This window comes from Emydura macquarii, unplaced genomic scaffold (assembly GCF_026122565.2).
Source record: "Emydura macquarii macquarii isolate MOO-44397 ecotype Brisbane River unplaced genomic scaffold, CSIRO-AGI_Emac_v2 contig_1946, whole genome shotgun sequence".
Lineage (NCBI taxonomy): Eukaryota > Metazoa > Chordata > Testudines > Chelidae > Emydura > Emydura macquarii.
In genome coordinates this window covers 181,627-325,805 of record NW_027132083.1, presented here as the reverse complement: position 1 = coordinate 325,805, position 144,179 = coordinate 181,627, and the positions used below count along the sequence as shown (strand labels likewise).

Sequence of the window (144,179 nt, the reverse complement as noted above, 5' to 3'; positions counted from 1 at the left end):
AGCTATAACAGCAGCACCTTCTAAAGGAAAAGCAGCTTATAGCAGCATAAGGAGCTCTTTTGTTGTTATAAGTAAATCTCCTCCCCAAATGATACAAGTCGTATTGTCGAAAGGACTCTTTTGCTGATATAGTTGTGTCTACACGCTGGGTATTTTTCACACTTCTGATGGAATGGCTGTGCCAAGAATAGCTTGTAGTGTAGACCTGGCGTATGCAATTGTGGTCTGGAGAATCAGTTATTTCCAAGTCTATGTGCAGATTAGGGATATAGGGAGGATATTGACGGAGAGTGTCTTATCTTCATATTTCAAATATTTGTATTTGTTCTTCTGTGTTTTTATGGGGGTTCCTTACTGCTCATAGAGCCAGATGTTCAGGGCTAATATAATGTGAGATCTCAACTGTGTGATATTTCCAGAATTAAAGAGTAAAATGTGGGCTCCTCAAATAATTTCTATTTTACATGAGAGGGAATAACCAACTAGAAAATCACAAGAAAAGTCTCCAAAAGGAAGGGGGCAGAGAACACTTATCAAATATTTAAACAAGCCATGTCACCAAACCCTTCTAGTATCTCGGTGTATGAGAATTTTTTCAATGTAAGTACGCTTGCTTCCAGGCTCCCTGACTAGGAGTCATATAAATGTTTTTGTCTCTCATCTCCATGGCTTTGCCTCACATGAGCACTTGTACTTGGTTCCCTTATGAAATGAAGATTTAAGCAAGTTAAATAAACTCTTTAGGAAACCTCAGACTTGAAACAGTGACTCAGTGTCTCTTTAATGTGGGTCGCTAAAATCAGATCTTTCTACCAGTACAACGTCTGTGATGTCCCCCTCTGTTTAAACAGATCCTGGAATGTAGTTTTACAACTTCTACTATGTTTCCAAACATTTATACTACCTTGCTTTATATTATGTTTGAAAGACTGTTATAAATGTTCATGTGCATTTGAAAGAAATCTCTAAATATAAATGTCATTATTAAAAATTATAGATTAGAAATGTACAAAGCAATTGGTCAAAAGGCATATATGACAAAAGTATTCATGCAAGAGTGACCACACATCACATCCCTGGATTCTCCTGCAACAGATATCAAGATTTACCCCCTGCCTGGCTTTGTGTCTCTTTACAGTGAACTTCACTGACTTTGATTGAATCTCTTGTAACTCAACAGCTTAAAAATACCCCTTTTTTGCTCACTAAAGACTGACACCAACTTGACTCTAGAGGGATGCGTCTACTAGTGCAAGATAGATGAAAGTTTGACGGATGTACAAGATGGCATCTTCTCTTTTGAAAACAGGAGAAGGGATTTCAGAACTGACGAGGGTTTTTTATGAAACTTGGTCATGTCAGAACAACACAAGACAGCTTTGAATTGTTTTGTGGGCCAGGCCAGTGGATTGGAGACTCTTCTGCGAAGCTCCTGGCTAATGTAGTGAACTCCACACACCCCTCTTCTCCGGAATTCTGAAATCAAAATCACATACTTCAGACAGAACCGTAACTAAATTACAGGGCCTCAATCAAAGCATGTAATCTCTGCTTTGTATTCTGCCAACTTCCTGTGTCATTGAAAGTGCCTGGGAATTCATATTCAATTGCTATTTCCATAAGCCCTGGGGTCCTTTTTTGACTGTTGTTCTGATGTTTCCAGGTTGGCAGAGTGAATCATCAGAAGCTGAAACAAAGAGCAGGCACAGATCAGCGCCACCCTGGATGATGGCTTAATGATAGTAATGGTTTAATTACACCAGATCACCGACCCGCAATATGCCGTGGCATGCTCACCACAGCCTTCCCATGATATTCCCTGTATCCACCCTGTCCTCCACCTGCAGTCTGCATATGGGGTTAGTTTCTGTATTTATTTCAGTTTTATAGCTCCCCTTTTTGGATTCTAGGCAGCTCATGAGATAAAACTGAAACCATTTCCACAGACTAAGCCACTGTTTCATGTGCTGAGCTGCCTGTATTCCCCCACTGCACCATTTGGCCCATTACAAGTGATAAGGTCAGTGACCTGCAAGTCAAAGTTGCTTCATCTGCCCTTATCACTCGCCTAGTCGACCGGGCTAAAATATGGGCTTTGTCGCATACTTGGCAGGTTAACAAATGCAGGCTTTGTGGATCAAGGGAGAAAGTGTATATCAATGTGACTGTCATGCGGGCTGGCTTGAGTGGGGGGGCATTTAGTATATTGGTTGACATCAGCATGGCAGAATCATAATAATCCATGTGGGACAGGCCATGTCAGGTACTGTTAGGAAGGTTATAACGTGCTAAGTAAGAGAATATTACTTATGTTCATGTGTAATATGTGAAATGGAAGTTATAGATGTATTTGAGATATCTGTGTTTCAAATTGTGCTGCCTGGGCAATACCCCAGATAGGATGGCTGCAGAACAATGGCCAGCGTAATGGCCCATTAAGGCCTTTCCAGGTGCAAGGGGCCCAGAGAGAGAAGCCAGCATCACTAATGAGTCACCAGAACCTGCTTACGTGACTGGACCCCAGGCACACCTGAAGGGTCACCAGGATTGGCCCATGTGACTCTGGACTCCATTTTAGCTCCTGTAAATTTCACAGGCCACATGGCCAAAAGACAGAAGGTATATAAGATGAAGCCAGAGAAACCATTTTGTCTTTGCTCCTGTCCAGTCTGCAGACACACACCGACCTCTGGATTAATTCGTCTTGCAACTGAACCAAAGGACCTAGACCCATCCAGTCACTGGATGTGAACCAGAGGGAACTATACAAGCCTGCAACTCCACATTTCTTCCAGACACCTGATGTGTATGGACTTTTAATCATTGGTATATCTGTCATTTACTTTAACCCTTTAACATTTCTCTTATGTTTTGTTTCTTTCTTTTTACAATAAACCTTTAGTTTTAGTTGCTAAAAGATTGGCTGGCAGCGTGGTATTTTAGATAAGACCCAAACTTATATTGAACTGGTACTGTGGCTGACCCCTTGGGGTCAGAGGGAACCTTTGTAGTAAAGAGCAAAGAGTTCTAGTAACTGGTCTCTTTACTGGACCTAGTGCTGATCTGGGAGCCTGGAGCGGAAATACAGTAAAGGGGGCTGTGGGCATTTGTGTACTGGCTTCTGTGGGGATTCAGAAGTGCAGTTTGTGGCTGGTTGGGAAGTCTGGCTTCAGTGCCACCCACCAGTGCTGGGAGAATCTGCTCTCCTTTTAATCTGCTCTCTCAGATTCCAGCGGTGGATCCTTTCTTCCCGCCTGGCGCTGGAGTTTGGCCAGTTCCACCTGTCTCTGATGGGCTTTTTCTGCAGCTTGCTCGGCTATCTCAGCTGCTCGCTCTGCAGCTCGCTCTGCTATCTCATCTTCCTGTTGCATTTTCCACAAGTGAAGTTCTACCTTCTCTCTCTCACGCTGGAGATTCCACCCCTCCTTATCGGCTTGCTGCCCTTCATCTGCAGCTGCTCCTTTTGCAGGGGAGTGAACTGGGGACTTTGTTTCTAGATCGTTGTTTCTGAGTAGCTCTCTCATTTTCTGCCCTGAGAGTTTCCCTCTAGGAGTTAATTCTCTCTCTTTGCATAGCTGTTTAAGCTGTTTTGCGCTCATATCATCATATGATCTCTGCTCACTCATCTTGACTAACTTTAATCTTTAACACTCTCAGTATCAGATTTTAAAATTTGGAATAGCTTGAGCTTCTGATCCAAAACCCAAATGTTCTCTTTCTGTGGATCCTGCTACGACTACGCCACTGTGACTCGTCCGTGCCCAGGGCAGCCAACTGATAATGCCAAGGCCAGGGCAGGCTGTAAAAGGAGAGCAGATTCTCCCCACGCTGGTGGGTGACACTGAAGCCTGTCTTCCCAACCAGCCACGAACTGCTTCTGATTTCCCCACACTGGATATCAAGAAGCCCACACCAACTTAATCATCCCAGCAAGGGCTTTGAAAAGCTGCACCTTAAAAACCTCTAAGGATGGAGATTCCACCACCTCCCTAGGTAACCCATTCCAGTGCTTCACCACCCTCCTAGGGAAAAAGATTTTCCTAATATCCAACCTAGACCTTCCCATCTTCAACTTGAGAACATTGCTACTAGTTCTATCATCTGCCACCACTGAAAACAGCCTAACTCCATCCTCCTGGAACCCCCTTTTCAGGTAGTTGAAGGCTGCTATCAAATCCCCCCTCACTCTTGTCTTCTGTATATTGAATAAGGCCATTAAGCTGACGAGGCCCCGATTACATCTTGTAACTATAGCAACTGTAGCTACAGGACACTGTGTATGTGTACGTGTGTGAGTGGGATAATTGCTAGTATCGTTATACTTTGATAAATGCTAATTTCTTTGTGCTTTTAATAAACGTGGCATATTGCCTTGTCCCCTGAAAAACTTTCTGCATATATTGTAAGCATAACAATGTCATGCAATTATATTACTGGGCCTCAATCAAGGCATGCAATCTGAGCTTTGTATTCTGCCATGGCCAGGCAAACGTCTTGTGTCTCCGAATGTGCCTGGGAATTCATGCTCGATTGCCATTGCCATCACCCTGGGTTTCCTGGTTCTGCTCTTGTTCCCTGCTCTTGTTGTTTCCTTGATGGCAGAGCAAACCACCAGAAGCTGAAACAAAGAGCAGGCACAGGTCAGCACCGTCCTTGATGATCCGTGCCAGAAACGGCTTTTTTTTTTCTCTGGCTCACCTACCCCCAATATGCCCTGGCATGCTCACCACAGCCTTCCCATGATAGCCCCTATATCCATCCTGTAATTCTAGGCACCGCAAGAGAGAAAACTGAAAACATTTCCACAGACAAAGCCATGGCTTCATGTGTTCAGCTGCCTGTATTCTTCTACTGCACCAGCTGGCCGGTTACAAGCAATATTGACAGTGACCCTCAAGTCAAACTTACTTCATCTTTCCCCATCACTCCCCCAGTCACCCAGGCTAAAAGATGGCCTTTGCCACACACTTAGCAGATTAATAAATCCAGGCTGGGTGAATCAAGACGGGGAAATGTATGTTGATTCTGGACACTTTGTGATCAGTGTGGATACCTATGAGACACAATATGCCCAATTTCCAGATCAATAAGGTTTAATGTGCTAGATTTTCTATAAATATACTAGTTAGATACACAGTCAAAAATTAACCCAATATATCACACTCACTAAGCCTGGAGAGCTAAGCAGTTACTCAGAACACTATATTCAGGAACGGCTTTCTTCAGGGGCCCCTCCAGGGAGTCAGTGGATCCTCAGGTGTTGATGGAGCGCCCCCTTTTGTCTTAGTGGTGACTTCTTACACCTTTCCATAAACAACCTTCACCTAATTATCTTTCTCTCATTATCATATATGCTAATTACCTTCATTGCGTTTCCACCCTTAATTACATTCCATTCTCACCATGATAATTGGGGTTGTCAAAACAATGTCTGGTGATAGGAGGGGCACCCCAGATGTTCAAGGATAACTTGTCATTCCCATCACCGTTATCTATGTGCAGCTGCAAGCATACAGTATCTGTATTCTGTCTTATTATGTGCCATGCTATGCAGAAACTGAGACATCTATAAGGTTACAGAGTAGTCCTATTCATCTCTGCCAGCTGGAAGATGTCATGTTACAGGGGTCATAATAGCCAAGCAAGCAACTGAAGCTACGCTAGGCCTGTAGGACAGTGGTCAAGCATCTCAGATTGTGCTGAGCCTCCAACAGTGTATACCAAAGTGACCACCTCTCACAGAGGGGGTTCTGCTGGCACCAACCTCCCTTTGAAAGGAGAGGTCCATTCAAGAATCTCCAATGCTCTATCTGTCTTACAGGTTCTTGCTTTGCTGCCATCCGCATGCCTGGAACAGTGGCAGTATCAGGGTTTGTCTACACCTTGAGCAATAGCCTCATGGTAGCATGTCTCTGAGCCCTGGTCAACAGCAGGATATAGACCCTAGACTTCAGAAAAGCAGACTTTGACTCCCTCAGGGAGCTGATGGGCAGGATCCTGTGGGAGGCAAAGATGAGGGGGAAAGAAGTCCAAGAGAGTAGACTGTAATTTAAAGAAATCTTATTGAGGGTGCAGGAACAAACCATCCTGTTATGCAGAAAGAATAGCAAATATGGCAGGCAAACAGTTTGGCTTAACAGAGAAATCTTCAGTGAGCTTAAACACAAAAAGAAAGCTTACAAGAAGTGGAAGCTTGGACACATGACTAGGAAAGGATATAAAATACTGCTCGAGCATGCTGGAGTGAAATCAGGAAGGCCAAAGCACAACTGGAGCTGCAGCTACAAGGGACGTGAAAGGGAACAAGAAGGGTTTCTATAGGTATTTTAGGAAGAAGAAGGTGGTCAGGGAAAGTGTGGGCCTCTTCCAGAATGGGGGAGGCCACCTAGTGACAGATGATGTGGAAAAAGCTGAAGTGCTTGATGCTTTTTTTGACTCTGTCTTTACAGAGAAAGTCAACTCCCAGACCACAGCACTGGGCGGCACAGAATGGAGGTGGAGGGGAGGTGAGCAGCCCTCAGTGCTGGAAGAAGAGGTTCAGGACTATTTAGAAAGGCTGAACATGCTCAAATCCATGGGGCCGGATGCAATGCATGCGAGGGTGCTGAGGGAGTTGGCTGATGTGATTGCAGAACTATTGAAAACTCGTGCTATTGAAAACAGAACTATTGAAAACTAAAGCTGACGGCATGGCTGCAATGGGTGAGTGGGTCTGCCTAGACTGAGGTTCAAGGGGTTCTTCTGGATAAAAGAAGCCGTATGTATGTAAGATGTAATTATAAATCTCTTTACCAAACCAACTTCCATTCATATTCAAGCTCAAGCGGAGCCCTAAACACACAGGATGACGTCGTGCACGTTGTGCCTGCACTTTTACACCTGCTTAATTCAGGTATGTCAATCCCCTGGTGCAGATGTCTTTTGGGGAGGATTTGCACACTTTTTAGTGGACATGTGCAACATGGTCCACAGTTGCATGGGCTCAGTTGAGGCTTTGACCCAAACATTTTCATGTAGATGTAGAGGCTAACAGCCACACAGGAGGAAAGAAAGACATGCGTTAATCTACAATCATCTCTTGCTGTGACTCCCTAGGCTCCACCACAAATGTACCACTATAATGACCCAAGTCTCTGAACTCCCATCAGGGGAATAAAGTCACCAAGGTATTACTAGAAGGTATAAATACTCTCACCCAGTTGATCCTGGCTGAGTGGAGAGTCGTGCAGTTTGTGGATGACTGCAGCATTCGCTGAGAGTGAGGAAGACCCAGAGTTCAGGTGAGCTGGGGTAGTTTGTGGTCAAGTTAATTAAGGATCTTTCTAAAATGGAAATTTTTCAAGCAAATGGAGCGATTTGGGCCAAATATGCTACCAGATGTACTGGTGTAAAACCAGAATGATTGTGGATTTACACCCGTATAAGTGAGAGCAGAGTGAGGTTGGTCATTTAGAAGTGAAATATTTCATCCCATCAAAACCAGAAAACAAATCTGTACCAAGAAACCGTTGAGTATTCAAAAAATCAGGGTGTTAGAGTTACACACCCAGCCTTAGTTCTCTCCCCTTGTGCAAATACTTTGTGACAGGCTCTTTGTGCTGTATCTGTGTTATCGAGGGAGGTTTCAGTCTGGGGAAATCTATGTTGGGGGTCTCATACTGCCACTAGTGAAATTTTCTGTTGATGATACAAGCCTGGGGCTATTCAACAATCTCATCAGTGATTTGGAAGTAAATCTAAAATCTGTGCTGACAATCTTTGGTGATGACCCAGAGATTGGCAGATTGGCAAATAATCATTAGGACAGGGCAGTCCTCAATCGTTTGTTCAACTGGCCTAACTTGAACAATGTGCAGCTGATTACAACTAAACGTAAAGTCACACATCTCGGACTCTAGAATGTAGATCACAGTTACAGGATGGGGGACATTGTTTTAGAAAGCACTGACTGAAAAATGAATTTGGGCTCGTGATGTGAACTGAAATGTACATGAGGTCTCGGTGGAGGTGAAGAGAGCAAATGCCTTCCTGCAAGGTATAAGTGGGAGACTATCGAGCTGAAATATAGAGGTGTCTGGCTGGGAGTGACCATTACTGCACATTGATTCTAGGTCCAGTGTCCGCATTTTAGAAAGGGAAAAGAGATTTAAGAATTATTTCTCACCTGAAAAATGAGACTGATAGCCAGAGACTAAAGACATCAATCAATTTAGTTTATCCAAGGGGAGGCGAAAGGTGATTTGATCACAGTCTTGAAGTTCAAAGATGGGAAGAGATTTCTGACTTAAGAAAGTTCTTTAATGTGGCAGACAAAGGCAGAATGAAATCCAATGCTTGGGAGCTGAGACTGGACAAATTCAGATCAGAAACAAGGCGCACGTTCCTAGAACAAAACAAACTAACTCTTGGAACAACCTGTCTAGGGATGTGGCTGGATCAGCATCACTTGAAGTCTTTAAATGAAGATTAGATGCCTTACTCAGGGATGGGCTTTAGCACAAAGTTATGGGGTTGATGGAGAAATCAGTTGGTGAAATTCTGTGGCCTGTGCCATTCAGAAGGCCTTATTAGATGATTGTAATGGTCCCTTCTTGCCTTAACGTCTATGAATCTATAATTATTTGATCCCAATATTTTCCCAGTTAAAGAAATCTTAGCTAGATCTGGGTTGCAGAATCTTATAGTATTTTCTCCTCTTTCATCCTGGAAATGAGGGTACGTCTACAGACCCTGCATGCCCAGCTAGCACATGTGTCAATAGCACTGTAGATGATGAGGTGCTGCTTAGGTGAGTACAGTACAGGCATGCCAGAACTTTAAGGTGTACACCCTACATAGCCTTCTGCACACCCAAGCAGATGCCATTTCTACTATTTAATGTGTTGCTGCATCCCTGTTGCAGAACCTTTACCTATTACAGCACACGGCTCCAGGTTGTTTAGCTTCCAGCAATAATTTAATGATACCAACAGTGCTGTGATCAGCTGCTTCCGGGGGCGGGAGGCCTTGTGTTTTGGAACTCCCCCCGTTTTAGGCCCAAAATGTGTCGAGCATCAGGGAATGCGGCCAATCCCATCTCTTTTCCTGCCCCCTCTCCAGTGTAACCATTAGCAAATTTTCTAAAGGAAACACTTGGAGAAAAAGGCCGAATCCAAACTTTGCTGATGTCAAAGAATTATTTCCACACACTTTCACAACTTTGGATTAGATTCATCCCTGACATGGGCAGAGGCTCCTGATGGACTCAACGGAGGTGCATCCCCTTCTTCCAGAGCTGACTGTCCCCTACTATGTATCTAACTTACAGGATCTGTTCATTCCATGTGTTGTGTTTTATTGAAAGGAAAGACACTGCTGTAAGACTTGCAAATGAAGTCACGACAAGACAACCAGTCAGGTTCCAGCAGCGCAGGCTCTGATCCGTCAGTGTTCTTCCTGACTGGCATCCCGGGACTGGAAGCCATTCACCTCTGGATCTCTATCCCCTTCTGCTCAGTGTTCGCTGTGGCCCTTCTAGGAAACTGCACCATCTTGTATGTTATGAAGACAGAGCCCTCCCTCCACAAGCCCATGTACTATTTCCTCGCCATGCTGGCTGTCATCGACCTGGTCATATCCGCAACCACTATGCCGAAATCACTGAGCATCTTCTGGTTCAATTCCAGGGAGATCAGCTTTACTGCCTGCCTGGTGCAGATGTTTTTCCTTCACTCATTCTTCGACATAGAGTCTGGTGTGCTGGTGGCCATGGCCTATGACAGGTATGTGGCCATTTGCAACCCCCTGAGGTATGCTACCGTCCTGACTAATTCAGTGATAGCAAAGATCGGGCTGCTGGCTTTGGCCCGGGGTGTTCTCCTTGTGATCCCTGTGCCATTCTTCCTCAGGAGGCTGCCCTTCTGCCAGTCCCACATCATCTCCCATTGCTTCTGCGAACACATGGCAGTGGTGAAGCTGGCCTGTGCCGACACCAGGTTCAATAACATCTATGGGATCGTCACAACTTTCACCATCGTGGGGCTGGATCTGATGTTTATCGCCCTGTCGTATTCCAGGATCCTAAGGAGTGTCTTAAGGGTGGCCTCCAAGCAAGAACAGCTGAAGGCTTTTGGCACTTGTGTTTCCCACCTTTGTGCCATCTTAATTTTTTACACCCCACTGGTTCTCTCCTCAAGTATTTACAGGTTTGGTCACCAAGTTGCCCCTCACATACACATCCTGTTGGCCAATTTCTACCTCCTATTCCCTCCCATGATGAACCCCATCATGTACGGGGTGAAAACTAAACAGATTCGCATCAGAGTGCATCTCCTGTTCCGAGGGAAAAGGTTCTAGGCTGTCATTGTGTGTAGTCTCATACTGGGTAACCCATCATGTGTGTCCCCACCCCTCTAAACATGTCAGCAGAGTGAGTGCGGAGTGTTCCTTTCTGCAGCATCTTGCATCCTCGATAGTTTTTAACATTTGGGCATGATAGATTTGGAACTCACTCTCTTTTGTACAGGGTGCAGCATACAATCCCGGGGCTCGCCCCAAGCTATACTGGCCAACATGGAAGTTTTACTTGGCTGTGGTCCTTCCTCATTTGTCCATCACTAGCAAGAGGGCTAGACTTGCATGCTCCTAGTACTGAGGAGATGAAGTGATTTGCTTAACGTCACCCAGCAGTCCAATGACTGAGCAAAGAACTCATCCCAGGTCTCTGGCATCCCAGTCCAGTGCACTATCCACTAAGCCCTGCTGCCTACATGACAATGAGATTATTATCATTTTAATTAGATGAATTCGTGGCTAGCAATGCATATGACATGGTGTTTTTGTAGTACCAGTTCCCTACCAAATTTGGAGGATTAGGCCAAAAGAAATCTGATGAGGTTCAACAAGGACAAGTGCAGAGTCCTGCACTTTGGACAGAAGAATCCCATGCACAGTTACAGACTGGGGACTGATGAGGTAGGCAGGAGTTCTGTAGAAAAGGACCTGGGAGTTACACTGGATAAGAAGTTGGATATGAGTCAGCAGTGTGCCCTAGTTGCCAAGAAGGCTAATAGCATAATGGACTGCATTAGCAGGAGCATTGCCAGCAGATTGCGGGAAGTGATTATTCCCCTTTTACTCAGCATTGGTGAGGCCGCATTTGGAGTATTGTGTCCAGTTTTGGGCCCCCCACTACAAAAAGGATGTGGACAAGTTAGAGAGAGTCCAGCAGAGGGCAACAAAAATGATTAGGGGGCTGGAGCACAGGACTTATGAGGAGAGGCTGAGGGAACTGGGCTTGTTTAGTCTGCAAAAGAGAAGAGTGAGGGGGGATTTGATAGCGGCCTTTAACTACCTGAAAGTGGGTTCCAGGGAGGATGGAGCTAGGCTGTTCTCAGTGTTGCCAGAGGACAGAACAAGGAGCAATGGTTTCAAATAGCAGTGGGGGAAATTAGGTTGGACATTAGGAAAAGGTTTTTCACTAGGACGGTGGTGAAGCACTGGAATGGGTTACCTTGGGAGGTGATGGAATCTCCATCTTTAGAGGTTTTTAAGCTTTGGCTTGACAAAACCCTCACTGGGATTATTTAGTTGAGGTTAGTCCTGCTTTGAGCAGGGGGTTGGACTAGTTACCTCCTGAGGTCCCTTCCAACTCTATGATTCTATGATTCCCTGTCCATCCCACTGAACTTCAATACCATTCAGTACCTAATTTTTGGCAGAAATAGGGCCTAGCCCAATTCTTACGAAGTCAGTGACCTGAAGAAGAACTCTGTCTAGCTTGACAGCTCATGTCTTTCACCAGCAGAAATTGGGCCAATAAACCATGTTGCCTCCCACAGCTTGTCTCTCTAGGTCAGTGGGAGTCGGTCGTGTCATTGCAATGGGATCATGTCAGTGATGAGTATGAATTAGCGACACGTTTTACCACCTTTCAGCACAAGGGTCAAAAAGCTAGGTAAGAACTGTGGGGAAGTGCTCCCATCCAACTCCCACAATTCTTATTGGCCTCAGTGGGAGGTCACTTGTCCCAATCTGTCAGGATCAGGCCACATATTAGTGTAGGCTACACTAGACAGGCTTTGCTTGCATAGCTATACCAGCAGCACCTTCTAAAAGAAATGCATCTTCTAGCAGCATAAGGAGCTCTTTTGTTGGGATAAGTAAATCTCCTCCCCAAATGATAAAAGTCGTATTGTCAAAAGGACACTTTTACTGATATAGTTGTGTCTACACACTGGGTATTTTTCACACTCGTGACTGGAATGGCTGTGCCAACAAAAGCTTGTAGTGTAGACCTGGCATATGCAATTGTGGTCTGGAGAAACAGTTCTTTTCAAGTCTATGTGCAGATTAGGGGTATAGGGAGGAAACAGACGGAGAGTGTCTAATCTTCATATTTCAAATGCCATGAGCTGTGCAGTAGGGGCCCTGGATCTTCACCCAGTACAAGGAGGAGACGCTTGACTGGTGCAGATTCCGTGCCATGTATAGAGTCATAGAATCCTAGAAGATTAGGGATGGAAGGGACCTCAGGAAGTCATTTAGTCCAGCCCCTGCACAAAGCAGGACCAACACCAACTAAATCATCCCAGCCAGGGCTTTGTCAAGCCGTGCCTTAAAAACCGCTAAAGATGGAGATTCCACCACCTCCCTAGGTAACCCATTCCAGTGCTTCACCCCCTCCTAGGGAAAAAGTGTTTCCTAATATCCAACCTAGACCTCCCCATCTTCAGCTTGAGACCGTAGCTCCTATTTCTGTCTTCTGCCACCACTGAAAACTTCCTAGCTCCATCCTCCTGGAACTCCACTTCAGGTAGTTGAAGGCTTCTATCAAATCCCCCCTCACTCTTGTCTTTTGTATATTGAATAAGTTTCCTCATCATCTCCTCGTAAGTCACATGCTCCAGCCCCTTAATCATTTTCTTTGCCATCTGTTGGACTCTCTCCAATTTTTCCTGTAGATCCTTCCTGCAGTGCGGAGGCCAAAACTGGACACAACACTCCAAATGTGGCCTCACCAGTGTCGAATAGAGGGTAATAATCACTTCCCTCGATCTAATGGGAAGGCTCCTATGAAGGCAGCCCAATATGCCACTAGCCTTCTTGTCAGGAAGGGCACACTGTTGAGTCATAGACTTATAGACTTAAAGTCAGAAGGGACCAATATGTTCAGCTAGCCTGACTTCCTGCACAACCAGACCACAGAACCTCACTCACCCACTGATGCAATAGACCCCCAACCTATGATTCAGCTATTAAAGTCCTGAAATCATGGTTTAAAGACTTCAGGGTATAGAGAATCCACCAGAGAATGCACCAACAGGTGACCTGTGCCCCATGCTGCAGAGGAACGTGAAAAAACCTCAGGGCCTATGCCAATCTGCCCTGGGGGAAAATTCCTTCCCAACCCCAAATATGAGACTGAAGTAAACCGTGAGTATGTGAACAAGACTCACCAGCCAGACACCCAGAAAGATTTCCCTGTAGCAACTCAGAACCCACCCCATCTAACATCCCATCACAGCCCACTGGGCACATTAACTGCTAGTAGTCAAAGATCAGTTTATTGCCAAATTGAGCTGTCCCATCATACCATGCTCTCCATAAACTTATCAAGCTCAATCTTCAGGCCAGCTAGGTTTTTGGCTCCACTGCTGCCCTTGGAAGGTTGGTCCAGAACTTCACTCCTCTAATGGTTAGAAACCTTGGTCTAATTTCAAGTTGAAACTTCCTGATGGCCACTTCATGTCCATTCGTTCTTGTGTCCACATTGGTGCTGAACTTAAATAACTCCTCTCCCTCCCTTGTAATTATCCCTTCAATTATTTAGAGAGAGCAATCATAGCTCCCCAGAGCCTTCTTTTGGTTAGGGTAAACAAGCCAAACTCTTTCAGTCTCCTTGCATAAGGCAGGTTTTCCCTTTCTCGGATCATCCTGGTAGCCCTTTTCTGCACCTATTTCGGTTTAAATTCATCTTTCTTAAATATGGGAGACCAAAACTGCAAGTAGTAGTCCAGATGAGGTTTCACTAGTGTTGATTCTGGAAACCTTATGATCAGTGTGGATAGCCTTCCATAAACCCTTCCATAAACAACTTTCACCTACTTATATCTCTCTCATTATCATATATGCTAATTACCTTCATTGGGTTTCCACCCTTAACTACATCCCATTCTCACCATGATAATTGGGGTTGTCAAAACAACATCTGGTGATAGGAGGGGTGTAGTAAAAGTATGCCCATTGGCAATAAAACAGTGTACCTACAGATGTTTAAGGATAACTTGTTTTTCCCATCACCATTATCTTCGTGTAACTGCAAGCAATACAGTATCTGTATTTTGTCTTATGTGCTGTGCTATGCAGAAACTGAGACATCTATAAGGTGTCAGTCTCTGCCAACTGAAGACTGAAGACGCCAACTGAGACATCTATAAGGTGTCAGTCTCTGCCAACTGAAGATGTCGTGCTACAGGGGTCAGAATAGCCAAGCAAGCAAGCGAAGTTATGCTAGACCTGTAGAATAATGGTCAAGCAACTCAAATTATACTGGGCCTCCAACAACTCGCGCCTCATATAATGGTACTAACACATCCCTAGCTCTACTGGAAATATCTCCCAACTCATACCCAGCTTCTTGTCCACTGTAACCACAGGGTCCTCAGGAGGTATGTAGTCCAACCCCCTGCTCAAAGCAGGACTAACTTCAGCTAAATCATCCCAGACAGGGCTTTGTGAAGTTGGGCCTTAAAAACCTTGAAGGATGGAGATTCCACCACCTCCGTAGGTAACCCATTCCAGTGCTTCACCATCCTCCTAGTGAAAAACTTTTTCCTAATATCCAAACTAGACCTCCCCCACTGCAACTTGAGACCATTGCCCGTTGTTCAGTCATTTAATACCATTGAGAACAGCCTAGCTCCATCCTCCCTTGAATCCCCTTTCAGGTGGGTAAATGCTGCTATCGAATCCCCCTCATTCTTCCCTTTTGCAGACTAAAGAAACCTAGCTACCTCAGCCTCTCCTCCTAAGTCATGTGCCCCAGCCCTCTTATAATTTTTGTTGACCTCCACTGCACTCTGTCAACTTGCGCACATTCTTTTTGTATGGGGGGGCCCAAAACTGGAGACAATACTCCAAATGTGGCCTCACCAATTCCAAATAGAGGGAAGTAATAACTTCCCTCGATCTGCTGGCAATGCTCACACTAATGCAGCCCAATATGCTATTAGCTTTCATGGTAACTAGGGCACCCTGCTGACTGCTATCAAGCTTCTTATTCACTGTAACCCCCAGGTCCTTTTCTGCAGAACTGCTGCCTAGCCCCGTCGGTCCCCAGTCTGTAACCATGCATGGGAAATGTTCCATCCTAAGTGCAGGAGTCTGCACTTGTCCTTGTTGAACCTTATCAGATTTCTTTTGGCCCAATCCTCCAATTTTTCTAGGGCACTCTGTATCCTATCCCTACCTTCCAGGGGATCTACCACTCCCCTCTCTCTTAGTGTCATCTGCAAACTTGCTGAAGGTGCTATCTACCCCATCCTCCAGATCATTAATGAAGATGTTGAACAAAACTGGCCCCAGGACCCTCACCTGGTGCAATCCGCTTGTTCCCGTTTGCCTGCTAAACATTGAGCAATTGATCACTACCCATTGAGACCTATGATCAAACCAGTTCTCTATCCATTTTTTAGTCCATTCATCCAACCCATACGTCTTTAATTTGCTGATAAGAATACTGTGGGAGACTGTAACAAAATCTTTGCTAAAATCAAGGTATATCACGTCCACTGCTTTCCCCACATTCACAGAGCCAGTCACCTCTTCATAGAAAGCAATCAGGTTGGTCAGGCATGACTTGCCCTTGGTGAATCCATGCTGACTGTTCCTGATCACCGTCCTCTCTTCCAAGTGCCTTAAAATAGATTCCTTGAGCACCTGCTCCATGATTATTCCAGGTATTGAGGTGAAAGCTGACCGGTCTGTAGTTCCCTGTGTCCTCTTTCTTCCCTTTCTTGAAGATGGGCACTATATTTGCCTTTTTCCAATCATCAGGGACATCCCCCAATTGCCGGGATGGGAACTCTATCTCCTATTTAAACAGAGCAATACACCATCCCTTAAACTAGCTTAGCTCTGTGGGCCAGAAGGTGATCTTGGCCATGACCTTGCTCTCACTCTATCCAGTGTGTGTTGTGCTGGTAGCATGTACACACACCCCAGGGGCCATCTAGGCACCAGAATAAATGCTGAATGCTGAGCTCTTCCGGCCCAAATGTGCCACAATGGAAACTGCAGGGAGCCCACCTTTTGTTTTGGAAATCTGGCCTTTAATTGTATTGTCTGAGCACTGGAGAGTGTATCTGCGTATCTGAATCAAAGTGCACTTGGTACCTGAAATCACTCTGGTAAGAATTTGGGGAGTTTCAAAGTATTCCAAGTTCAGTTTCTGATACCGACAATAAATAAATGAAACAGACGTCTGTCCCTCTCTCTCTCTGTTCATTTGTGTGTCAATATAATATTCAGAAAACATTTTGCTAACACATTTGCTATCACCTTTTTTTCTGTTAACATAGATATGCTGTCTAGCACACAAATATATATCATATGAATATGTTTTATTTGCATCATATGTATACTAGTATGCCTTAATTATCAACAACATTAATCACAACTATTGTAAGAGTGATATAGCCGAAACAGGCGTATCCCATAGTGCTGTTCACTTATGCTGTATATCCCATAACACCTTGCATTTGCTTAACTAAGCATTTGGCACAATCAGATAGGAAACTTGTCAAAATCAAGATACATTTGCTTCTAGGTCTTATATTGGGGAAGGCCCTTGACAGACCAGTAACTGGAATGTCAGCGTCCAACACAAAAGGTAAGAAAGGAACAGAACAAGTTAGGGATGTGTAAAAACCTAATGGGCTGGATTTTAGTGACACGTAAAGAAACGTGTAACGTATAAAATCATATAAATAATACCAACTGAAATTTTTGTTTCAGGAGCACACCTTCTGTGTAAGGTGAATGTAATATCACTGCCTAGAACGGATCTTCAGACACTGGTATCATATCAAACCTTTTTCCTGTGTCAGATTAATAAACTCGATTCACATTGGTATTTGACTCCGTCAGTGAATTGCTGGACAGGATCTCTGTGGAGACTAATATGAGAGGGAAAAGAGTTTAGGAGAGCTGGTTGTGTTTTAAAGGAACCGTATTGAGGGTGCAGGACAATACCGTCCTGATGTGCAGAAAGAATAGCAAACATGGTGGGTGACCAGCTTAGCCTAACTGAGAAATCTTCATTCAGCTTAAATGCAAAAATGTTTGAGTATGTACTGGAGTAAATACTGAAGTATGCCAAAGCACAATTAGAGTAGCAGCTAGCAAGGGACATGAAGGGTAACAAGAAGGGTTTCTATAGTTATGCTAGCAACAAGACGATGAGGGAAAGTGTGGGCCCCTTACTGAATGGGGGAGGCAACCTAGTGACTGATGATGTGGAAAAAGCTGAAGGACTCAAAGCTTTTTTTGTCCCCGTCTTCTCAGACAAGGTTATCTCCCAGATTACTGCACAGAGCAGCACAGTGTGGGAAGGAGGTGAGTAGCCCTGAGTGGTGGAAGAACAGGATCAGGACAATTAGAAAAACTGGACATTCATAAGTCCATGGGGCTGGATGCAGTACATCGGAGGGTGCTGAGGGAGTTGGCTGATTTGATTGCAGAGCCATTGGCCATTATTTTTGGAAGCTCATGGTGATCGGGGGAAGTCCTGGACGATTGGAAAAAGGCAAATATAGTGCCCATCTTCAAAAAAAGGAAGAAGGAGGGTCTGGGAAGTACAGACCAGTGGGGCTGGGGCACATAACTTATGAAGAGAGGTTGAGGGAACTGGGCTTATTTAGTCTGCAGAAGAGAAGAGTGAGGGGGAATTTAACTACCTTAAGGTGGGTTTCAAGGAAGATGGAGCTAGGCTGTTTTCAGTGGTGGCAGATGGCAGAACAAGAAACAATGGTCTCAAGTTGCAGTGGGGGAGGTCTAGGTCAGATATTAGGAGAAGCTTTTTCACTAGGAGGGTGGTGACGAACTGGCATAAGTTACTTAGGGATGTGGTGGAATATCCATCCTTTGAGATAGTTAAGGCCCGCCTGGAGAAAGCCCTGGCTGGGATGATTTAGTTGGTGTTGGTCTTCGCTTGAGCAGAGGATTGGACTAGATAACCTCTTGAGGTCCCTTCCAAAGCTTATCTTTTATGATTCTATGATTTGGTCTCTTAAGTCTATTTCATAACAAAATACAGAACCAAAATATGGTCAAGCCATGGCCTGTACAAGTTATCAACAATTCCAGAGAGTTTGAATAAGCACACACAGATATCACTACAGAGCTGCTATGTCCCATTTTCCATGTACAGCGTTTGATTTCTGGCACCCTCTAGGGTAGTATAAAGACAAAGGATCACTCAGACACCAAGAGAAAGCTCTACCCTATCCTCACACCCCGGCTGATGCCCTTTTCCCATAGTGCAAGGGGGTCATGGGTGAAGTTTGAGGAGGGAAATGGACATTCTTTCCCCAAACTGCACATGTTCATAGTTGGGGGTGGGGGAGCACAATTTAACAGCTTTTCTGCTCCCCAAACAGCTCATGTTACAGCTGTTCCTGCGCAGGCCCACCCCTTATCCTCCATCTCCCCACCTGGAAAGCAGCAGCCCCTCCCTGCAGTGCCTAGCTGTTGCTTTTGTCTGTCCCCACAGGAAGAAGCTCGCAGGTCACCCAGCCTCTGCGGTTACTGGGCTGGCTCAGTACTGGTCAGCAGCTGCAGGGAATGGGTCTGGCAGCACCATGTGACAGAGTGCAGAGCGACCCTAAGTCAACAGGAGACCCACGCATGGGAGTGGGGCAGCCCCGCTCAAAATCCCTGCAGCTTGGGTTATTTCAATTCATGGTTTCCAAGGATTCCTGTGCTGCAGAGCTCTGCACGTTAGCCACCCTATGGCTCTGGTTTATTCCTCCTCCTCCCCAAGTCTCTATGCAAGACCTGAAGAGACACCAGGACAGATGCTTGTCCTAATGGGCCAGCAGTGAACCTGTGGCAGGTCCCTCCCTGGAAGCCTGGGGCAGATGTGGAATTTGTCACCCATGTGTGGCCGTATTGGTGTGACTTAAAATGTGCCTCAAACATTGAGGTGAAAATATGCCTGTGTGATGTTTCCTTCTGCATTCTTTGCTGGTGTATAGCTGTATCACCCTAGTTCCTCACTTCCTGAGCTCGTCCTGCACTTGCTTCACTGTGTGAACCTCACTCCTGGGATAGCCCACCCACAGCCTCCTGCGAGCAAGGGGCCCATAACTTAGTGAGTGAGTGCTTCCGGACAGCCACTCATGGGATTATGCAATATGATAACCCCAGCAATCACCCCAGTCCCAGATGCAACCCGAGGAACCTCCATCTTGCAATGTTCAGTGCTGTCAGAGATGGCAAAAGTAGGCTTCCAGCAGAATTGTATCATGCGCGTGGGGGTGCTGGGGCAGAGAGTCCCCAAGACATAACAGATTCTTCTGTCGAGTTAAGTGTGTAGCTGGATAAATTTACAATATTGTTGGGTGAGTTAAGGGTATCACTCTTGTGGTCCCTTGGGGGATGTAGGAGTTTGGATAGTTTAGTGTCCTTTTTCCTCTGTAGAGAAGCAAAGTGAGTGTTGTAAATGGCCTGTCTTGCCTTGGTAAAGATCAGCCACGTGAAAGCTTGTGTGGAGGTTTGGTTTTTTAGGAGAGTCTCCAGTACTTAGAGCTCTTTCTTGATCTTCTGTTTGCTGTACAGGATGCTGATCAGATGGTTCCATAGTTTTTTTGAGTGTGTGTGACATAATCACTCACTATAGTCTGTGTAGTATGTCGAACGTAATGGATTTTTCACCTTTAGTCCGTTTGGTATGATGTCCATTTTTTTGCACCTGGAAAGGAAGGTGATGTCTGTATCTGTACAAGTTTTTTCATGAAGCTGGTACATTTCCATTTCATTCGGCTAAATTCAGTACCTTGCATGTTGATGAATTCCAGAGGGGTAGACGCGTTAGTCTCTTTTAAGCAAAACATTTCTTCTTTTCACACCTTTCTTTGCCCCCCTTTGGGGTCTGGTGATAGACAATGCCCAGCATGGCTTCCACTGGAGTCAAGGAGTATCCCCTTTTCTTTGTTTAGGCTAGTTCATTGTTCCTGGAAGAGCTGGTTTATTTTATGCATGTCTTAGTGAGGTGTGAACCACCTCACACCTTTTGATGTTTGCCTAGATCTGCCCCCAGCCATGAGACACCTATTTGGGTATATTCTTTAGCAGTACTTTGTAACCAAACATAAGACATTTCAAGAAAAAATACTAATAGAACAATGTTCTGCATGATGAGCATTCCAAAAACACCCTTCATGACATGTTTTGCATTAAAAAATACACAATTATATTATAAGGGTGAATATGAATGATACACAATCACACGATACCGGTGTACATGGGGTGCATTGTTTCACGGCTTGTGAAAGGGGGCCCTTATTCCTACCCAAAGAGGACGTGGTAGCAACTGCAATTGTATTGTGTTGCTGCTTATGTTCCACACCAGAGTTGACTGCATGGCTGCAATGGGTGAGTGGTAATGATGTTTGGGGGTTTCTGCTGGATAAAAAAGGCCGTATATCTGACAGATGTAATTATCCTTCACTTTCTTAAACCAATATCCAGTTTTCTTCATATTCAAGCTCAAGCAGAGCACTAAACACACAGGGTGACGTCCAGCACATTGTGTGTGCACATATTGCCACATGTTCATTTAGCACACGTCTTTTCGAGGGAAGGAGGGGAAATTTATACCCTTTTTATGGACACGTGTAACATGACCCACACTTTGTTGAAGGTTTGACCCACACTTTTTCATGTAGATTTAGAGATTAACACCCCCACAGGAGGAAAGACAAGTGTTAATCTACATTCATCACTTATTGTGACTCCCTAGGCTCCAAAGCGTATTTACCACTATAATGACCCAAGTCTCTGAACTCCCATCAGGGGAGTATAGTCAGCAAGTTGTTACTAGAAGGTATAAATAAATACTCTCTCCCAGTCGATCCCGGCTGATTGAAGAGTTATGCAATTTGTGGATGACTGTAGCATTTGCTGAGCGTGAAGAAGACACAAAATTAAGGTGAGCTGGGGTAGTTTGTATTCAAATGAATCAAGGATCCTTGCAAACTGGAGATTTTTCTAGCAAATGGAAAGCTTAGGGCCAAATCTGTCAGCATAGTGGTGTAATACTTGAATGATTCTGGATTTACACCCGTATAAGTTAGAGCTGAGTGAGTTTGATAATTTAGAAGTGAACTATTTAATTCCAACATAAAAGAAAAACAAATCTGTGCCAAGTAATCATCGAATAGTCAAAAGATGAGGATTGTTAGAGTTACACACCCAGACCTCGTTCTCTCCCCTTCTACAAATGCATCAGGAGAGCCTCTTTGTTGTGTATCTGTGTTATCATGGGAGATTTTGGTCTGGCGGAATATATGTTGCAGGTGTCATACTGCCACCAGTGAAAGATAATTTTACAGATATGAGGCCTGGGGCTATTCAACAATCTCATCAGTGATTTGGAAGTCAATCTGAAATCTGTGCTGATAATCTTTGGTGATCACAAAAAGTTCATCAGAGTGGCAAATAATGATTACTAAAGGGCAGTCCTATTGAATCGCTTGATAAGTTGAATAACACACAGTTGAATACAACTAAAAACAAGATTGTACATTGTGGACCCTAGAAACCAACTCTACATGAGGTCCTGGAGATGGTACAGAGAGCAAATGCCAATCTTGAATATATAAGTAGGGAACTGTCGAGCTGAAATAGAGAGGTGTCCGACTGGGAGAGATCATTATAGGACAGTGTTTCTAGTGTCCACACTTCAAAAAGGTTGTTGAGTAATTGAAAGGAGTTGGGAAAAGAGCTACAAAAATTATTTCAGATCTGGAAAACGTGGCTTATAGCCAGAGACTAAAGAGGTTCAATCTCTGTACTTTATACAAAAGAACGTAAAAGGTGACTTGATCACAGTCTTTAAGTGTACCCATGGGAAGAGATTTCTGACTGTGGAAAGTTCTTTAATATAGGAGACAAAGGCAGAATGAGATCCAATGTCTGGGAGCCGGGACTAGACAAATTCAGACTACAAACATGGTGCATGTTCCTAGAACAAGGAGAACTAACACTTAAACAAGATATCCAGGGATGTGGCTGGATTGCCATCACTTGAAGTCTTTAAATGAAGACGAGATGCCTTGCTCGGGGATGGGAACTAGCTCAAAGAGAAGTTATGGGCTTGATGCAGAAGTCACTTGGTGAAATTCTGTGGCCCGTGGTATTCAGAAGACCTGATTAGATTATCATAATGGTTCCTTCTTCCATTAAAATCTATGGATCTGTAATTATTTCATCAGAATTTTTTTTAATTTAATAATATAACTAAAACTTTTTCTACAACCTTAGATAAATATAGATCATATCAATGTTTGTTATTTTCCCCTCTTTGCTGCAGTAACTGAAGGTATGTCTACCTTTATGACGGATGGTGGCGTGCAGACCATGCACACCCAGGCGACATGGCTGAAACAGCAGCGCAGACAGTGAGGAGCTGTTTCATTGAATAGAGTACAGGCCTGTCAGAACTTTCAGGTATACACCCCACATAGGTCTCTGCAAAAAAGCAGATCCCTTTTCTAGTTTTTAGTGTCCCGCTGCATCTCTGCTGCCAGAACCTTTCCCCAGTGCAGTGAGAGGCTTCAGCCTGAATACGTGCCAGCAGTGAATTAACGATACCAACCATGCTGTGGGTCCAATAAGACCAAAATATTTTGAGCTTCAGGAACGCTGCAAATATAATCTCTTTTCCAGCTATTTCCAAGTCTTTTAAAGGAAAGGGTTGGAGAAAAAGTCCTCAATCTAAACATTACTGGTGTCAGTGGAATTATTTTCACAGACTTTAATAGACTTTGAATCAGACCGACATAATTTAGGTGTAGGATAGATTCATCCCTGACATAAGCAGAGGCTCCTGAAGAACTCAACGGGAGGTGCATCCCCTTCTTCTAGAGCTGACTGGCCCCTTGTCTGTATCTAATTTAGAGGATCTATTCATTCTATGTGTTGTGTTTTATTGAAAGGAAAGACACTGCTGTGAGACTTGCAAAAGATGCCACAACAAGACAACCTGTCAGGTTCCAACAGCACAGACTCTGATCCATCGGTGTTCTTCCTGACTGGCATCCCTAGGCTGGAAGCCATGCACCTCTGGATCTCCATCCCCTTCTGCTCAGTGTTCGCTGTGGGCCTTCTAGGGAACTGTACCCTCCTGTATGTTATCAAGACTGAACCCTCCCTCCACCAGCCCATGTACTATTTCCTTACCATGCTGGCTGTCATCAACCTAGTTGTACCTGCAACTACCATGCCGAAATCACTGAGCATCTTCTGGTTTAATTCCAGAGAGATCAGTTTTACTGGCTGCCTGGTACAGATGTTTTTCCTTTACTCGTTTGCCAGCATGGAGTCTGGTGTGCTGGTGGCCATGGCCTTTGACAGGTACGTGGCCATCTGCAACCCTCTGAGGTATGCCACCATCCTGACCAATTCAGTGATAGCAAAGATCGGACTGGCTGCTTTTACCCGGGCTGTTCTCTTAACGTCCCCTCTGCTCTTCCTCCTCTGGAAGCTGCCCTTCTGCCGGTCCCACATCATCTCCCATTCCTTCTGTGAGCACATGCCTAACATCACCCAGCAGCCCAGTGACTGAACTAGAAACTCATCCCAGTCCAGAGATCTACCCACTAAGCCCTGCTGCCTCTATGACAGTGACATTATTTCCGTTCTAATTAGATGATTTAATGGGTTACAATGAGTTTGACATGGTGTTTCTCTAGCAGGCTCTAGTTTCTCTTTCAATCCAACAGAATTTCAATATTTCTATATATGTATTTGTTCTTATATGTTTTGATGGGGGGTGGGGGGGACCTAATTGCTTATGGAGCCCAGTGTATAGGGCTAAAAGAATGTGAGATCTGAGATGTGTTTTATTTCCAGAAATAAAGAGGAAAATGTGAGCTTGTCAAATAATTTGTATTTTATATTAGAGGGAAAAACCAACACGAAAAACATCACAAGAAAAATCTCCAAAAGGAAGGGGGAGAGAGAACACTCATCAAATACTTAAACAAGTCATGTCACCAAACTCTTCTAGTATCTCTGCGTATCTGAATGTTTGACATCTAAGTACGCTTGCTTCCAGGATCTCTGCCTAGCATACATATAAATGCTTTTGTCTGTCATCTCCAGGGTTATGCTTCACGTGAGCATTTGTGCTTCCTTGCTTTATGAAGTGAAGATTTAAGCTAGTTAAATAAACTCTTTAAGAAACCTCTGACTTCAATCAGTGACTCAGTGTCTCTCTAATGCATGTGGCTAAGATGACACCTCTATAGCAACAAGACGTCTATGATCTCTTGTCCGTTTACACAGAACCTGGAATGTAGTTTTAAAACTTCTACTTTGCTTCTAAACATGTATACTACTTTCTTTCTATTATGTTGGAAAGACTTATAAATATTCATATATATTTGAAAGAAGTCTCTAATTGTAAATGTAATTATTAAAAATTGTAGATTACAAACATACAATCCAGTTGGTCAAAAGGCACATATGACAAAAATATGCATGCAAGAATGAGCACACGTCACATCTCTGAATTGTCTTGAAACAGATATCAAGATTTACCAACGTGCCAGACTTTGTGTCTCTTTTCTGTGAACTTCACTGACTTTGATTAAATCTCTTGTAACTCAACAGCTTAAAAACACCCTTCCTTTGCCCACTAAACAGTGACACCAATTTGATTCTAGAGGGAAGCGTGTAGTGGTGGAAAGTAGATGAAAGTTTAACGAATGTACAAGATGGTGTTTTCTCTTTTGAAAACAGGAGAAGGGATTTCAGAACTCACGAGGCTTTTTATGAAACTTAGTCATGTCAGAACAACACAAGACAGCTTTGAATTGTTTTGTGGGCCAGGCCAGTGGATTGGAGACTCTTCTGAGAGGCTCCTGGCTAATGTAGGGTACTCCACACACCCCTCTTCTCTGTATTTCTGAAATCAAAATCACATACTTCAGACGAACTGTAACTAAATTACAAGGCCTCAATCAAAGCATGCAATCTCAGCTTTCAATTCTGCCATGACTAGGCAAATTTCCTGTGTCACTGCCAGGCTGGCAGAGCGAATCATCAGAAGCTGAAAGAAAGAGCAGCCACAGGTCAGAGCTGCCCTGGACGATGGCTTAATGGCAGAATTGGCTTAATTTATTCCTGATCACCGACCCGCAATATGCCGTGGCATGCTCACCACAGCCTTCCCGTGAGATCCCCCGTATCCACCCTGTCATCCACCTGCAGTCTGCATATGGGTTTAGTTTCTGTATTTATTTCAGTTTTATAGCTCCCCTTTTTGGATTCTAGGCAGCTCAAGAAATAAAACTGAAACCATTTCTACAGACTAAGCCACTGCTTCACGTGTTGAGCTGCCTGTATTCCCCAACTGCACCAGCTGACAGGTTACAAGTGATAAGGACAGTGACCCTCAAGTCAAATTTGATTCATCTGCCTCCATGGCTCCCCCTTTCACCCAGGCTAAAAGATGGGCTTTGCCTCACACTTGGGAGGTTAACGAATGCCAGCTGGGTGGATCAAGGGGGGAAGTGTATACCAAGTGACTGCCTCTCATGGAGGGGACTCTTCAGGTATCAGTCTCCGAATCAAAGGAGAGGCCAATTCAAGCATCTCCAATGATCTATCCATCTTCTAGGTTTTTGCCTTGCTGCCATGACCCTGGTATCTTAGTGCCTGATATTGTGGCAGCATCTTGTAGGGAAAGAGGCCACCTCTCAGGGTTTGTCTCCACACTGAGCAATAGCCCCGTGGCAGCAAGTTTCCGAGCGCAGGTCAGCAGACTAGGGCTCACAGTACTGCACTCAGAACAGCTGTGTGGACGTCGTGGTTTGGGCTGAATGTTTACACAGCTACTTTTAGTGCAGTAGCCTTCGCTCCCCGAGCCTGTGTCTGTCAACCCAGGTGTGGGGTCTCGTTGCTGTGAGCTGTGTAGACGTACCCACAGAAAACCAAGTAACCAAGTACCAGGCCAGTGGCAGTTTTACAGGTTAAAAGCAGCATCATGAACTGCAGAAAGTCAGCAGCAGCCAGGGCGAATTCTGGAGCATTGGTGTGGCGTATTCTGTGCACAATGTTCTGCCTAACTGGTGGATGCATGTTACAGTGTGTGAAGTTAAAGAGTAAAGTTACCATGAGCTTTTGCTATCAGGAATGGAATCTGGGGCACAGACAGGTCCCAAACCATTTTGGACTAAGTTTAGAGCCCCATAAGTGCCGGTTGTACAATTCTGTTGCTCTATCTCCTGGAAAATAGGACTTGGCTGATGTGATTTCAGAGCCATTGGCTATTATCTTTGAAAGTTCGTGGCAATTGGGAGAGGTCCCAGATGATTGGAAAAAATGCCCATCTTCAAGAAAGGGAAGAAGTAGGATCTGGGGAACTACAGACCAGTCAGCCTCGCCTCAATCCTTGGAATAATCATGGAGCAGGTCCTCAAGGAATCCATTTTAAGGCACTTGGAAGAGGGGAAGGTGATCAGGAACAGTGAACATGGATTCACCAAGGGCAAGTCATGACTGACCAAGCTGATTGCCTTCTATGAAGAGGTGACTGGCTTTGTGGATGTGGAGAAAGCAGTGGACGTGATATACCTTGACTTTAGCAAAGTTTTTCATACAGTCTCCCACAGTATTCTTATCAGCAAGTTAAAGAAGTATGGGTTGGATGAATGGACTGTAAGGTGTATAGAAAGATTTCTTTGGGCTCAACGGGTGATGATCAACAGCTCGATGTCTAGTTGGCAGCCGTTAAGAAGCGGAGTGCCCCAGGGGTCAGTGCTGGTGCCAGTTTTAATCAACATTTTCATTAATGATCTGGAGGTTCGAGTGGATTGCAACCTCAGCAAGTTTTCAGATGACACAAAACTGGGGGGAGTGATGGATATACTGGAGCTGTTGCCTGTCAGCTCTGTGTTCTTGGGGAACCAGGGTGCAAAACCCCTACTCTCTCTGGCTCACCTGAATCCCTCCCAGCCTCTGCTTGAATCAGAAACCAAAAACATTGAAAAGGCAGCGGGAAACACACCTAAACCCCTCCAAACAAGGGTAATAGGATTAAGGCAACTCCCCTAGCCTCATCTTCATCAAACATGTAAAAAGGAGGCATCTCAATTAGCACATCGAATGGAGAACAGAAGCCTCACCTACATCGAAGATGGATCAAGAATTAGCATACTGAATGGAGAACCAAGCTCCAAAGCAGGAACTGCTCTTAACTCTGGGATTGGCAAAGCTGTTATGCAGTGCATGATGGGAGATTTCTGCTCCTGATGTAAATGAACCCACAGTTCACATACCCAGCAGTTATCAGACCATTCTAGCTATTGATCTCCAAAACACTGAATCTGCCTGATTGCATTGTGAGCTCCCTCAAGGTACACTGCCCATAGCCGGGATTGATCAGCTCCTATGGTCCAGCATAAGGAAAACCACTCTGGGATACTTCCTTGAGACATTGTTTACCTATAAACAAACCTGGTGTTCTACAAAAACCTCTACCCAAGTTCAAACCTCGGGTTCTGATGCCTCGATCCAAATGCTGCATCAGCTCCACTGGAACTTCCCTTTTCTCTGACTGATCATGTTGGGGTATAGAATCATAGAATCATAGAATATTAGAGTTGGAAGGGACCTCAGGAGGTCATCTAGTCCAACCCCCTGCTCAAAGCAGGACTAACCCCTGCTATATCATCCCAACCAGGGCTTTGTCAAGCCGCAGCTTAAAAACCTCTAAGGATGGAGATTCCACCACCTCCCTAGGTAACCCATTCCAGTGCTTCACCACCCTCCTAGTAAAAAACTTTTTCCTAATGTCCAACCTAGACCTCCCGCCCTGCAACTTGAGACCGTTGCTCCTTGTTCTGTCATCTGCCACCACCGAGAACAGCCTAGCCCCATCCTCCCTAGAACCCCCTTTCAGGTAGTTAAAGGCCGCTATCAAATCCCCCCTCACTCTTCTCTTTTGCAGACTAAACAAGCCCAGTTCCCTCAGCCTCTCCTCATAAGTCCTGTGCTCCAGCCCCCTAATCATTTTGGTTGCCCTCCGCTGGACTCTCTCCAACTTGTCCACATCCTTTTTGTATTGGGGGGCCCAAAACTGGACACAATATTCTAAATGCGGCCTCACCAATGCCGAATAGAGGGGAATAATCACTTCCCGTGACCTGCTAGCAATGCCCCTCCTAATGCAGCCCAATATGCCATTGGCCTTCTTGCCAACCAGGGCACACTGCTGACTCATATCCAGCTTTTTATCCACCGTTACCCCCAGGTCCTTTTCTGCAGAGCTGCTGCCCAGCTCGTCGGTCCCCAGTCTATAGCTGTGCATGGGATTCTTTCTTCCTAAGTGGAGGACTCTGCACTTTTCTTTGTTGAACCTCATTAGATTTCTTTTGGCCCAATCCTCCAGTTTGTTTAGGTCACTCTGTATCCTATCCCTACCTTGCAGGGTATCTACCACTCCCCCCAGCTTAGTGTCATCCGCAAACTTGCTGAGGGTGCAATCTACCCCATCCTCCAGATCATTAATAAAGATGTTGAACAAAACCGGCCCCAGGACCGACCCCTGGGGAACTCCGCTTGTGACCGGTTGCCAGCTAGACATGGAGCCATTGATCACTACTCGTTGAGCCCTATGCTCTAGCCAGTTCACTATCCATTTTATAGTCCATTCATCCAACCCATACTTCTTTAACTTGCTGATAAGAATACTGTGAGAAACCGTATCAAAAGCTTTGCCTGTGTATCTGCCTGTGTAAAGCGGCCTGTCTCCTGGGAACCTCTGAGCTTCATGGAGTGGTGAGACCCCCCATTTTCTCCCAACACTCTCTCCCTCTCTCTCTTAGTCCAGGTATAACTTTCTACTTTTGTAATCAAACCTGGGCTAGCTTTCTCCAATACCCCAACTGTAATTGTGTAGTATTGTATTGTAAGCATTTGATTGTTTTTCTCTCCTTGTATGGTATCACTATTAGTATCATAAATTTTATATACCTGGCAATAAACTAACTGTTATAATCACGCTGGTTGCCAGTCTCTCTCTCTCCAAACTTCATTTACTCCTTTGTGTTCTTGGCTTCCCTGTCTTTCTCTGCAGTAACGCTTCTTTTACCTAAGCCAAAGATCCCTGGAGTGCCCAACAATCCTATGGGGTTTGCTCATCAGGGGGGTTAATGCTAGAATAATTCTAGAGTGAGGGGGGAGGCAGCTGAGAAGTGCTGCTCTGCCTACCCTACAGAGTCCAGGGGCATATAAGGGGGGCAGCTGAAAGTGCTGTTTGGACCCGGCCTGCTCAGAAGTTAACTCTATTCTCATGAGGTGTAAAGGGGCATATAAAGGGGGCAGCTGAGAAGTGCTGCTCTGCCAGTTGCTTGACCTTGTTCTGTTGTCTGGGTTGAAGAGGCCCCACTACGCCTCAAAACATTTTAGCTACATCCCTTATCTTTCTTACGGTAACAAGGAAAACCCAACTGGTTGTGCGTAGGCAAGAGGCACACACTATGTCTTTGTTCTTTGTTTACATGTGTATCTAAAAGACCATAACTTTCAGGCAGACAAGCAGGCCCAAAAGCAGGCCCAGAAGACTACACTAATTTTCCAGATACTGGTCTGTGAAGGTATTTCCCTAGTTTGTACTTAGACATACAGACAACTACATCTTGAGTAAGTGGGAGATCATAGGACAAAAGCTTTGTTAATTGCCTCACCCAACGATGAAGAAGTACATACAGAAGGCTTCGCCCCATTGGTTGGAATGTTGAAAGAGGGAAATCAAAATACTTTACATGAATATATATCATCTCTGCTATTTGGACTCTTACAAGGGTTGTAGCTAAGAAACAAAAAAGCAGAGAGCCCTATAGCTGACCTGTGTTAAACCCTAAAAAGACATTTAGTGCTGACAGATTACTACGTCTCTGTCACCTTTTGAATCATAGACAGAAACTCATTTGTGTGTATATGTTTGTTTCTTTTGACTTCTAAATAATTTTTATTTTTCCCCCTACTTAATTAATCCTTAATTAGTTTACTATAGGAGTTGCTACCAGTGTCATCTTTGGTGTGAAATCTGAGATACCAATTGATCGGGAGTAAGTGACTGGTCTCTTGGGACTGGAAGCAACCTGAATATTTTGTGATATTTGGTGTAAGCAATCATTTATCACTAAGTCCAGCTTGCCTGGGTGGCAAGCTAGACAGGAGAGCCCACGGGGACTGCCTGTGACTCCATGGTAAGACCATTACAGTGATCTAGGAGTTCACATTTGTTATTGGATTGCTTAAATCCCATTATAGGACAGCACCAGTTTGGGGTGTCTGCCCTGTTCTCTGACAGCCTGCCCTGAGGTTGGCACTCCCAGTCGTGAGCTGCTCCAGACAAGGTGACACTGGTCCCAGAGAACTGAGACTGAGATAGGGAGGTACCACTTCAGTGACCCTTAAGGAAGCTATTGTGAGGTCTCTGCAGCAAGGAAAGGTCTCTTTCCTTGGGGAAGGTCATCAGGAAGGCTGCAATGGAGCAGCTTGGGTGATTTCTGACTCCTCAGCTTTCCTTGGCTCTCTTCAATCAGGTTTCTCACCTATGTATGGTACAGAATATGCATGGTGAAGATCCAGTATCCTGACTGATTCTTGAGGAGCTGTCAGGAACCTTCCACACTGCTGACCATGAAGTTTTATTGGGTTGTCATCTGTCCCTAGCAAGGCGAATGAGACAGCATTCCTCCTTCTGGGGGAGGTTCCAGGGGACAGTTTCCTGCAGTAATTCTAATGCCCCACAGTGCAGGTGAGTTATTTTGTCCCCTCTCCTGGACAGAGTGTACGTGAAGCTGCTGGATGGGGAAACATAAGCTGTAGTGTTCAATATACTGATGACACCCACTTCTACAGCTCCATCACACCCAGCCCAGTAGGTGCACTGGGCTGGAACAGCCAGTATCTGTCTGAGTCCGGGAGCTGGCTGAGGCTCAGTCCAGGAAAGAGGGAGCTAGTCAGAAGGACAGGAAAAGATACTATGAGTCTCATGGCCGAGGGAGTGCATCCAGTGTCAGTGGTGGCTGGAGGTACAATAGTCAGACGCTAGGATCCTACTGCTGCCCGCTCAGAAAGCGGCAGTGGCCAGGAGAGATTATTGCTGTCTGGGCCTAGAAACATGTGCCCCTTTCTTTCCGTTGTGGGACCTTGCACCCTCTATCCGAGGGGGTTAGATGACTGCGATGTACATGGCTGGGGTCTGCTCATTTACGCTGTTCAGAAACATGTGCACACGCTATAACATGCACCCACCAAGTAGGCAGAGCATCATGCAGAGAACACGTCACACCAGTGCTTTTAACCTGTAAAACTGCAACTGGCCTGGTACTTGGTTACTTGGTTCTATGGGGTACGTCTACGCATCTCACAGCAATGAGTCCCTGCACCCAGATCAACAGACTCAGATTCAGGGAGTGCAGGCTACTGCACTAAAAGTAGCTGTGTAGATATTTTGGCTCGGGTTCTTGGGCCCATCCCTGTCCCATGGCTTCAGAGCCTAAAACACGACAACCACACAGCTGTTCTCAGTGCAGTACTGTGAGCCCCAGTCTGCTGACCTGGGCTCGGAGACTTGCTGCCATGGGACTATTGCTCAGTGTGGGGACAAACCCTGAGAGGAAGCCTCTTTCCCTGTAAGATGCTGCCACAGTTTCAGGTAGCAAGTCAAGAACCTAGAAGACAGATAGATCGTTGGAGATGCTTAAACTGGCCTCTCCTTTAATACAGAGGTTGCTGCCAGCAGAGTCCCCTCATGAGATGCGGTCACTTTGGTATATACTTCCCCCCCTTGATCCACCCAGCCTACATTTGTTAACCTGCCAAGTGTGCGGGAAAGCCCAACGTTTAGCCTGGGTGACTGGGGAAGTGATTGGGGCAGACGGAGCAAGTTTGAATTCATGGTCACTGTTCTTATCGCTTGTAACGGGCAGCTGGTGCAGTGGGGGAATACAGGCAGCTCAGCACATGATGGAGTGGCTTTCTCTGTGGAAATGGTTTCAGTTGTATTTCTTGAGCTGCCTAGAATCCAAAAAGGGGAGCTAGAAACCTGAAAAAAATACAGAAACTAACCCCATATGGAGACTGTATGTGGATGACAGGGTGGATATGGAGGATATCACGGGAAGGCTGTGGTGAGCATGGTACAACATATTGCGGGTGGGTGACCTGGAGGAAAAAGAGGCCATTTCTGCTGGGGATCATCAAAGTCGGTGCTCACCCGTGCCTGCTCTTTGTTTCAGCTTCTGGTGATTTGCTCTGTGAACCAGGAAACATGGGAACAACAGTAGAACCAGGAACCTAGGGCTCATGGAAATGACAATTGTATATGAATTTGAAGACACATTGAGAGACTCAGGAAGTTTGCCTGGACATGGTGGAATACAAAGCTGAGGTTGCATGCCTTGACTGAGACCGAGTAATTTAACTACGGTTCAGTTGGCAGTTTATGATGTGGATTTCAGAAATCCAGAGAAGAGAGATGTGTGGAATGCACTACATTAGCCAAGAGCCTCTCTGTCTCCAACACATTGGACTGGCCTGCAGAACAATTCAAAGCAGTGTTGTGTTGTTCTAACATTACCAAGTTTCATAAAAGCCCCTCGTCAGTTCTGAAATCTCTTCTTTTGTTTTCAAAGGCGAAGACCCCACCCATCTTGTACGTAATTCACCTTTCCTCACTCTTCCATCATTAGACACTTCCCTCTAAAGTTAAGAAGGTGTCAGTGGTTAGTGGACAAAAAAGGGGTGCTTTTAAGCTGGTGAATTACAAGTGATTTTCTCAAAGTCAATAAAGTTTACGGTAAAGAGAAGCAAAGCCTGGTAGGGTGGTAACTCTTATAACTGTTTCACTACAATTCAGAGATGTGACTCCATCCACTATTTCTAGTCATGTGTGATTCTTCCTGCATGAATACTTTTGGCCATTTTCCTTTTGATCAACTGGGTGAAAAGAGATCATAGACGTTTTATTGCTAGACAGGTGTCATCTTACCCACATGCATAAGAGAGAGACTCAGTGACCGGTTAAGTCAGAAGTTGCCTAAAAAGTTTATTTAACTAGCTTAAATCTTCATTTCAAAAGGCAAGCAACTGTGCTTATGTCAGACGTAAATCTGGATATGACAGACAGTAGTATTGATATGAATCCTAGGCAGAGACCCTGGAAGCAAGCGTACTTAGATGTCAAACATTCTAATACACAGAGATACTAGAAGCATTCAGTGACATGATTGTTTAAATGTTTGATTAATGTGTTCTCTCTCCCCTTCCTTTTGGAGACTTTTCTTCTGGCTTTTTTCTTGTTGATTTTTCCCTTTAATATACAATGCAAATTATTTTATAAGCTCATATTTTCCTCTTTAGTTCTGGAAATCAAAACATCTCAGATCTCACATTATCTCAGTCCTAAACGCCTGGCGCCCTGAGTAGTTAGGTTTCCCCATAAAACACATAAGAACAAAGACAAATATTTGAAATATGAAGATTAAACACTTCACCTCTCTTCTCCCCATGCCCTCAAAGTGCACAGAGACTTGATAGGAACTCATTCTCCAGACCCCGATGGCAAACGCCAGGTCTACGCTACAAAGCTTTGTTGGTGCAGCTATTCCAGTCAGGTGTGTGAAAAATACACACCGCTGACAGACATAGCTGTGCCAGGAAAAATGCCTGTGTAGACATATCTATACCAGCAAAAAAGTCCTTTTGACAATATAGTTTGTATCATTTGGGGAGAAGCTTTACCTACACCAAAAAAAGATCTCCTGATGCTGGTATGAACTACATTTCCTTTAGAAGGTGCTGCTGTTATAGCTATGCCAGCCAACCCTTTCAAGTGTAACCAACCCCATTATGTGGCCTCATCCTGACAGACGGGGACCACTCACCTCCCGCTGCAGACAATAAGAATTGTGGGAGTTGGTCTCATCTGAGCACTAGCCCCACAGTTCTTACCCAGATCTGTGATCCTTTTGCGTGACAAGTGGTAAAACGTGATCCGAATTCATACTCATCACCAAGGTGATCGCATTGCAGTGACAGAACCGACTACCACTGACCTAAGGAGACAAGCTGTGGGAAGCAACATCTTTTATTGGCCCAATTTCTCTTGCTGAAAGACACAAGCTGTTGAGCTAGACAGAGTTCTTCTTCAGCTCACTGACTTTATAAGAATCCGACTGAGCCCTAGTTCAGCCAAAATTAAGGTGCTGAATGGTATTGAAGTTCTGTGGGATGGACCGAGAATGGGGTAGGGAACGGGCTACTAGGGAAAAACCATGTCACATGCAGTGCAAGCCATGAAATCATCTCATTTAAACTGAAATAATCTTATGGTCATGTAGACAGCAGGGCTTAGTGGATTCAGCTCTAGATTGGGATGCCTGAGACCTGGGATGAGTTTCTAGGTCAGTCAGTCCTTATATGGAAGGAATAAAGGAGTCTAGCACTCTTGCTAGTGATGGAAAAATGAGGCAGGACCACAGCCAAGTACAACTTCCATGTTGGCCAGCACAGCCCAGGCAGGGCCTGGGAATTTTATGCTGCAGTCCATTCAAAGGAGAGGGAGATCCCACTCCAGCATGCCCGGACCCTTCACTGCATATTATGTGAAGAGCTTTAAAAATATCCAGGATGCTGCAGAAAGATCAGATGTAACTTTCGTGACGTGTTTAGGGAGGAGGGGAGATTTCTGATGGGTTTCCCAGTACTAGACTCCATACAATGTTCAGCCTAGAAGTTTTTCCCTCGGAATAGGAGACGCACTCTGTCGCGAATCTGTTTGGTTTTCACACCGTACACAATGGGGTTCATCATGGGAGGAAATACGAAGTAGACAGTGGCAATCAGGATGTGTATGTGAGGAGCGACTTGGTGGCCAAACCTGTGAATTATTGAGGTTAAAACCACTGGGGTGTAAACCATGAAGATGGCACAAAGGTGGGAAACACAAGTGCTGAAAGCCTTCAGCTGTTCTTCCTTGGAAGCCAGGCTTAACACAGTCCTTAGGATCTTGACATACGACAGGGCGATGATCATCAGATCCAGCCCCACGACTAAGAGGGTTGCGATGATCCCATATATAGTATTGATGCTGGTGTTGGCACAGGCCAGTTTCACCACTGCCATGTGCTCGCAGTAGCAGTGGGAGATGACGTGGGATAGGCAGAAGGGCAGCCTCCTGAGGAGGAAGAGCACGGGGACCACAAGGAGAATAGCCCGGGCCAAAGCAGCCAGCCCCATCTTTGCTATCACTGAATTGGTCAGGATGGTGGCGTACCTCAGGGGGTTGCAGATGGCCACATACCTGTCAAAGGCCATGGCCAGCAGCACACCAGACTCCATGAAGAAGAATGAATGAAGAAAAAACATCTGCACCAGGCAGGCATTAAAGCTGATCTCCCTGGAATTAAACCAGAAGATGCTCAGTGTTTTAGGCATGGTGGTTGTGGATAAAACTAGATCGACGATGGCCAGCATGGCGAGGAAATAGTACATGGGCTTGTGGAGGGAGGGCTCTGTCTTCATAACATACAAGAGGGTGAAGTTCCCTAGAATGGCCACAGTGAACATTGAGCAGAAGGGGATGGAGATCCAGAAGTGCATGGCTTCCAACCCTGGGATGCCGCTCAGGAAGAACACTGATGGATCAGAGCCTGCGCTGTTGCCAGTTGACAGATTGTCTTGCTGTGGCATTTTTTGCAAGTCTCACAGCAGTGTCTGTCCTTCCAAGAAAACACAACACATGGAATGAACAGACCCTGTAAATTAGATACATAATAGGGATCCGTCAGTTCTGGAAGGAGGGGGGGCACCTACCACTGAGTTTATCAGAAGCCTCTGCTTATGTCAGGGGCAAATGTGTCTTAGACCTAAATTATGTCGATCTCAACCTAAACCCACTACAGTCAGTGGAAATAATTCCATTAACATCAGTAGGCTTTGGGTTGGGGCCTTTTTCTCCAGGCCTTTCGTTTAGAAGACTTGCTAATGGTTCCAGCAGAGAGAGGGCAGGAAAAGCGATGGTCTTTGCAGCACTCCCTGTGTTGTGCAAAGGCCCCCCTACCGGAGTCAGCTTGCCACTAGCCTCTTTCCCCTTTAGCCCACAGCTCAGGTACCTCTGATGATCTGAACAGCATTGGAATCGTTAATGTATTGCTGGAAGATAATCAGGCTGGAGTTTATCGCTGCAGTGGCTAAGGGTTCTGGCAGAAAAGAGGCAGCAGGACTCTAAATGGTAAATATGGGAGCACTGCTTGGTGTGCAAAGAGCTATGTAGGGTGAACACTTTAAACCTCTGGCATGCCAGTACTCTGCTTGGCTAAGAAGAGCCTCACCATCTACACTGCCATTTATTCCTGAGCTAGCTTTGGTGTGCAGGGTCTGCACTCTACATGCCGCTGTAAAGGCAGACATACCCGCAGTTCCTGGAGTACAGAGAGGAAAATATTACAAGATTCTACAACCCAGATTAATCCAATTTGTAGAAAATGTTTTAGCTCTTTTATAAACTGAAAAAAATGCAATCAAATAATTATAGATTCACAGATTTTAATGCAAGAAGAATAATGATCTAATCAGGCCTCCTGAATACCACAGGTCATAGAATTTCACCAAGTGATTTGTGCAACAAGCCCATAACTTCTCTTTGAGCTGAGAAAGGCACCTAGCCTTCATTTAAAGACTTAAATGATGGCGATCCAGCCACATCCCTAGATATGTTGCTCCAAGTCTTAGTTCGCCTTGCTCTAGGAATGTGAGCCTTATTTCTAGTCTGAATTTGTCTGGTCCCAGCTCCCAGCCATTGGATCTCACTCTGCCTTTGTCAGCTGGATTAAATAACATTTTATAGTCAGAAATCTCTTCCCGTGTGTGGACTTAAAGACTGTGATCAAGTCACCCTTAACATTCTCTTGGATAAACTAAATAGACTGAGCTTTCTTAGCCTATGGCTGTAAGCCACGTTTTCCAGATCTGAAATAACTCTTGTAGCTCATTTTCCCAACTCCTTTCAATTTGTCAACAAGCTTTTTCAAGTGTGGACATTGGACCTAGAAGCAGTGTCCAGTAATGGTCTCTCCCAGCTGGACACCTCTCCATTTCAGCTCAATAGTCTCCTACTTATACATTCAAGAATGGCGTTTGCTGTCCTCAGCACCACTAGGAGCTCATGTGCAGTTGCTTACACAACATGACCTCACGTTCATTTTTAATTACCCATTATGACTCCAAGTTCTTTTTTGAGTCAGTGCTTTCTAAAACATATTCCTCCATCCTGTAAGTGGGATTTACATTCTAGGGTCCCAGCTGTATGGTCTTGCATTTAGTTGTAATCAGCTGCATGATGTTCAAGTGAGCCCAGTTGAGCAAACCATTGAGATTGCTCTCTGGGAATGCCCTGTGCTAATCATTATACACCACTCTGCCGAACTCTGTGACATTACCAAAGATTATCAGCACAGATTTTAGATTTACTTCCAAATCACTGATGAGATTGTCGAATAGCCCCAGGCCTCATATCAGCAACAGAAATATTCACTAGTGGCAGTATGAGACCCTCAACATATATTCCCCGAGACTGCAATCTCCCATGATGACACAGATACAGCACAAAGAGTCTCTCACGATGCATTTGTAGAAGGGGAGAGAATAAGGATGGGTGTGTAACTCCAACACTCTGGATTTTTTCAAAAAGTGGATTCTTAGTATAGATTTGTTTTTGTTTTCTTGATAGAATTAAACAGTTCGCTTCTAAATGACCAAACTAACTCTGCTCTCACTTATGCAGGTGTAAATCCAGAATCGTTCCAATTTTACATCAGCACGGCTGACAGCAGATTTGTCCTAAGATTTTCAATGGCTTGCAAAATCTCCTAGTTAAAAAGATCCTTGATTAATTTGAATGCAAACTACCCCAGCTCACCTGAACTCTGTGTCTTCTTCACTCTCTGCAAATGCTGCAGTCATCCACAGACTGCACGACTCTCCACTCAGCCTGATCAGCTGGATGAGAGTATTTATGCCTTCTAATGACACCTTGCTGACTTTATTCCCCTGATGGGAGTTCAGAGACATGGGTCATTATAGCGGTACATTTGCCTTGGAGCCTAGGGAGTCACAGTAAGTGATTATTGTAGATTAACCCTTGTCTTTCCTTCTGTGTATCTGTTAATCTCTACATCTACATGAAAATATGTGGGCCAAACCCTCAAAAAGGGCGTATGCAAGTGTGGGCCACATTGCACGTGTCCACAGAAAGGGTACAAATCCCCTCTAATGATGCGTCTACCAGGGGATTTACAAATTTTGAGTGAGCAGGTGCAAAAATGCACTCATGCTGTGCAGAGCCTCACCCTGTGTGTCTAGGGTTCTGCTTGGGCTTGAATATGAACACAACTGAGCATTGGTTTGGGAAAGAGATGGATAATTACATATACAGCCTCTTTTATCCAGAACAATCCCCCAAACCTCATTCCAGACAGACCCACTCACCCATTGCAGCCATGTCATCCGCTCTGGGGTGGAACATAAGCACCAACACTACACAGTCGCCACTGTTACCACTTCCCCTTTGGGGAGACAGCTCTAGCCATACTAAAAGGGCCATGCATGTAGGGGCAAATTCCGCATTTGCCCCAGGCTTGCAGGGCTTGGCCTGCCCCGGTGTTTGTTCGGGTCTTGAACACGGACATGGGGAGTGGGGGGGATTTAATCAGAGCCGTGGACTGGCTAATGTTCAGAGGTCTGCAGCCAGGGGGGCCTTTGAAATCACGGCTGGAAATCACCCAGCCTCCAGGGGCTTGGGATGGGGCTGCCCACTCCTGCACATGGGTTTCCTGTTGACTAGGACTGCTCTGCATTCAGTCAGATGGTGTTGCCGGGCCCCTCCCAGCACAGCAGATGGCCGAAGCCACTACAGACAGCGTGACACTGGCCGCAACGAGGCTGAAACCGAGATAGGGAGGTAACATTTCAGTGTCCCTTAAGGAAGCTATTGTGAGGCCTCTGCAGCAGGAAGCCACCTTAAGAAGTTGGCAGTCCCACAACTGACCTGCATGTACGCTTGTGTTCTTGGGGAAGAAAATCATGAAGGTTGTAGTGGAGCAGCGGCACTGGTAGTTTTTCACTCCTCAGCTTTCCTTGGCCCTCTCCAATCAGGTTTCACGCCTATGGAGATCATAGCAAATTGGAGGATTGGGCCAAAAGAAATCTGATGAGGTACAACAAGGACAAGTGAAGAGTCCTGCATTTCAGATGGAAGAATTCCATGCACTGCTACAGTCTGGGGACTGATGGACTAGGCAGCAGTTCTGCAGAAAAGGACCTGAGAGTTACAGTGGAGAAGAAGCTGGATATGAGTCAACAGTGCCCTTGGGCTGCATTAATAGACGCAATGCCAGCAGGTCAAGAGAAGTGATTATTCCCTCTATATGGCACTGGTGAGAGCAACAAAAATGATTAAGGGGCTGGGAGCTGAGGGAACTGGTATTAATTAGTCTGCAGAAGAGAAGAAGGCGGGTATTTGATACCTTTCTTCAGCTACCTGAAAAGGGGGTTCCAGGGAAGATAGAGCTAGGCTGTTCTCAGTGGTGGCAGATGACAGAACAAGGAGCAATGGTCTCAAGTTGCAGTGGGGGAGTTCTAGGTTGGATATTAGGGAAAAATATTTCACTAGGAAGGTGGTGAAGCACTGGAATGAGTTACCTAGGGAGCTGGTGGAATCTCCATCCTTAGTGTTTACTAAGGCCTGGCTTGAGAAATCCCTGGCTGGGATGATTTAGGTGGGTTTGGCCTTCTCGGAGCATAGGGTTGGACTAGATGACCTCCTGGGGTCCCTTCCAATCTTAATCTGTGATTCTATGATTCTGTATATGGTACAGGATCTGCACTGGTCGAGGGTCTCATCCTCATGCTGGGTGAAGATCCAGTGTCCCGACTGATTCTTGTGGCGCTGTCAGGAACCTTCCGTTCTACTGACCACAAAGTTTTATTTGGCTGTGACCTGTTCCTTGTAAGATGAGTGAGACAGCATTTCTCCCTCTGGGGGAGGTCTCAGGGGACAGTTTCCTGCAGGAACTCTCATGCCCCATAGTACAGGGGCGTTATTTTGTCCCCTCTCCTGGGCAAACTGCACATGAAGCTGCTGAGTTAGATGAGGGACATAAACGGTAATGTTCAACATACTGATGACATCCACTTTTACAGCTCCATCACACCCAGCCCAGCGGGAGCACTGGACTGGAATAGCCAGTGTCTGTCTGAGGCTGGGAGCTGGCTGAGGCTCAGTCCGGTAAGATGGAAAAGATACTATGATACTATGAATGGAATTCATCCAGTTTTAATCGGGGCTGGAGGTGCACTGTTTAGATGCTGGGGTCCTATTGCTGACCTCCCAGAAAGTGGCAGTGGCCAGAATAGGTTACTGCCATCTGTGCCTACAAATGTGTGTCACATTCTCCTCTGTAATATGGACTGGTGAATCGCTGTGTCACCCAAATAACCAACACCTGAAGCCCCTCTTACCTTGCTTTGCTATGAGAACCCCCACCCTATAACTCTCTGGAATTATGATAAATTGTACAGTCAATTGCTTGCCCATTGAGATACACTGCACCCCACGTGCACCCTTGTGGTATGACTGTGTATCATTCATGTTCACCCTTATAGTGTAACTGTGTGTTGTTTAACCCAAAATATGTCATGTAGCTGTTACTGGAATGCTCATGGCATACTGAAGATCATTGCTATAGCAGTATGTTTCTTGCGATGTCGCATGAGTGCTTATGAGCACATGGAGGTGCATATGCAGAGCAAGTGCAAGACAGGCTCCAGGAGTGAGGGAATGGGGTGACACAGCTATACACCAGTCCAGATTGCAGAGAGGAACGTCACAACCACACTTCAGTTCATTCTTTTCTTATGAAATAGATGCAAGAGACCAAATAGCCAATGGCCATCAGGTTTATTAATATGGTACAGGAAAAAGAATTTGATCTGATATCAGTCTCCAAAAAGCCGTTCCATGCAGTGATGTTACATTCACCTTACCCAGAAGGTGTGCTCCCCCAGCTGCACATTTCAGATGATATTATTTATATGATTTTACAATTATATGTTTCTTTACATGTCCCTCAAATCCAACCCTTCTGTTTTTTTCCAGATCCCTGACTTGTTTTGGTCCTCTTTTATCTTTCTTTTGGACACTAGCATTCCAGATACTGGTCTGTGAAGGTACTTCCCTAGTACAAGACCTAGAAAAAAACATATCTTGATTTTGACACATTTCCTATCTGATTGTGCCAAATGCTCAGTTAAGCAAATGCAAGGTATTATGGGATACTTAGTATAAGTGAACAGGATTATGGGATATGCCTGTTTCAGCTATACCACTGTCACAATAGTTGTGGTTTGTGTTATTCCTACATTACGTATACCAGTATATATGTGGTGTAAATAATACATATTATTAATATGATATATATATATATATAATATATATGTTCGCCCGCATATATACTAGTCAACAGGAATAAAGGTGATAGCAAAGCAGAGAAAGACATTTTCCCAAATATTTTATTGACGTGCAGATATACACACAAAGAGAGGGCCAGGGTTCTGTTTCATTTAGTTGATTCATTTAGTTCATTCACATCAGTTGGAAGTGACAGAGGAGGAGAAGGACCTGGTCATACTGGTTTATCACAGGATGACTATGAGCCACCAATGTGATGTGGCCACGAAAGAATCTAATGTGATACTGGGGTGCATCAAGTGAGGAATTTCCACAAGACATAGGCAGGTGTTAGTACCATTACAGCTAGTTGTTGGAGGCCCAGTACAATCTGAGTTGCTTGACCATTGTTCTACAGGCCTAGCATAGCTTCAGTTGCTTGCTTGGCTATTCTGACCCCTGTAGCATGACATCTTCCAGTTGGCAGAGACTGAATAACCTTATAGATGTCTCAGTTTCTGCATAGCATGGCACATAACAAGACAAAATACAGATACTGTGTGCTTGCAGCTGTACATAGATAATGTGATGGGAACAAGTTATCCTTTAACATCTGGGGGTACACTGTTTTATTGCCAATGGGCATACTTCTATTACACCCCTCCTATCACCAGATGTTGTTTTGACAACCCCAATTATCATGGTGAGAATGGGATGTAGTTAAGGGTGGAAACCCAATGAAGGTAATTAGCATATATGATAATGAGAGAGATATAAGTAGGTGAAAGTTGTTTATGGAAGGGTTTATGGAAGGCTATCCACACTGATCATAAGGTTTCCAGAATCAACACTAGTGAAACCTCATCTGGACTACTACTTGCAGTTTTGTTCTCCCATATTTAAGAAAGATGAATTTAAACCGAAATAGGTGCAGAAAAGGGCTACCAGGATGATCCGAGAAAGGGAAAACCTGCCTTATGCAAGGAGACTGAAAGAGTTTGGCTTGTTTACCCTAACCAAAAGAAGGCTCTGGGGAGCTATGATTGCTCTCTATAAATAATTGAAGGGATAAATACAAGGGAGGGAGAGGAGTTATTTAAGTTCAGCACCAATGTGGACACAAGAACGAATGGACATGAAGTGGCCATCAGGAAGTTTCAACTTGAAATTAGACCAAGGTTTCTAACCATTAGAGGAGTGAAGTTCTGGACCTGCCTTCCAAGGGGAGCAGTGGAGCCAAAAACCTAGCTGGCCTCAAGATTGAGCTTGATAAGTTTATGGAGGGGATGGTATGATGGGACAGCTCAATTTGGCAATAAACTGATCTTTGACTACTAGCAGTTAATGTGCCCAGTGGGCTGTGATGGGATGTTAGCTGGGGTGGGTTCTGAGTTGCTACAGAGAAATCTTTCTGGGTGTCTGGCTGGTGAGTCTTGTCCACATACTCATGGTTTACTTCAGTCTCATATTTGGGGTTGGGAAGGAATTTTCTCCCAGGGCAGATTGGCATAGGCCCTGAGGTTTTTTCACGTTCCTCTGCAGCATGGGGCACAGGTCACCTGTTGGTGCACTCTCTGGTGGATTCTCTATACCCTGAAGTCTTTAAACCATGATTTCAGGACTTTAATAGCTGAATCATAGGTTGGGGGTCTATTACATCAGTGGGTGAGTGAGGTTCTGTGGTCTGGTTGTGCAGGAAGTCAGGCTAGCTGAACATATTGGTCCCTTCTGACCTTAAGTCTATAAGTCTATGACTCAATAGTGTGCCCTTCCTGACAAGAAGGCTAATGGCGTATTGGGCTGCCTTCATAGGAGCCTTCCCATTAGATCGAGGGAAGTGATTATTACCCTCTATTCGACACTGGTGAGGCCACATTTGGAGTGTTGTGTCCAGTTTTGGCCTCCGCACTGCAGGAAGGATCTACAGGAAAAATTGGAGAGAGTCCAGCAGATGGCAAAGAAAATGATTAAGGGGCTGGAGCATGTGACTTATGAGGAGACGATGAGGAAACTTATTCAATATACAAAAGACAAGAGTGAGGGGGGATTTGATAGAAGCCTTCAACTACCTGAAGTGGGGTTCCAGGAGGATGGAGCTAGGAAGTTTTCAGTGGTGGCAGAAGACAGAAATAGGAGCTACGGTCTCAAGCTGAAGATGGGGAGGTCTAGGTTGGATATTAGGAAACACTTTTTCCCTAGGAGGGGGTGAAGCACTGGAATGGGTTACCTAGGGAGGTGGTGGAATCTCCATCTTTAGCGGTTTTTAAGGCACGGCTTGACAAAGCCCTGGCTGGGATGATTTAGTTGGTGTTGGTCCTGCTTTGTGCAGGGGCTGGACTAAATGACTTCCTGAGGTCCCTTCCATCCCTAATCTTCTAGGATTCTATGACTCTATACATGGCACGGAATCTGCACCAGTCAAGCGACTCCTCCTTGTACTGGGTGAAGATCCAGGGCCCCTACTGCACAGCTCATGGCATTTGAAATATGAAGATTAGACACTCTCCGTCTGTTTCCTCCCTATACCCCTAATCTGCACATAGACTTGAAAAGAACTGTTTCTCCAGACCACAATTGCATACGCCAGGTCTACACTACAAGCTTTTGTTGGCACAGCCATTCCAGTCACGAGTGTGAAAAATACCCAGTGTGTAGACACAACTATATCAGCTAAAGTGTCCTTTTGACAATACGACTTGCATCATTTGGGGAGGAGATTTACTTATCCCAACAAAAGAGCTCCTTATGCTGCTAGAAGCTGCATTTCCTTTAGAAAGTGCTGCTGGTACAACTATGCAAGCAAAGACTTTCTAGCGTAGTCTACACCTATATGTGGCCTCTTGCTAGTAATGGACAAATGAGGCAGGACCACAGCCAAGTAAAACTTCCATGTTGGCCAGTATAGTTTAGGGAGATTCCCGGGACTGTATGCTGCACCCTGTACAAAAGAGAGCGAGTTCCAAATCTATCATGCCCAGATGTTCAAAACTATCGAGGATGCAAGATGCTGCAGAAAGGAACACTCTGCATTCACTCTGCTGACATGTTTAGAGGGGTGGGGACACACATGATGGGTTACCCAGTATGAGACTACACACAATGACAGCCTAGAACCTTTTCCCTTGGAACAGGAGATGCACTCTGATGCGAATCTGTTTGGTTTTCACCCCATACACGATGGGATTCATCATGGGAGGGAATAGGAGATAGAAATTGGCCATCAGGATGTGTATGTGAGGGGCAACTTGGTGACCAAACCTGTGAATAATTGAGGAGAGAACCACTGGGGTGTAAAAAATTAAGATGGCGCAAAGGTGGGAAACACAAGTGCTGAAAGCCTTCAGCTGCTCTTCCTTCGAGGCCACCCTTAAGACACTCCTTAGGATCTTGGAATACGACAGGGTGATGAACATCAGATCCAGCCCCACGATGATGAGAGTTGCGACAATCCCATAGATATTATTGAACCTGGTGTCGGCACAGGCCAGCTTCACCACTGCCATGTGTTCGCAGAAGCAATGGGAGATGATGTGGGACTGGCAGAAGGGCAGCCTGCTGAGGAAGAATGGCACAGGGACCACAAGGAGAACAGCGCGGGTCAAAGCCAGCAGCCCGATCTTTGCTATCACTGAGTTTGTCAGGATGGTGGCGTACCTCAGGGGGTTGCAAATGGCCACATACCTGTCAAAGGCCATGGCCAACAGCACAGCAGTTTCCATGCATAAGAACGAGTGAATGAAAAACATCTGCACCAGGCAGGCAGTAAAGCTGATCTCCCTGGAATTGAACCAGAAGATGCTCAGTGATTTCGGCATGGTAGTTGCGGATACGACCAGGTCGATGACAGCCAGCATGGCGAGGAAATAGTACATGGGCTTGTGGAGGGAGGGCTCCGTCTTGATAACATACAAGATGGTGCAGTTTCCTAGAAGGGCCACAGCGAACACTGAGCAGAAGGGGATGGAGATCCAGAAGTGCATGGCTTCCAGCCCCGGGATGCCAGTCAGGAAGAACACTGACAGATCAGAGCCTGCGCTGCTGGAACCTGACAGGTTGTCTTGTCGTGACTTCATTTGCAAGTCTGACAGCAGTGTCTTTCCTTTCAATAAAACACAACACATGGAATGAACAGATCCTGTAAATTAGATACATAGTAGGGGACAGTCAGCTCTGGAAGAAGGGGATGCACCTCCGTTGAGTCCATCAGGAGCCTCTGCCCATGTCAGGGATGAATCTAATCCAAAGTTGTGAAAGTGTGTGGAAATAATTCTTTGACATCAGCAGAGGTTGGATTCGGCCTTTTTCTCCAAGTGTTTCCTTTAGAAAATTTGCTAATGGTTACACTGGAGAGAGGGCAGGAAAAGAGATGGGATTGGCCGCATTCCCTGAAGCTCGACACATTTTGGGCCTAAAACAGGGGGAGCGCCAAAACGAAAGCCCCCTCCCCCCGGAAGCAGCTGATCACAGCACTGTTGGTATCATTAAATTATTGCTGGAAGCTAAACAACCTGGAGCCATGTGCTGTAATGGGTAAAGGTTCTGCAACAGGGATGCAGCAACACATTAAATAGTAGAAATGGCATCTGCTATCAGAAGGCTATGTAGGGTGTACACCTTAAAGTTCTGGCATGCCTGTACTTTACTCACCTAAGCAGCACCTCATCATCTACAGTGCTATTGATACATGTGCTAGCTGGGCGTGCAGGGTCTGTAGACGTACCCTCAGTTCCAGGATGAAAGAGGAGAAAATACTATAAGATTCTGCAACCCAGATTTAGCTATGATTTCTTTAACTGGGAAAATATTGGGATCAAATAATTATAGATTCATAGATGTTAAGGCAAGAAGTAACCATTACGATCATCTAATAAAGCCTTCTGAATACCACAGGCCACAGAATTTCACCAAGTGATTTCTCCATCAAGCCCATAACTTTGTGCTAAAACCCATCCCTGAGTAAGGCATCTAGTCTTCATTTAAAGACTTCAGGTGATGGCGATCCAGCCACATCCCTAGACAGGTTGTTCCGAGAGTTAGTTTGCTTTGTTCTAGGAATGTGCGCCTTGTTTCTGATCTGAATTTGTCCAGTCTCAGCTCCCAACCATTAGACCTCATTCTGCCTTTGTCTGCCACATTAAAGAACTTTCTTAAGTCAGAAATCTCTTCCCATCTTTGAACTTAAAGACTGTGATCAAATCACCTTTCACCTTCCCTTGGATAAACTAAATTGATTGATGTCTTTAGTCTCTGGCTATCAGCCTCATTTTCCAGGTGTGAAATAATTCCTGAATCTCTTTTCCCTTTCTAAAATGAGGACACTGGACCTAGAATCAGTGTGCAGTAATGGTCACTCCCAGCCAGACACCTCTATATTTCAGCTCGATAGTCTCCCACTTACACCTTGCAGGAAGGCATTTGCTCTCTTCACCTCCACCGGGATCTCATGTACATTTCAGTTCACATCACGAGCCCAAATTCATTTTTCAGTCAGTGCTTTCTAAAACAATGTCCCCCATCCTGTAATTGTGATCTACATTCTAGAGTCCGAGATGTGTGACTTTATGTTTAGTTGTAATCAGCTGCACATTGTTCAAGTTAGGCCAGTTGAACAAACGATTGAGGACTGCCCTGTCCTAATAATTATTTGCCAATCTGCCAATCTCTGGGTCATCACCAAAGATTGTCAGCACAGATTTTAGATTTACTTCCAAATCACTGATGAGATTGTTGAATAGCCCCAGGCTTGTATCATCAACAGAAAGTTTCACTAGTGGCAGTATGAGACCCCCAACATATATTTCCTGAGACTGAAACCTCCCTCGATAACACAGATACAGCACAAAGAGCATGTCACGATGTATTTGCACAAGGGGAGAGAACTAAGGCTGGGTGTGTAACTCTAACACCCTGATTTTTTGAATACTCAACCGTTTCTTGGTACAGATTTGTTTTCCAGTTTTGATGGGATGAAATAGTTCACTTCTAAATGACCAACCTCACTCTGCTCTCACTTATAAGGGTGAAAATCCACAATCATTCTGGTTTTACACCAGTACATCTGGTAACATATTTGGCCCAAATCGCTCCATTTGCTTGAAAAATTTCCATTTTAGAAAGATCCTTAATTAACTTGACCACAAACTACCCCAGCTCACCTGAACTCTGGGTCTTCCTCACTCTCAGCAAATGCTGCAGTCATCCACAAACTGCACGACTCTCCACTCAGCCAGGATCAGCTGGGTGAGAGTATTTATACCTTCTAGTAACAACTTGCTGACTATACTCCCCTGATGGGAGTTCAGAGACTTGGGTCATTTTAGTGGTACATTTGCGGTGGAGCCTAGGGAGTCACAGCAAGAGATGATTGTAGATTAACGCATGTCTTTTCTCCTGTGTGGCTGTTAACCTCTACATCTACATGAAAAAGTTTGGGCCAAAGCCTCGACAGAGCGCATACAACTGTGGGCCATGTTGCACATGTCTACTAAAAAGGGTGAAAACCCTCCCCAAAAGACATCTGCACCAGTAGATTGACATACCTGAATTAAGCAGGTGTAAAAATTCATGCACAATGTGCAAGACGTCACCCTGTGTGTTTAGGGCGCTGCTTGAGCTTGAATATGAATGGAAGTTGGTTTGGTAAAGAGATTTATAATTACATCTTACATACATACGGCTTCTTTTATCCTGAAGAATCCCCTGAACCTCGGTCTAGGCAGACCCACTCACCCATTGCAGCCATACAGTCAGCTCTAGTTTTCAATAGTTCTGTTTTCAATAGCTCGAGTTTTCAATAGTTCTGCAATCACATCAGCCAACTCCCTCAGCACCCTCGCACGCATTGCATCCGGCCCCATGGATTTGAGCATGTTCAGCCTTTCTAAATAGTCCTGAACCTCTTCTTCCAGCACTGAGGGCTGCTCACCTCCCCCCCACCCCCATTCTGTGCTGCCCAGTGCAGTGGTCTGGTAGTTGACCTCTTCTGTAAAGACAGAGCCAAAAAAAGCATCGAGTACTTCAGCTTTTTCCACATCATCTGTCACTAGGTGGCCTCCCCCATTCTGGAAGAGGCCCACACTTTCCCTGACCACCTTCTTCTTCCTAACATACCTATAGAAACCCTTCTTGTTACCTTTCACGTCCCTTGCTAGCTGCAGCTCCAGTTGTGCTTTGGCCTTCCAGATTTCACTCCTGCATGCTCGAGCAGTATTTTATGCCCTTCCCTAGTCATCTCACCAAGCTTCCACTTCTTGTAAGCTTTCTTTTTGAGTTTAAGCTCACTGAAGATTTCTCTGTTAAGCCAAACTGTTTGCCTGCCATATTTGCTATTCTTTCTGCATAACAGGATGGTTTGTTCCTGCACCCTCAATAAGATTTCTTTAAATTACAGTCAACTCTCTTGGACTTCTTTCCCCCTCATCTTTGCCTCCCACAGGATCCTGCCCATCAGCTCCCTGAGGGAGTCAAAGTCTGCTTTTCTGAAGTCTAGGGTCTATATCCTGCTGTTGACCAGAGCTCAGATACATGCTGCCATGGGGCTATTGCTCAGTGTGTACACAAACCCTGATACTGCCACTGTTTCAGGCATGCTAATGGCAGCAAAGCAAGAACCTAGAAGACAGATAGAGCATTGGAGATTCTTGAACTGGCCTCTCCTTTTAGAGGGAGGTTGGTGCCAGCAGAACCCCCTCTGTGAGAGGTGGTCACTTTGGTATACACTGTTGGAGGCTCAGTAAAATTTGAGTTCCTTGACCACTGTCTTACAGGCCTAGCATAGCTTCAGTTGCTTGCTTGGCTATTCTGACCCCTGTAGGATGACATCTTCCAGTTGGCAGAGATGAATAGGACTACTCTGTAACCTTATAGATGTCTCAGTTTCTGCATAGCATGGCACATAATAAGACAGAATACAGATACTGTTTGCTTGCAGCTGCACATAGATAACGGTGATGGGAATGACAAGTTATCCTTGAATGTCTGGGGGTGCCCCTCCTATCACCAGATGTTGTTTTGATGACCCTAATTATCATGGTGAGAATGGAATGTAGTTAAGGGTGGAAACCCAATGAAGGTAATTAGCATATATGATAATGAGAGAGAGATAATTAGGTGAAGGTTGTTTATGGAAAGATGTAAGAAGTCACCACTAAGACAAAAGGGGGCGCTCCATCAACACCTGACTCCGCGGGAGGTGCTTCTGGTTGGACCAGAGGATCCACTGACTCCCTGGAGGGGCCCCTGAAGAAAGCCGTTCCTGTATATAGTGTTCTGAGTAACTGCTTAGCTCTCCAGGCTTAGTGAGTGTGATATATTGGGTTAATTTTTGGCTGTGTATCTAACCAGTATATTTATAGAAAATCTAGCACATTAAACCTTATTTATCTGCAAATCGGGCATACCGTGTCTCATAGGTATCCACACTGATCACAAAGTGTCCAGAATCAAGATACACTTCCCCGTCTTGATTCACCCAGCGTGGATTTATTAATCTGCCAAGTGTGCGGCAAAGCCCATCTTTTAGCCTGGGTGACTGGGGGAGTGATGGGGACAGATGAAGTAAGTTTGACTTGAGGGTCACTGTCAATATCGCTTGTAACCGGCCAGCTGGTGCAGTAGAAGAATACAGGGAGCTGAACACATGAAGCCGCGGCTTTGTCTGTGGAAATGTTTTCAGTTTTCTCTCTTGCAGTGCCTAGAATTACAGGGTGGATATAGGGGCTATCATGGGAAGGCTGTGGTGAGCATGCCAGGGCATATTGTGGGTAGGTGAGCCAGAGAAAAAAAAGCCATTTCTGCCATGGATCATCAAGGACGGTGCTGACCTGTGCCTGCTCTTTGTTTCAGCTTCTGGTGATTTGCTCTGCCATCAAGGAAACAACAAGAGCAGGGAACAAGAGCAAAACCAGGAAACCCGGGGTCATGGAAATGGCAATCGAGCATGAATTCCCAGGCACATTCGGAGACACAAGACGTTTGCCTAGCCATGGCAGAATACAAAGCTCAGATTGCATGCCTTGATTGAAGCCCAGTAATATAATTGCATGACATTGTTATGCTTACAATATATGCAGAAAGTTTTTCAGGGGACAAGGCAATATGCCACGTTTATTAAAAGCACAAAGAAATTAGCATTTATCAAAGTATAACGATACTAGCAATTATCCCACTCACACATACACAGTGTCCTGTAGCTACAGTTGCTATAGTTACAAGATGTAATCGGGGCCTTGTCAGCTTAATGGCCAGCTTAGCTGAGCGCGAGGGTGTATTGGAGCCGGGCTTCTGTCGGACGTGTTCTGATGCTCTGCTGATCTCGTTGCTGCAGGATGTGCCCAAAGCATCTCCATTCTCGCCCATTTCTTAGAGTAGACAGTTCTGTGAATCCTGCTGTGTCATGCTGCCTCCAGGTTCTGTGTGATTCATCAGTCACCAGATGATTGCAGATTTCTTTATTTCCTTTGTGTATCATTCTTGTTTTCAGGGTGGATTCTGCTATGCTTTTGAGACACTCCTCTGTATTCTTCAGCCGTTTTCATGGGGGTGGGGCTGGCATCTGTACTCCTCCCAATCATTATTAGGACAGTCTGAGGCTGGTATCTGATTCTATTACCTATTCTGATACCACTCATGCCACATTCACTGAACAGGCTGACAACTCAGCGCAGTGAGAACTCAGGGCAGATAAGGTAACATGGAGTTAAAATACAAAGATAGAGTCAAAGCAAAGTCAGGCTAACTCACATTTCAGTCACAAAGATGGAGTCAAAGCAAACAATCATAAGATATAAAGACAATTTCATTTATATAAGGTACAAAGAGATTTCTTTTATAAAATGAATTTCATTCATAAATCTTATTAAATCTCATTAATAAATTCTCATTCACAAAGTCTCTCATTCATAATTCATTATCTCATTTGGGACAATTTCATTAAAAACTCGTTTATAAAAAAAATTTCCATTTCCAATTTCATGTTAATACAATTTCATTTTCATCTCTACACCTTGGCTGAGGCCCAGTAACCTAATGACAGTTCTGTCTGAAGTCTATGATATCGATTTCAGAAATCCAGAGAAGAGAGCTGTGTTGAATGCACTAAATTAGCCAGGGGTCTCTCAGAAGAGTGTCTCCAACCCACTGTCCTAGCCCACACAAACATTCCATGCTCTGTTGTGTTGTTCTGATGTTACCAGATGTGAAATGAACTGATTCTACGATACAAAGTTTTACTGGCACAGCTATTCCAGTTAGGAGTGTGAAAAACACACCTCTAACTCACATAGATATGCTAGGAAAAATGCCTGTGTAGACACAACTATATTAGCAAAACAGTCCTTTTCACAATACAGCTTGTATCATTTGGGAAGAGGTTGGCCTATACCAACAAAAGATCTCCTTATGCTGCTATAAGCTGCATTTCCTTTCGAAGGTTCTCCTGGGATACCTATGCTGGCAAAGCCTTCCTAGTGTAGCCTACTCTAATATCCTGAGAAATGGGAACCAATGACCTCCCACTGCGGCCAATAACAAATGTGGGAGTTGATCATTTCTGAGAACTAGCCCCACAGCTTTTTGACCCTTCTAGGTGAAAGGTGACCCCATTGCAGTTAAAGGATGGACTCCCACTGACCTAGAGAGGAAAGCTGTTGGAGGCAACATCTTTTATTGGCCCAGTTTCTTTTGGGGAAAGACACGAGCTGTCGAGCTAGACAGAGGTCTTCTTCAGGTCACTGATGTGGTAACAATTGGGCTGGGCCCTATTTCAGCCCCAAATTAGATGCTGAATGGTACTGAAGTTCAGTGGGACTGAAAGAGAATGTGGTAGGGAACTGGCTACTACAGAAACACCATGTCATACGGATTGCAATCCATGAAATTGTCTTATTCAAATGGAAATAATCTCATTGTCATGGAGGCAGCAGGGTGTAGTGGATAGAGCACTGGAATGGGATGCCAGAGACCTGGGATGAGTTTCTAGTTCAGTCACTGAGCTACTGGGCAATGTTACAGAAGTAGTTTCACCTCCATACTTGCAAGGACTGAGCAAGTCTAGCTCTACTGCTAGTGATGGACAAATGAGGCAGGACCACAGCTAAGTACAACTTCGATGTTGGCCAACACAGGTCAGGTAGAGCCCAGCGACTGTATGATGCACCGCTGCAAAGGAGAGGGAGTTCCCACTCCAGCATGACTAGATCCTTAACCCCATATTATTTTAAAAGCTCTAAAATTGTCCAGAATGCTGCAGAAAGGTGCGTCTGCGCTAACTCTCCTGATGTGTTTAGGGGGATAGAGAACTTGCTAATGCGTTTCCATGTACTGGATGCCACACAATGTTCAGCCTAGAATTTTTTCCCTCGTAACAAGAGACGCACCCTATCACGAATCTGTTTTGTTTTCACCCCGTACACGATGGGATTCATCATGGGAGGAAGGAGGAAGTAGAAAGTGGCCAACAGGATGTGTACGTGAGGGGAGACTTGGTGGCCAAACCTGTGAATTATTGAGGTTAAAACCACTGGAGTGTAAACCATTAAGATGGCGCAAAGGTGGGAAACACAAGTGCTGAAAGCCTTCAGTTGTTCTTTCTTGGATGCCAGGCTTAACACAGTCCTTAGGATCTTGACATACGACAGGGTGATGAACGTCAGATCCACCCCCACAGTGAAGAGAGTTACGAAGATCCCATAGATGTTATTTAAACTGGTGTTGGCACAGGCCAGCTTCACCACTGCCATGTGTTCGCAGTAGCAATGGGAGATGACGTGGGACTGGCAGAAGGGCAGCCTCCTGAGGAGGAAGAGCACAGGTACCATTATGAGAACAGCCCGGGTCAAAGCTGCCAGCCCGATCTTTGCTATCACTGAATTGGTCAGGATGGTGGCATACCTCAGGGGATTGCAGATGGCCACATACCTGTCAAAGGCCATGGCCACCAGCACACAAGACTCCATGTGGTAGAATGAGTAAAGGAAAAACATCTGCACCAGGCAGGCATTAAAGCTGATCTCCTTGGAATTAAACCAAAAGATGCTCAGTAATTTCGGCATGGTGGTTGTGGATAGAACCAGGTCGATGAAGGCCAGCATGGCGAGGAAATAGAACATGGGCTTGTGGAGGGAGGCCTCTGTCTTGATAACATACAAGAGGGTGCAGTTCCCTAGAATGGCCACAGTGAACATTGAGCAGAAGGGGATGGAGATCCAGATGTGCATGGCTTCCAGGCCTGGGATGCCGCTCAGGAAGAACACTGACGGATCAGAGCCTGCGCTGTTGCCATCTGACAGATTGTCTTGTCGTGGCATCTTTTGCAAATATTACAGCTACGTCTTTCCTTTCAATAAAACACAACACATGGAATGAACAGACCCTGTAAATTAAGTACAGACTAGGGCCAGTCACCTCTGGGAGAAGGGGATGCCCCTCCCATTGAGTTCATCAGGTGCCTCTGCTTGTGTTAGTGATGACTCTGTATTAGACCTAAGTTTTGTCGATCTGATCCAAAGCCCATTAAAATTTGTGGAAATAATTCCTTTGAGTTTAGCAGGCTTTGGATTGCGGCCTTTTTCCAAGCCTTTCCTTTAGAAGACCTGCTAGTGGTTAAACTAGAGAGAAGGCAGGAAAAGAGATGGAGTTTACAGCAGTCCTTGAATCTTAACATATGCAGGTTATTTTGGGTCTGTGGGGCTGAGAGTTCCAAATGTGAAGTTCCCCTGCAGGAACCAGCTTGCCACCAGCCTCCTTCCCCTCTAGCCCATAGCTCAAATACTTCAGGTTAGCTCAGCGGTATTGGTATCAATAATGCATTGCTGGAAGATCATCAGACATTACTGGGATGGACACACTGTAGGAACCTGAATAGACTGCATTAGAATTTCACTCTGTCTGGAAATCTCAGGGGGCATCCAGTGCCGATCCCAGCTTGTGTCATCAGCTCACAGCAACATATGCCTCTCAACAAGTGGTCAGCTGTGTTCTTCACAAGTTTCCAAATGGTCTTAAAGATGTTGGCCAATATAGAGGTCATTGTAGGAGTCTACCCTCGACGTGAGAACAGAATAGATAATAGTAGTGAGATCTGTATCAGAAAGAGACGGTGGCAAGTTGCTTGTTTAGCACAGACTGGACAGTGGAATTCTGGCCTTGACTTCCTTTTTTGCAATTAAATAAAAGAAACCCAAACTGTTCCATGAGGATTCTTGCATACCGTCATGTTAACTAGAGGAAGCTGGTATAAAAGGGAAATGAATAAAGGTCAAGATGTAATAATAAACATGAATGGTTCTCACTTGATATTAAGGTTCCATTTATACTGTGTGAGGAGTTAATAAATAAATGTTTTTAATTCATATTTTATCAATTATTATAGAGTTCAATGAATCAATAAGTTGCTTACAATCATCTATAACATCTTTTACTGATGTGCGTCTGAGATATGCTTATAACATCTATTAACCCTTTAAAAATGTTTAGCAATGGAGCTTTAACATCTCCCATCTAATCATGTTGTAATAACACTATTCATACAAATCATTATATATTTCTATGCAAAATCATTTACATTTTTTAGAATGTCATTACAAATCACAAGTAACCCCATTTGGCTACAAATGTATTAGGTACATCACACAGTATCCCATCTGATGCACTTTAGTACCAGGAGCTGCGTATTATTTTGTGCATATTCTGCCGTGAAGTACCTAGTATATCTGGTCACAACGTACATGCTTTCAGCCTAGAAATTCCTGGCATGTAAAACTGCATGTAGTAAAATATACCTGGTACATTCAGTGGCACAATCTGGGTATTCAGCCTGGACATAAGTAGTCCATCGGGCAACATGCATGATGTCAGTGATGGGGAAAGTGAGACCAGGGGTACATCTATACACTGAGCAATGAGTCTCAGGGGACGTAGCCCTCAGGGTACCACCTCAGACTGGCTGTGTAGATGATGTGGCTTGAGCTGGAGCTCCAGCCAACCACCTTCAGAGCCTGAGCTACAATGTCTACACAACTATTCATAGCGTGGTGTCCCGATCAGCGCAGGGCTGACGTTGCCGACCCGAGCTCTGAGACTAACTGCTGCTCACTGAGCAGACATACCCAAAGAGCCTATGAGTCTGTTCCCACTCCCACTGAAGTTAAGGGGATAGCTCCCCACTGACTTCTGGGGTAACTGAGCTGTTGTTTTTAGGTGACAAATCTGAGGCACTATCCCAGATTGAGGTGTCAGTAGAGGAGGTTTTGGAAGAAATTGATAAATTAAATGGTAATAAAAAACCAGGACTGGATGGGATTGACCCAGGAGTTCTAAAGGAACTCAAATGTTACACTGCAGAACTATTAACTGTGGTACGTAACCTATCACTGAAATCAGCTTCTTTACCAGATGACTGGAGGATAGCTAATGTGATGCCAATTTTTAAAAAAGCTTTCAGAGGTGATGCTAGTACTTACAGGTCAGAAAGCCCAACCTCAGAACCAGGAAAATCTGTTTTGTCTATAGTAAAGAAAAGAATTACCAGATACATAAATGAACACAATTTGTTGGAGAAGACTCAGCTTGGCTTTTGGAAAGGGAAATCATGCCCCACTAATCTACTAGAATTCTTCGAGGATGTCAAGAAATATGTGGATAAGGATGATCCATTGCATGTAGTATAATTGGACTTTCAGAAAGACTTTGACAAGGTCCATCACCAAAGGCACTTAAGAAAAGTAAGCAATCATGGATTAAGAGGATAGGTCCTCTCAGGGGTCAGTAACTCCTTAAAAGACAGGAAACAAAGTGTAGAAATAAATTGTCAGTTTTCAGAATGGAGCTGGGACCCCAGGGATCTCTTTTGGGACCAGTGCTTTTCAACATAAGTCATCTGGGAAAAGGGATAAACAGTGAGGTGGCAAAATTGGAAGACAAGAAAAAATTACTCAAGTCCAAAGCAGACTGCGAAGTTACAAAGGGACCAATGTTGACAAATGCAGGGAAAATCAAAGTTAATAAATGCAAAGGAATGTACATTGGGAAACATAATCCCAACTCTACATATAAAATGATGGGGTCTAAATTAGCTGTTACCACTGAAGAAAGAGATCTTGGAGTGATTGTGGATAGTTCTCTGAAAACATCCACTCAATGTACAGTTCAAAAAAGCTAACAGAAAGTTGGGAATCATCAGGAAAGGGAGAGACAATAAAGCAGAAAATATCATCATGCTGCTGTATGTCCATTGTTTGCCCACATGTTGATCACTGTGTGCAGATCTGGTCGCCCCATCTCTATCTATATCTAAAGATATATTAGAATTGGAAAAGTTACAGAGAAGGGCAACAAAAATGATTAAGACTATAGAACAGCTTCTGTACGAGGAGAAATTAATAAGACTGGGACTGTTCAGCTTGGAAAAGAGATGACTAAGGGGGGATATGGTAGAGATTTATAAAATCAAGAATGAGGTGGAGAAAGGGAATAGGGAAGTATTATTTACTCTCTCACATCACACAAGATTGGGTCACAGTCAATCTGGATGGGATTATCAGGTGGGGTCCCACAGGGGTCAGTTCTGGGTCTGGTTCTGTTCAATATCTTCATGAATGCTGTAAGTAATGGCATAGAGAGAACACTGATAAAGTTTGTGGATGATACCAAGCTAGGAGGGGTTGGAAGTGCTTTGGAGGATAGGATTAAAATTCAAAATGATCTGGACAAACTGAAGAAATGGTCTGCAGAAAATAGGATGAAATTCAATAAGGACAAATGCAATGTACTCCATTTGGGAAGGAACAATTGGCTGCACACATACAAAATGAGACATGGCTGCCCAGGAAGGAGCACTCTGGAAAGGGATCTGGGGGTTATAATGGATCACAAGCTAATCATGTAACACTGTTAAAAAAAAAAGCAAACATCATTCTGGGTTGTATTAGCAGGAGTATTGTAAGCGAGACACAAGAAATAATTGTGCTCTACTCTGCACTGATTAGGCCTCAGATGGAGTATTGTGTCCAGTTCTGGGTGCCACATTTCGGGGTAGATGTGGACAAATTGGAGAAAGTCCAGAGAAGAACAAGAAAAATGATTAAAGATCTAGAAAACATGACCTGTGAGGGAAAATTGAAAAAATTGGGTTTGTTTAATCTGGAGAAGGCTGAGAGGGCACATGATAAAAGTTTCAAGTACATACAAGGTTGTTACAAGGAGGAGGAAGGTAAATTGTTCTCATTAACCTCTGAGGCTAAGATAAAAAACAATGGGATTAAGTTGCAGCAAGGACGGTTTAGTTGGACATTAGGAAAAAATTCCTGTCAGGGTAGTTAAGCGCTGCAATTAATTGCCAAGAGAGGTTGTAGAATCTCTGTCATTGGAGATTTTTAAGAGCAGGTTAGACAAACAGCTGTCACGGGTGGTCTAGAAAATACTTAATCCTGCCATGAGTGCAGGGGACTGGTGCAGGAGACTGGACTACATGACCTCTCAAGGTCCCTTCCAGTCCTACAATTCTATGACTCTCTTATAAAACCTAGGGGTCACCCAATGAAATTAACTGGCAGCAGGATTAAAACAAACGTAAGAGCACTTCTTCACACAATGCACAGTCAACCCGTGGAACTCATTGCCGGGGGATGTTGTGAAGGCCAAAAGTCTAAGTGGGTTCAAAAAAGAATTAAACAAGTTGGTGGAGGACAGGTCCATCAGTGGCTATTAGCCAAGATGATCAGGGAGGCAACTCTATGGTCTGGGTATCCTTAGCCTCTGACTGCCAGAATCTGGGACTGGATGACAGGGGATGGATCACTCGATAATTGCCCTGTTCTGTTCATTCCCTTTAAACATCTGTCACTGGTCACTGTCAGAAGAGAGGACACTGGGCTAGATGGACCATTGGTCTCACCCAGTATGGCCATTCTTATGTAACGTGTACGATACTTGTCAGAGGCCTCAAAACTAGTCAGTGTCACGGCTAAAATTCCCTGTTTCCAGGCCTTTGAAGCATGCCCTACACCAAAACACTGCAGGACTGTGAAGTTATGCTTCTGTTATGGAGAAAAATCGAAATGTCACACTAAGAAAATCTGGCTTATGTAGAGTCTTCCTGAGGCCATTTCTACACTTGCTGTGGCGTGTAAGACACATGTAGCTACACACTGCAATGAAAAGCAGGTGTTTAGCTACATATTGTAGTGAATGGCTCCGGTAGTAGGGAGGCAATGGGCCACTAAATGGTAGACATGGGATCTGCTTGGGTGTGCAGAGAGCTATGTAGGGTGTATACCTTAAAGTTCTGACATGCCTGTACTCTACTCGCCTAAGCAGCACCTCAACGTCTGCACTGCTTCTTATACCCATGCTATCTGGGCATGCAGGACCTGCACTCCATCTGCCACTGTACAGGTAGACATACCTTCATTTCCTGAAGCAAAGAGGGGAAAATAATACAACATGCTACAACACAGATTTATCTAAGATCATAGAAAAAATTAATTATTCCATTAAGTGGGAAAAAATTGTGATTAAAAAAATAAGAGATTCATAGATTTTAAGGCAAGAGGAGATCATTATGATCATCTAATCTGACCTTATGAATACTACATGCCACAGAATTTCACCAAGTGACTTCCGCATCAAGCCCATAACTTCTCTTAGTGCTAGAAACCATCGTTGAGTAAGGCATCTCGTCTTCATTTAAAGACTTCAGGTGATGCCGATCCAGTCACATCCCTAGATATGTTGTTCCAAGTGTTAGTTCGCCTTGTTCTAGGAATGTACACTATTTTTTAGTCTGAATTTGTCTAGTCTCAGCTCCCAGCTGTTGGATCTCATCCTGCCTTCATCTGCGATATTAAAGAATTTTCTACAGTCAGAAATCTCGTCCCATCTCTGGACTTTAAGACTGCGATCAAGTCACCTTTAACCTGCTCTTGGATAAACTAAATAGCTGGAGCTTCCTTTGTCTCTGGCTATCAGCCACATTTTCCAGATCTGAAATAATTCTTGTGGTTTTTTCCCCAAACCCTTTCAATTTCTCAACAAGATTTTTGAAGTGTGGACACTGGCCCTAATAACAATGTCCAGTAATGATCTCTCCCAGACAGACACCTCTCTATTTTAGTTCGGCAGTCCCTGGTTTATACACTGCAGAATGGCTTTTGCTCTCTTCACGACCATTGGGACCTCATGTTCAGTTGGTTACACATCATGACCTCAAATTCCTTTTTGAGTCAGTGGTTTCTAAAACACCGTCCCCCGTTCTGAAAATGGGATCTACATTCTAGGGTCTTAGATGTGTGACTTTGTAATCAGCTGCATGTTGTTCAAGTGATTGAGAACGCTCTGTAGGATTGCCCTGTTCAAATCACTATTTACCACTCTACCAAACTCTGTGTGATCACCAAAGATTGCCAGCACAGATTTCAGATTTACTTCCAAATCACTGATGAGATTCTCGAATAGACCCAGGCCTCTTATGAGCAACAGAAAGATTCACTAGTGGCAGTATGAGACCCCCAACATATATTCCCCCAGACTGAAACCTCCCACGATGACACAGATACACCACAAAGAGCCTCTCTTGATGCATTTGTACTGGGGGAGAGAACTAAGGCTGGATGTCTACCTCTAACACGCTGCATTTTTTTAAGTCAATGGTTTCTTGGCAAAAATTTGTTTTTGCTGATAGAATTAAATAGTTCATGTCTAAATGACCAACCTCACTCTGCTCTCACTTGTACAGGTGTAAATCAAGAATCATTCCTGTTTTACACCAGTGTGGCTGACAGCAGATTTGGCCCTTAGATTTCCATTTGTTTGAAAAATCTCCTATTTAGAAGGATTCTTGATTAATTTCAATACAAACTACCCCAGCTCACCTGAACTCTGTGTCTTCTTCACTGTCTGCAAATGCTGCAGTCATCCACAAACTGCATGACTCTCCACTCAACCAGGATCAGCTGGGTGAGAGTATTTATACCTTCTAGTAACACCTTGCTGACTTTACTCCCCTGATGGGAGTTCAGAGACCTGGGTCATTAGAGCTGTACATTTGCAGTGGAACCTAGGGACTTACAGCAAGTGATGAATGCAGATTAACCCATGTCTTTCCTCCTCTCTGGGTGTTCATCTCTACATCTACATGAAAATGTGAGGGCCATATCCTCCCCCCACTGCAAGTTGCGTCCTTTTCTTTTTGTTCTGTCATTGACTCCCACTCAGAACAGCATAGATATCACTTTTCCAATAGTTGTGGTTAATGTTATTGATACTTAATGCATACTATTATATATATGGTGCTGATAATACATATTATTAATATGATATATATTTATATGCTCAGCAGCATATATACTAGTCAACAGGAAAAAAGGTGATAGCAAAGCAGAGCAAGACTTTTTTCCCAAATATTTTAATGACACACATGTACACAGAGAGAGAGGGACAAGCCTCTCTTTCATCTGTTTATTGACACTATCAGAAAATGACTTTTGAATACTTTGAAATTCCCCAAATTCTCAGCAGCCCCGGGATGCCACTCAGTGACGGATCAGAGCCTGCGCTGTTGGAAGCTGACCGTTGTCCTGGAGGGGCATCCTTTGCAAGTTTCACAGAAACGTCTCTCCTGGCAATAAAACATAAGAGATGGGGTGACTAGACACTAGTATAAATTATACACATGTGAGATGCCACATTCAGCTCTGGCCCATGGGTTGCAGCTCCCACTGGAAATTGATGCTAAAGTCTGGAGCTGACAGAAAAGTTGATTGGGTGATAAATAATGAGGAGCTCCATCCAGTTAGCTTATCATAAAGAAAATTAATGAATTTCCAGATTCAGAGGTGTAAGTGCAAAATGATAAAATATCAGCTGTTGGAAGGCTCCTTAGTCTGGCAGACAATGGCATAGCAGGTTCCAGCAGCTGGAAATTGAAGGACCTGTCCTCATCCTGTAAATAGTCCCTTTCCACCCCTATTGGGTACAATGCAGTGTACAGGGGAAACTGAGACACACGTAGGACTAAAAAATATTACAAAATACCCCAACTTCATCACAACAAGACAGTGATCAGCTGTTCATCATGGTCACTGAAAGTAGGACAAAAAGTAATTGGCTTAATCTGTAGCAAGAGAGAGATTTAGGTTAGATATTGGGAAAAACTTTCTAACTCTGAGGATAGGTAAGTTCACAAATAGGCTTCCAATGGAGGTTGTGGAATCCCCTTCACTGGAGCTTTTTAAAAAGAGGCGGGACAAACACCTCTCAGGTCTGGTCTAGGTATATCTGGTCCTGCTTAGGTCCACAGGGGACTGGACAAGATGACCTCTCGAGGACCCTTCCAGTCCTGCATTTCTATGGTTCTATGATCTCCCCCCTGCAACCAGCCCAAGGACAGTACTGGTTCTGAGGCTGGTAAGCCAAGGGCTAGCTCTTGTCTTGGCCATAGGCATTAGCTAAGAACTGGCAAACCGAAAGCTGGAAACCAAACCAGATCACCTGTATGTTGATTTTGTTCAAGGCAGGTATTCGTCTTATAAGTCTGTGTTTAGACTCTATGAAATGGTTGTAAATTGCTGCCTGCATTAATCTAACTTCTAATGTCTGTATTCCACCCTACAAGATAAAATGTGCATCTTTTATAATGGTAAAAATGCCTGCTCTGATCTTGGGAACTCAGCTGGGAAGAGTGGAGGATCAAAGATTTAGTGGGCCATCATAGGACAAAAGCTTTGTTAATTGCCTCACCCATCCATGGAGAAGTACGTACAGAAGGCCTCGCCCCATTGATTGCAATGCTGGAATCGGGAAATCAAAATAGTTAACATGAAGCTTTTTCATCTCTCCTGTTTGGACTCTTACAAGGGCTGGAGCTAAGAAACAAAAAAGCAGAGAGCCCTAAGGCTGACGTGGGTTAACACCTAAAAAAACATTCAGTTCTGATAGATTACAACATCTCTGTCACCTTCTGAATCATAGACAGAAACTCATTGGTATGTATATGTTTGCTTGCTTTGGCATTTGGCACAAGGAGATAGGAAAGGTGTCAAAATCAAGATTCATTTGTTTCTATGTCTTACTACAAGCTAGGGAAGTACCTATCAAACCAGTGCCTGGAATTCTAGTGTCCAAAACAAAGATAAGGAAGGAATGGTGCAAGTTAGGGATCTGGAAAATAATTCATAGGGCTGGATTTAAGTGACATGTAAAGAAATGTGTAACTTGTAAAAGCATAGAAATAATACCAGCTGTAATGTGTAGCTGTGGGAGTACACCTTCTGTGTAATGTGAATGTAACATTGCTGCATGGAACGGCTCTTCCGACACGTTTTCCTGTACCATATCAATAAACCTGACACACACTGGCTATTTGGTCTCATGAGTCTATTTCGTAACAAAATAATGAACCAAAGTGTGGTCAAGCCATTGACTGCATAATTAATCAACAATTCCAGAGAGTTTGAACAACCACACACAGATATCACTGCAGAGCTGTTATGTTATGTCCCCCATCTTACCTGGAAAGCTTTTGATTTCTGGGACCCTCTGGGGTAGCATAACAACAAACGGTCATTCAGACTCCACGACTTAGCTCCATCGCAGCTCCCCACACTGGCTGGGGTCCTTTCCCCATAATGCAAGTGAGGCATGAGTGGAGTTTGGGGGGCATGGAGTCATTGTCCCCCAAAATGTTTACATTGATAGTGGGGGGGACCCTATTTAAAGGTTCTGCCCCAGACAAAACAGCTTGAATCACAGCCTCTCCCGGGCAGATCCTCCCTTACCCTGAATGTCTCCTCCCGGAAAGTAGCAACCCCTCCCTGCAACGACCAGCTGTCGCTCCTGCCTCTCTCCATGGGGCGCCGCTCACAGATCGCCCAGCCTCTGAGGTCACTGGACTGACTCAGCTCCAGCCAGCTGCCATGCAGGGAGTGGGACGGGCAGCACTGAGTGATTGAGCGTGGAGCATGAAGCATCCCTGAGTCAACAGGAAATCTACACACGAGAGTGTGGCGGCCCTGTCCTGAGCCCTGACATCTGGGTGCTTTCCAGCCATGGTTTCAAAGGCTGCTCTGCCTGCAGACCCCTGCGCATTACCCAGCCTGTGGCCCTGGTTAAATTCTCCCGCTCCTCCAGGTCCCTGTGCAGGACCCAAACAAACACTGGGGCTGGATTCCGGCCCTATGGACCAGTGGCGACCCTGCAGCAGGCCCAGCTCTTCAAGTTTTGGGCAGATGTGGAATTTGCCCCCCCTTTATGGCCCTGGAGCTGCACCCCAAATGTAAAAGTCAAATCGTGCCTGTGAAGGGAGATCCTGATTCCTACCCAAAGGAAAAGTGGTAGCAGCTGCAATTGTGTAGTGTTGTTGATTATTTTCCACCCCAGAGCGGATGACATGGCTTCAATGGGTGAGTGGGGCTGTCTAGAATGAGGTTTAGGTGGTTCTTTTAGATAAAGGAGGCCATATATATGGAAGATCTAATTGTCCATCATTTTCCCATCGAATATCCACTTGTCTTCATATTCAAGCTCAAGCAGAACCCTAAACACACAGGGTGATGTCCTGCATGGTGGACGTGCACTTTTGCATCTGATTAATTGAGGTGTGTAAATCCCCTGGTGCACACATCATTTAGTGGGGGATTTGCATACTTTTTAGTGGACATGTGCAACGTGGCCCACACTTGCATGCGTTCTGTTGAGGGTTTGGCCAACACGTTTTCATGTAGATGTGGATATCAACAGCCACACAGAAGGGTTAATCTACGCTCATCACTTGCTGTGACTCTTTAGGCTCCAAAGCAAATGTAGAGCTCTAGCGACCTAAGTCTCTGAACGCCAGTCAGGGGAGTAAAGTCACCAATGTGTCATTAGAAGGTATGAAGTCGATCCCAGCTGATTAGAGAGCCATGCAGTTTGTGGATGACAGCAGCATTTGCCGAGGGTGAAGAAGACACAGATTAGAGGTGAGCTGGGGTAGTTTGTATTCAAATTAATCAAGAATCCTTCTTCATAGGAGATTTTTTGAAAAATTAGGAAGCTTAAGGCCAAGTGCACTGTCAGTCACAGTGGTGTAAAACTACAAAGATTCTGGATTCACACGCGTATAAGTGAGCAGAGTGAGGCTGATCATTTAGACGTGAACTATTTAATTCCATCAAACAACAACAAAAAAATCTGCCAAGAAACCTTGAGTATTAAAAAAATTAGGGGTGTTAGAATTACACTCCCAGCTTTAGTTCTGTCCCCTTGTATAAATGCATCATGAGAGGCTCTTTGTGCTGTATTTGTGTCATTGAGGGAGATTTTGGTCTGGGGGAAATATATGTTTGGGGTCTCATACTGCCACTAGTTAATCTTTCTGTTGCTGATATGAGGTCTGGGTCTATTCAACAATCCCATCGGTGATTTGGAGGTAAATCTGAAATGTGTGCTGATAATATTTAATCATGACACAGAGTCTGGCAGAGTGGCAAATAATGATCAGGACAGGGCAGTCCTACAGAAACATCTGAACTGCTTGCTAAACTTGGCTCACTTGAACAACTTTCCAGTTTTAGGGCTATTTAGAAAGGATGGACATGCAGAAGTCCATGGGGCATCACACTTCAAAAAGCTTGTTGACAAAGTGAAAGGGGTTGGGAAAAGACGTTGAAGAATTATTTCACATCTGGAAAATGTGGCTAATGGCCAGAGACTAAAGAAGCTAAATCTATTTTGTTTAGCCAAAAGAAGATGAAAGGTGATTTGATCACAGTCTTTAAGTTATCATATGGGAAGAGATTTCTGACCGTACAAAGTTCTTTAATGTCACAGAAAAGGCAGAATGAGGCTATGTTTACACTGGCGGCGGCAAAATCGCCACAGCCAGATCGATCTTTCATGATGGATTGAGCAGTCAGTGAGACCCGCTCAATCCATGAGGGAGTCAACTTAATAAGTCCACCTCCTCAACTAGTGTAGAACTGAGCCGACGGGAACGCTTTTGCTGTTGGCTCAGTGCAATGTGAACAACGCGCAGAAGCAGTTACGTAGTTTGTGTAACTTCCATCGACTGCTGCCGAATTTCCGGGTAAGTATGAACAAGCCCTGAGATGCAGTGACTGGGAGCTGAGACTAGACAAATTCAGACTAGAAACAAGGTACCCATTCCTAGAATAAGGCAAACTAACTCATGGAAGGACATGTAAGCAAGATCTGAGTGGCACTCCCCCCTGCTCAGTCAGCTGAAAGGGGGGGGCACTTTATTTGCATAGGCTTTGTATTTGCATAAGTACAATTAAGTATTTAGCATAATGTCACTGTATATGGATAAGCACACCTAGGTGCTGAGCATAATGGGAAATGGTTAGCAGGGCTGTTTTTGGGCTACAAACCACTTTTGTGTTAACTGCTGGGGTAATGAAATGTTGTTCTTCAATTGTATGAACAGATGTCAGCAGAACTGTGCTTAGCCTGTTATGATAAAATACTTCATCCTAAACTAAACAGAGCCCCATAAGGGTGGTGGACAGATGTTTTAGTGTTGTAAAGAGGGAAGGGATGAGGAGTTGCCTATTAGGATTGCACCAGCTCTGGCAAAGCACCCCCCTCCCGCACCCGGCATGGAGTAACTCTCTCCTCCCATTGTTAAAAGGTAGAATTAATGACTCCTCTTGGAGTCTTTTGTTTCTTGAAAGCAGGGACATTGCCTCTGTGTCAGCAGGAGGTTTACCCATGAACTGAAATTCACTAAGAGCTGCATCACTAAAGAGCTGAAATTCTCTAAGAGCTGAACCAGTAGAGGACCTGGGAAACCTTGCCTTACAACTGATGGAGCTGAGTCAACAACAATCAGTGCCAGCCTGGTGCGATTGGCAGAGAGCCTGGCACAGTTGGTGCCAGACTGGTGCGGTTGACGGGAGCCAGGCATGGGTTGGCGGGAGTCAGACGCGGTCAGCGCCATGGTTGGCGGAAGCCAGGCACGGTCAGCACCAGTGGTCAGCGGGAGTCAGGCGTGGTGAGCACCAGCAGTCGGCGGGAGACAGATGTGGTCAGCACCAGTGGTCAGCGGGAGCCAGATGTGGTCAGCACCAGGGTCAGCGGGAGCCAGACAGGTCACCGCCAGCTGTCGGGGACTCAGTGAAGCCTGAAGGCGGTAGGATACAGCAGAGGAGGGGGCCTGGTCAAGCCTGTATCAGACAGGAGCCTGCATAGGGGGACGGGCGGAGCCACAACCAAGAGGTGGACATTGCAACCATGATGGTCAGTACAGGGGAAAGAAGGAAGGGAGAGGCGAAGGACACGCCCTGTACTCTGGGATGGATTTGGCTCATTGAGTTCACGAATTCTGTTTGCACTGTTTCTCAAACCAGTGCTGTGTTACCTCTTTTCTGCTATTAAAAGGCTTCTTTCTACACTCAGACTCTGTGCTTGCGAGAAGGGAAGTATCACTCTTTGGGGTGACCAGGGGATAGTGTATGATATCCCAGGTGACTGGGTGGGGGCTTGAGCCAATTTGGGGTTGTATCAATGACAGGGACCCCTAGATATAGAACCCGGCCTTTGCTGCTGCCGATTCTGTCTGGAAATAGGGTTACGTCTGGGATCCCTTGGTCAGTATTCCTCGTAAGGACATATTGAGTGATTCATTAAATTGGGAAAACCTTGCTGTATAATTGGAGGAAATCATACTGGTATGATGGCTAATATACCGGTGGGTTGGATCCTGACTCAGCAGCCCCAAGCTTGGGGGCTGCAACCTCACCCGATGAGTGGGTCAAGGCCCTAGGGCAAGCATTGGAAAGGGTAGTGCTGTCCCATTGTACGTCAAGACCCTACTGTAAGTTAAGGTTCTTTGCTGGGGGTCCCATCCCAATACCTGGGGAAGAGGAGTTCGAGCTCTGGTTGGAACACACCACTGAAGTGCTGCAGGAGTGGGCAGCACCAGAGGCAGAGAAGCGAAGATGTCTATTGGAGAGCCTCAGGGGCCCAGCGTTAGACATGATTTGCACTCTGAAACTCACTAATCCTGAAGTCAATGTGAAGGACTGTCTAGAGTCCCTAAATCTCACCTTTGGGAGCGCAGAGGGCTCTGAGGACATCTACTGTAAGTTCCTTAACACCAGACAGCAAAAGTGTGAGAAAGTTTCAGCCTATGTACAGAAGTTGGAGAAACCATTGCAGAGGGATGTCCTGAGGAGAGCAGTGACTGCTGAGCAAATGGTCCGGACTAGACTGGTCCAAATTGTGCCAGGGGTTTGGTCTCAGAGCCCAATTCTGCCTCATCTACAGTTAAAAGGATGACTGGAAAATCCCCCAAGTTTCTCCCAGCTGATGAGAGAGATCAGAAAGGAGGAAGAAAGACTGGCCGTCAGTGAGCTGTGGGAAACCCACACAGCTGAACCAGACAGCACAGCACCCATGCGGACAGCAAGTGTACTGATGGTAAGCAGCAGAGAGCAAGTTGTTCAGCAAATGCAGGTCTTGACAGAAGAGTTAGCTGAGCTACGTAGTACCAGGGACTGAGCTAAGACTGTCAGGCCTAGAGAGCCCCTGGCTGTGGTGAAGAAGAAGTCAGCATTTAGAGCTGATGTCCCACCTGAGCGAAGGAAGAAAGGACCATCCTTCTGCTACCGGTGTGGCCAAGATGGACACATTGCAGCTAAGTGTTGTAATGAAGAAAATCCCTCCTTGGTGTATGGAAAACTGATGGATCATTGGGGGCGTTCAAGGAACTTCCAGAGGAGCTTGGAAAGGGGACCACCCAGGCCCCTGGGATTTCAAGACTCTCCTGGAAATGACTGTCCAGCTGGGCTCCCACCAGTGTTGATAGGGCATTGAGCAGAGGTCACGGTGAGGATCAAAGGGACCGAATGCAGGGCAGTGCTTGACACTGGGTCCCAAGTGACTATTAAATTTCAGTCATTCTACCAATAGAGGCTTGCACATCTACCTATACAGCCCCTGACAGGGCTTGGCCTGTGTGGTCTTAGCATGGATGAATACCCCTACCAAGGGTATGTCATAGTGCATCTGGAATTTCCAGAGGAGGTTTCCGGGGTGAGGGAAGAGGTGGAAACTGCTGCCTTGATATGCCCTGACCCTAAAGGGATCTCTGAGGTGTCTGTGCTGATAGGGACTAACTCCAGTCTCTTCAAGGTACTCGCTGACTACTGCAACAACGAGTTGGGGATCAGTATCTAAACACCCTGATGATCCATACGCTTTGTGCTGAAGCCTATAGGAAAATTGAGAGCACTAAGATGGAGATGTCTGAGGTACCTATGGGAGATCTGAGGTACGCAGATATGACCCCCCAAGTAGTGCCTGCAAGGGAGGAGTGAGAAGTGCCTGTTGTGGATACCTGGTTAAAAGACAGTAAGGGAACATTAGCAATGGTAGAGCAGCCAGCTGAAGGAGCACTCCCTGAAGGAGTGCTGGTCCTCAGTGGAATCATAACTCTACCCACTGAATCCCGGGAAAAGGTGGTTATATTGATGACTAATGAAACAAGCCGTGATGTCATCGAGAAGCAAGGGCAGAAGGTAGCAGACCTCTTTGAGCCCAAAACTATTGTAAGACCCCAAGGTGAAACCAGAGTTCCGCCAGTAGATCCTGCAAGGTTTGACTTTGGAAACTCGCCATTGTCTGAAGAGTGGAAGGATCGCCTGAGGAGGAAGCTTTGTGAAAGATCCAGAGTATTCTCGTTAGATGAGTGGGATGTAGGATGTGCAAAAGGAGTGGAACGCAACATCAGGCTTCAAGACTCCCGACAGTTCAGGGAGAGATCTAGGAAGATTGCTATATCGGAAATGGAAGATGTGTGACACCATCTCCAGGAGCTGCTTGCAAATGGCATCATTACAGAGTCCCGCAGCCCATATGCCTCTCCTATTGTGGTGGTCCGTAAAAAAAGTGGAAAAATCTGGATGTGTGTTGACTACCGTAACTTAAACCGATGCACTGTAATTGACCAATACACCATGCCTCGAATCCAAGATGCATTAGACTGTTTGCTGGGGAGCCAGTGGTTCTCAGTATTTGATCTTCGAAGTGGATATTACCAGATCCCTCTGCGAGAAGAAGATAAAGAGAAGACAGCCTTAATATGTCCATTGGGCTTCTATCAGTTTGAACGCATGGCCCAAGGGATCTTGGGGGCACCTGCCACATTTCAACATCTCATGGAGAGAGTAGTGGGAGACATGAACTTACTGCAAGTCTTAGTTTACCTGGATGATCTGATCGTGTTTGGGAGAACTTTGGAAGAGCATGAAGAAAGACTTCTAAAAGTGTTAGACAGGTTGGAGGCTTACGGACTGAAGCTTTCAATTGACAAATGTCAGTTCTGTAGAACCTCAGTGAAGTATGTGGGCCACATCATGTCCCAGGAAGGTGTAAGTACTGATCCAGATAAAATAGAAGCACTCACTACTTGGCCGTGCCCAAGAAATTACAGAGAGCTCAAGACCTTTCTTGGATTTAGTGGCTACTATCGCAGGTTCATGAAGAATTACGCTGCCATTGTAAAGTCTCTGAATGATCTTACCAGGGGATACCCATCCAGCAAGAACAAATCAAAACCCAAGAATAAAAGGGGGTCTTCAAGGCCCCCTGTGCCAAGACTCTATGGTCCATTAGAGCCTTTTGGATCATGATGGGATGAGAAATGTGAAAGGGCCTTTCGAGAAATCATTAATTGCCTAACTCATACTCCAGTCCTGGTCTTTGCTGACCCAGGCAAACCATTTATCCTACACAGAGATGCTAGTTTGGAGGGTCTAGGAGCCGTACTATACCAGGAAGTTGAAGACACATGAAAACCTGTGGCCTTTGCCAGCTGAGAGCTATCAGAGAGTGAAACCCGCTACCCTGCCCATAAACTGGAATTCTTGGCTTTGAAATAGGCCATTACTGAGAAATTTCAGGACTATTTGTATGGTGCTCAATTTCAAATATGGACAGACAACAACCCGTTGACTTATGTGTTAACAAGTGCTAAGTTGGATGCTATTGGGCAAAGATGGGTGGCCACCTTGGCCAACTATGAGTTCGGCATTCAGTACCGATCAGGGAGAAGCAAGGTGGATGCGGAAGCGTTGTCCTGGCGCCCACAAGCATCAGACCATGCTGTGATCCCTGTGGATGGAGTGAGAGCTATTTGCAGTGGGAACTGTCAAGAGCCAGAGGACCAGAAGAGCTGTAATGGTTGTGTGGCAGAAACCTTGGGCCTGCCTCCTGAAAGTGTGCCACCTGCCTCAATGAACTATATTGTGTTAGACCAATCCCCGCTGCCCATGCTCAGTGCTGCCAACTGGGAAAAAGCCCAGCTGCAAGATGTTGACATTTGTGACACACTGCCTGCCAAAGGGATGGGCAAAACCCTGGCACAATAATTCCAGCTACCCCTGAGTGCAAACTACTATTGGGAGAATGGAGCAAACTAAAACTGATTAAGGGTGTGCTGCACCAGGTAACCACAGACCCTTTGTAAAAGCAGAGAACACAACTAGTGCTACCAAAAATGTTCAGATCCCTGGCCATGAGGGCCCTGCATGATGACTTTGGGCATCTGGGAATGGAAAGAACCTTAGAGCTCATTTGTAGCAGGTTCTATTGGCCCCGGATGGCTGAGGATGTCTGCCAGAAATGTGAGACCTGTGCTCGGAGTGTTCAAAGGAAAACCCTGCCCACCAGAGCAGCATATTTGATGAATATCACCAGCAGCAAACCATTGGAGCTGGTATGCATCAACTTCTTGTCTTTGGAAGTGGACAGGAAGAATTTAGAATCGTAGAATCATAGAGTTAGAAGGGACCTCAGGAGGTCATCTAGTCCAACCCACTGCTCAAAGTAGGACTAACCTCAGCTAAATCATCTCAGCACGGGTTTTGTCAAGCCGCAGCTTAAAAACCTCTAAAGATGGAGATTCCACCACCTCCCTAGGTAACCCATTCCAGTGCTTCATCACCCTCCTAGTGAAAAAATTTTTCCTAATGTCCAACCTAGACCTTCCCCACTGCAACTTGAGACCGTTGCTCCTTGTTCTGTCATCTGCCACAACTGAGAACAGCCTAGCTCCATCCTCCCTGAAACCTACTTTCAGGTAGATAAAGGCTGCTATCAAATCCCCCCTCATTCTTCTCTTCTGCAGACTAAACAAGCCTGATTCCCTCAGCCTCTCCTCATAAGTCTTGTGCTCCAGCACCCTAATCATTTCTGTTGCCCTCCGCTGGACTCTTTCCAACTTGTCCACATCCTTTTTGTAGTGGGGGGCCCAAAACTGGACACAATACTCTAAATGCAGCTTCACCAATGCCGAATAGAGGGGAATAATCACTTCCCACGATCTGCTGGCAATGCTCCTACTAATGCAGCCCAATATGCTATTAGCCTTCTTGGCAACCAGGGCACACTGCTGACTCATATCCAGCTTCTTATCCACTGTTACCCCCAGGTCCTTTTCTGCAGTACTACTGCCTAGCTCATCAGTCCCCAGTCTGTAGCTGTGCATGGGATTCTTCTGTCCTAAGTGCAGGACTCTGCACTTGTCCTTGTTGAACCTCATCAGATTTCTTTTGGCCCAATTCTCCAGTTTGCTTAGGTCCTTCTGTATCCTGTCCCTACCTTCCAGTGTATCTACCACTCCCCCTAGCTTAGTGTCACCTGTAAACTTGTTGAGGGTGCAATCTACCCCATCCTCCAGATCATTAATGAAGATGTTGAACAAAACCGGCCCCAGGACCAACCGTTGGGGCACTCCGCTTGTGACCGGCTGCCAGCTAGACATGGAGCCATTGATCACTACTTGTTGAGTCCTATGCTCTAGCCAGTTCTCTATCCATTTTATAGTCCATTCATCCAACCCATACCTCTTTAACTTGCTGATAAGAATACTGTGAGAGACCATATCAAAAGCTTTGCTAAAGTCAAGGTATATCATGTCCACCGCTTTCCCCATATCCACAGAGCCAATCACCTCTTCATAGAAGGCAATCACGTTGGTCAGGCATGACTTTCCCTTGGTGAATCCATGTTGACTGTTCCTGATCATCTTCCTCTCTTCCAAGTGCCTTAAAATGGATTCCTTGAGGACCTGCTCCATGATTTTTCCAGGGATTGAGGTGAGGCTGACTGTAATTCCTTGTGTTCTCTTTCTTCTCTTTCTTGAAGATGGGCACTATATTTGCCTTTTTCCAATCATCAGGGACGTCCCCCAATTGCTGGGATGGAAACACTATCTCCTATTTAAAGAGAGCAATACACCGTCCCCTAAACTAGCTTAGCTCTGTGGGCCAGAAGGTGATCTTGGCCATGACCTTGCCGTCACTCTGTCCAGTGTGTGTTGTGCTGGTAGCATGTAGCCACACCCTGACAAATTCAGTGATAACAAAGATTGGGCTGGCGGCTTTGGCCCGGGGTGTTCTCTTAACGGCCACTGTGCTCTTCCTCCTCTGAAGGCTGCCCTTCTGCCTGTCCCATGTCATTGCCCATTGCTACTGTGAGCACATGGCAGCGGTGAAGCTAGCCTGTGCCAGCACCAGGATCAATACCATCTATGGGATCATCTTAACTCTCTTCGTCGTGGGGCTGGATCTGACAATCATCTCCCTGTCATATGTGAATATCCTATGGACTGTCTTAAGGCTGGCATCCAAGGAAGAGCAGCGGAAATCTTTCAGCACTTGTGTTTCCCACCTTAGTGCCATCTTAGTGGTTTACACCCCAGTGGTTTGAACCTCAATAACTCACAGGGTTGGCCACTTAGTCGCTGCTCACATACAAATATTGATGGTCAATTTCTACCTCCTCTTTCCTCCCATGATGAACCCCATCATGTATGCTGTGAAAACCAAACAGATTTGCGACAAAGTGCGTCTCCTGTTCTGAGGGAAAAACTTCTAGGTGGAACATTGTGTGGAGTCTAGTAAACCCATCAACAGTATGGCGTGAAAATCTGGGCATGCTGAAGTTGGAACTCCTTCACATTTACAGGAGGGTGCAGTGCACAGTCCCTGGGCTCTCCCTGAGCCTCTCCCTGAGCTGTGCTGGCAAACATGGAAGTTGTACTTATTTGTGGCCCTGCCTCATTTGTCCTCAACTAGCAAGAAGGCTAGACTTGCTTGCTCCTTGCACGCGTAGGGAGGGGAAATGATTTGCCTAACATCACCCAGCAGCCCAGTGACTAAACTAGGAACTGTGAAGGGAAAAGAAGATGGGGTCTCTGTTTCTTATGAGAATTGATCAATAGAAATGGCTGCAAAAGCCTGAGATTGAAAGGGCCTTTCTAGCAGAAGTTTAAATTTTAGAATGTTAAGGGTTAACAAAATAGTTAAGAGGCCTAGACGCCAGCAGGCATGGAATGCAGAGAAAGACTTTGTAACTTAGATAATGAAAGTTGAATATCCTGAGTTAGAAAATTCCTAGATAAACAGTTTTTTTTAGTATGTATGACCATGGAAACTGTGACGTATAAAGACTTGTTTGTGTGATGCTATAAAAGCTTTTAGATTTTTACGTTAAGGGTCACCCCTTACATTGAAGGGACCACCTTCTTTACGTAAAGAATAAATTTTGACTTTGCTAATTTGTTGTTTGGCTTATTCTGAACTATCCGCTGGGCAACGGACTTGTAAGTAAGGACCCCTGAATTTGGGTTCTTCCACAGAACTGATCCCAGGTCTTTGGCATTCCAGTCCAGTGCTCTGTCCACTAAACTCTGCTGTCTTCATAACAATGAGATTATTTCCATTTTAATGAGATGATTTCATGGCTTGCACTGCGTACGACATGGTGTTTCTCGAGCAGTCAGTTCCCCATTCTCTTTCAATCCAGCTGAACTTCAATACCATTCAGCATCTAATTTTGACAGAAATATGGCCCAGGCCAATTCTTACGACATCAGTGACCTGAAGAACACTGTCTATCCTGACAGCTCGTGTCTTTCACCAAAAGAAACAGAGCCAATAAAAGATATTGCCTCCCACATCTTGTATGTGTAGATCTGTGGGAGTTCATCCTTTGATTGCAATGGGATCATGTCGGTGATGAGTATGAATTAGGACCACGTTTTACCTCCTTTTTCCCAGAAGGATCACAAATCTAGTAAGAATTGTGGGGCTTGTCCTCAGATTAGATGAACTACTTCTGTCAAGAGTGCGTATTTTTCAGACTCCTGACTGGAATAACCGTGGCCATGAAACTTTGTAGCGTAGACCTGGCGTATGCCATCGGGGTCTGGAGAATGAGTTCCTTTCAAGTCTGTTTGCTTATTAGGAATGTGGGGAGAGGAGAGATGGAGAGTGTCTATTCTTCCTATTTCAAATATCTGTATTTGTGCTTATATGTTTTGAAGCGGGAGCCCTAATTGCTCAGGGAGCCCAGTGTATAGTGTTAAATAATGTGAGATCCCCGTCTGTGTTTCATTTACAGAACTAAAGAGTAAAATGTGAGCTCATAAAGTAATTCTGTATCTTACACTTGAGGAAAAAAAATCCAACAGGAAAAAAATCACAAGAAGTCTCCAAAAGGAAGGGAGAGAGAGAACACTCATCAAACATTTAAACAAAGCATCTTATCAAACCATTCTAGTATCACCAAGTATCAGAATGTTTGAAATCTAAGTACACTTGCTTCCAGGCTCTCTGTCTAGGATTCATATAAAAGCTACTGTCTTTTTAGGGAACCTCTGACTTCAATCAGTGACTGAGTGTCTCTCTAATGCGTTTGGCTAGGATGACACCAGTTTAGAAATAAATGTCTCTGATCTCTTTTGACCCAGTTGATCAAAAGACAAATGTGACAAAAATATTCATGCAAGAAGAATCACACGTGACTACAAATAGCGGATGGAGGCACATCCCTGAATTGTACTGAAGCAGTTAGCAAGAGTTACCACCCTACCTGCCTTTGCTTCTCTTTACTGTAAACTTTATTAACTTTGAGAAAATCACTTGTATCTCAATAGCTTAAAAATCGCTCTCTTTGTCCACTAACCACTGACACCATCTTAACTCTAGAGGGCAGTGTCAAGTGGTGCAAGATTGAGAAAAGGTGAATTATGTACAAGAAACTCTCTTCTCCTTTGAAAACACAAGAAAGGATTTCAGAATTGAGGAGGATTTTTTATGAAACTTGGTAATGTCAGAACAACACAACACTGCTTTGAATTGTTTTGCGGGCCAGTCCACAGTCCAATGGGTTGGAGACAGACTTCTGAGAGTCTCCTGGCTAATTTAGTGCATTCCACACACCCCTCTTCTCCGGATTCCTGAAATCCAAATCATATACTTCAAACAGAACCGTAATTAAATTACTGGGCCACAACCAAGGCGTGCCTGAGTTTTGTATTCCGCCATGGCCAGGCAATCTTTCTGTCTCTCCGAAGATGCCTGGGAATCATATACAATTGCCATTTCCATGAGCCCTGGCTTTCCTGATTCTACTATTGTTCCCATGTTTCCTCGTTGGCAGAGCAAATCACCAGAAGCTGAAACAAAGAGCAGGCACAGGTCATCACCGAACTTGATGATCCCCAGCAGAAATGGCCTCTTTTTCCTCCAGGTCACCTTCAATATGCTGTGGCATGGTCACCACAGCCTTCCCGTGATATCCCCCGTATTCACCGTCATCCACATACAGTCTCCATATGGGGTTAGTTTCTGTCTTTATTTCAGGATAATAGCTCCTCTTTTTGGATTCTAGGCAGCTCAAGAGATAAAACTGAAACCATTTCCAGGGACTAAGCCACTGCTTCATGTGCTGAGCTGCCTGTATTCCCCCCCACTGCACTAGCTGACAGGTTACAAGCGATAAGGGAAGTGACCCGCAAGCCAAATTTGCTCCATCTGCCCCCATCACTCCTGCAGGTGCCCAGGCTAAAAGATGGGCTTTGACGCACACTTGGCAGGTTAACAAATGCAGGCTGGGTGTATCAAGAGGGGAAGTGTGTACCAAAGTGACCGCCTCTCACGGAGGGGACTCTGCTGGCGGCAACCTCTGTATTAAAGGAGAGGCCAGTTCAAGAATCTCCAATGATCTATCTGTCTTCTAGGTTCTTGCCTTGCTGCCATCACCCCGATGTCTTAGGGACTGAAACTATGGCAGCATCTTGCAAGGAAAGTGGCCACCTCTCAGGGTTTTTCTCCACACCAAGCAATAGCCCCGTGGCAGCAAGTCTCTGAGCCCAGGTCAAGAGACTGGGGGTCAGAGTACTGTGCTGAGAATAGCTGTGTGGATGTCATGGTTTGGGCTCTGAAGCCTTGGAACAGGGATGGGGCCTAGAGCCCGAGGCTGAATGTCTACACAGCTATTTTTAGTGCAGTAACCTGTGTCCTCTGAGCCTCAGTCTGTCAACCTGGACAGGAGGTCTCGTTGCCGTGAGCTGTGCAGTAGGGGCCCTGGATCTTCACCCAGCATGAAGAGCAGGAAGTTTGCCTGGCCATGGCAGAATACAAAGCTGAGATTGCGTTCTTTGATTGAGGCCCTGTAATTTAGTTATGGTTCTGTCTCAAGTATGTGATTTTGCTTTCAGAATTCCGGAGAAGAGGGGTATGTGGAGTGCCCTACATTAGCCAGGAGCATCTCAGAAGAGTCTCCAACCCACTGGCCTGGCCCACAAAACAATTCAAAGCTGTCTTGTGTTGTTCTAACATGACCAAGTTTCATAAAAAACCCTCGTCAGTTCTGAAATCCCTTCTTGTGTTTTCAAAAGAGAAGACGCAATCTTGTACATTCGTTAAATTCATACATCTATCTTGCACCACTAGACGCTTCCCTCTAGAGTCAAGTTGGTGTCAGTGTTTAGTGGCAAAAAAGGGGTATTTTTAAGCTGTTGAGTTACAAGAAATTTGATCTAAGTCAATGAAGTTCACAGTCAAGAGACACAAAGCCTGGCAGGGTGGTAAATATTGATATTTGTTTCAGGGCAATTCAGAGATGTGATATGTGGTCTTTCCTGCATGAATACTTTTGTCATATATGCCTTTTGACCAACTGGATTGTACATTTGTTATCTACAATTTTTAATAATTACATTTACAATTAAAGACTTTTTTCAAATATATATGAATATTTATAACAGTCTTTCCAACATAATAGAAAGAAAGTAGTATAAATGTTTAGAAACAAAGTAGAAGTTGTTAAAATACATTCCAGGATCTGTTTAAACAGAGGGGGACATCACAGAGGTTGCAATGCTAGAAAGCTGTGTTTTAGCCACACGCATTAGAGAGACACTGAGTCACTGTTTGAAATTTGAGGTGTCCTAAAGTGTTTATTTAACTTTCTTAAATCTTCCTTTCTTAAAGCAAGCAAGTAGAAGTGCTCATGTGAGGCAAAGTCTTGGAGATGACAGACAGAAGCATTTATATGACTCCTAGGCAGGGAGCCTGGAAACAAGCATACTTGGATGTCAAACATTCAGATACGCAGAGATACTAGAAGGTTCGGTGACATGGCTTGTTTAAGTATTTGATGAGTGTCTCTCTCCCCCTTCCTTTTGGAGACTTTTCTTGTGATGTTTTTCGTGTTGGTTTTTCCCTCTAATATAAAATACAAATTATTTGACGAGCTCACATTTTACTCTTTATTTTTGGAAATAAAACACAGCTCAGATTTTACATTCTTTTAGCCCTATACACCGGGTTCCCTAAGCTGTTAGGGCCCTCCCATCAAAACATATAAGAACAAATACATATACAGAAATATTGAAATTCTGTTGGATTGAAAGAGAAACTGGAGACTACTAGAGAAACACCATGTCAAACTCATTGCAACCCATGAAATCATCTGATTAAAATGGAAATAATGTCACTCTCATAGAGGCAGCAGAGATTAGTGGGTAGAGCTCTGGACTGGGATGCCAGAGACCTGGAATGAGTTTCTAGTTCAGTCACTGGGCAGCTGGGTGACATTAGGAAAGTCACTTCACCTCCGTGCATGCAATGAGTGAGGAAGTCTAGCCCTCTTGCTAGTGATGGACAAATGAGGCAGGACCACAGCCAAGTACAACCTCCGTGTTGGCCAGCACAGCTCAGGGAGAGCCCGGGGACTGTAATCTGCATGCCTTGCAAAGGAGATGGAGTTTGCACTACAGAATGCTCACACCCTTCACTGCAAAGTATGTGAAGAGCTTTAAAATTGTCCAGGATGCAGGATGCTGCAGAAAGATATGTCTGCATCAACTCTACTAACGTGTTTAGAGGTGTGAGGAAATTGATGATGGGTTTCCCAGTACTAGACTCCACACAGTGTTCAGCCTATAAGTTTTTCCCACGGAACAGGAGAAGCACTCTGTCACGAATCTGTTTGGTTTTCACCCCGTACACGATGGGGTTCATCATGGGAGGAAGGAGGAAGTAGAAATTGGCCATCAGGATGTGTACGTGAGGGGCAACTTGGTGGCCAAACCTGTGAATTATTGTTGTTAGAATCATTGGAGTGTAAGCCATTAGCATGGCGCAAAAGTGAGAAAAACAAGTGCTGAAAGTCTTCAGCTGCTCTTCCTTGGATGCCAGGCTGAAGACAGTCCTTAGGATCCTCACATACGACAGGGAGATCAATGTCAGATCCATACCCTCGATGAAGAGAGTTATGAAGATCCCATAGATGTTATTTAAACTGGTGCTGGCACAGGCCAGCTTCACCACTGCCATGTGCTCACAGTAGCAATGGGCGATGACGTGTGATTGGCAGAAGGGCAGCCTCCTGAGGAGGAAGAGCACAGGGGCCGTTAAGAGAACACCCCGGGTCAAAGCCGCCAGCCCGATCTTTGCTATCACTGAATTGGTCAGGATGGTGACGTACCTCAGGGGGTTGCAAATGGCCACATACCTGTCAAAGGCCATGGCCACCAGCACACCAGACTCCATGCTGGAGAATGAGTGAATGAAAAACATCTGCACCAGGCAGCCAGTAAAGCTGATCTCCCTGGAATTAAACCAGAAGATGCTCAGTGATTTCGGCATAGTACTTGCAGGTAAAACCAAGTTGATGACGGCCAGCATGGCGAGGAAATAGTACATGGGCTTGTGGAGGGAGGGTTCAGTCTTGATAACATACAGGAGGGTGCAGTTCCCTAGAAGAGCCACAGTGAATACTGACGAGAAGGGGATGGAGATCCAGAGGTGCATGGCTTCCAACCCCGGGATGCCAGTCAGGAAGAACACTGACGGATCAGAGCCTGTGCTGATGTAACCTGACAGGTTGTCCTGTTGTGGCATCTTTTGCAACTCTCACAGCAGTGTCTGTCCTTCCAATAAAGCAGAACACATGGAATGTACAGACTCAGTAAATTAGATACATACAAGGGGCCAGTCAGCTCTGGAAGAAGTGGATGCACCTCCCGTTGAGTTCATCAGGAGCCCCTGCTTATGTCAGGGATGAATCTGTCTTACACCTAAATTACGTCAGTCTGATTCAAAGCCTATTAAAGTCTGTGAAAATAATTCCATTGACACCAGTGATGTTTGTATTGGGGTCTTTTTCTCCAACACTTTCCTTTAAAAGACTTGCTAATAGCTGGAAAAGAGATGATGTTTGCAGCGTTCCCTGAAGCTCAAAATATTTTGGTCTCATCGGGCTCACAGCACAGTTGATATCGTTAATTCATAAGCCTCTCACTGCACTGGGGAAAGGTTCTGGCATCAGGGAGGCAAAGGGACACTAAATAGTAGAAAAGGGATTTGCTTTTTTGCAGAGACATATGTGGGGTGTATACCTGAAAGTTCTGACATGCCTGTACTCTATTCAACGAAACAGCTCCTCACTGTCTGCGCTGCTGTTTCAGCCATGTCGCCTGGGTGTGCATGGTCTGCACGCCACCATCCGTCATAAAGGTAGACATACCTTCAGTTACTGCAGCAAAGAGGGGAAAATAACAAACATTGATACAACCTATATTTATCTAAGGTTGTAGAAAAAGTTTTAGTTATATTATTAAATGAAAAAAAATTGTGATAAAATAATTACAGATCCATAGATTTTAAAGGAAGAAGGGACCATTATGATCATCTAATCTTCTGAATACCATAGGCCATAGAACTTAACAAAGTGACTTCTGCATGAAGCCCATAACTTCTCTTTGTGTTAGAACCCATCCCTGAGTAAGGCATCTCGTCTTCATTTAAAGAATTCAGGTGCTGGCTATCCAGCCACAAACCTGGATATGTTGTTCCAAGTGTTAGTTCGCCTTGTTCTAGGAACATACACCATGTTTGTAGTCTGAATTTGTCCAGTCCCACCTCCCAGCCATTGGATCTCATTCTGCCTTTGTCTGCTATATTAAAGAACTTTCCACTGTCAGAAATCTCTTTCCATGTGCACACTTAAAGACTGTGATCAAGTCACCTTTTACCTTCTTTTCTATAAATGACAGAGATTGAACCTCTTTAGTCTCTGGCTATAAGCCACGTTTTCCAGATCTGAAATAATTTTGTAGCTCTTTTCCTAACCCCTTTCAATTACTCAACAACCTTTTTGAAGTGTGGACACTAGAAACTGTGTCCCATAATGAGGTGCTCCTCTCTTTTTCAGCTCGACAGTTCCCTGCCTATATATTAAAGCTTGGCATTTGCTCCCTTTGCTATCTCCAGGACCTCATGTGGAGTTGGTTTCTAGGGTCCTAGATGTACAATCTTGCTTTTAGCTGTCTTCAACTGTGTGTTATTCAAATTAGTCCGGTTTAGCAAGCGATTGAGATCATTCTTTAGGACTGCACTTTACTAATTATTATTTGCCACTCTGATGAAATTTTGTGATCACCAAAGATTATCAGCACAGATTTCAGATTTACTTCTAAATCACTGATGAGATTGTTAAGAAGCCCCAGGCCTTGCATCTGTAAAATTATCTTTCACTAGTGACAGTATGACACCTGTAACATATATTCCACCAGACCGAAATCTCCCATGATAACACAGATACACAACAAAGAGGCTCTCCTGATGCATTTGTAGAAGGGGAGAGAACTAAGTCTGGGTGTGTAACTCTAACAATCCTGATTTTTTACTACTCGATGATTACTTGGCACAAATTTGTTTTTGTTTTATGTTGGAATTAAATAGTTCACTTCTAAATGACCAACCTCATTCAGCTCTCACTTATAGGGGTGTAAATCCAGAATCATTCCAGTTTTACACCGCTATGGCTGACAGTAGATTTTACCCTAAGCTTTCCATTTGGTTGAAAAATCTCCAGTTTGCAAAGATTCTTGGTTCATTTCAATACAGACTACCCCAGCTCACCTTAATTTTGTATCTTCTTCACCCTCAACAAATGCTGCAGTCATCCACAATCCACAATGACTCTCCAATAAGCTGGGATCGACTGGGTGAGAGTATTTATACCTTTTAGTATCAACTTGCTGACTATACTCCCCTGATGGGAGTTCAGAGACTTGGGTCATTATAGTGGTAAATATGCTTTGGAGCCTAGGGAGTTACAGCAAGTGATGAATGTAGATTAACCCATGTCTTTCCTCCTGTGTGGGTTTTAATCTCTAAATCTACATGAAAAGGTGTGGGTCAAACCTTCAACAAAGTGTGGGTCATGTTACATGTGTCCATAAATAGGGTATAAATTCCCCCCCCCCTCGAAAAGACGTGTGCTAATTGAGCATGTGGAAATATGTGCCTACACAATGTGCTGGACATCACCCTGTGTGTTTAGTGCTCTGCTTGAGCTTGAATATGAAGACAACTGGATATTGGTTTAGGGAAGTGATGGATAATTACATCTGTCAGATATACGGCCTCTTTTATCCAGGAGAAACCCCCAAACATCATTACCACTCACCCATTGCAGCCTTGCTGTCATCTCTGGTGTGGAACATAAGCAGCAACACAATAAAATTGTAGTTGCTACCACATCCTCTTTGGGTAGGAAAAAGGGCCCCCTTTCACAGGCCAAGACACAATGCACCCATGTATATCCATATGGTGTGATTGTGTATCATTCCTGTTCACCCTTATAGTATAATTGTTTTTAAATTCAAAATATCTCATGTAAGGTGTTTTTGGAATGCTCGTCACACAGAACATTGTTCTATTAGTACGTTTCTTGCAATGTCTTATGTATGGTTACAAAGCACTGCTAAACTATATACCCAAATAGGTGTCTCATGGCTGGAGGCAGATCTAGGCAAACATCAAGAGGTGTGTGGTGGTTCACGCCTCACTAAGACATGCATAAAATAAACCAGCTCTTTCAGGAACAATGAACTAGGCTAAGCAAAGAAAAGGGGATGCTCCTTGACTCAAGTGGAAGCCATGCTTGGCATTGTCTATCACCAGACTCCAGAGAGGGGCAACGGAAAGTGTTAAAAGAAGAAAAGAAGAAATGTTTTGCTGAAAGTAGACTAACGCGGCTACCCCTCTGGAACTTGTCAGCATGCAAGGTACTGAATTTAGCCGAATAAAGTGGAAATGTACCAGGTTCATGAAAAAACTTGCACACATACAAACAGACATTGTCTTCCTTTCCAGGCGCAAACAAATGGACATCATACCAAATGGACTGAAGGTGAAAAATCCATTACAATCACCATGCTACACAGACTATAGTGAGAGATTATGTCACACACTTTCAAAAAATCTACGGAACCACCTGATCAGCATCCTGTACAGGAAACAGAAGAAGATCAAGAAAGAGAACAAATCAACAGAAGTACACCACTAGAGCCCCGACCAGGCATATTCTATCTGCCTCCCAAAATCCATAAACCCGGGAATCCTGGAAACCCCAACATCTCAGGCATTAGCACTCTTATAGCAGGGTTATCAGGCTAAGTGGACTCTCTCCTCAGACCCTAAGCTACTAGTAATCCTAACTTTTTTCAGGATACCATCGACTTCCTGAGAAACTACAATCCATTGGTGATCTTCCAGAGCACACCATCGTGGCCACGATGGATGTAGAAGCTCTGTACACCAACATTCCACACAAAGATGGACTACTAGCCATCAGGAACCATATCCCCAATAATGCCACAGCACATACGATAACTGATCTTTGTGACTTTGTCCTCACGCACGACCATTTCAGATTTGGAGTCGATTTATTCCTTCAAGTCAGCTGCACGGCTATGGATACCCACATGGCCCCACAGTACACCAATGTTTTCATGGCTGACTTAGAACAACGCTTCCTCAACTCTCGTCCCAAAGTGTCCCTCCTTTACATATGCTACATTGATGACATTTTCATCATCTGGACCGACGGAAAAGAGTCCCTCAAAGAATTCTACTGAGATTTCAACAATTTTCAACCTTAACCTGGACTAGTCCACATAAGAAATCCACTTCCTTGACACTACAGTGAAAATAAGTGATGGCAACATAAACACCACCTTATACCGAAATCCCACCGACCGCTATACGTACCTACATGCCTCCAGCTTCCACCCAGGACACATCACACAATCCATTGTCTACAGCCAAGTCCTAAGATACAACTGTCATGCTGGCTGGATCAGGGGGGCCCTTCGGGTGTATTCAGGAGCTCTGATTACTCCCTTCTACACTAGTCTCACGTTGGGGGTGTCACACTGGTTAGATTAGGGGTTGAGGGGCGTGTTTGGCATATGGTTTAACATCAGTATGTCAAAATCATAATAATTCATGTGAGATATGCCATGTCAGGTACTGTTAGAAAGGCTATGATGTGCTAAGTAAGATGATGATGTTTATTTTCATGTGTTATATGTGAAATTGAAGTTATGGATATGTTTGATATATCAGCATTTCAAATTGTGTTGTCTGGGTAACAACTCAGACAGGATGGCTGCAAAAAAATAGCCTGCTTATTGGCCAATTAAGGCATTCACAGGTGCAAGGGGACCAGGGGAGAAGCCAGGGATATACCTGATAAGTCACCAGGACTTGCCCATGTGACTCTGGACTACTTGCCCATGTGATTCTGGATTCCATTTTGGTTCCTGTGAAATTCCACAGGGAGCATACCTGATGAGGCACCAGAACTGGCCCATGTGACTCTGGACTCCATTTTAGTTCCTCTAAAACTCCAAAACAGCAGGGCCAGGTCAAGGGCCAGGAACTATATAAGGCAAAGGCCTGGGGAATCCATTTTGTCTTTTGTTGCTGTTCAGCTCCAGACACATACCTGCCTCTGGATCAATTCACTTTCAACTGAACAAAGGAGTAAGATCCATCCAGATACTGGATGTATGCCAGAAGAACTGTACAAGCCTGCAACTCCACAATTCTCCCAGAAACTTGATGTATATGAACTTTCAGTCATTTGTATGTATCTGATTTGCTTTGATCCTTTAACATTTCTCTTATGGTTTATTTCTTTCTTTTTACAATAAACCTTTAGTTTTAGTTACTAAAGGATTGGCTGGCAGCGTGGTATTTTGGGTAAGATCCAAACTTATATTGATCTGGTACAGTGGCTGGCCCTTTGGGGTCAGAGGGAACCTTTGTAGTAAAGAGCATAGAGTTTAAATAACTGGTCTCTTTACCAGACGTAGTGGCTGACTGGGGGCCAGAGACTGAAATGCAGTAAAGGGGGCTGTGTGTATTAGTGTACTGGCTTCTTGATAACCGGTTTGGGGGAATCAGAATCACAGTTTGTGTCTGGTTGGGAAGTCTGGTTTCAGTGCCATCCACCAGAGCTTGGACAATCTGCTCTCCTTTTACAGCCTTCCCTGATCTTGACATTTTCAGGTGGCTACCCTAGGCACAGAAGGGTCACAGTGGCGTAGTCTTAGCAGGATCCACAGAAGCAGGACATTTGGGTTTTGGATCGGACCCTCACGCTATTCCAAATTGTAAAAATTTGATATTGAGAGTGTTAAAGATTAAAGTTAGTCAGAATGAGTGATTCACAATCATGCCTTTTGACCAATTGCTTTCTACATTTGTAACCTATAATTTTTAAAAATGACATTTACAATTAGAGATTTCTTTCAAATGCATATGAACATTTATAACAGTCTTTCAAACATAATATAAAGCCAGGTAGTATAAATGTATGGAAGCATAGTGGAAGTTGTAAAACTATATTCCAGGATCTGTTTAAACAGAGGGGGACATCACAGAAGGGACCATTACGATCATCTAATAAGGCCTTCTGAATGGCACAGGCCACAGAATTTCACCAACTGATTTCTCCATCAAGCCCAAAACTTTGTGCTAAAACCCATCCCTGAGTAAGGCATCTAGTCTTCATTTAAAGATTTCAAGTGATTGCGATCCAGCCACATCCCTAGACAGGTTGTTCCAAGAGTTAGTTTGCTTTGTTCTAGGAACGTGCACCTTGTTTCTGGTCTGAATTTGTCTAGTCTCATCTCCCACCCATTCAATCTCTTTCTGCCTTTGTCTGCCACATTAAAGTACTTTCTAAAGTCAGAAATCTCTTCCCATCTTTCGACTTAAAGACCGTGATCAAATCACCTTTCGCCTTCCCTTGGATAAACTAAATTGAATGATGTCTTTAGTCTCTGACTATCAGCCACCTTTTCCAGAATTGAAATAATTCCTGAATTTCTTATCCCAACCTGTTTCAGTTTCTAAACAACCTTTCTGAAGTGCTGACACTGGACCTAGAAATTGTCCAGTAATGGTCTCTCCCAGCCAGACACCTCTCTATTTCTGCTCGATAGTCTCCCACTTATACCTTGAAGGAAGGTGTTTGCTCTCTTCACCTCCACGGGGACCTCATGTACACTTCATTTCACATCATGAGCCCAAATTCTTTTTTCAGTCAGTGCTTTCTAAAATTTTTGTCCCACATACTGTAAGTGAAATCTACATCCTAGAGACCTAGATGTGTGACTTTGCACTGAATTTTAATCAGCTGCATATTGTTCAAGTTAGCCCAGTTGAACAAACGATTGAGATCGTTCATTAGGGCTGCCCTGTCCTAATCATTATTTGCCAGTCTGCCTATCTCTGGGTCATCACCAAAGGTTGTTAGCACAGATTTTAGATTTACTTCCAAATCACTGATGAGATTGTTGAATAACCCCAGGCCTCATATCATCAACAGAAAGTTTCGGTAGTGGCAGTATGAGATCCCCAACATAGATTTACCCAGACAAAAACCTCCCACAATAACACAGATACGGCACAAAGAGCCAGTCATGATGCATTTGCACAAGGGGAGAGAACTAAAGCTGGGTGTGTAACTCTAACACCCTGATTTTTTGAATACTCAGTGGTTTCTTGGTGCAGATTTGTTTTTGATGGGATTAAATAGTTCACTTCTAAATGACCAACCTCACTCTGCTCTAATTTATAGGGGTGAATATCCAGAATCATTCTGGTTTTATACCAGTACGTCTGAGAGCAGATTTGGCCCTAAGCTTTCCATTTGCTTGAAAAATTTCCATTTTAGAAAGATCCTTGATTAATTTGCATGCAAACTACCCCAGCTCACCTGAGATCTGTGTCTTCCTCACTCTCTGCTAATGCTGCAGTCATGTACAAACTGCATGACTCTCCACTCAGCCAGGATCATCTGGGTAAGAGGATTTATACCTTCTAGTAACACTTCGTGACTTTACTCCCTTGATGGGAGTTCAGAGACTTGGATCATTATAGTGGTACATTAGCTTTGGAGCCTAGGGAGTGACACCAAGTGTTAAATGTAGATTAACCCTTGTCTTTCTTCCTGTCTGATTGTTAATCTCTACATCTACATGAAAACGTGTGGGCCAAATCCTCCCCCCACTGCAAGTTGCATCCTTTTCTTTTTGTTCTGTCATTGGCTCCCACTCAGAACAGCCTAGATATCAGTGTTCTAATAGTTGTGGATAATGTTATTGATACTTAATGCATAGTATTATATATATGGTGCTGATAATCCATATTATTAATATGATATATATTTATATGCTCAGCAGCATATACACTAGCCAACAGGACAAAAGGTGATAGCAAAGCAGATCAAGAAAATTATTACAAAATACTTCAACTTCATTACAACAAGACAGTGATCAGCTGTTCGTCACGGTCACTGAAAGTAGGATAATAAGCTATTGGCTTAATCTGCAGCAAGAGAGAGATTTAGGTTAGATATTGGGAAAAACTTTTCAACTCTGAGGGTAGGTAAATTCTTAAATAGGTTTCCAATGGAGGTTGTGGAATGCCTTTCAATGGAGCTTTTTAAAAAGAGGTGGGACAAACACCTGTCAGGTCTGGTCTAGGTATACCTGGTCCTGCTTAGGTCCACAGGGGACTGGATAAGATGACCTCTCGAGGACCCTTCCAGTCCTGCATTTCTATGGCTTTATGATCTCCCACCTGCAACCAGCCCAAGGACAGTACTGGTTCTGAGGCTGGTAAGCCAAGGGCCAGCTCTTGCCTTGGCCGTAGGCATTAGCTAAAAACTGGCAAACTGAAAGCTGGAAACCAAACCAGATCACCTGTATGTTGATTTTGTTCAAGGCAGGTATTCATCTTATAAGTCTGTGTTTAGACTCTATGAAATGGTTGTAAATTGCTGCCTGCATTAATCTCACTTCTAATGTCTGTATTCCACCCTACAAGATAAAATATGCATCTTTTATAATGGTAAAAATGCCTGCTCTGATCTTGGGAACTCAGCTGGGAAGAGTGGAGGATCAAAAATTAAGTGGGCCATCATAGGACAAAAGCTTTGTTAATTGCCTCACCCATCCATGGAGAACTACATGCAGAAGGCTTTGCCCCATTGATTGCCATGCTGGAATCGGGAAATCAAAATAGTTGACATGAAGCTTTTTCACTTCTCCTGTTTGGACTCTTACAAGGGCTGGAGCTAAGAAACAAAAAGCAGAGAGCCCTAAGGCTGACCTGGGTTAACACCTAAAAAAAATTCAGTTCTGACAGATTACTATATCTCTGTCACCTTTTGAATCATAGACAGAAACTCATTGGTGTGTATATGTTTGCTTGCGTTGGCATTTGGCACAAGGAGATAGGAAAGGTGTCAAAATCAAGATACATTTGTTTCTATGTCTTACTACAAGCTAGGGAAATACTTCTCAGACCAGTGCCTGGAGTGCTCGTGTCCAAAACAAAGATAAGGAAGGAATGGCAGAAGTTAGGGATCTGGAAAAAATTTCATAGGGTTGGATTTAAATGACATGTAAAGAAATGTATAACTTGTAAAAGCATAGAAATAATACCAGCTGTAATGTGTAGCTGTGGGAGTACACCTTCTGTGTAATGTGAATGTAACATTGCTGCATGGAACGGCTCTTCGGAGATTTTTTCCTGTACCGTATCAATAAATTGACGCTCATTGGATATTTGGTCGCTTGAGTCTATTTCGTAACAAAATAATGAACCAAAGTGTGGTCAAGCCATTGACTGCACAATTAATCAACAATTCCAGAGAGTTTGAACAACCACACACAGATATCACTGCAGAGCTGTTATGTTATGTCCCCCATCTTACCTGGAAAGCTTTTGATTTCTGGGACCCTCTGGGGTAGCATAACGACAAACGGTCATTCAGACTCCACGACTTAGGTCCATCACAGCTCCCCACACTGGCTGGGGCCCTTTCCCCATAATGCAAATGAGGCATGAGTGGAGTTTGGGGGGGCATGGGGTCATTGTCCCCCAAAATGTTTACATTGATAGTGGGGGGGACCCTATTTAAAGGTTCTGCCCCAGACAAAACAGCTTGAATCACAGCCTCTCCCGGGCAGATCCTCCCTTACCCTGAATGTCTCCTCCCGGAAAGTAGCTACCCCTCCCTGCAACGACCAGCTGTCGCTCCTGCCTCTCTCCATGGGGCGCCGCTCACAGATTGCCCAGCCTCTGAGGTCACTGGACTGACTCAGCTCCAGCCAGCTGCCATGCAGGGAGTGGGACGGGCAGCACTGAGTGATTGAGCGTGGAGCATGAAGCATCCCTGAGTCAACAGGAAATCTACACACGAGAGTGGGGTGGCCCTGTCCTGAGCCCCTGACATCTGGGTGCTTTCTACCCATGATTTCAAAGGCTGCCCTCCCTGCAGACCCCTGCGCATTAGCCAGCCTGTGGCCCTGGTTAAATTCCCCCGCCCCTCCAGGTCCCTGTGCAGGACCCAAACAAACACTGGGGCTGGATTCCGGCCCTATGGACGAGTGGTGACCCTCAGCAGGCCCAGGTGTGCAAGTTTCGGGCAGACATGGAATTTGCCCCCACTTTATGGCCCTGTTGGCTTGGCTGGAGCTGCACTCCAAATATAGAAGTCAAATCATGCCTGTGAAGGGAGACCCTGATTCCTACCCAAAGGAAAAGTGGTTGCAGCTGCAATTGTGTAGTGTTGTTGATTATTTCCCACCCCAGAGCGGATGACATGGTTTCAATGGGTGAGTGAAGCTGTCTAGAATGAGGTTTGGGTGGTTCTTCTAGATAAAGGAGGCCATATATATGGAAGATCTAATTGTCCATCACTTTCCCATCGAATCTCCACTTGTCTTCATATTCAAGCTCAAGCAGAACCCTAAACACACAGGGTGATGTCCTGCATGGTGGACGTGCACTTTTGCATCTGATTAATTGAGGTGTGTAAATCCCCTGGTGCACACATCATTTAGTGGGGGATTTGCATACTTTTTAGTGGACATGTGCAATGTGACACACACTTGCATGCGTTCTGTTGAGGGTTTGGCCAACACTTTTTCATGTAGATGTGGATATCATCAGCCACACAGGAGGAAAGATATGGGTTAATCTATGCTCATCACTTTCTGTGACTCCTTAGGCTCCGAAGCAAATGTAGAGCTCTAACGACCCAAGTCTCTGAACTTCAATCAGGGGAGTAGAGTCAGCAAGGTGTTATTAGAAGGTATAAATACTCTCCCTCACTCAATCCCAGCTGGTTGGAGGGTCATGCAGTTTGTGGATGACAGCAGCAGTTGCAGAAAGTGAAGAATTCTAACCACAACCACCTTGCTGAAATTACTGAGCGTCTTTTGGTTTAATTCCAGGGAGTTCAGATTTACTGCCTGCCTAGTGCAGATGTTTTTCCTTCACTCGTTGTTAAGCATAGAGTCTGCTGTGCTTCTGGCCATCGCCTTTGACATGTACGTGGCCATCTGCAACCCCCTGTTCTCCTTGTGGTCCCTCTGCCTTTCCACGTCAGGAGGTTGCCCTTCTGCCGGTCCCACATCATCTCCCATTGCTACTGCGAGCACATGGCAGTGGTGAAGCTGGCCTGTGCGAAACCAGGTTCAATAACATCTATGGGATCATCACAACTCTCATCATTTTGGGACTGGATATGATGATCTATGGGATCATCGTAACTCTCCTAATAGTGGGGGTGGATCTGACGTTCATCACCCTGTCGTATGTCAAGATTCTAAGGACTGTGTTAAGCCTGGCCTCCAAGGAAGAGTAGCTGAAGGCTTTTGGCACTTGCGTTTCCCACATTACACCCCAGTGGTTCTCTCCTCAATTATTCACAGGTTCGGCCACCAAGTAGCCCCTCACATACACATCCTGCTAGCCAATTTCTACCTCTTCTTTCCTCCCATGATGAACCCCATCATGTACGGGGTGAAAACCAACCAGATTCATGATCGGGTGCGTCTCCTATTCCACCTGAAAAGCTTCTTGGATGAACAGGAGGGGGCTGCTGAGAGATCAGGAAGCAAAGGATCCACGAGAGGTTTTGTCATTGACTTAGACTGCAAACTTGGGTGTGCTTTGTGCATCATAGAAGATCAGAGTTGAAAGGGACCTCAGGAAGTATCTGGTACAACCCCCTGCTCAAAGCAGGACTAACCTCAGCTAAATCATTCCAGCCAGGGATTTCTCAAGCTGGGCCTTAAAAACCTCTAAACATGGAGATTCCACCACCTCCCTAGGTAACCCATTCCAGTGCTTCACCACCCTCTTTGTGAAAAACTATTTCTTAATATCCAACTGTGACAGGACCAGCCCTGACGGCTATAGGAGGGTGCTGGAAGGCATATATATTAGCTCCAAGCTTAGCAAATCCCTGTTCCCTGGGTAACATAGCCAGGGTTACTCCAGGTTAATTGGGGCACCTGAAGCCAATTAGGGAGCTGGCCACAGCAGGTAAAAACCTCTGTTTCAGGCAGGCAGGGGCAGTTGGGAGGGAGTTGAGTGGAGGAGCGGAGCAGAGCTGCTACAAGGTGTGGAGCTAGTGGAAGAGCGAAGCAAAGCAGAGCAGAGCTGCTACAAGGCTTGGAGCTAGTGGGGGTGTGGCGACAGCACCCAGCCACGGGAGTTAAGGAGAAGTTTGTCCAGGCCAGGCCAGGGGGGCGCCCGCCCCAAAAGCCTAAAGGAGGACTACAAGCAGGGGGGCTGTGGACAAGCGACCCAGGGAAGGTAGTAGCCCATGGACTAAACTGTTTGAGGCTACTCCTCGCAAGGTCCCTGGGTCAGGTCCCGGGCTAGAGGGCAGGAATGGGCCCCCCTCCTGCTCCCACCCAGCCACACCGCCGGCATAGCCGTAGGGAGCGCAGACCCACGGGGCCAAACAGGTCCAACTTACCAGTGTCAGAAGTGGGAATTTGTGTGCAGCGGATAGAGAGAGAGAAAAAAAAAAAACCCCCACCATAATGGAGGACGTAGTCAAGGCCCTCATACAAGCCATGGCCGACCAGCAGGAGGCCACCAGGGCTCAGATAGCCACCCAGCAGGAATCAATGCGGCTCCAGCAAGAGACTAACCAGTTGCTGATCAGCCAGGCCAACCAGGACTGGGCCCTCTTGCGAGAAGTGGTGATCCACCTGAAGACCCTGACCTCCCACACTCCTGGGCCAGAGGGGATTCAAACACTATGGACCACCAGCTATCTGCAGAAGATGACTGCGGAGGATGATGTGGAGGCATACCTCCTCACCTTTGAGAGGGTAACCAACCATGAGGCTTGGCCCCAGGCCCACTGGGCCAGTATTCTCGCCCCCTTTTTGTATGGAGAAGCCCAAAAGGCCTATTATGACCTGCCCGCAGTAGCTGCAGCTGACTACCACCAGTTAAAGACAGAGATCCAGGCTCGGGCGGGAGTAACAACGGCTGTGCGGGCCCAGAGATCCCACGACTGGAAGTATCAGTAGGACAAGGCCCCGCGGTCACAACTATTCGATCTTGCCCATCTCGCACAGAAGTGGCTGCAGCCAGATATCCACTGGCCAGAGAAGGTCCTTGAGATTCTCATTATTGACTGGTACATGAGGGGGCTACCGCCAGATCTCCGTGCTTGGGTAGGCCAGAATGACCCATCTTCCTACGACTCAAAGCTTTTTTTGTCCCTGTCTTGTCAGACAAGATCATCTCCCAGATTACTGCACAGAGCAGCACAGTATGGGAAGGAGGTCAGCAGCCCTGAGTGGTGGAAGAACAGGTTCAGGACAATTTAGAAAAACTGGACATTCACAAGTCCATGGGGCTGGATGCAGTACATCGGAGGGTGCTGAGGGAGTTGGCTGATTTGATTGCAGAGCCATTATTTTTGGAAACTCATGGTGATTGGGGGAGGTCCTGGATGATTGGAAAAAGGCAAATATATTGCCCATCTTCAAAAAAAGGAAGAAGGAGGGTCTGGGAACTACAGACCTGTGGGGATAGGGCACATGACTTATGAAGAGAGGTTGAGGGAACTGGGCTTATTTAGTCTACAGAAGAGAAAACTGAGGGGGAATTTGATTGCAGTCTTTAACTACCTTAAGGGAGGTTCCAAGGAGGATGGAGCTAGGCTGTTCTCAGTGGTGGCAGATGGCAGAACAAGAAACAATGGTCTCAAGTTGCAGTGGGGGAGGTCCTGGCTTGAGCATGGAGTTGGACTAAATGACCTCTTCAGGTCCCTTCCAAAGCTTATCTTTTATGATTCTATGATTTGGTCTCTTAAGTCTATTTCATAACAAAATACTGAACCAAAATATGGTCAAGCCATGGCCTGTACAAGTTATCAACAATTCCAGAGAGTTTGAATAAGCACACACAGATATCACTACAGAGCTGCTATGTCCCATTTTCCCTTTAAAGCTTTTGATTTCTGGCTCCCTCTGGGGTAGCATAAAGACAAAGGATCATTCAGACACCAAGAGAAAGCTCTACCCTGTCCTCACACCCCGGCTGCCATAGTGCAAGGGGGTCATGGGTGAAGTTTGAGGAGGGAAATGGACATTCTTTCCCCAAACTGCATATGTTCATAGTTGGGGGTGGGGCAGTACAATTTAACGGCTTTTCTGCTGCCCGAACAGCTCATGTCACAGCTGTTCCTGGGCAGGCCACCCCTTATCCTCAATCTCCCCACCTGGAAAGCAGAAGCCTCTCCCTGCAGTGCCTAGCTTTTGCTTCTGTCTGTCCCCACGGGAAGCAGCTCACAGGTCGCCCAGCCTCTGAGGTCACTGGGCTGGCTCAGTACTGGTCAGCAGTTGTGCAGGGAATGGGTCTGGTAACACCGTGTGACAGAGTGCGGAGCGGCCCTAAGTCAACAGGAGACCCATGCGTGGGAGTGGGGCAGCCCCGCTCCAAACCCCTGCAGCTTGGGTTATTTCCATTCATGGTTTCCAAGGCCTCCTGGTCTGCAGAGCTCCGCACGTTAGCCACCCTATGGCTCTGGTTTATTCCTCCTCTTCCCCGAGTCTCTATGCAAGACCTGAAGAAACACCAGGACAGATGCTCGGTCTAATGGGCCAGCAGTGAACCAGTGGCAGGCCGAGCCCTGCAAGCCTGGGGCAGATGTGGAATATGCCCCCCATGCGTGGCCCTGTTGGTGTGACTTAAACTGTGCTTCAAATATTGAGGTGAAAGTATGCCTGTGTGATGTTTCCTTCTGTGTTCTCGGCTGGTGTATAGCTGTGTCTCCCCAGTTCCTCACTTCTGGAGCCCATCCTCCACTTTCTTCTCTGTGTAAACCCCACTCCTGGATAGTCCACGCACAGCCTCCTGCAAGCAAGGGACCCATAACTTAGTGAGTGAGTGCTTCCAGACAGCCACTCATGGGAGTATGCAATAGTATAACCCCAGCAATCACCACTGTCCCAGGTGCAATCCTAGGAACCTCCGTCTTGCAATGTTCAGTGCTCATGATTAATTCATCAATTTAATTAAAAAGTTGATATGCACCAGCTCTGTCACTTTAAATGAAGTCTGTAATACACACTAAACCACATTCACTGTTTTTAATAAAACAAACAAACAAATTTATTAAGTACAGAAAGATTTTAAGTGATTATAAGTCAGAAGAATATGTCAGACATGCTCAGGGTTAAAAAAAGGAAACCATATTCTAAACTAAGCTTAACATTTTCAGTAACCATACAAAGTCAGATAATGCTCACCACAGGCTGGCTGATTCCTTTAGCCAGGCCTTCCCCCTGTGGAGTGTCCATCAGTTTCTTGATGTTGTTTTGTAGAAGGAAGTAGGAGAGCCCCAGATTACAAAACATCTCATCTTTTAACAAAACAACGAGAATGCTGTGGCACCTTGAAGACTAACACATTTATTTGGGCATAAGCTTTTGTGGGCAGAAACCCACTTCGTCAGATGCATGAACTGGAAACTTCAGTTAGTTAGGTATATATACACATGCAAGGATGAGTAAGTTATATCACAGTGAGCAGGGCAAATATTAACGAGGTAGTTAAATCAGGGTGAGTGAGGCCCATTCACAACAGTTGATGAGAAGGTGTGAATGCCAAAAGAGGGAACATTATTTTTTCTAGTGGGCTAGCCACTCCCAGTCTCTATTCAGACCTAGTCTGATAGTGTCAAGTTTGCATATGAGTTCCAGCTCTGCCATTTCACGCTGGAGTTTGTTTCTGAAGTTTTTTTGTTGAAGTATGGCAACTTTCAAGTCTGTTACTGAGTGTGCAGGGAGATTGAAGTGCTCTCTTATTGGTTTTTGAATGTTACCATTCTTGATGTCTGATTTATGTCCATTTATTCTTTTGCATAGATACAGTCCGGTTTGGCCAATGTACATGGCAGAGGGGCATTGCTGGCACATGATAGCATATATCACATTAGTAGATGTGCAGGTGAACACGCTCCTGATGGTGTGGCTGATGTGGTTAGGACCTATGATAGTGTCACTTGAGTAGATATGCGGGCAGAGTTGGCAACGGGGTTTGTTGTAAGGATACGTTCCTGGGTTAGTGTATCTGTTGTATGGTGTGCAGTTGCTGGTGAGTATTTGCTTCAGGTTGGGGGTCTGTCTGTAAGTGAGGACTGGCCTGCCTCCCAAGGTTTGTGAGAGTGAGGGATCGTCTTCCAGGATAGGTTGTAGATCCTTGATGATGTGTTGGAGAGGTTTTAGCTGGGGGTTGTAGGTGATGGCCAGTGGCATTCTATTGTTTTCCTTGTTGGGTCTGTCTTGTAGTAGGTGAGTTCTGGGAACCTATCTGGCTCTGTAATTCTGTTTCTTCACTTCCCTAGGTGGGTATTGTAGTTTTAAGAATGCTTAATAGAGATCCTGTAAGTGTTTGTCTCTGTCTAAGGGATTGGAGCAAATGCAGTTGTATCTTAGGGCTTGGCTGTAGACAATGGATTGTGTGATGTGTCTTGGATGGAAGCTGGAGGCATGTAGGGTACATATAGCGGTCGGTGGGTTTTCGGTATAAGATGGTGTTTATGTGTCCATTACTTATTTGCACTGTAGTGTCCAGGAAGTGAATTTCTTGTGTGGACTGGTCCAGGTTAAGGTTGAAAATTGTTGAGATCTTGGTGGAATTCTTTGAGGGACTCTTTTCCATGGGTCCAGATGATGAAAATTTCATCAATGTAGTGTAGGTAGAGGAGGGGCACTTTGGGATTAGAGTTGAGGAAGCGTTGTTCTAAGTTAGCCATGAAAACGTTGGTGTACTGTGGGGCCATGCGGGTACCCATAGCCGTGCCACTGACTTGAAGGTATAAATCGTCTCCAAATCTGAAATGGTCGTGAGTGAGGACAAAGTCACAAAGATCAGTTATTGTATGTGCTGTGGCATTATTGGGGATATGATTCCTGATGGCTAGTAGTCCATCTTTGTGTGGAATGTTGGTGTAGAGAACTTCTACATCCATAGTGGCAACGATGGTGTGTTCTGGAAGATCACCGATGGATTGTAGTTTCTCAGGAATTCGATGGTATCCCGAAAAAAGCTGGGATTACTGGTAGCTTAGGGTCTGAGGAGAGAGTCCACATAGCTTGATAACCCTGCTGTAAGAGTGCCAATGCCTGAGATGATGGGGCATCCAGGATTCTTGGGTTTGTGGCTTTTGGGAGGCAGATAAAATATGCCTGGTCAGGGCTCTAGGGGTGTATCTCTGTAGATGTTCCTGTGCATCTTCAGGGAGTTTCATGAGCAGATGATGTAGTTTCTTTTGGCATTCCTCAGTGGGATCACAGGACAGTGGCCTGTAGAATGTGGTGTTGGAGAGTTGTCTAGTGGCTTTCTATTCATAATCCAACCTATTCATGATGACTATCGCACCTCCTTTGTCAGCGTCTTTGATTATAATGTCAGAGTTGTTTTTGAGACTGTGGATGGCATTGCGTTCTGCACGGCTGAGGTTATGGGGCAAGTGATGCTGTTTGTCTACAATTTCAGCTTGTACATGTTGGTGGAAGCATTCTATATAAAAGTCTAGTCTCTGGTTTCGACCATCAGGAGGACTCCATGCAGAGTTTTTCTTCTTGTAGCGCTGGTAGGAAGGTATCTGAGGGTTAGTGTACTGTTAGGTGGTGTGATGGAAATATTCCTTGAGTCAGAGATGGCAAAAGTAGGTTTCCAGGTCAACGCAGAATTGTATCATGCACATGGGGGTTGTGGGGCAGAGAGTCCCTGAGATAGAACAGATTCTTCTGTCGGGTTAAGTGTGTAGCTGGATAGATTTACAATATTGTTGTGTGAGTTAAGGGTATCATTGTTGTGGTCCCTTCTGGCATGTAGGAGTTTAGATAGTTTAGTGTCCTTTTTCCTCTACAGAGAAGCAAAGTGCATGTTGTAAATGGCCTGTCTTGTCTTGGTAAAGATCAGCCACGTGGAAGTTTGTGTGGAGGTTTGGATTTTTATGAGAGTCTCCAGTACTGAGAGCTCTTTCTTGATCTTCTGCTGTTTCCTGTACAGGATGCTGATCAGGTGGTTCCGTAGCTTTTTTGAGAGTGTGTGACATAATCTCTCACTATAGTCTGTGTAGTATGTCGATCGTAATGGATTTTTCACCTTCAGTCCATTTGGTATGATGTCCATTTGTTTGCACTTGGAAAGGAAGATGTTGTCTGCTTGTATCTGTGCAAGTTTTTTCATGAAGCTGGTACATTTCCATTTTATTCGGCTAAATTCAGTACCTTGCATGTTGACGAGTTCCAGAGGGGTAGCCGTGTTAGTCTGTTTTCAGCAAAACATTTCTTCTTTTCTTTTTTTAACACCTTCCGTTGCCCCCCTCTGGAGTCTGGTGATAGACAATGCCCAGCATGGCTTCCACTTGAGTCAAGGAGCATCCCCTTTTCTTTGCTTAGCCTAGTTCATTGTTCCTGAAAGAGCTGGTTTATTTATTGCATATCTTAGTGAGGCGTGAACCACCTCACACCTTTTGATGTTTGCCTAGATCTGCCTCCAGCCATGAGACACATATTTGGGAATATTATTTAGCAGTGCTGTGTAACCATACATAAGACATTGCAAGAAATATACTAATAGAACAATGTTCTGTGTGATGAGCATTCCAAAAACACCTTACATGAGACGTTTTGCATTAAAAAATACACAATCACACCATACGGGTGTACATGGGGTGCATTGTGTCACGGCCTGTGAAGGAGGGCCCATATTCCTACCCAAAGAGGATGTGGTAGGAACTGCAATTTTATTGTGTTGCTGCTTATGTTCCACACCAGAGATGACAGCAAGGCTGCAATGGGTAAGTGGTAATGAGGTTTGGGGTTTCTCCTGGATAAAAGAGGCCGTATATCTGACAGATGTAATTATCCATCACTTCCCTAAACCAATATCCAGTTGTCTACATATTCAAGCTCAAGCAGAGCACTAAACACACAGGGTGACGTCCAGCACATTGTGTGTGCATATATTTCCACATGCTCATTTAGCACATGTCTTTTTGAGGGGAGGGGAGGAAAATTTATACCCCTTTTATGGACACGTTTAACATGACCCACACTTTGTAGAAGGTTTTACCCACACCTTTTCATGTAGCTTTAGAGATTAACACCCACACAGGAGGAAAGACATGGGGTAATCTACATTCATCACTTATTGTGACTCCAAATATTTACTGCTCTCCCAGGGGAGTAGAGTCAGCAAGTTGTTACTAGAATACCTAGGCTCCAAAGCAGATCTATGGATCTGTAATTATTTTATCACAATTTTTTTTCATTTAATAATATAACTAAAACTTTTTCTACAACCTTAGATAAATATAGGTAGTATCATTGTTTATTCTTTTCCCCTCTTTCCTGCAGTAACTGAAGGTATTTCTACCTTTAGGACGCATGGTGGGGTGCAGACCATGCACATGCAGGCGACATGGATGAAACAGCAGTGCAGACGGTGAGGAGCTGTTTAGGCAAGTAAAGTACAGGCATGACAGAACTTTCAGGTATACACCCCACATAGGTCTCTGAAAAAAAGCAAATCCCTTTTCTACTATTTAGTGTCCCACTGCGTCCCTGCTGCCAGAATCTTTTCCCAGTGCAGTGAGAGGCTTCAACATGAATACCTGCCAGCAATGCATTAACGATACCAACAGTGCTGTGGGCCCAATAAAACCAAAATATTTTGAGCTTCAGGGAACGCTGCAAACATCATCTCTTTTCCAGCCATTAGCAACTCTTTTAAAGGAAAGTGCTGGAGAAAAAGACCCCAATCCAAACATTACTGGTGTCAGTGGAATTATTTTCACAGACTTTAATAGGCTTTGAGTAACATCGATATAATTTAGGTGTAAGACAGATTTATCCCTGACATAAGCAGAGGCACCTGAAGAACTCAACTGGAGGTGCATCCCTTTCTTCCAGAGCTGACTGGCACCTTGTATGTATCTAATTTACAGGGTCTATTCATTCCATGTGTTGTGTTTCATTGAAAGGACAGACACTGATGTGAGAGTTGCAAAAGATGCCACAACAGGACAACCTGTCAGGTTACAACAGCACAGGCTCTGAATCGTCAGTGTTCTTCCTGAGCGGCATCCCTGGGCTGGAAGCCATGCACCTCTGGATCTCCATCCCCTTCTGCTCAGTGTTTACTGTGGCCCTTCTAGGGAACTGCACCCTCTTATTTGTTATCAAGACTGAACCCTCCCTCCACAAGCCCATGTTCTATTTCTTCACCATGCTGGCGGTCATCAACCTGGTTTTACCCACAACCACCATGCCAAAAACACTGAGCATCTTCTGGTTTAATTCCAGAGAGATCAGCTTTACTGCCTGCCTTGTGCAGATGTTTTTCCTTCACTCGTTCTCCAGCATTGAGTCTGCTGTGCTGGTGGCCATGGCCTTTGACAGGTATGTGGCCATCTGCAACCCCCTGAGATACGTCACCATCCTGACCAATTCAGTGATAGCAAAGATTGGGCTGGCGGCTTTGACCCGGGCTGTTCTCATAACAGTCCCTGTGCTCTTCCTCCTCAGAAGGCTGCCTTTCTGCCGGTCCCACGTCATCTCCCATTGCTACTGCGAGCACATGGCAGTGGTGAAGCTGGCCTGTGGCAACACCAGTTTCAATACCATCTATGGGATCTTCATAACTCTCTTCATCGGGGGTCTGGATCTGATGTTCATCACCCTGTCATATGTCAAGATCCTAAGAACTGTCTTCAGCCTGGCTTCAAAGGAAGAGCAGCTGAAGGCTTTCGGGACTTGTGTTTCTCACTTTTGCGCCATCTTCATGGCTTATACCCCAGTGGTTCTCTCCTCAATATTTCACAGGTTTGGCCACCAAGTTGCCCCTCACATACACATCTTGCTGGCTAATGTCTATCTCCTCTTTCCTCCTATGATGAACCCCATTGTGTATGGGGTGAAAACCAGAGAGATTCGCTATAGGGTGCATCTCCTGTTAAGTGGGAAAAACTTCTAGGCTGAACATTGTGTGGAGTCTAGTCCTGGGAAACCCATTAGCAATTTCCCCACCCCTCTAAACAGAGATTTAGTGCAGATGTATATTTCTGCAGCATCTTGCATCCTGGACAATTTTAAATATCTTCACATAATATGAAGTGAAGAGTCTGGGCATATTGGAGTGCAAACTTCCTCTCCTTTTCAGGGGCTGCAGCATATAATTCCCAGGCCCTCTTGCATCCTGGATAGTTCTGAAGCTCTCTACATAATATGCAATGAACATCTGGATATGCTATATTTGAAATTCCATCTCCTTTGTATGGGGTGCAGCGTACTGTCCCCGGGCTTTCCCTGAGCTGTGCTGGCCAACATGGAAGTTGTACTTGGCTGTGGTCCTGCCTCATTTGTCCATCTCTAGCAAGAGGGCTAGACTTGCTCACTCCTTTCATGTAGAGAGGTGAAGTGATATGCCTAATGTCACCCAGCTGCCCAGGGACTGAACTAGAAACTCATTCCAGGTTTCTGGCATCCTAGGCCAGAGCTTTATCCACTATGCCCTGCTGCCTCTATGACAGTGACATTATTTCCGGTTTAATGAGATGATTTCATGGGTTGCAATGAGTTTGACATGGTGTTTCTCTAGTAGGCTCTAGTTTCTCTTTCAATCCAACAGAATTTCAGTATTTCTATATATGTATTTGTTCTTATATGTTTTGATGGGGGACCCTAACTGCTTAGGGAGCCCGGTGTATAGGGCTAAAAGAATGTGAGATCTGAACTGTGTTTTATTTCCAGAAATAAAGAGGAAAATGTGAACTCGTCAAATAATTTGTATTTTATATTAGAGGGAAAAACCAACATGAAAAACATCACAAGAAAAGTCTCCAAAAGGAAGGGGGAGAGAGACACTCATCAAATACTTAAACAAGCCATGTCACTGAACCTTCTAGTATCTCTGCATATCTGAATGTTTGACATCTAGGTACGCTTGCTTCCAGGCTCTCTGCCTAGCATACATATAAATGCTTCTGTCTGTCATCTCCAGGGTTATGCTTCACGTGAGCACTTGTACTTCCTTGCTTTATGAAGTGAAGATTTAAGCTAGTTAAATAAACTGTTAAAGAAACCTCTGACTTCAACCAGTGACTGAGTGTCTCTTTAATGCATGTGGCTAAGATGACACCTCTATAGCAACAAGACATCTATGATCTCCCTGTCTGTTTAGACAGAACCTGGAATGTAGTTTAACAACTTCTACTTTGCTTCTAAAGATTTATACTACTTTTCTTTATATTGTGTTTGAAAGACTGTTATAAATGTTTATGTGATTTCTGCCTTACGTAAAGTATTTGAAAGAACTGTCTAGTTGTAAATGTAATTATTAAAAATTCTAGGTTATAAATATACTAACCAGTTGGTTAAAAGGCAAATGTGACAAAAGTATTCATGCAAGACGTATCACATGTGTCTAAAAATAGTGGGTGGAGTCACATCCCTGAATTGTACTGCAACAGTTATCAAGAGTTACCACCCTACCAGGCTGTGCTTCTCTTTATTGTAAACTTTATTGACTTTGTGTCAGTGGTATTTGGTCAAAAAGAGGTGTTTTTAAGCTGTTACCAGTGATTTTAATCTTAACTCTAGAGGGCAGTGTCTAGCGGTGTGACACTGAGGAAAGGGTGACTTATGTACAAGAAGGCGTCTTCTCTTTTGAAAACACAAGAGGGGATTTCAGCAGTGATGAGGGCTTTTTATTGAACTTGGTAACATTAGAGCAACACAGCACTGCTTTGAATTGTTCTGCAGGCCAGTCCAGTGGGTTGAAGACAATCTTCTGAGAGGCTCTTGGTTAATTTAGTGCGTTGCACACACCCCTCTTCTCTGGATTTCTGAAATCCGAATCATAGACTTCAGATAGAACTGCAATTAAATTACTGGACCTCAATCTGAACTTTGTATTCTGGCATGTCCACGCAAACTTCCTGTGTCTCCACATGTGCCTGGAAATTCATATAGCTTGCCATTTCCATGAGCCCTGGGTTTCCTGATTCTGCTGCTGTTCCCATGTTTCCTGTTCTTGTTGGCAGAACAAATCACCAGTAGCTCAAACAAAGAGCAGCCACAGGTCAGCGCCGCCCTGGATGATCCCCAGCAGAAATGGCTATTGTTCCTTAACGTCACCTACGCACAATACGCCCTGACATGCTCACCACAGCCTTTCCGTGATATCCCCCATATCCACCCTGTCATCCAACTGATGTCTCTGTTTCTGTATTTATTTCAGGTTTGTAGCTCCCCTTTTTGGGTTCTAGGCACCTCATGAGATAAAAGTGAAAACTTTTCCACAGACAAAGCCCCTCCCTTACATGCTGAGCTGCCTGTATTCCCCCACTGCACCAGCTGACCCATGATGAGAGATAAGGACAGTGACCCTCAAGTCAAACTTGCTTCATCTGCCTCCATCACTTGCCCAGTCACGCAGGCTAAAAAAATTTGCCGCACACTTGGCAGGTTAATAAATCCAGGCTGGGTGGATCAAGGAGGGGAAGTGTATATCAAAGTGACCACCTGTCATGGAGAGGTCTGCCGGCAGCAATCTCCATTTGAAAGGAGAGGCCAGTTCAAGTGTCTCCAATGATCTAGCTGTCTTCCAGATTCTTGCCTTGCTGCCGTCAGCGTGGTATCTTAGTTCCTGAAACTGTGGTGGCATTTTGCAGTTAAAGAGGCCATTGTTGTGAAATGAGACAGGGCAGACTGATAGCAGATCTCAGCATCCTCCCAGAGCCCATGGCCCTTTAACCTCCCTATCCTAATAAAACAACAGATCCAAAATTTATATTATGGACCCTCCCAGGCACTTGCCTCCTCTGGCATCTGTCAATCATGATTTGCCTCAGAAGTAAATAATACAGTGTGACAAGGCCAGATCTGATGGCTACAGGAAAGTAGTGGAGGGGATCTATATTAGCCCCAGAATTAACAAATCTCTGTTCCCTGGGTGATCCAGCTGGGGCTACTCCGGGGCAATTAGGTCAATTAGGCCAGCTGAAGCCAATCAAGGAGCTTGCCCCAGCAGTTAAAAGCCTCCCTGTCAGGCAGACAGGGGCAGCTGGAAGGGAGTTAGGAGGAGAAGCAGTGTGGAGTGGAGTGGAGTGGAGCGGAGCTGCTACAGGACTTGGAGCAACCACTGCCACATACTACAACCCCAAAAGGTAACAGAGACAAGAGGGGGTACCTGTCCAGCCACAGCCAGGGACCCAATACACAGGCCTTCAGGAAAACCCCTCCCCACCCAGTTCCAGGAAGCAGACTGCAAGCAGTGGGGCCAAGGACAGGTGACCCAGGGAAGGGTCTGGGCAGTTTGGAGACTACTCCACACAGGGTCCCTGGGTCGGGTCCTGGGCCTGGGGCAGAGGGCGGGACTGGGCCCCGCCCCTGCTCCCACCCAGGCGTATCATGGTCGTAGCTGAAGAGGGCACAGTACCCACGAAAGGGCTGAACAAGCCGCCCTAGCCACAACAGGTAAAGTAAACCATAAACTATTTATGAAACATGGAACCAAAGATACACACACAGAGCATTAAGCTCAGGACCTAAAGGTTGGCGGTTCTGGGTAATAGCAAATATTTAACACCCGCCTTCCAACTCCCCTTTAACACCTGCCTTCCAGCTCTCTAAAGTTGGATAAGGTACATGACAATCGGGCCCAATGACAGGATTCAGGAACCGGCGCACAGGAGACAGAAGAGGAACCGAAGGTCAGGAGCACAGGAACAGATAAGGACACAGGAAGACAGGAACCACAACGAAGACGAAGACTGGAACGATGATGAAAGAAGACAGTGGAACTAAACTGGAATCACAGTGAGGGAAGATACTGGAACTGGACTGGAACCATGATGTAGATGCAACGCAGGTAAGTCTTTGATGTAACAAGGAGAGCACACACAGTTGTCTGTGGGCTGCCACCTGGGAGGACAGTGTCCGTCCGAGGTCACCAAAGGTCTTAAATATAACAAGTCCAGTCATTCAGAACGCTCCTCCATCCACCTTTGCACACAGCACTCTCTTTCTTTGCACATGGTATTGCAGTATTTTTCCACATGGCATTGAACTTTGTGCACACAGCAACTTAACTTTGTGCAACTGGCACTTAAATTTGTGCATTTGGAACTAATCTTTTTGCACACTGCACAAAAGACAGCTATTACCTGTGAGGCCAATGAAACCCTTAGACCATACTCTCATATGCCAATTGCAAATCAATGGTTCACCAAGCTCAGGGGAGAAGGTTAAATTCTTAGCACAGGAGATCAGGTAACACCACCACTGCACACGACGCAATAGCCCCATGGCAGAAAATCTCCGAGTCCAGGTCAACAGACTTGGGCTCACAGTACTGTGCTAAAAACATCTGTGTGGACATTGTGGCTCGGGTTCTGAAGCCTAGGGATAGGGGTGGGCCTTACAACCAGAGCCTGAATGTCTACACAGCTATTTCTAGTGCAGTAGCCTGCGCCCCCTGAGCCTGAGTCTGTCGACCTGGGTGTGGGATCTTGTTGCTGTGAGCTATGTAGACGCACCCTCACAGAACCAAGGACCAGGACAGTTTTAGAGGTTAAAAACAGTGCCATGAACTGCACTCAGAAACTCATCAGCAGCCAGGGCCGATTTTGTAGCACTGGCATGGTGTGTTCTTTACACGATGCTCTGCCTGATTGGTGGGTGCAAGTTATAGTGTGCGCACACGTCCTGGAAGGGTGTAAATGAACAGATCCTAGCCATGTGCATCGCAGTCATCTAACCCCGTCTGACAGAGGGATCAAGGTCTCACATCGGAAAGGAAGAAGCACATGCTTCTAGGCACCATGGCAATAACCTTTCCACGCCAGTGCCGCTTCCTGAGCGGCCAGCAGCAGGACCCCAGAGTCTAAATATTGCACCTCCAGCCACCACTGACACTGGATGCACTCCCTGTGTCATGAGAGTCATAGTGTCTTTTCCTGTCCTTCCGACTGGCTCCCTCTTACCTGGACTGAGCCTCAGCCAGCTCCAGGCCTCAGACAGACACTGGCTATTCCAGTCCAGTGCATGGGATTCTTCCTTCTTAAGTGTAGGACTCTGCACTTCTCCCTGTTGAACCTCATCAAATTTCTTGTGGCCCAATCCTCCAATTTGTCTAGGTCATTCTGTATCCTATCTCTGCCCTTCAGCGTATCTACCACTAGCCACACCTTAGTATCATCTGCATACTTGCTGAGGTTGCAGTCCATTTCATTCTCCAGATCATTAAGGAAGATGTTAAAAAAGCAGCCCCAGGACTGACTAGACATCGAGCTATTGATCACTGTCCGTTGAGCCCGATGATCTAGCCATCTTTCTATCCACTTTATAGTTAATTCATCCAACCCATAGTTCTTTAACTTGCTGGCAAGAATACTGTGGGAGACCATATCAAAGTTTTGCTAAAGTCAAGGTATATCATGTCGACCGCTTTCTCCACATCCATAGAGTCAGTCAACTCATCATAAATGGCAATCGGGTTCATGAGGCATGACTTGCCCTTGATGAATCCATGCTGACTGTTCCTGATCACCTTCCTCTCTTCTCAGTGCCTCAAAATTGATTCCTTGAGAAACTGCTTCAAGATTTTTTTCAGGGACTGCAGTAAAGCTGACTGGTCTGTAGTTCCCTGGCTCATCCTTCTCCTTTTTGAAGATGGACACTGTTTGCCTTTTTCCAGTCATCTGGGACCTCCCCCAATAGCCATGAATTTTCAAATGGCCAATGGCTCTGCAATCACAACAACCAAATCCTATTTTCCAGGAGATAGAGCGGCAGAATTGTACAATAGAAATTTACAGGATGACTAAATTAGTCCTAATTAGCTTGGAACCTGTCTGAGCCCTAGGTTCCATCCCCGCAGCAATCTGAGGCTCGTGGAGGCTTGTGACATTCTCACTCAGGTGTCCACATCTTTGGAGGTTGCTCCCACTCACCATCTGCCCAAACCCCAGCCAGCCACCTCTAGGACAAAGCATATTTGTACCAGTGAGGCTTCCTAACACAGCCAGGGTTTGTTGGTTGCAGGTGGGAGATCATAGAGCCATAGAAATGCAGGGCTGGAAGGCTCCTCGAGAGGTCATCTTGTCCAGTCCTCCTGGGGACTGAGGTGGGACCAAGTAAACCTAGACCAGCCCTGACAGATGTTTGTTCCGTCTCTTCTTAAAAGTTTCATTGAAGGTGATTCCACAACCTCCCTTGGAAGCCTATTTAAGAACTTACCTACCCTGAGAGTTAGAAAGTTTTTCCCAACATCTAACCTAAATCTCTCTCCTGCTGCAAATTTAAGCCCATTATTTCTTGTCCTTACTTGAATGGATGTGAAGGACAAATGATCACTGTCTTGTTGTGATGAAGTTGGAGTATTTTGTAATATTTCTGAGTCCCGCATGTGACTCAGGGGATGTCTACACTGCTGGCTTCCTGGGGATCGATGCAGCAGGATCGATTGAGTGGGCTGTGCAGACCTCCCATCAGTGAAAACCACCTAAGTCAAACAGGCCCGGACTTTCAACACGCTGGACCTCACAAAGGGGTACTGGAAAATTCTCCTGGATGCCCGGTCTAGGGAAAAGACCATGTTTGCGACTCTGAGGGGTTTATACCAATTTTTGAGGATGCCCTTCGCGCTCCACGGGGCCCCCATGACCTTCCAGAAATCGATGGACTGGCTCCTCAGACCCTGTGTGACCTTGGCCATGGCCTACCTCGACGATGTGGTAGTGTACAGCTGCCACTGGAGTGACCATCTGAATCAGGTAGCGGCTGTCCTGTGGACTCTGCATGATGCCGGGCTAACCACGAACCCCTGAAAGTGCCGTGCCAGGTAGCAGGAAACCACATACCTGGGGTACACCCTAGGTCGGGGAATCCTACGGCCCTTGATCGGGAAGACACAGGTGCTCCAGGAATACCCCCAACCTGCTACCAAGAAACAGGTGAGGCACTTCCTGGGTTTGGCACTGGAGGCACTGAGGCATTACCTCCTCGGTCGCCCCTTCGTCATCATAACTGACCATGCACACCTCCGCTGGCTCCAGCAGATGAAAGAGATCAATGCCCGGGTGATGCGGTGGTACCTCGCCCTGAAACCCTTTGCATTTACCATCCAGCACCGAGCAGGTAAAGAACATGCCAACGCCGATGCCTTGTCCCACTTAGTGGAAGGGGCACAGGCCAGCCACAGAGACCGGGAACTGGACTTGAGGTGGGGTGTATAGCAAACGGCTGTGGCCTTTCTCGGAGCCTGGGCCCGAGGCCAAGCTGCAACCCTCTGCTGGGCAGAACAAGGCCCTGCAAGATGAATACCCCGGGAGAAAAGGGGTGGAGCCAGGACAGGAAAGGGAAGTTTAAAAGGCCGACCTAGCAGCTCAGTCGGAAGCTGCCGCTGGAGACAGACATGTCTTCCCCGAGGCTGAGGTTTGGGCCTGACCCAGGCCCTGCAGCTGTGCAGAGCAACCACCCCATTGACTGGAGCCTCCAAGGACTGTCCAGGCCGCCCAGTGACTGGATAGGGCCACCCAACCCTATGGACTGGAAAAGGCTACCAGGCCCTAGTGGCTCGGAAGAGCTACCTGAAGCCACTGAATGGGAGCAAACTGCCTAGGCTGGCCCTGACCTGGAGGAACTGCCCGATGCCGGGGACCCACTGGAACTGCCTGAGCCTGGTGTACCGGAAGACTCTCTGGGACCCTGTGACCTAGAGGAGTTGTTCTCCTCTGACAACCCTGAGGAGTTTCTAGACCTGCCGCCTCTTGACAGTGAGGGGCTTAATGGGCTCTGCTCGCCGTCTACCTCAACGACCTGGATGAAGAGCCCTGGCTGCAGGTACCCGGGCACAGGGTGGGAGGAAGTAGCCCAGGGACAGCCTAACATAATTTGGCTGAGGCTTTGGCCGAACCAGTGAGGGTGTTGTGGCTGGAGCCTCGCTGACTCAGTGGCAAACCACTTTGCCTCTGATAGGGCCCTAAGCTGGGATGCAGTGGAGTTGGGTAGGCCTGTGTCATGCTTCCCCCTTCCCTTGCCACCCTGGGAGTGCTTGGATCCTCTGAATCCACCAGCCAGAGGATACCAAGCTTACCAGCCCCACCTGCCTGAAGGCCAGAGGTAACAGACTGCTTTGGCCTGCCATGCCCTGCTTGAGGGATGGGGGCTGCAGACCCACCGAACGCTAGCTTTTTCCTGCTATACACCAAGGCGTGGTGGCCTTCCTTGGAGCACGAGCCTGAGGAAAAGCAGCAACACCCCTGCTGGGCCAGGCCACACGCTTACAGGCCCACACTTGTATGCACCCTCTTGAGGGTTTGGTTCACACTTTTTCATGTAGATGTAGAGATTAGCACCCACACAAGAGGAAAAACATAGGTTAATCTGCATTAATCATTGCTGTGACTCCCTAGGGTCCAAAGCTAATGTGCTGCTATAATGACCCACGCCTCTGAACTCCCATCAGGAGAGTAAAGTCAGCAAGGTGTCTTTAGAAGGTATAAATACTCTCACAGAGCTGATCCCGGCTGAGTGGAGAGTCCTGCAGTTTGTGGATGACTGCAGAATTTGCAGAGAATGAAGAAGACACAGAGTTCAGGTGAGCTGGGGTAGTTTGTATTCAAATTAATCAAGGATAGTTCTAAATAGGAGATTTTTGAAGAAAATGGAGAGCTTAGAGGAAAATCTGCTGTCAGGCACACTGGTTTAAACTGGAATGATTCTGGACTTACACCTGTATAAGTGAGAAGAAAATGTGATTGGTCATTTAGAAGTGAATTATTTAATTCCATCAACAAAAAAACAAAACAAAACAAATCTGTGCCAAGAAGCCACTGAGTATTCAAAAGATGAGGGGCATTAGAGTTACACAGCCAGCCTTAGTTCTCTCCCCCTGTGCAAATACATCAAGAGAGGCTCTTTGTTGTGTATCTGTGTTATCATGGGAGATTTCGGTCTGGGGTTATGTTGAAGGTCTCATACAGCCACTAGTGAAACTTTCTGTTGCTGATACAAGGCCCGGGGCTATCTGACAATCTCATCAGTGATTTGGAGCAAATCTAAAATCTGTGCTGATAATCTTTGACACAGATGACACGGAGTTTGGCAGAGTGGCAAATAATGATTAGGACAGTCCTAAACAACGATCTCAGTCATTTGCTAAACTGGGCTCACTTGAACAACATGCAGTTGATGACAACTAAATGCAAAATCATACATCTAGGACCCTCGAATGTAGATCCCACTTACAGGATGGGAGACGATGTTTTATTCAGCACTGATGCCAAAAAGAACTTGGGGTCATAATGTGTAGCTAACTGTATTTGAACTCCCGGTGCTGGTGATGAGAACAAAAGCCATCCTGAAATGTCTAAGCGGGGGAATATCGAGCTGAAATAGAGAGGTGTCCATCTGGGAGTGACCGTAACTGGACACTGTTCCTAGATCCAGAGACCACACTTCAAAAGGCTTGTTGAGAAATTGAAGGGGGTTGGGAAAAGTGCTACAAGAATTCTTTCAGATCTGGAATACATGGCTGATAGCCAGAGACTAAGGAAGCTCAGTCTATTCAGTTTATCCAAGAGAAGGTTAAAGGTGACTTGATCACAGTGTTTAAGTCCACACATGGGAAGAGATTTCTCACAATAAAAAGTTCTTTAAGGTTGCAGACAAAGGCAGAATGAGATCCAATGGCTGGGAGCTGAGACTAGCCAAATTTGGACTAGAAATAAGGTGCACTTTCGTAGAACATGGCGAACTAACACTTGGAACAACCTATCTAGGGATGTGGCTGGATTGCCATTCAGTTAAAGTCTTTAAATGAAAACGAGATGCCTTTCTTCGGGATAGGGTCTAGCTCAAAGAGAAGTTATGGGCTTGATGCAAAACTCACTTGGTGAAGTTCTGTGGTATGCAGTCCCTCTCTTTGCTCTTGATAGTGAAGGCATTATGTTACCTTTACTGTGGCATGTACAGGCATGTCAGAACTGTATACACCCTACATAGCTCTCTATACACCCACACAGATCCCTTGTCTAACATTCATTGTCCCTACTGTCTCCCTGCTGCCAGAACCTTTACCCATTTCAGACTCGAGGCTGATTACCTTCCAGCAATACGTTAACGATACCAGCACGGTTGAGATCAGTAGAGGTTTTGAGCTGTGGGCTAGAGGGTAAGGAGGCTAGTGGCGAGCTGGTTCTGCTGTGGGGACCTTTGCCCAAAATGTGTTGAATTTGAGAGAATGCTGAAAACCCCAACTCTTTACCTGCCCAATATCTGCTGTAACCATTAGCAAGTATTTTAAATGAAAGGCCTGGAGAAAAAGGCCCCAATCCAAAGCCTACTGATGTTAATGGAATTATGTCCTCCGACTGTAGTGGGTTTAGGGTGAGATCGACGAAATTTAGGTCTAAGACACATTTGCCCCTGGCATAAGCAGAGGCTTCTGATGAACCCAACGGGCGGTGCCCCCCCTTCTTCCAGAGCTGACTGACCCCTACTATGTATCTAATTTACAGGGTCTCTTCATTCCATGTGTTGTGTTTTATTGAAAGGAAGGACACTGCCGTGAGACTTGCAAAAGATGCCACAACAAGAAAACCTGTCAGATTCCAACAGTGCAGGCTCTGATCCGTCAATGTTCTTCCTGACTGGCATCCCGGGGCTGGAAGCCACGCACCTCTGGATTTCCATCCCCTTCTGCTCAGTGTTCACTGTGGCCCTTCTAGGGAACTGCACCCTCCTGTATGTTATCAAGACAGATCCCTCTCTCCACAAGCCCATGTACTATTTCCTCGCCATGCTGGCCGTCGTCGACCTGATTTTATCCACAACCATCATTCCAAAAACACTGAGCATCTTCTGGTTTAATTCCAGGGAGATCAGCTTTAATACCTGCCTGGTACAGATGTTTTTTCTTCATTCATTCTTTAACGTGGAGTCTGGTGTGCTGGTGGCCATGGCCTTTGACAGGTACGTGGCCATCTGCAACCCCCTGAGATACACCACCATCCTGACCAATTCAGTGATAGCAATTATCGGATTGGTGGCTTTGGCCCGACCTGTTTTCATAAGGATCCCTCTGTATGTCTTCCTTAGGAGGCTGTCCTTCTGCCGGTCCCACGTCATCGCCCATTGCTATTGCGATCACATGGCAGTGGTGAAGCTGGCCTGTGGCAACACCACATTTAATAACATCTATGGGCTCTTCTTAACTTTCTTCATCGTGGGACAGGATCTGACGTTCATTGCCGTGTCTTATGTCAAGATCCTAAGGACTGTGTTAAGCCTGGCTTCCAAAGAAGAACAGCTGAAGGCTTTTGGCACTTGTATCTCCCACCTTTGCGCCATCTTAATTGTTTACACCCCAGTGGTTCTATCCTCAGTAGTTCACAGATTTGGCCACCTAGTTGCTCCTCACATACACGTGCTGATGAGCAGTTTCTACTTCGTCTTTCCTCCCATGATGAACCCCATCGTATACGGAGTGAAAACCAAAGAGATTCACTCTAGGGTGCGTCTCCTGTTCCGAAGGAAAAACTTCTAAGCTGAACATTGTGTGGAGTCTACTACTTGGAAACCCATCAGCTAGATCACCATCCCCCTAAAACTCATCAGCAGAGTTAGTGCAGACGTACGGTACTGCAGCATCTTGTATCCTGGACCATTTTAATGCTCTTCACATACTATATAGTGAAGGATTTGAGCATGTTGGAGTGGGAACGACCTCTCTTTTGCAGGGGTCATGGATTACATTCCCTTATCTCTCCCTGAACTGTGCTGTCCATCATGGAAGTTGTACTTAGCTGTGGTCCTACCTTATTTGTCCTTCACTGGCAAGAGGGCTAGACTTGGTAATTCCTGGCACATAGGGAGTTAAAGTAACTTGCGTAACGTCACCCAGCAGCCCAGTGACTGATCTAGAAACTCATCCAGGTCTCTGGTATGCCAGTCCAGTGCTCTATCCACTAAGCCCTGCTGCCTCCATGACAATGAGATTATTTCCATTTTAATGAGATGATTTCATGGCTTGCAATGGATTTGAGATGGTGTTTCTCTTGTAGAGAGTGCCCTACCTCACTCTCTTTCAATCCTACCCGAACTTCAATACCATTCAACACCTAGATTTGATTTAACCAGGGCCCAGCCAAATTCTAACAAAGTCAGTGACCTAAAAAAGCACTCTATCTAGCTCGAAAGCTTTTGTCTTTCATCAACAGAAATTGGGCCAATAAATGATATTGCCTCCCACATCTTGTCTCTCCAGATCAGTGGGGTCCATTTATTGACTTCAAAGGTATCATGTTGGTGATGAGTATGAATTAGGAACACGTTTTACCACCTTTCACCCAAAGTGGATCACAGAGCTGTGTAAGAACTGTGGGACTCATCCTCAGATGTGATGAAGTCCCATAATTCTTACTGGCTGCAGTGGGCAGTTATTGGTCCCCATCTGTCAGGATCAGGCTACATATTGGGGTGGGCTACACTAGGAAGGCTTTGCCATCATACGTATCCCAGCAGAGCTTTCTAAAGCAAATGCAGCTTATACGCCCATCAGGAGCTATTTTGTTGGTATAGGTAAACCGCTCCCCCTAGTGATACAAGCTGTATTGTGGAAAGGACTCTTCTGCTGATATATTTGTTTCTACAGAGGCACAGCTATATCTGTCAGGCATGTGTTTCTCACTTTTCTCTGAAATAGCTGTGCCAACAAAGCTTTGTATCAGAGACCTGGTGTATGCCATCAATGCCTGGAGAATCAGTTTATTTCAACTCTGTTTGTGTATTAGGGATATACAAAGGGGAGAGGAGGAGAGTTTCGTATCTTAATATTTCAAATATATGTATTTGTTCTTATATGTTGTGAAGGGGGGCCCTAACTACTCAGGGAGCCTTGTGTATAGGACTAAAATAACATGAGATCTGAGCTGGGTTTTATTTCCAGAACTGAAAAGTAAAATGTGGGCTTCTAAAGAAATTTGTATTTTATATTATAGGGAAAAACCAACAAGAAAAATATCACAAGTCTCCAAAAGGGAGGGGGAGAGAGAACACTCCTCAAATATTTAAACAAGCCATGTCACCGAAACCTGCTAGTATCTCTCTGTGTATCAGAATGTTTGAAATCTAAATACACTTGCTTCCAGGCTCTCTGCCTAGGATTCACATAAATGCTACTGTTTCTCATCTCCAGGGTTTTGCCTCACCTGAGCCCTTGCACAGTACTTGCTAGCTTTATGAAATGAAGATTTGGACTAGTTAAATAGACTCTTTAGGAAACCTCTGATGTCAATCTGTGACTGAGTATCTATCTAGTGCTTGTGGCTTACATAACACCTCTCAAGCAATAAATCATCTTTGATCTCCCATTCTGTTTACACAGAACCTGGGATGTAGTGTTACAACCTGTGCTTTGCTTCTAAACAGCTATATTTTTATATACTTTTTTCTTTATATTATGTTTGAAAGACTGTTATAAATGTTTATGTGTTTTCTGCCTTATGTAGAGTATTTGAAAGACGTCTCTAATTATAAATGTCATTATTAAAAATTGAAGGTGATAAGTTTACAAAGAAGTTGGTCAAAAGGCAAATGTGACAAAAGTCTTCATGCAAGAAGTACCACACATGACTAGAAGTAGTGGGTGGAGTCACATCCCTGAATTATACCGAAACAGTTATGAAGAGTTACCACTTTACCAGGCTTTGCTTCTCTTTACTGTGAACTGTATTGACTTTGAAAAAATCACTTGTAAGTCAATAGCTTAACAATACCCCTTTTTTGCGCACTAACCACTGACACCAACTTAACTCTAGAGGGCAGTGTCTAGCGTTGCAAGACTGAGGAAAGGTGAATCATGTACAAGAGGGCATCTTCTTTTTTTAAATCCAAAAGAAGGGATATCTGAAGTCAAGAAGTTTTTTTTATTAAACTTGTTAAGATCTGAGCGACACAACACTGCTTTGAATTGTTCTGCGGGCCGGGCCAGGCCAGTGAGTTGGAGACACTCATCTGAGAAGTTCTAGAGGGGTAGCCATGTTAGTCTGTATACAGGAAAAACAACAAGAGTCCTGTAGCTCCTTAAAGACTAACAAATTTCTGCGGGCATAAGCTTTGATGGCTCTTGCATCTGATGAAGTGCGTTGAAGCCCACGAAACTTATTCCCGCAGAAATTTGTTAGTCCTTAAGGTGCTACAGGACTCTCATTGTCTCTTCAGAGAGGTTCTTGGCTAATTTAGTGCATTTCTGAAATCCAAATCACAGACTTCAGACAGAACCGTAATTCAATTACTGGGCCGCAACCAAGGCATGCAATCTGAGCTTTGTATTCCGCGATGTGCAGGCAAATGCACTGTGTTTCTGAACATGCCTGGGAATTCATACTCTTTCCCATGTTTCCTGGTTGGCAGAGAAAATCAGCGGAAGCTGAAATAAAGAGCAGACACGGGTCAGCACAGCCCTTGATGATCCCTGGAAGAAAGGGCCTCCTTTTCCTCCAGGTCACCTACCTGCAATATTTCCTGGCATGCTCACCACAGCCTTCTGTATTTATATCTCTGTTATAGCTCCTCTTTTTTAGAATCCAGGCAGTTCATGAGAGAAAACTGAAATGAGTTCTGCAGACAAAGCCCCTTTGTCACGTGCTGAGCTGCCTGTATTCCCCCACTGCACCAAATGGCCCCTTCAGAGCGATAAGGAGAATGACCCTCAAGTCAAACTTGATTCATCTGCCCCCATCACTCACCCAGTCACCCAGGCTAAAAGATGGGCTTTACCGCACACCTGGCAGGTTAACAAATTCAGGCTGGGTGGATCAAGGGGGGAAGTGTGTACCAAAGCGACCGCCTCTCACGGAGGGGACTCTGCCAGCAGCAGCCTCTATCTTAAATGAGAGGCCAGTTCAAGCATCCCTGTCTTCTACGTTCTTGCCTTGCTGCCATCATCCTGGTATCTTAGTGCTTGACATTGTGGCAGCATCTTGCAGGGAAAGAGGCCACCTCTCAGGGTTGGTCTCTACACCGAGCCATAGCTTCGTGGCAGCAAGTTTCCGACCCATGTCTTCAGACTGGGGCTCACAGTCCTGCACTGAGAACAGCTGTGTGGACATTGTGGCTCGGCCTCTGAAGCGTAAGGAGAGGGGTGGGCCTTAGAGCCTGAGGCTGAATGTCTACACAGCCTCTTTTAGTGCAGTAGCATGAGCTCCCTGAGCCTGTGTCTATCATCCCAGGCATGGGGTCTTGTTGCCGTGAGCTGTGTAGACGTACCCTCAGAGAACCAAGTACCAGGCCAGTGGCAGTTTTACAGGTTAAAAGCAGCACCGTGAACTGCACTCGGAAGATTGTCAGCATGCAGGGCTCATGCATGGCATGTTTTCTGCACAATGTTCTAGGCAGGTGCATGTTATATTGTGTGCACACGTCCACGAACAGTGTAAATGAGCAGTCCCCAGTCATGTACATCGCAGTCATCTAACCCCGTTGGACAGAGGGTGCAAGCTCCCACAACAGAAAGGAAGGGGCACATGTTTCTAGGCCCAGACGGCAATAACCTCTCCTGGCCATTGCTGCTTTCTGAGTGGGCAGCAGCAGGACCCCAGCATCTGACCATTGCACCTCCTGGCACCACTGACACTGGATGCACTCCCTTGGACACGATACTCATAGTATCTTTTCCTGTCCTTCCTACTAGCTCCCTCTTTCCCAGACTGAGCCTCAGCCAGCTCCCAGCCTTAGACAGACACTGGCTAGTCCAGTCCAGCGCACCCGCTGGGCTGGGTGTAATGGAGCTGTAGAAGTGGGTGTCATCAGTATATTGAACACTACAGCTTATGTTCCCCCCTCAAACCCATCCAGGAGCTTCATGTGGATGATCTGTGGCTGTTGGGCCCCCCAGAGCATTGGCCCTGCATCCACCCCAGAGAGTCTTGGCAGTGCCGCTCTATTTCCACCTGCCACGACTGAGATCGGGACCATCATAAATAACAGCCAGGCCAGGTTCAGCGCCTTCCTCTGCCCAGGATGGGCACCCCTGGGCCCCTCCCTCATTCCCAGGCAGGGGTGCCTGTGAGGAACCCCGGGTGCTGGGGGGGGATGTCGGGGGCAGAGCTGCCAGGTGAGGGGTGAAGGCACTCAGCAGGCAGCTGAGGTGAAGGGTGTCGGTGGGAGGGGCTTCTGTGGCACCTGCCTAGTTCCTTCCCCCAGTCGCTGGCCTGGTCCCTGCTGAGTTGAGGGGCCACGCACGCCCCGTGGTGCCCCTTTCGCTGACGGACGTGTGGCAGCCCGGGGAGGCCTGGCTGCGTGTCTGATTTCTCATTTTGTCACCCGAGGGGACGATGCCTCGCCTGCCTGGTGGGCGAGGTGGAAGGGGGCACTATCACACTGTGTGCGTTGATAGTGGGGGGAGGGCACAATTTAAAGGTACGGCCGCTCTCTGAGCAGCTCAAGTCACGGCCTCGCCCAGGCAGGCCCCCCTTACCCTCAGTGCCCCCTTATAGAAAGCAGCAGCCCCTCCCTGCAGCACCCAGCTATCGATCCCACCTCTGCCCACGGGATGCAGCTCACAGCTCACCCAACCTCTGAGGTCAGTGGATTGGCTCAGCTCCGGCCAGCTGCCATTCAGGGATGGGGTCTGGCCGCACTGGGTGACCGAGTGCATGGAGGCTCTGAGTCAACAGGTTTTGGTAATTTCCAGCTGTTGTTCCAAAGGACCCCCTGGGTTCAGACTCCTGGGCATGAGCCAACTCGTGGCCCTGGTTAAATCAAACAGTACCTTAACATCGAGGAAGTGGTAGCAGCTGCAATTGTGTAGTGCTGCTGCTTATGTTCCATCCCAGAGCTGACAGCATGTCTGCAGTGGGTGAGTGGGTCTGTCTAGAATGAGATTTGAGGGATTCTTCTGGATAAAAGAGTTCGTTTATATGTAAGATATATTTCATCTCTTTCCCAAACCAATGTCCCCTTGTCCTCATATACAAACTAAAGCAGAGCCCTAGTCACATAGGGTGATATCCTCCACAGTGTGCGTGCACTTTTGCACCTGCTCAATTCATTATGTAAATCCCCTGGTGCACATGGCATTTGGATGGAAGTGTTGCACACTTTTTCGTGGACACGTGCCATATGGCCCACACTTGTGTGCACCCTCTTGAGGGTTTGGCTCACGCTTTTTCATGTAGATGTAGAGATTTGCACCCACAGAAAAGAAAGACAAGGGTTAATCTGCATTAATCATTGCTGTGATTCCCTAGGCTCCAAAGCTAATGTACCGCTATAATGACCCAAGCCTCTGAACTCTCATCGGGGGAGTAAAGTCAGCAAGGCGTCTTTAGAAGGTATAAATACTCTCACCCAGCTGATCCTGGCTGAGTGGAGAGTCATGCAGTTTATGTATGACTGCAGCATCTGCAGAGCATGAAGAAGACACAGAGTTCAGGTGAGCTGGGGTAGTTTGTTTTCAAATTAATCAAGGTTATTTCTAAATAGGAGATTTTTGAAGCAAATGGAAAGCTTAGGGCCAAAACTTCTGTCAGCCACGTTGGTGTAAAACTGGAATGATTCTGGATTGATACCCGTACAAGTGAGAAGAGTGTTAGAAATAACCAAACAGGTGGTCTTGGGGGTGGATTGGGGAGACGGAACTCTTTATTGCCTGCTCGTTCCACCTCGATGCTGCGAGTGAGCAACGAGGGGGTTACTTTACAATTATTTTATCCATAACAGTATGTAAATGTATACATTTCCATCAACACCTCATAAACCCTTATTTGGTTATATTGACACCTGTAAAATGAATATTAAGAACTACATAATGAATATAATTATACCCCCCTTGTTTGCTGTTTACAGGATTACCATACAGAGGGCAGGCATATCACCTTAAAACCTATTAATTTTACACTATTATTCTTTGAAGTAAAGCCATGCCAGTGAGGAAGGAAGATAATGCTTTCTTCCCACCAAAGACCTTGTGCAGGGGTAGCAATAGTTAGCCTCTGTTTTATCCCCTGCACAGATGCCAGGAAGGAAGGAGAAGAAGAGAGATAACAGACTCTAACTAGAATTCACACCAATTAGCAGAAACAAGGTTTGCCCATGATATGACCCCGTTCCCTGTAATTTAGGCCTGACCATCTACCCAGCTTTTAACTCTTTACTCTCCTACACTCTTTCAAAGAAAGGCCCAGGTGCCCATCCTTCCCATACACTGTCCGGTAAGCACTGTTCCAGGAGGCCGTGGCTCCAGATGGCCCAATGCCTTGGTCCACCAGTCATGCTACGGAGAGACAAGGGAGGCGGGTTACTGACTGGACAATATGCCTAAAATTACAGATATGGCCTTCGGGGAGAGGCTAGGATGGTGCAAAATTTTAAACATCCCATAAACATAATTAAAAAAAACAACTTATATGATTAATATTTCTAGAACATGAGTAATACGACTGAGGAACAAATGAGAGTCAGTTAAGCCTGTTCGAAGGGCACAGGCTACATCAGTCCAAGCACAGTCAGCAGACAGTTCAGTGGCTAGTTGGAACGCATTGGTCCCTCGGAGGGCCTGGGCTTCCAAAACCTGCGTTCTGCATTGTTCGATTTGGAGTTATTTCTAAAGCTGTGTCAGGCAGTCTCAATTGATCCAGGAGGGTTCTGGTACAGCCTCAGTACAGTTCATTGGAATTGTTGGGTGTCCTGTTATATTAAGCTGTTTTATGGCCGGTATGCGGATTTGATAGGTGGAATTTCCTTGCTGAAAGGAAAAGTTTCCTGATCCAAACCCCACCCATTCCACACACTTTCCGTCTTTTAGCCCTGACCATTTAGCATGGCTGATCCCTCCCAGCAGATTTTATTTCCCTGTTCCACCCAGTGCTGAGGAGATACTGGTTCTATACATTGTAATGGTGGTGGTTCTTGTGACCATCCCTCCCATGAGTTACCCTGTCCTGCCCAAATTAGTCCCATACACAGATAATATACCTCTGGCCCAACCAGAAACCATGTGTCATTTGTTCCAACCCGCACCTGCCACACCGGCTCTTGGGACCATTTCCATTTGCACCCACCCCCGAAACCTCCTTGTAATAGGGTGGCAGAGGTACAATTCCCTCTAGCTACTCCTTTCATATTGAGGGTGCACTCATCTAGAGTACAGTTCCCAAGGGTTGGTCTCCAGGTGGCTTTGAAAGGCCAATAACTTTTTAATTGCCTTGCTACATTAGTACCCTCTAATTCAGAAGACCATATCCCCAGACAGGCATCCCGTAAGAGGTTTACAGACTTATCCATTAGAGTTTGCTGAACCTGGTCACTAGCCTCTCCCCATAAAATAGTTCTGACACTTTTTACCAAATCTGTCATAAGGCTTTTGGTGAGGTTTCCAAGGATTAAAATAACCATTCCCCGCAGGTGGTCGGTGGAGCTTAGTGCAGATCCCTGCAATATCTCCCCTCTGTCTAGCAACCCCAGGGTATGTTCCAGGCATTGGACTTGAGCTGCTGAGTCAGATTCCTGTAAAGAGTTCCACCCTTCCCACAAATAGTTAACAACATCCCTGTCGTGTTCGGAGATTAACCCCTGCTGAGTTTGCAATTGTCCACAGAGGCATTTTTCCTACTCTGGTAAATTATGTTGCACCCTCCCCTTACACACCATACCCCTTCCTCCTGCAGTCACATGCCCTTTGAGGCTTTATACTCTATTCCCAGGGGGTTGGAGAGTAGCAATTGGGTAACCCCTCCCCACCACTCCCCCTGACTTTTGTGGAATTGTGATTCCCAGTACCAAGCAAAACCGAGTGTATTATTACCCTGAATTACCACCCCCACTAGCCCTTTCCTTCCACTGCAATAACTGGGCAAATAGATACCTTAGCTCCCCGTCCCAACAACCTGTGAGAATGTTCATTCACAGACATATCACATCCCACTCCCAACACGGTGCATTTTGTTCCATGTGAGTTTGTGATAGTTAGTCTATGAAAGGCTGATTTCATGCGTATGAAAAAAGAAATCACTGTGGCCTGCACCAAGTGACTGTGGGCCATTGTTTGTGCCGTCACGGCGAGCTGTCGCACTTCAATGACTCCCTTGTGGGTTTCCGCGGTGAGGTTGAAGATTGCTTGATGAAGTTGATTGGCAATGTTGGTAGTATACTGAACAGCTTTACATTGGAAATACAGCGATGAGTCTAATACTTGCAGCAGAATTGGGAGTAAAAACTTCAGATGTATGGACACTGCGCACTTGGTACGAAATGGGGTGTTTACAATAAACTTCCGAAGGCCTTCGGACTATTGAGGTTCCCAGGGTGCACAGAGCGGCACGGTATGACCCACCTTCCAATCCTGGAGGTCTGAGCAGAAATTTGTTACTTGCTCCCTCCCCCACCGTCCCAGGTTCACATTGCGAGCAGTCAATTACCCAGGGACCGTTCCCGTTCCTGAGCTGTGTAACCACAGCCAACCATTAGCCATATTAATTGTACAGCCCCAGAGGATCATAGAATTATAGAAGGGCCTCAGAAGGTCATCTAGTTTAACCCCCTGCTCAATGCAGGATTAACCTCAGCTAAATTATTCCAGCCAGGGCTTTGTCAAGCCGCAACTTAAAAACCTTTAAGGGTGGAGATTCCACCAGCTCCCTAGGTAACCCATTCCAGTGCTTCACCACTCTCCTAGTGAAAAACTTTTTCCTAGACCTCCCGCACTGCAACTTGAGACCATTGCGCCTTGTTCTGTCATCTACTACCATTGAGAACAGCCTAGCTCCATCCTCCCTGGAACCCCCTTTCAGGTAGTTAAAGGCTGCTATCAAATCCCCCCTCATTCTTTTCTTTTTTTTTGCAGAGTAAACAAACCTAGTTCCCTCAGCCTTTTTTTATAAGTCATGTGCTTCAGTCCCCTAATCATTTTCGTTGCCCTCCACTGGACTCTCTCCAACTTGTCCACATCCTTTTTGTAGTGGGGGGCCCAAAACTGGACACAATACTCCAAATGCGACCTCACCAATGCCGAATAGAGGGGAATAATCACTTCCCTCAATCTGCTGGCAATGCTCCCCACAATGTTAACGGTTAAATGGGGACCCACTGTCCAGGTACCGTGGACACGGTGGCCTGAGGAAGCCTCCTTGAACCATGCCGGTATTAGCGTAGCACTTGGAGAAGCCCTTGCCAAAATTATGTCCTTTAGTTATTGAGGTATTTAAAGAACAAAAACAAAAACTTAATAACAAAGCTAAGCAACACTAGCTGTCCGTGTTTGCTTAAGAGGGGTAGCCGTGTTAGTCTGTATACAGCAAAAACAACGAGAGTCCTGCAGCACCTTAAAGACTTACAAATTTCTGTGGGCATAAGCTTTTGTGGGCTGCAATCCTATTTCTTTTACACGCCTATACCCAAATTCCCATCTTGTACATTTAGAAACAGTCAAGTTTTAATGGAAACCCCTTATTTCTTTTTATAGTTTTGACTAATTGTTCAGTACACAAATGATTCAAATCAGATTGTCTTTCCGCTGCTGCTTGCAGCAGTTATTTATAATTAATTGTTTACAGATGATTCCTTTAGGAAAAGGGCCCATTTTCCTTCAGAATAGCTGTAAAGGCTCCTGGTGAAAAAAACATGATAGTAGCCACTACCTGACCCCTTTGTGCAATTTGTTTAACTATTAGGTTTCCACATAACGTGACTGTACCAAATTATACATATCCCATTTACCTTATTGAATATTATTAAACCAAAATATTTTATAACACTATTACCCTTATATCACTTTCATAACTATTACCTTTTAACAATTCCACAACTTTCAACTGTTTAATTGTTTTTTAACTTTGGAAGTATTTTTTACAAAATTTTGTAGTAACTTTTACAAAAGCTACCTTTTCATTCTTTTACTGTGTTTATCAGCCACTGTTTTTACTGAGCTGAATTCTTAAGGTGGCGTATTGTGCTTGTAAAACCTGAGCCAACAAGTACTATTTTTACAACACAGCTATCTTAGTCTGTGCTTTGTTACAATTTTTAACATTTAAAGTGCATCCAAAATTCCCTCCATTAAAATTTCAGAAAAACAGAAGTGCAAATGGAGGGGGGTTGAAAGCAACCTATTCGTTCTTAAAGTACAGGCTAACAGCAACAACGTCCTTTAACGTTCCAACTGCAGCTTTAACGGTTAGCTCTCAAACAAGAAGAAAAAGTGACAGGAAGGGGTGGGGGAAGAAAAAAATGCAGAGAAAAAGGGAAGGTGGGGGGAGAAAGAAAAAGCAGAGAGAAACTTAGGAAGAAGAAAAATCTAAGCCAAAAAAGGTACAGAAAGCAACAGAAATCAGTGGGGCTCCTTGGAAGTGGAGCTCCTTGGAAACTTGCACCCCTAAGCCTTTATCCTGGCTCTTTAGAGAAGAGTGGGAGTTGCTGCCACAGCCACTGGAGTAAAATTGGGGGTGTCAGCAATCCTTACCAGCCATCCCAAGGCTGTGCTCCAGGATTTTCCTGCTAACATTCTTTGCTGATTTACTAGCTTCTCCAGATGAGATTGGCTGTCCCCGTTTTGATGGACGGCGGGGCCCTCTTCTCCATCCGATTGGGGACCAGTGGGAATTTGGATACCAGACTGGTGGAGAAGATCTATGTCAGGGGGGGCATTGGGAACAGTTATGATAGGACAAACAGGGTTATTGTGACTGTGTTTATCCTCATAGGATGAGGGGGCATAGGGACTAGACGGAAGAGGAGGATAAAAAGGGGACAGGGTAACAGAAGGTAACAGATGCTTTAAGGCATCCTCTTGACCCTTCAGGGCCAGGTTAGAATCATAGAATCATAGAATATTAGAGTTGGAAGGGACCTCAGGAGGTCATCTAGTCCAACCCCCTGCTCAAAGCAGGACTAACCTCTGCTATATCATCCCAACCAGGGCTTTGTCAAGCCGCAGCTTAAAAACCTCTAAGGATGGAGATTCCACCACCTCCCTAGGTAACCCATTCCAGTGCTTCACCACCCTCCTAGTAAAAAACTTTTTCCTAATGTCCAACCTAGACCTCCCTCCCTGCAACTTGAGACCGTTGCTCCTTGTTCTGTCATCTGCCACCACCGAGAACAGCCTATCCCCATCCTCCCTAGAACCCCCTTTCAGGTAGTTAAAGGCCTCTATCAAATCCCCCCTCACTCTTCTCTTTTGCAGACTAAACAAGCCCAGTTCCCTCAGCCTCTCCTCATAAGTCCTGTGCTCCAGCCCCCTAATCATTTTTGTTGCCCTCCGCTGGACTCTCTCCAACTTGTCCACATCCTTTTTGTATTGGGGGGCCCAAAACTGGACACAATATTCTAAATGCGGCCTCACCAATGCCGAATAGAGGGGAATAATCACTTCCCGTGACCTGCTAGCAATGCCCCTCCTAATGCAGCCCAATATGCCATTGGCCTTCTTGCCAACCAGGGCACACTGCTGACTCATATCCAGCTTTTTATCCACCGTTACCCCCAGGTCCTTTTCTGCAGAGCTGCTGCCCAGCTCGTCGGTCCCCAGTCTATAGCTGTGCATGGGATTCTTTCTTCCTAAGTGGAGGACTCTGCACTTTTCTTTGTTGAACCTCATTAGATTTCTTTTGGCCCAATGCTCCAGTTTGTTTAGGTCACTCTGTATCCTATCCCTACCTTGCAGGGTATCTACCACTCCCCCCAGCTTAGTGTCATCCGCAAACTTGCCGAGGGTGCAATCTACCCCATCCTCCAGATCATTAATAAAGATGTTGAACAAAACCGGCCCCAGGACCGACCCCTGGGGAACTCCGCTTGTGACCGGTAGCCAGCTAGACATGGAGCCATTGATCACTACTCGTTGAGCCCTATGCTCTAGCCAGTTCACTATCCATTTTATAGTCCTTTCATCCAACCCATACTTCTTTAACTTGCTGATAAGAATACTGTGAGAAACCGTATCAAAAGCTTTGCTAAAGTCAAGGTATATCACATCCACCGCCTTCCCTACATCCACAGAGCCAGTCACCTCATCATAGAAAGCAATCAGGTTGGTCAGGCATGACTTTCCCTTGGTGAATCCGTGTTGACTGTTCCTGATCACCTTCCTCTCTTCCAAGTGCCTTAAAATGGATTCCTTAAGGACCTGCTCCATGATCTTTCCAGGGATTGAGGTGAGGCTGACCGGTCTGTAGTTCCCCGGATCCTCTTTCCTCCCTTTTTTGAAGATGGGCACTATATTTGCTTTTTTCCAGTCCTCAGGGACCTCCCCCTGTTGCCACGAGCTTTCAAAGATAATAGCCAATGGCTCTGAAATCACCTCAGCCAACTCCCTCAGCACCCTCGGGTGCATTGCATCCGGCCCCATGGACTTGTGAATGTCCAATCCTTCTAAATAGTCTTGAACCTGTTCCTTCAGCACTGCGGGATGTTCGCCTCCTTCCCATTCTGTGCCACCCAGTACAGCAGTCTGGGAGCTGATCTTGTCTGTGAAGACAGAGGCAAAAAAGGCATTGACTACCTCAGCTTTCTCCACATCCTCCATCACTAGGTCGCCTCCCTCTTTCTTTAAGGGGCCTACACTTTCCTGAATCTTCCTCTTGTTGGCAACATGCCTGTAGAAACCCTTTTTGTTCCCCTTCACGTCCCTTGCTAGCTGCAACTCCAATTGTGCTTTGGCCTTCCTCATTTCATTCCTGCACGTTCGAGCAGTGTTTATATAATCCTCCCTAGTCATCTGACCAAGCTTCCACTTCTTGTAAGCTTCTTTTTTGCGTTTAAGTTCGCCAAAGACTTCTTTGTTAAGCCAAGCTGGACGCCTACCATATTTGCTATTCTTTCTGCACATCGGGATGGTTTGCTCTTGTGCCCTCAATAAGGTCTCCTTAAAATACAGCCAGCTCTCTTGGGTTCCTTTCCCCCTCATATTAGCCTCCCAGGGAATCCTGCCCATCAGTTCCCTGAGGGAATCAAAGTCCGCTTTTCTGAAGTCCATGGTCCGTATCCTGCTGTTCCCCTTTCTTCCTTTCATCAGGATCCTGAACTCGACCATCTCATGGTCACTGCTGCCTAGGTTGCCACCCACTTCTAGTTCCCCTACCAAATCTTCCCTGTTTGTGAGCAGCAGGTCAAGAGAAGCACGGCCCCTAGTTGGTTGCTCCAGCACTTGCACCAGGAAATTGTCAGCGACACTCTCCAAAAACTTCCTGGATTGTTTGTGCTCTGCTGTATTGCTCTTCCAGCAGATATCAGGGTGATTGAAGTCTCCCATGAGAATCAGGCCCTGTGAACTGGAAACTTTCCCCAGTTGAGTAAAGAAAGCCTCATCTACCTCATCCTCCTGGTCTGGTGGTCTGTAACAGACACCCACCACGACATCACGCTTATTGTTCTTGCTTCTAAGCTTAACCCAGAGACACTCAACTGACTTATCTCCAGTTTCATACTGGAGCTCAGAGCAGTCATAGTGCTCTCTTACATACAGTGCAACTCCTCCCCCTTTTGCCCCTGCCTGTCCTTCCTGAACAGTTTATACCCATCCATGACAGCGCTCCAATCGTGAGAGTTATTCCACCAAGTCTCAGTTATTCCAATCATGTCGTAGTTTCTTGACTGTGCCAGGACTTCCAGTTCCTCTTGCTTGTTTCCCAGGCTTCTTGCATTTGTGTACAGGCACTTGAGATAAGTAGCCGACTGGCCTACTTTCACAGTATGAATCGGGAGGCCTCCCCTGCTGCCCCCTCCTCCTTCTGCTTCCTTGCGGTGTCCCTCTTCCCCACTAACCTTTGGGCTTAGGTCCCCGTCCCCCGTCGAAACTAGTTTAAAGCCCTCCTCACTAAGTTAGCCAGCCTGTCTGCGAAGATACTCTTCCCTGTCTTCTCTGGCTTAACACAGTTAAAATCTTCCATATGTCTCTCAGCCATGCTAACCACAAGCATACTGATGATTAGCTGTGCGCTACTCCTCCGTGATTTGTTACAAGGTTTCAACCTGGCTTCTAAGACTTGTAACTTCGTTCCATAACCCAGACAAGTCCACGCTGAAAGCTTGTACCAAAATAGCCCTTTCCCTATCCTGGGAAAACCTGGATGTGAGGAAGGCTTCCACCCACCCCTGGATGGCTGGCCACTCCTGACGTCCCCCGGGAGGCACCCCCACCTTCCCTACCATAAAGGGCCCGTCCAACTTACCCATATCCATGGCAAGGAGTGGTCATCAGGCACTTTTCTCCCCTGGGATCCTGTTCGTGATGCCAGATGTTAGAAATAACCAAACAGGTTGTCCTGGGGGTGGATTGGGGAGATGGAACCGTTTATTGCCTGCTCGTTCCACCTCGACGCTGCAAGTGAGCAACGAGGGGCTTACTTTACAATTATTTTATCCATAACAGTATGTAAATGTATACATTTCCAGCAACTCCGCATAGACCCTTATTTGGTTACATTGACACCTATAAAATGAATATTAACAACTAAATAGTGAATATAATTATACCCACCCCTGTTTGTTGTTACAGGATTACCATACAGAGGTCAGGCACATCACCTTAAAATCTTTAAATTTTACACTAACATTCTTGGAAATGTGCCAGGGGGAGAAGGAAGATAATGTTTTCTTCCCATCAAAAGGCCTTACACAGAAATGGCGATAGTTATTTTATTAGCCTCATTCCCAGCACAGATGGCCAGGAAGGGAGGAAAAGAAGAGAGATAACAGACTAACTAGAATTCATGCCAATAAATAGAAACAAGGTTTGCCTGTGCCTTGACCCCGTTCCCTGTAGCTTTGTCCTGACCACTTTTCCAGCTCTAACTCTTTGCTTTCCTACAAAGAGAATGCGATTGGTCATTTAGAAGTGAACTATTTAATTCCATCAACAACAACAACAAAAAACAAATCTGTGCCAAGAAGCCACTGAGTATTCAAAAGATGAGGGGTATTGGAGTTACACACCCAGACTTAGTTCCCTCCCCTTGCACAAATGCATCGAGAGAGGCTTTTAATGGTGTATCTGTGTTATCATGGTAGGTTTTGGTCTGGGGGAATATATGCTGAGGGTCTCATACTGCAACTAGAGAAACTTTCTGTTGTTGATATGAGGCCCGGGGCTATTTGACAATCTCATCAGTGATTTGGAAGTAAATCTAAAATCTGTGCCGATAATCTTTGACACAGATGACACAGAGATTGGCAGTGTGGCAAATAATGATTAGGACAGGGCAGTTCTAAACAATTATCTCAGTCCTTTGCTAAACTGGGCTCACTTGAACAATGTGCAGTTGATGACAACTAAATGCAAAATCATACATCTAGGACCCTCGAATGTAGATCCCACTTACAGGATGGGAGACGATGTTTTATATAGCACTGACGCCAAAAAGAACTTGGGGTCATAATGTGTAGCTAACTGTATTTGAACTCCCGGTGCTGGTGATGAGAACAAAAGCCATCCTGAAATGTCTAAGTGGGGGAATATCGAGCTGAAATAGAGAGGTGTCCATCTGGGAGCGACCGTAACTGGACACTGTTCCTAGATCCAGAGACCACACTTCAAAAAGCTTGTTGAGAAATTGAAGGGGGTTGGGAAAAGTGCTACAAGAATTCTTTCAGATCTGGAAAACATGGCTGATAGCCAGAGACTAAGGAAGCTCAGTCTATTTACTTTATCCAAGAGAAGGTTAAAGGTGACTTAATCACAGTGTTTAAGTCCACACATGGGAAGAGATTTCTCACAATAAAAAGTTCTTTAAGGTTGCAGACAAAGGCAGAATGAGATCCAATGGCTGGGAGCTGAGACTAGCCAAATTCAAACTAGAAATAAGGTGCACTTTCGTAGAACATGGCGAACTAACACTTGGAAAAACCTATCTAGGGATGTGGCTGGATCGGCATTCAGTTAAAGTCTTTAAATAAAAACGAGATGCCTTTCTTCAGGATAGGGTCTAGCTCAAAGAGAAGTTATGGACTTGATGCAAAACTCACTTGGTGAAGTTCTGTGGTATGCAGCCCCTCTCTTTGCTCTTGATAGTGAAGGCATTATGTTACCTTTACTGTGGCATGTAAAGGCATGTCAGAACTGTAAGCTTTACACGCTACATAGCTCTCTATACACCCACACAGATCTCATGTCTACCATTTACTGTCCCTACTGTCTCCCTGCTGCCAGAACTTTTACCCATTGCAAGCTCCAGACTCATTACCTTCCAGCAATACATTAACGATACCAGCACCATTGAGATTATGAGAGGTTCTTGAGCTGTGGGCTAGAGGGGAAGGAGGCTAGTGGCGAGCTGGTTCTGCTGGGGGGACTTTTGCCCAAAATGTGTTGAGCTTGGGAGAATGTTGAAAACCCCATCTCTTTTCCTGCCCCCTCTCTTGTGAAACCATTATCTAGTCTTTCAAGGAAATGCTTGGAGATAAATGCCCCAATCCAAACCTACTGATGGCAGTGGAATTATTTCCACAGGCTTTAATGTGGTTAGAGTGAGATTGACATAATTTAGGTCTAAGACAGATGCATCCCTGACATAAGCAGAGGCTCCTGATGAACTCAACGGGAGGTACAGCCCCTTGTTCCGGAGCTGACTGGTACCTTGTATGTATCTAATTTAAAGGGTTTCTCATTCCATGTGTTGTGTTTTATTGAAAGGACAGATATTGCTGTGAGACTTGCAAAAGATGCCACAACAAGATAACCTGTCAGATTCCAACAGTGCAGGCTCTGATCCATCAGTGTTCTTCCTGACTGGCATCCCTGGGCTGGAAGCCATACACCGCTGGATCTCCATCCCCTTCTGCTCAGTGTTCACTGTGGCCCTTCTGGGGAACTGCACCATCTTGTATGTTCTCAAGACAGAGCCCTCTCTCCACAAGCCCATGTACTATTTCCTTGCCATGCTGGCTGTCGTCGACCTGATTTTATCCACAACCATCATGCCCAAATTACTGAGCATCTTCTGGTTTAATTCCAGGGAGATCAGCTTTAATACCTGCCTGGTACAGATGTTTTTTCTTCATTCATTCTTTAACGTGGAGTCTGGTGTGCTGGTGGCCATGGCCTTTGACAGGTACGTGGCCATCTGCAACCCCCTGAGATACACCACCATCCTGACCAATTCAGTGATTGCAATTATCGGACTGGTGGTTTTGGCCCGACCTGTTTTCATAAGGATCCCTATGTTCATCATGCTCAAGAGGCTGTCCTTCTGCCGATCCCACGTCATCGCTCATTGCTATTGTGAGCACATTGCAGTGGTGAAGCTGGCCTGTGGCAACACCACGTTTAATAACATCTATGGGCTCTTTTTAACTCTCTTCATCGTGGGGCAGGATCTGACGTTCATCACCATGTCATATGTGAAGATCCTAAAGACTGTGTTAAGTCTGGCTTCCAAGGAAGAACAGCTGAAGGCTTTTGGCACTTGTATTTCCCACCTTTGCGCCATCTTAATTGTTTATACCCCAATGGTTCTATCCTCAGTAGTTCACAGATTTGGCCACCTAGTTGCTCCTCACATACATGTGCTGATGGGCAGTTTCTACTTCGTCTTTCCTCCCATGATGAACCCCATCGTGTACGGAGTGAAAACCAAAGAGATTCGCTCTAGGGTGCGTCTCCTGTTCCGAAGGAAAAACTTCTAAGCTGACCATTGTGTGGAGTCTAGTACTGGGCACCCACCAGCTAGTTCCTCATCCCCCTAAAAGCACATCAGCAGAGTTAGTGCAGACGTACGTTACTGCAGAATCTTGCATCTTGGAGAATTTTAAAGCTCTTCACATACTATAGACTGAAGGGTTTGGGCATGTTGGAGTGGTGATTCCCCCTCCTTTGTAGGTGGTGTAGCTTTTAGTCCCTGAGCTCTCCCTCAGCTGTGCTGTGCATCATGGAAGTTGTACTTAGTTGTGGTCCTACCTCATTTGTCCTTCACTGGTAAGAGGGCTAGACTTGCTCATTCCTGGCACGTGGGAAGTTGAAGTGACTTGCGTAACGTCACCCAGCAGCCCAGTGACTGATCTAGAAACTCATCCAGGTCTCTGGCATCCCAGTCCTGAGCTCTACCCACTATGCCCTGCTGCATCCATGACATTGAGATTATTTCCATTTTAATGAGATGATTTCATGGCTTGCAATGCATTTGACATGGTGTTTCTCTTGTAGAGAGTTCCCTACCTCTCTCTCTTTCAATCCCACCCGAACTTCAATACCATTCAGCACTTAATTTTTGGCTTACCTAGAGCCCAGCCTCATTCTAACAAAGTCAGTGATCTAAACAAGCACTCTGTCTAGCTCGAAAGCTGGTGTCTTTCATCAACAGAAATAGGGCCTATAAATGATATTGACTCCCACATCTTGTCTCTCTAGATCAGTGGGGGTCCATCCATTGACTGCAATGGAATCAAGTAGGTGATGAGTTTGAATTAGGAACACATTTTACCCAGAATGGATCACAGAGCAGGATAAGAACTGCCGGGCTCGTCCTCAGATATGATGAAGTCCCACAATTCTTATTGTCTCCAGTGGGCAGTCATTGGTCCCCATCTGTCAGGATCAGGCCACATATTGGGGTGGGCTACACTAGGAAGGCTTTGCCAGCATAGGTATCCCAGCAGAGCTTTCTAAAGCAAATTCAGCTTATACGCCCATCAGGAGCTCTTTTGTTGGTACAAGTAAACCGCTTCCTCTAGTGATACAAGCTGTATTGTGGAAAGGACTCTTCTGCTGATATAGTTGTTTCTACAGAGGCACAGCTATATCTGTCAGGCGTTTCTCACTTTTCTCTGAAATAGCTGTGCCAACAAAGCTTTGTATCAGAGACCTGATGTATGCCATCAATGACTGGAGCATCCATTTATTTTAATTCTGTTTGTGTATTAGGGGCATGGGGAGGGGAGAGGAAGAGAGTTTCTTATCTTAATATTTCAAATATATGTATTTGTTCTCATGTATTGTGAAGGGGGGGGGGGGGGCCCTAAATGCTCAGGGAGCCTTGTGTATAGGGCTAAAATAACATGAGATCTGAGCTGGGTTTTATTTCCAGAACTGAAAAGTAAAATGTGGGCTCATAAAATCATTTGTATGTCATATTAGAGAGAAAAACCAACAAGAAAAATATCACAAGAAAAGTCTCCAAAAGGGAGGGGGAGAGAGAACACTCCTCAAATATTTAAACAAGCCATGTCACCGAACCCTGCTAGTATCTCTCTGTGTATCAGAATGTTTGAAATCTAAATATACTTGCTTCCAGGCTCTCTGCCTAGGATTCACATAAATGCTACTGTCTCTCATCTCCAGGGTTTTGCCTCACCTTAGCACTTGCACAGTACTTGCTAACTTTATGAAATGAAGATTTAGGCTAGTTAAATAAACTCTTTAGGAAACCTCTGATGCCAATCTGCGACTGAGTATCTATCAAAGCTTGTGGCTTACATGACACCTCTCTAGCAATAAATCATCTCTGATCTCCCCATCTATTTACACAGAACCTGTGCTTTGCTTCTAAACAGCTATACTTTTATATACTTTTTTCTTTATATTATATTTGAAAGACTGTTATAAATGTTCAAGTGTTTTCTGCCTTATGTAGAGTATTTGAAAGACGTCTCTAATTGTAAATGTCATTATTAAAAATTGAAGGTGATAAGCTTACAAAGAAGTTGGTCAAAAGGCAAATGTGAGAAAAGTCTTCATGCAAGAAGTACCACACATGACTAGAAATAGTGGGTGGAATCACATCCCTGAATTATACCGAAACACTTATCAAGAGTTACCACCTTACCAGGCTTTGCTTCTCTGTATTGTGAACTTTATTGACTCTGAAAAAATCACTTGTAAGTCAATAGCTTAACAATACCCCTTTTTTTGCGCACTAACCACTGACACCAACTTAACTCTAGAAGGCAGTGTCTAGTGTTGCAAGACTGAGGAAAGGTGAATCATATACAAGGTGGCGTCTTCTTTTTTTGAATACAAAAGAAGGGATATCTGAAGTCAAGCGGTTTTTTTATGAAACTTGTTAAGATCAGAACGACACAACACTGCTTTGAATTGTTCTGCGGGCCAGAAGAATGGTTGGAGACACTTATCTGAAAGGCTTCTGGCTAATTTAGTGCATTCCACGCACCCCTCTTCTGTGTCTCTGAACGTGTCTGGGAATTCATATTCGATTGCCATTTCCATGAGCCCTGGCTTTCCTGGTTCTACTCTTGTTCCCATGATTCCTTGTTGGCAGAGCAAATCTCCAGATTCTGAAACAAAGATTAGGCACAGATCAGCACCAACCTTGATGATCCCCAGAAGCAAGGGCCTCTTTTTCCTCCAGGTCACCTGCCCGCAATATGCCCTGCCATGCTGACCAAAGCCTTCTGTATTTATTTCTCTGGTATAGATCCCCTTTTTTGGATTCTAGGCAGCTCATGAGAGAAAACTGAAACGAGTTCCACAGACAAAGCCCCTCCATCATGTGCTGAGTTGCCTGTATTCCCTCACTGCACCAAATGGCTCTTAAGAGCGAAAAGGGCAGTGACCCTCAAGTCAAACTTGTTTCATCTGTCCCCATTACTCGCCCAGGCTAAAAGATGGGCTTTGCCGAACACTTGGCAGGTTAACAAATGCAGGCTGGGTGGATCAAAGGGGGGAAGGTATACCAAAGTGACCGCCTCTCATGGAGGGGACTCTGCAGGCAGCAGCCTCCGTCTTAAAAGAGAGGCCAATTAAAGAATCTCTAATGATATATTTGTCTTCTAGGTTCTCACTTTGCTGCCATCACCGTGTTATCTTAGTGCCTGACAGTGTGGCAGCATCTCGCAGGGAAAAAGGACAATTCTCAGGGTTTGTCTCCACACCGAGCAACAGCCCCGTGGCAGCAAGACTCTGAGCCTAGGTCAGCAGACTGGGGCTGACAGTACTGCACTGAGAACAGCTGTGTGGGTGCTGTGGCTTGGGTTCTGAAGCCTAGGAACAAGGGTGGGCCCTAGAGCCTGAGGCTGAATGTCTACACAGCTACTTTTAGTGCAGTCGCCTGCGGTCCCTGAGCCTGAGTCTGTCAGCCTGTCAGCTGTAGAAGTGGGTGTGAGCAGTATATTGAACACTACAGCTTATGTTCTCCCCTCTAACCCATCCAGCAGCTTCATGTGCACTCTGTCCAGGAGAGGGAACAAAATAACTCCCCTGTACTATGGAGCATGAGAGTTACTGTAGGAAACTGTCCCCTGGGACCTTCCCCAGAGGGAGGAATGCTGTCTCACGCGCCTTGCTAGGGACAGGTGACAGCCCAATAAAACATTGTGGTGAGCAGCATGGAAGGTTCCTGACAGCATCACAAGAATCAGTCGGGACACTGGATCTTCACCCAGCTTTAGGCGGAGTCCTTCAACCAGTGCAGATTCTGTCCCGTGGCATGAAAACCTGATTGAAGAGGATCAAGGATAGCTGAGGAGTCAGAAACCGCCAAAGCTGCTGCCCCACTACAATCTTCCCAATGACCTTGCCCAATGTCAGAATAATAAAATCATAGAAGATATGGGTTGGAAGGTGTGACACAATGCACCCCATGCACACCCTTACGGTATGATTCTGTATCATTCATGTTCACCCTTATAGTGTAACTGTGGAAATGTAAAGTATGTCATGTAAAGTGTTTTTGGAATGCTCATGACATTCTGAACGTTACAGTTAGAGCAGTATGGTTTTTGGAATGTCCTGTGTATCATTATGAGGCTTTGCTATGTAGCATTCCGTAATGTGGTTCTCACATTGCTTGAGGCAGATCCAGGTAAACACTAAAGGCAGGAAAGAAGATCAAGCCTTGATAAGGCCTTCATAAAACAATCTAGCTATTTCAGGAACAATGGACTAACCTAAGCATCTGATAAGGTGATAATTGTGACTCCAGATGTGGAGAAGACCAAGAAGAAATACTGTTGGTCACCTGACACTGAAGGTGGGGGCGTGTGTTCTCAGAAGAGGGCGTGGAGACATTTGAAATGGGGGTACATTTTGCTCCCAGGGGGTCTCTGTTGCAATACATCTACAAGACAACAAGAAGAGTGTCCACAGGGGGGAGAGGCTGCTTGGAGGCTGACCAACCAGCCTGTGGAAAGAACCAGCTAAAGCCTTTAAGGCCACTGAAGGATGAGTTTAGTTCAGAATGCGATTTGCTTTTATTTCTTCCAGATCAAATCTGACCTATATGCCTGTGTCTTATAGTCACTTAAAATCTTTCCAAAAATACTTAAGGAGAGGCCAAACTTATTCTAAAACAGAAACTTATTCTAAAACAGTCCATGTGGTTTGTGTATGTGTAGAGACTTCATTTAAAGTGACAGAGCTGGTGCATATCAATTTTTTTGATAAATGGAAGGACATAAGCTTGCAGAGTTCAGTTGGAAGCACTGAACTCTGTAAATGTTTCCAGGGTTGCATCTGGGACTGGGGATGTTTACTGGGTCATTCTATTGCATAATTCCATGAGTGGCTGGCCATAAGCACTCATTCACTAAATTGAGGGCTTCTTGCTGGCAGGAGGCTGTGCGTGGACTGACCCTGGAGTGGGGGGTTCACACAGCAAAACAAGTCAAAGACAGGCTCTAGGAGTGAGGGATTGGGGTGATACAGCTATACACCAGTCCAGATTGCAGAGGGGAACATCACAGAAGAGGCCTCAGGAGATCCTCAAGTTGAACCCCCTGCTCAAAGCAGGAGCATCTCCACCTTAATCATTCCATCCAGGGCTTTGTCCATCCGGGCCTTAAAAACTTCTAAGGATGGCGATTCTACCAGGTCCCTAGGTAACCCATTCCAGTATTTCACCACCCTCCTAGTGAAATTTTTTTCCCTAATATCCAACATACACCTTCCCCCACCATTCATCAAACCCATACTTCTTTAACTTGCTGATAAGAATACTGTTGGAGACGGTATCAAAAGCTTTGCTAAAGTCAAAGTATACCAAGTCCACCTCTTTCTCCACATCCATAGAGCCAGTCATCTCAGCATAAATGGCAATTGGGTTGGTGAGGCATGACTTGGTCTTGGTGAATCCATGTTGACTGTTCCTGGTCACCTTCCTCTCCTCTCAGTGCCTCAAAATGGATTCCTTGAGGACCTGCTCCATGATTTTTCTGGGGACTGAGGTGAGGCTGACTGGTCTGTGGTTCCCCAGATCATCCTTTTTTCCCGTTTTTGAAGATGGATATTATATTTCTTCTTTTTAACCTCAGAAGACAGGAGAAGAAGCAATGGGCTTAAACTGCAGCAAGGGCGGTTTAGGTTGGACATTAGGAATAACTTTGTAACTGTCAGGATGGTTTAATCACAGGAATAAATTGCCTAAGGAGGTTGTGGAATCTCCATCATTGGAGATTTTTAAGAGAAGGTTAGCCGAACACCTGTCAGGGGTGGTCTAGATATTATATAGTCCTGCCATGAGTGCAGTGGACTGGACTAGATAACAGTTTGAGGTCCCTTCCATCCCTGTGATTCTATGATTTGCCTTTTTCCAATCATCTGGGACCTTCCCCAATCACCACGTGTTTTCAAAGATAATGGCCAATGGCTCTGCAATCACATCAACTAACTTCTATTTTCCAGGAGACAGAGTGGCAGAATTGTACAATAAGAGTTTACAGAATGACAAAATTGGCTTGGACCTGTCTGTGCCCCAGGTCCCATCCCTCCAGCAAACGGAGGCTCGTGGGAGGCTTGTGACATTCGCACTCAGGCGTCCACCTCTTTGGAGGTTGCTCCCACTCACCATCTGCCCAAACCCCAGCCAGCCACCTCTAGGATGAAGCATATTTTTACCAGTGAGGCTTCCTAATGCAGCCAGGGTTTGTTGGTTGTAGGTGGGAGATCGTAGAGCCATAGAAATGCAGGGCTGGAAGGCTCCTCGAGAGGTCATCTTGTCTAGTCCCCCTGTGGACTGCGGCGGGACCAGATATACATAGACCAGCCCTGACAGGTGTTTGTCCCACCTATTCTTATAAAGCTCCAGTGAAGGGGATTCCACAATCTCCCTTAAAAGCCTTTTTAAGAACTTATCTACCCTGAGAATTAGAAGGTTTTCCCCAATATCTAACCTAAATCTCTCTCTCCTGCTGTAGATTAAGCCCATTATTTCTTGTCCTACCTTGAATTGACATGGCAGGTCTACACTTGAAATGAAGCAACGGTGCAACTGCTCTGCTGTAGTGCTTTAATGAAGATGCTGTAAGCCAATGGGAGTAGGCAATGCACCTCTCCGAGAGGTGGTAGCTACGTTAGTGGGCGAAGCTCTCCCAGCAGCATAGCACTGTCTACAGGAAGGTTAGGCTGGTATAACAACGTCGCACAAGGGTGTGGAGTTTTCACACCCCAGAGTGACATATTTACACCGTTGCAGATCTGTAGTGTAGACCAGAACTTAGAGACATAGATATAGGAGTCGCCTCGCTCTCTGCACCTTAGTCCCCATATCAATGGAACATCTGAGAAAACAATGGTAAGCCCAATCATTAGGATACTGACACTAGCACCCAACGGCCCATACGGAGATGGATTCCTCGCCACTTATTAGGGAAGCTGAACAACAATCCTTAGCTCGAGATCAAAGGGCTGGAGAGGTCCGAGGTCTGCGATAACGGCTGGCTGCTGGAAGGGGCTGGGTATCTTACCTGTAGTCTGACCAAAGAGGTCAGACAGGGAGACCGAATGGGGTTCACTATAGCATGGCTGGGCTCTGAGCTGACCCGAATGTTGGAATGGTTGAAATAACAGAGTGGTAGATTTGTAAGGTAAGAAGGGCCCAATACGGCCATCCAGTCTGATCTCCAGCATCACAGGCCAAAGAAGCCACTCAGTGATTCCTGCATCCAGTCCCATAACTTGTGATGGAGCTAGATCATCTCTCTAAGAACAACCAATCTCTACTGAAAGACCCAAGCCATGGAGAATTTACTGTAGCCACTGATAATCCTCTTGAAACGGTTAATTGCATCTCAGTTCCAGTAGCATAGTTGCATCTTATTCACAGTTTGAATTCTGTAGCTTTCAATTTACAGTTGCTAGAACTTGCTATGCCTTTGTCTGCCAGATCCAGGAGCCTTCCAATAGCTGATATTTTATCTCTTTGCACTTACACCTCTGGATCCGGAGATTCATTAATTTTCTTTCTGATAAGCTAAGTGGACGGAGCTCCTGATTATTTACCACCCAATCAATGTTTGTGTCAGCTCCAGACTTTAACATCAGTTTCTAGTGGGAATTGCACCCTGTAAGCAAGAGCTCAGTGTGGCATCTCACATGTGTATAATTTATCCTGGTGTCTAGTCATCCCATCTCTTATATTTTATGGCAGGAGAGACGTTGCTGAGAAATTTGCAAAGGGTGCCCCAGCAGGACAATAGTCAGCTTCCAACAGCGCAGGCTCTGATCCGTCACTGAGTGGCATCCCGGGGCTGCTGAGAATTTGGGGAGTTTCAAAGTATTAAAAATTCACTTTTTGATGCTGAGAATAAATAAACGAAACAGAACCCTGCCCCTCTCTTTGTATGTACATCCGCGTGTCAATAAAATATTTGGGAAAAATATCTTTCTCTGCTTTGCTATCACCTTTGTTCCTGTTGACTAGTATATATGTTGGCGAGCATATACATATATGATATACGTAATGTATCAATAACATAAACCACAACTATTGTGATAGTGAGATAGCTGAAACAGGTATATTGCATAATCCTGTTCACTTATACTAAGTATCCCATAATACCTTGCATTTGCTTAACTGAGCATTTGGCACAATCAGATAGAAAATGTGTCAAAATCAAGATATGTTTTTTTCTAGGTCTTGTACCAGGGAAGTACCTTCACAGCTCAGTATCTGGAATGCTAGTGTCCAAAAGAAAGATAAGAGAGGACCAAAACAAGTCAGGGATCTGGAAAAACACAGAAGGGTTGGGTTTGAGGGATATGTAAAGAAACATATAATTGTAAAATCATATAAATAATATCATCTGAAATGTGCAGCTGGGGGATCACACCTTCTGGGTAAGGTGAATGTAACATCACTGCATGGAACGGTTTTTTGGAGACTGATATCAGATCAAATTCTTTTTCCTGTACCATATTAATAAACCTGATGGCCATTGGCTATTTGGTCTCTTGCGTCTATTTCATAACAAAAGAATGAACTGAAGTGTGGTTGTGACGTTCCTCTCTGCAATCTGGACTGGTGTATAGCTGTGTCACCCCATTCCCTCACTCCTGGAGCCTGTCTTGCACTTGCTCTGCATATGCACCTCCATGTGCTCATAAGCACTCATGCGACATTGCAAGAAACATACTGCTATAGCAATGATCTTCAGTATGCCATGAGCATTCCAGTAAGAGCTACATGACATATTTTGGATTAAACAACACACAATTACACTATAAGGGTGAACATGAATGATACACAATCACACAATAAGGGAGTACGTGGGTGCAGTGTGTCACAATGGTCAAGCAATTGACTGTACAATTTATCATAATTCCAGAGAGTTAGAATAACCACACACAGATATCACTGCCGCAGCCCAGGATCCGTGGCTGTCGGGCCCCCTGGAGCAATGGCCCTGCGGCCACCCCAGGGACCGGGGCTCGGCATTGCTGCTTTATTTCCACCTGCCAATAGGTGCAATAGGGACCATCATAAGTAACAGCCAGGCCTGACTCAGCGCCTTCCTCTGCTCGGAACAGGCGCCCCTGAGCCCTTCCCTTGTTCCCAGGCAGGGGTGCCTGTGAGGAACCCCAGGTGCTGGGTGGGTGTCAGGGGCAGGGCGGCCAGGTGAGGGGTGAAGGCACTCAGTGGGCAGCTGAGGTGAAGGGTGTCGGTGGGAGGGGCTTCTGTGGCACCTGCCTGATCCCTTCCCCCAGTCACTGGCCTGGTCCCTGCTGAGTTGAGGAGTCGCGCACGCCCCACAGTGCCCCTCTCGCTGATGGACTCGTGGCAGCCTGGGGAGGCCAGGCTGCATGCCTGATTTCTCATTTTGTCACCCGAGGGGATGATGCCTCGCCTGCTTGGTGGGCGAGGTGGAAGGGGCACTATCACACTGTGTGCATTGGTAGTGGGGGGAAGGGGCACAATTTAAGGGTACGGCCGCCCTCCGAACAGCTCAAGTCACGGCCTTGCCCAGGCAGGCACCTCTTACCCTCAGTGCCCCCCCATGGAGAGCAGCAGCCCCTCCCTGCAGCACCCAGCTATCAATCCCGCCTCTCCCCACGGGATGCAGCTCGCAGCGCCCCCGGCCTCTGAGGTCAGTGGACTGGCTCAGCTCCGGCCAGCTGCCGTGCAGGGTTGGGGTCTGGCTGCACTGGGTGACCGAGTGCATGGAGGCTCTGAGTCAACAGGTTTTGGTAATTTCAGCCATTGTTCCAAAGTCCCCTGGGTTCAGACTCCTGGGCATGAGCCAACTCGTGGCCCTGGTTAAGTCAAACTGTACCTGTGATCGGGGCCCCTTATTCCTTAACATCGAGGAAGTGGTAGCAGCTGCAATTGTGTAGTGTTGCTGCTTATGTTCCACCCCAGAGCTGACAGCATGTCTGCAGTGGGTGAGTGATTCTGTCTAGAATGAGGTTTGGGGGATTCTTCTGGATAAAAGAGTCTGTTTATATGTAAGATATAATTCATCTCTTTCCCAAACCAATGTCCCCTTGTCCTCATATACAAGCTAAAGCAGAGCCCTAACCACATAGGGTGATGTTCTCCACAGTGTGCATGCACTTTTGCACCTGCGCAATTCATTATGTAAATCCCCTGGTGCACATGGCATTTGGGTGGAGGTGTTGCACACTTTTTCGTGGACATGTGCCATATGGCCCACACTTGTGTGCACCCTCTTGAGGATTTGGCTCACACTTTTTCATGTAGATGTAGAGATTAGCACCCACACAAGTGGAAAGACAGGTTAATCTGCATTAATTATTGCTGTGATTTCCTAGGCTCCAAAGCTAATGTACTGCTATAATGACCCACGCCTCTGAACTCCCATCAGGGGAGTAAAGTCAGCAAGGCATCTTTAGAAGGTATAAATACTCTCACCCAGCTGGTCCCGGATGAGTGGAGTCATGCAGTTTGTGGATGACTACAGCATTTTCAGCGCATGAAGAAGACACAGAGTTCAGGTAAGCTGGGGTAGTTTGTATTCAAATTACTCAAGGATATTTCTAAATAGGAGATTTTTGAAGCAAATGGAAAGCTTAGCGCCAAATCTGTTCTCAGACATACTGGTGTAAAAGTGGAATGATTCTGGATTTACACCTGTATAAGTGAGAAGAAAATGCGATTGGTCATTTACAAGTGAACTATTTAATTCCATCGCAAAACAAAACCAAATCTGTTCCAAGAAGCCACTGAATATTCAAACAATCAGAGGCATTATAGTTACATAGCCAGCCTTAGTTCTCTCCGCTTGAGCAAATGCATCGAGAGAGGCTCTTTGTGGTGTATCTGCGTTATCGTGGGAGATTTCATTCTGGAGGTATGTTGAGGGTCTCATACTGCCACTAGTGAAACATTCCTTTACAGATACAATTCAATAATCTCGTCAGTGATTTGGAAGCAAATCCAAAATTTCTGCTGACAATTTTTGACACAGATGACAGAGATTGGCAGTGTGGCAAATAATGATTAAGACAGGGCAGTTCTAAACAACGATCTCAGTCCTTTGCTAAACTGGGCTCACTTGAACAACATGCCGTTGATGACAACTAAATGCAAAATCATACATCTAGGACCCTAGAATGTAGATCCCACTTACGGGATGGGTGACGATGTTTTATACAGCACTGACTCCAAAAAGAACTTGGGGTCATAATGTGTAGCTAACTGTATTTGAACTCCCGGTGCTGGTGATGAGAACAAAAGCCATCCTGAAATGTCTAAGCGGGGGAATATCGAGCTGAAATAGAGAGGTGTCCATCTGGGAGCGACCATACTTGAACTCTGTTCCTAGATCCAGAGACCACACTTCAAAAAGCTTGTTGAGAAATTGAAGGGGGTTGGGAAAAGGGCTCCAAGAATTCTTTCAGATCTGGAAAACGTGGCTGATAGGCAGAGACTAAGGAAGCTCAGTCTATTCAGTTTATCCAAGAGAAGGTTAACAGTGACTTGATCACAGTGTTTAAGTCCACACATGAGAAGAGATTTCTGACTATAGAAGGTTCTTTAATGTTGCAGACAAAGGCAGAATGAGCTCCAATGGGTGGGAGCTGAAACTAGCCAAATTCAGACTACAAGTAAGATGCACTTTCCTAGACCATGGCGAACTAACACTTGGAACAACCTATCTAAGGATGTGGCTGGATTGCCATCACTTGGTCACAATTTTTCCTCAATGAATTGAACAACTAAAAATTTGTATACAAACTTAGATAAATATGGGTTATAGCATCGTGTGATATATCCCTCCCCCCTCTGCTTCTGGAACTAAAAGTATGTCTTCATTTATGGCAGCAGGTGGAGTGCAGACCCTGAACACCTGGCTAGCACAGGTATAAATAGCACTGCAGACAATGAGGCACTGACCCCTGAAACTTGCTGCTTCAGGCTTCTGCTCACTGTGTAAACTTAACTTGGTCTCACTTTCCCCATCACTGACATGATGCATGTTGCCTGATGGACTACATATGTCCAGGCTGAATACCCAGACTGTGCTGCTGAATGTATCAGGTACATCTTGCTATATGAAGCTTAACATGCCAGGAATTTCTAGGCTGAAAGCATGTGCGGTGTGGCCAGATATACTAGGTACTTCACGGCAGAATGCACACAAAATAATGTGCAGCTCCTGGTACTAAAGTGCATCAGATGGGAAACCGTGTGACGTACCTAATACATTTGTAACCAAATGGGGTTACTTGTGACTTGTAATGACATTCTAAATCATGTAAATGATTTTGCACAGAAAAATATAAGAGTTTGTTTGAATAGTGTTATTACGACATGACTAGATGGCTGATGTTAAAGCTCCATCGCTAAACATTTTTAAAGGGTTAATAGATGTTATAAGCATATCTCAGACACACATCAGTAAAAGATGTTATAGATGGTTGAGTAACGTACTGATTTGCTGGACTCTATAACAATTGATTAACCATGCATTAAAGACATCTGTGTATTAACCCCTGTGGCGAGGTGGGTCTGTTTGGCCCTGTGGGTCTGCACTCCCTACGGCTATGCTGGTGGTGTGGCCGGGTGGGAGCAGGGGGGGGCCCGATCCCGCCCTCTACCCTGGGCCCCAACGCAGGGACCCTGCGAAGAGTAGCCTCAAACAGTTTAGTCCACGAGCTACTACCTTCCCTGGGTCGCTTGTCCGCAGCCCCCCTGCTTGTGGTCCCCCTTCAGGCTTTTGGGGCCGGCCTCCCCTGGCCTGGCCTGGACGAGCTTCTCCTTAACTCCCGTAGTTGGGTGCTGTCGCCACACCCCCACTAGCTCCAAGCCTTGTAGCAGCTCTGCTCCACTTCGCTTCGCTCTTCCACTAGCTCCACACCTTGTAGCAGCTCTGCTCCGCTCCTCCACTCAACTCCCTCTCAGCTGCCCTTGCCTGCCTGAAACAGAGGCTTTTACCTGCTGTGGCCAGCTCCCTAATTGGCTTCATGTGCCCCAATTAACCTGGAGTAATCCTGGCTGTGTTACCCAGGGAACAGGGATTTGCTAAGCCTGGGGCTAATATACATGCCTTCCAGCACCCTCCTATAGCCGTCAGGCCTGGCCCCGTCACACCCCTTACACACTATAAATGGAAGCTTTGTATCAAGAGAACAATTTATATTTATTATTACATCTTGGCCTTGATTCATTTCCAGTTTATACCAGCTTTCTCTGGCTAAACATGATGGCATGCAAGAATCAACATTGAACAGTTTAGCTTTCTTCTATTGAATTGCAAAAACGGTTGCCCTGACAGGAATTCTAGAGAGAGTCCAGTCTGTGCTAAACCAGCAGCTTTCCACCTTTTCTTTCTGATGCAGATCGAACTACTGTTATCTATGCTGGTCTCACTTCGAAGTGTCATAGGAAAGCTCAGGGCCCTCCTAAATAATGACTTGAGTGCGTAGTTCTTTGGGGCAGTTTATTTCGAGCAGCTCGGAGAAGTGTCGGTCACCCTAAGGCTCCCAAGGACTTCTGCCTTACAGACTCACATCACTAAGTTTTAGACAGTATTCAGACAAAGAGAACAAAGAAAAAGATGACATATTACAGTACATTTCCATTAGGTCAACCTTTTCTACACTAAGATATACTAAGAACAGGGCCCCAGGTTACTATAACAACTGTCTCTTAGAGCTAGCTAGCGATGTCCCGTTATTTACTGACAGCTGCAAAAATCTGTAACATCTACAAAATGTACCTGTTTCAAGGCTAAGAAAGCTACTAAAAATCCAAGATGGAATCTTTAGCATACAAGATGGAGTCTTAAAAGCTTAATACAAAATAGAATATATAACTTGGTATAAAAGTAGGATAC

General features: G+C 45.4%; 8 protein-coding genes and 2 pseudogenes across 9 annotated transcripts; 6 read left to right on the top strand and 4 right to left on the bottom strand.

Annotated features, from left to right (window-relative positions):
• The first annotated feature begins 9,369 nt into the window (after window positions 1-9,369).
• Window positions 9,370-10,335, top strand: LOC137159851 (olfactory receptor 52K1-like). The gene has a single exon (XM_067558310.1). The coding sequence runs from the start codon at window positions 9,370-9,372 to the stop codon at window positions 10,333-10,335; it is 966 nt and encodes a 321-aa protein (XP_067414411.1).
• A 12,892-nt stretch (window positions 10,336-23,227) lies between these two features.
• On the top strand, window positions 23,228-73,585 carry LOC137159850 (olfactory receptor 52K1-like; annotated as a pseudogene).
• LOC137159840 (olfactory receptor 52K1-like) lies at window positions 35,011-35,973 on the bottom strand. Its single transcript, XM_067558301.1, has one exon. The coding sequence runs from the start codon at window positions 35,971-35,973 to the stop codon at window positions 35,011-35,013; it is 963 nt and encodes a 320-aa protein (XP_067414402.1).
• On the bottom strand, window positions 44,836-45,801 carry LOC137159822 (olfactory receptor 52K1-like). Its single transcript, XM_067558282.1, has one exon. It carries the CDS (start codon window positions 45,799-45,801, stop codon window positions 44,836-44,838), a length of 966 nt encoding a protein of 321 aa, XP_067414383.1.
• LOC137159839 (olfactory receptor 52K1-like) lies at window positions 53,071-54,033 on the bottom strand. Its single transcript, XM_067558299.1, has one exon. The coding sequence runs from the start codon at window positions 54,031-54,033 to the stop codon at window positions 53,071-53,073; it is 963 nt and encodes a 320-aa protein (XP_067414400.1).
• Window positions 73,586-78,954: 5,369 nt separating the features above from the next.
• Window positions 78,955-85,764, bottom strand: LOC137159838 (olfactory receptor 52K1-like). 2 transcript variants are annotated; one of them, XM_067558298.1, is made up of 2 exons: window positions 85,748-85,764; window positions 78,955-79,882 (listed from the first exon to the last, which is right to left on the bottom strand). In XM_067558298.1, exons 1-2 carry the CDS (start codon window positions 85,762-85,764, stop codon window positions 78,955-78,957), a joined length of 945 nt encoding a protein of 314 aa, XP_067414399.1. The 2 variants fall into 2 exon arrangements, with proteins under 2 accessions (XP_067414399.1, XP_067414398.1); XM_067558297.1 differs by lacking the exon at window positions 85,748-85,764 and having other exon boundaries at window positions 78,955-79,917.
• A 4,257-nt stretch (window positions 85,765-90,021) lies between these two features.
• LOC137159849 (olfactory receptor 52K1-like) lies at window positions 90,022-92,815 on the top strand (annotated as a pseudogene).
• Window positions 92,816-99,729: 6,914 nt separating this feature from the next.
• Window positions 99,730-100,692, top strand: LOC137159837 (olfactory receptor 52K1-like). Its single transcript, XM_067558296.1, has one exon. It carries the CDS (start codon window positions 99,730-99,732, stop codon window positions 100,690-100,692), a length of 963 nt encoding a protein of 320 aa, XP_067414397.1.
• A 10,614-nt stretch (window positions 100,693-111,306) lies between these two features.
• LOC137159836 (olfactory receptor 52K1-like) lies at window positions 111,307-112,269 on the top strand. Its single transcript, XM_067558295.1, has one exon. It carries the CDS (start codon window positions 111,307-111,309, stop codon window positions 112,267-112,269), a length of 963 nt encoding a protein of 320 aa, XP_067414396.1.
• Window positions 112,270-129,377: 17,108 nt separating this feature from the next.
• LOC137159835 (olfactory receptor 52K1-like) lies at window positions 129,378-130,340 on the top strand. The gene has a single exon (XM_067558294.1). The coding sequence runs from the start codon at window positions 129,378-129,380 to the stop codon at window positions 130,338-130,340; it is 963 nt and encodes a 320-aa protein (XP_067414395.1).
• Window positions 130,341-144,179: the final 13,839 nt, after the last annotated feature.

Coding starts and splice junctions, on each gene's coding strand:
- LOC137159840 (XM_067558301.1), bottom strand. CDS start 35,973: ATGCCACAGCAAGACAATCTGTCAACTGGCAACAGCGCAGGCTCTGAT.
- LOC137159851 (XM_067558310.1), top strand. CDS start 9,370: ATGAAGTCACGACAAGACAACCAGTCAGGTTCCAGCAGCGCAGGCTCT.
- LOC137159839 (XM_067558299.1), bottom strand. CDS start 54,033: ATGCCACGACAAGACAATCTGTCAGATGGCAACAGCGCAGGCTCTGAT.
- LOC137159822 (XM_067558282.1), bottom strand. CDS start 45,801: ATGAAGTCACGACAAGACAACCTGTCAGGTTCCAGCAGCGCAGGCTCT.
- LOC137159836 (XM_067558295.1), top strand. CDS start 111,307: ATGCCACAACAAGAAAACCTGTCAGATTCCAACAGTGCAGGCTCTGAT.
- LOC137159835 (XM_067558294.1), top strand. CDS start 129,378: ATGCCACAACAAGATAACCTGTCAGATTCCAACAGTGCAGGCTCTGAT.
- LOC137159838 (XM_067558297.1), bottom strand. CDS start 79,917: ATGCCACAACAGGACAACCTGTCAGGTTACATCAGCACAGGCTCTGAT.
- LOC137159837 (XM_067558296.1), top strand. CDS start 99,730: ATGCCACAACAGGACAACCTGTCAGGTTACAACAGCACAGGCTCTGAA.